Source organism: Diabrotica undecimpunctata, chromosome 9, assembly GCF_040954645.1.
Source record: "Diabrotica undecimpunctata isolate CICGRU chromosome 9, icDiaUnde3, whole genome shotgun sequence".
Classification (NCBI taxonomy): Eukaryota; Metazoa; Arthropoda; class Insecta; order Coleoptera; family Chrysomelidae; genus Diabrotica; species Diabrotica undecimpunctata.
Window position 1 is genome coordinate 33,037,263 of NC_092811.1, and position 110,801 is coordinate 33,148,063.

Genomic DNA, 110,801 nt, shown 5'->3' on the forward strand with positions numbered 1-110,801 from the left:
CCTCGCGAAAACAGAGTACCTATCTACAAGTGAAAAAGACATAGAAGATCTACAGATTGATGACAACGTAACAATCAAAGGAAACGATAAATTCAAATACCTGAGGTTTATAATCACGAAAAAGGCAACAACAGAGGAAGAAATTACACAAAGATTAGGACAAACAAGGAACAGCAATCCGACAACTTAACTCAGTATGGTGGGATAGACACCTAAATATGAAGATAAAAACGCAGATTTATAAAACATTAGTGCGAAGTATTATGACATATGGGGCTGAAAATTGGATCATAAACAAGAAAAACAGCAGTAAGATAGTAGCAACAGAGATGGAATGCCTGCGAAGATGCTGCAGAGTAACAAGAATGGATAGGAGAAGTAATGACGAAATAAAGCAAAGAACATCAATAGAAACAGACATACTAACATATATAGAACAAAAAAGATTAAAGTGGTATGGACATGTAAGAAGAACTAGCGACAGCAGATGGATAAAGAGAATAACCGAATGGAGCCCCATAGGAAGGAGGAAAAGAGGACGACCCCGAAAATCCTGGAGGAACGAAGTAGACGACGCCATGAGTAAGAGAGGCCTAAACGATGGAGAATGGAACAACAGAGAGAGATGGAAACGGTTGAGCGAGGGAAGGCAGTGAATACTGTAGAATCCCTAAATATATATATATATATATATATATATATATATATATATATATATATGGAAGCTAATGATAATACCAAATTAGAAAACCACGATTTGTGATCGAAACATATTCCGAGAAGTGACAAAATAAACAGTACGAACGTCGTTATAGACAATATGTTATCTTGTAGGGTCTACAGGAAATGGGAAACAGATTGCTGTCCTCGATTCAAAACTCTGGAATTAACGTAACGACTGACAGATATTACACTTCTGTGCAGCTTGCAGAATATCTCCTCAAAGACTTTGATCTGACATTAGTTGGCACTCTACAAGAAAATTTTAGGCATATAGGTACCGAAAGTACTTAAAAAAATTAAAGAAAAGCAATTGTATTTAAATACGTTTGCATTTTCAGATCCAAAGTCTGGAAACCTACCACTTACTCTTCTTTCTTAGGTAATACTTCAAAAACCTACAAAAATACCTCCCTTTCTATCAATCTAGCATTCTGGTGATGTTGTAAGCGGCGAATACAAAAATAAATCAGATATCAAGCATTTTTATGATAATATTAAAGATGGTGTTGATACTTGAGATCAGATGGCGAGAAAATGTATATATCGAAGAGATCGACGCAAAGATAGCCACTCTCAGTTTTTTTTTCACTTTGTTGGATATTGCAGCCATCAATGCGTACCTACTTTCTATTTCTTCTTAATTTTCTATCTTAGAATGCAAATAAGAGCAATCGTCGTCGTTTGTTTCTGCAAAAATTGGGACTTGCCTTAACGCTACCTTTTATTGAAAGAAAAGCTGCAAATTTAAATGGATTTAAACATTTTGTATTGCATGCCATGGAAAATATACTCGAACGCAATCTTTTCGTAGTTATACCTTCAACACCATCCCGATATTGAAAGGGATGCCATTCATGTTAAAAGTTAGAAAAATCTAAAAGGGAAAAGATCAGTAAGTTGGCAAAAAATTACCATAGTTTGTTCTAAATGCCAGAAGTATGTATGCGATAAGCACAGCAAGAAGTCAAATGTTTGTATACCCTGCGATGATGCAAAATCCTATGAAGTCGAAGACTCCGAGTAAATTATAAATTCTTATCTTTTTAACTGTGTAACCTCGGAAACCGTTTTTGGATGGTGCTAGAAAGGTCACTAATGGAGACACTGCGGACGGCAGCCAGATGGTTGGTGGAGAGCAAGTCGTGGGTTCGAAACTAACTTTTGGAACCGGGAATGGGTCCAACGGACGAAATAAGTAAAGATAGTACAGGATATGATATATTAAAAAAGATACCGAAATAAACAATAATATAGATGGGTAATATTACCAAAGATAAGATAAGATAGGAACAGGGCGCCACTTATTTTTTTGGGGTTTAAGGAGAAAATTAAGAAACCTTAGAAAAGAAAAAAGATAAGGAAAAATATTTTGGTTCTGAGACCAAATCCAAGGAAAGATACCAACAGTTAATTATTAAATAAATTTGGTCAACACACTATATAAACAAATATTAAATATATTAGGTGGACTCCGTCCACCTGCTTACCTACGAAACTTAATCAGCCTGATCTTTCTTCTGGTCAAAGTCATAGTAATATTTGAAGGCAAAAAGCAAATATTCAGAGTTATTGTTATATCAGGAAACTTTGTTAGGAGTCGACAAATAAAATTCATACATAAAACAAAAACAATATATTCAACAACACAATGATATAGGCGACTGAATGTACACTCAAGTAATAAAAATACACCATCAATTATTAAATGGTGGTATACATATAAAAAATAACAGTATTATGATTGATAAATAACTTTACAAATACAATATAATGGAATCATACACAAATTAAATTATCAGCGAAGAGTGTCTGATGCTATATAAAATTATTCAAGTAAAGTTGATTAAAGAAAGTCTCTCTTTGCTGTTTAATGGGCATATCTCGAGATACTGGGTACAGTAAATAAAAAAAAATGAATGACAAATAACACAAAGTTAATTAAAGTTAAATTTAAAGAATACGACAAGATTACAGAAATGAAAATTTAACCAACCCGCACTGGTTAAGTTATTTATCTGTTCAAACTGTTGTTTGAGGATTAACAGAGAATTAAATGTTCCTAATTATTATTTATAAAAATTTCTTAGTAGCTGATGGAAAGTTCGTAAGAAAATATTGAATGTTCTTTAAATTGAATGCAAAAATCAGTTGTTACTCTCAACTACAGGTGAAGACATGGATGGACGTAGATTCGCCCAGATAATTAAAGATAATAAATATAATACCATAACCATACCATATTATTCACCAAGATAATTGAAGGTACTATGATTACTTACAGTAATTCTCGATGACTGCTACACTGCACTGAACTTATATACTATACTTGTATCAAGCACTGAAGTTATTTAAATTAAAAGGTACTTTATACCAATATTTAATCTAATATGATATAATATTAAAAGAACTCAAATATATATGTGTATACACACTTAGAAAGAAAATGCACAGAAACAGAGACGGTAAGATATGGAGAACGGCCTTACGCAAAGCTTGTCCCGCCAGAAGTAAAGTTCTTATCTCCAAATTTCACAAACTTCCACAAAAAAAGAAGGGATATCTCCCACTTAAAAATGATAGGACAGTATGCATTTCTAAGAAGGTAAAAAGATTCTAACGATATCGAAAATAACGGTACTCTTCTAGCTAGGAACATGATGAAAGATAGATGCTTTCGGATTAAGTTTTTACAGAAAAATCACTATAACGTGCCTTCGACGATATTTACCAAATTTATCAAAAAGAAATCGCCTGAAACCGGAAAGAATTAACCGGGGATTAACGAGGATAATAAGTCGGACCTTCCGTCTTTTGAGATAGTCGGTAAATTCCAATAGTCCGGTAAAATAAGGATGCAACCTCGGAATGAAAGATAATAAGCTGAAAATTTGCATACGTCTTTATTTTAATGGTATAAAACTTACCTCAAAAGTCTCATATAATCACGTGTCCGCGACTTAAGATATTTAAGGTCAAAGGTCACGAAAATGAGTTTTCTGCAAATATCTTGTTTCCCTTACACTTTATGACATTTAAGGTGGTAAGAAAAATTGTAGAATGAAAAATTCTCTTCAATTTTTATCTTAAGTACTTTTATGTACCTTCAACCCTTCTTAAGATAGAGCGCAAAGAGTGGGGGACCGCTTACCTGTGTATACGGTAACGCGAAGTCAGCCAGTAGGAAATAACTATATTTATAGATATTAATTATAAAATATATATTTTTTATATAATATTTATTTTATTTTTAACAAACATACAATATAAAATGAAATATTTCAAATGAACTTTAATGATATTTTTAACAGCTGTATATACGATAAATTAAGATCAAGTGCAGAATTCAACAATAATCATTTTTATATTTAATTAAATACTGAAAAAATCATATTTAATATTTTTTTAAATTATATATTTATTTATTAATCCAATAATCGATTTATAAATATAATATATAGTTATAAATTATAAATTATAAGTTATAAATATAATATATATTCTTTTATTATGTATGGTTAATATTTTTGTATTAATTTTCTTCTTCATCGTCTTCTTCTTCTTCTTCTTCTTCTTCCTCTGACTGCTCAATATCGGATTCATCATCATCATTCTCGTTTATTAAAGTATCAGAATAAAAATATTCAAGAATATCAGGTGCATATTTACTTTCTTCATTGAAATCATCTGAAGTTGATGAAGCGTTTAGACATAATTGTCCATTACACTGCCCAAAAATTAAAGTACATTGCAATCCTGATTTCCTGCATCCGCAATTAGAACCACAACCTTTCTTGCAGTTGCAAAATATTGTATTCAGCAGTTCTTCTGGTGCTGGCGGTAATAATGTTGTTATTGGTTCCAGAAATTCATTTTGCATTAGCCAGCCGAATTCTTGGGGTTCTAAATCATTTCCCAACCAAATTTGAGTCTGATAATAGACACGAATGATATGCTGACGAGCTGCTGCACTTGAAGGTGGAAGACTTGATAACTGCACTGGTTTGTTGAGTCTTGTTGATTTGATGATTTGTGTGTATCGAAAAGAGTCTATATCGTCTTCTGATGTTGGAGCATTATACGCTGCTAAGAAAATACGTACTTTATTTTCAAATAATTCTTGTATAGAGCACTTTTTTTGTTGAAATAGTTGTGGTATATTATATAAAATATATATTTTATAATTAATATCTATAAATATAGTTTATTAAATAATAAATAATAAAAATTTAATGATAATAATAGTATTTTAAGTGAATAATTAACTATATAACTTATTATTTATTGAATCCTACTGGCTGACTTCGCGTTACCGTATACACAGGTAAGCGATCCCCCACTCTTTGCGCTCTATCTTAAGAAGGGTTGAAGGTACATAAAAGTACTTCAGACAAAAATTGAAGAGAATTTTCCATTCTACAATTTTTATTACCACCTTAAATGTCATAAAGTGTAAGGGAAACGAGATATTTGCAGAGAACTCATTTTCGTGACCTTTGACCTTTAATATCTTAAGTCGCGGACACGTGATTATATGAGACTTTTGAGGTAAGTTTTATACCATCAAAATAAAGACGTATGCAAATTTTCAGCTTTATTATCTTTCATTCCGAGGTTTGCCCCCTTTTTTTGCCTTATTTTACTGGATTACAATAAAATTTCCTAATGATCAACACGACCAACCGCGTATATATTATTTGCAAATACAACCATGGGCGTATCAGCCACGGAGGTAAAGGGATTAGAAATAATTTAATATATTAACTGTAAAAAAAAATGTTCTACTGTTCTACTAACGTCTAGGAATACTTTGTTTACTTGTAAAAGTATTTTTTTAAATTAGTTTTAATAAGAAGCACGTTTTTGATTAATATATGTGTGGACATTTATTGACCTTCCCCCCCCCCCCTCCCCCCTTGGCTCTCACTGTTTCTAATTAAAGGTTCGTCCTGCAATGCTTAAAAAGGGCGGGAGGCGGCATTAAAATATATTAAATTGTTTATAATCTGGGCAATAAAACAATTTTGTTATGACTTTTCTTGAAATTTTCAATATTTTATTTATTTTATTGAGAAGTATTTTTTTGTTTCTTTTAACTACCAAATATAGTATGTGAATAAATTTTGTATTTATCATAATTTGACTTATTTAGTTCAAACTTTGGACAGGGCTAAATTTTGAACAGCTAATAAGAACAGCTGAAGATAGAGAAGATTTTAAAATTGTAGTAGCCAACCTCCATTGAGGAGAGGGCACTTTAAGAAGAATTTCAAACTTTGACACACGTAACATAATATTGTTCTAATATCCACTTGAATTGTTGGGCAGTGTATTATGATAATAATTATATTTTTCCCAAAAGTTAGTTCCTTAAATTTCATAGATAACAATATTTTTATTTTATCTCATGTTCTATACGTAATTTAAAATTGCAAGGTAATCATGGAATATGGTTTAAAAATTTTGTTGTGGAATGTATAGTGTATAGTAAGCATTTGTGACGATGTACAAACATCGTCATAATAACCGAGTCATACTTAACAATACACTATAATAGATTAGATTATTATTTGAATACAAACATTAGACAATACATTTTAATTGTTTAACACATTTTTACTTGATTACACATTACTTGAAGGAAGTTCATTTTATCAAGCAATAAAACACTGAAAACTTTTGTTTCCAACACTTCCACAAATTTCCACATTTTTAGTTGTATTTACAAAAAATATTATCAGGAAGGACAACAGCTACGCCAAAGAAATACCAAAAACTATATTACAGTCCAGGTATTGAGGCCGCTTCCGTAAGAAAAAAAGAGCAGCAAAAATAAAAGGCTAATACAATTTTGCTTAGTCCGTATAATAATAATATAAGCATTGCGTATAATCCAACTTGTCCTCATTTAACATATGGTAGTGCTTTGAAATACTCTTCCGGATTCTTTGTGCAAAATCTGGACAGGTACACAAAAAGTATAAATTTCAGTAATAAATAAAACGAGGATGCGACTTTACAACCTTAGCTTCTCGGAGATGTCTAGTTTTAAAGGACACTTCTGGGTGTAAGTTTTGTTCAGGTGGTTTGACCATTTCCTAAATAGCAGCTGATCTACCTCCATTACATTAAAAGCAGAAGGTTTCACTCTGGCTTGACGAAAATCTCCATCCATTCATTTGGCTGCTCTACTTTAGCTTTTTGGTTAATTAGTCCCATATTCCTATTTGTTTCAAGATAGGAACAGTGTCTTATAGGAAAACATATTTTTATTTAATCAAATCTTTTTTCATTGTGCACTTGGTTGTAGAGACTTAAAACAGTATAATTCTTGTTTTGTTTTCCGCATGAATCACAGAACATGCAAATACGTCTGACATTTATCTAGATGATTGTATACGAAATCGTGCAACATTGAATACACACCATCACTACCTTTTTTTCCTACTGTTTCAGGATAAGTATAAAATGTACTGGCTACAGTTGATAGAGTGTGGATAATAAAACTATACAAAGAAAGTTGGCGCCTGTAGTAGACGTCATTTGTAGAATTGTTAGGTATTGGTAGGTTTTTCTGGAAATCAAAACAAATTGCTTCTTCATTGCTGCTTTTCCTGCTTCTTTTTGTAGCTTCTTGTTTCTCTTATAAAATGTGTCTGCTTTCAATTTATGGGGTTTATTTTCATTTTCTAAACGCCATATTTCATTTTTCAGCCTAAGAACACCATCATTATATCCTAAAATAGTATTCCCTTGTATAGATGGTCAAGCAAACCTGAATTTCTTTTATTGCATTCTCATCATTTATAAACCTTACTTTATAACTATATACAACATCTTTAAATTTTGCGTTCTCTTCCATTTGACGTGAACGTCGGATTTGAATTTGTTGTGTGGTAATTAGACCACATAAATATGAGTTTTGTTCATCAACAGAACACATTAAATTAAATTGCTTCAAAACACTGTTTCTACTGCCTTCAGAAATATTTTGAAAACATTGCAATCTTTTACAGTAACAGTCAGGCAAGTTTTTTACTTACATCAGTCATGTGGCGAAATGATTTTCTTTTCTTACTTAACGTTAAATTTGCTGAAGTACTTACATCCATATTACTTATTTCTTCATCACTTGGTATAGTAAAATGATTTTGTATTAGTAACTTGAAGAAACTAACCTCAAATATTACACCTCAAAGCAACAAACGAAAATAATGTGTAACAATAAAAGCATCTTAACTTGTTTCTGCGTGATTCACAACTGACATTCCCCCTTCGTAACATCCTGACATTCTTCTCCTTTATAGGTATTTTATTATTCGTGTTGAATGAACAAATGAACAATGTAACGGAAAAACATCTAAAAGTAACACCTAGAAATAACAAACAGGAATGGATGACAGAAGAGATTTTACAATTAATGAACAAACGAAGAGAATCTAAAGGAAAAAATGACAAGGACGGAGAATACAAAAGACTAAATAGAATAATTCGAAAAAAAAATAACCGAAGCAAAGGAGAAATGGCTGGAAACAAAATGCGTGGAAATAGAAGAACTACAACAAAGGCACGATTTTTTAATTTACATAAAAAGGTAAAAGAGTTCACATCGACTACCAAGAGAACGACTTTTCACACCATGCTGAACACGGATGGCAAACTGTTAGAATCAACGGAAGATAAACTGAAAGAATGGGAAAACTATATTAAAATTCTTTTTTACGACATACGAGAAGAACCAAGATTGGAAAATAACAACGAAGGGCCAACAATTCTGAAATCTGAAATCATAAATGCAATTAATCATCTTAAAATAAATAAAAGCCCAGGTCCAGACGGAATATACCCAGAAACGTTAAAATTAATCAGCGAAGAAAATATCGAAATATTTGTCCTTTTATTCAATCGCATTTATGATACAGGTAAAATAAACCAAGATTGGCTGGAGTCAATATTCATCCCACTACCAAAAAAGCCAAACCCACAACACTGCAATGAGTTCCGTCTGATAAGCCTTATGAGTCATGCAGTAAAAGTCATACTAAAAATCGTACATAATCGTATCTATAGAAAGTGGAAACTATCATCGGAGACGATCAGTTTGGATTCAGAGCCGGCATGGGAACGAGAGAAGCCCTGTTCAGTTTACTAGTTCTCGCCCAAAAATGCTACGATCAACAGAAAGATATATTTATATGCTTTATAGACTTCGAAAAAGCATTTGATAGAGTAAGACACGACCTACTATTGGAACGTTTGCAAGAAGTCGGTTTAGATGGAAAAGACATCAAATTCTTAAAAAACTTGTACTGGAACCAAAACGCCAGAGTTAGGATCGAAGGTTCCACATCCGCAGAAGTAGAAATTAGGAGGGGAGTTAGACAAGGATGTATTCTGTCGCCTCTGCTGTTTAATCTTTACTCCGAGTTTCTATTTAAAGAAGCATTGGAGGATTCCAAGGATGGAGTCAAGGTGAATGGCGTAAATATCAACAGTATCAGATACGCCGATGATACAGTGTTAATTGCGGATTCCGAATTAGGTCTACAACGACTCATCGACAAGACCAACTCGACCTGTGAGCAATTTGGTATGAAAATAAACATTAAAAAACCAAAGTGATGTCAATCCTTAAAACATCAACCGTAAATAAATTGGAGGCCTTTGAAATGTGGATCTACCGGAGAATACTCAAAATTTCATGGACATCGCATACCTCAAGTGAAGAAGTGCTGCATAGAATAGGCAAGGAAAGAGAACTTTTTAACACAGTAAAGGTTAGAAAAACATCATACCTAGGCCACATACTGAGAAATAATAAGTACCAATATGCCCAACTTATAGTGAAAGGAAAAATCGAGGGAAAGAGAGACCTAGGAAGGAAAAGACTATCGTGGCTCAGAAACATCCGACAATGGACAGGGCTAAATTTTGAACAGCTAATAAGAACGGCTGAAGATAGAGAAGAGTTTAAAATTGTAGTAGCCAACCTCCATTGAGGAGAGGGCACTTTAAGAAGAAGAATTATTCGTGTTATCTCATGTCACAACCCAATTTTAGCCAGTGTTATTTACGTACAGTGAAGTACAAATTATAATCTATCTAATGAATTATTAGAACAAAAAATGAAAAGTTCTGATATTTCTTCTTTTTCCCCCGTTTTCATTTGGAATTTTAAGAACAAAGGGTACAAATATCTGCTCGGTGTTCGACGTAACCTTGCAGTGTTGTATCTGTTTAGCATCCATGGTTTTGCAAGGCTATGCTTAACTCAATCATGTAATAATATCTAGAGATAGAATTATCGCTAACATATTAAAAGTATAAATAACGCAAAAGCTTATGCTTGTCATAAATATAATTCCATAAAATACGCTTAATGGCCATCTTCGTGTTTTTCTGCTGGAACTCATATTAGAACACATCTAGTCGATGTCTACACCTGCTTTGGTTTCAATATAGTTATGAATTATCGATGGCTTGCCGGTTTCTTCAACGATTTCTGCTCCATCGTGAATTGCTAAAACAAACAAAACTACTTAGTTTCTCTTTGGCATGTAAGATACTAACGTCTTTTACCGATGAAACCAAAACACTGACGTATTAGAGGTTTGGTATTTTACATTCAAGAACTACTTAGGAATCTCCTTCTTATTATTACACATGGTTCCTATCACGGTTAATTTGTAGTGATCTTGTAACATTTGGGCAGCAAGAGAAACTGATTTGAACCAGTTGTTCATAGTTACGTTGCGATGCGAACCGTGAATTGATTTGGTCAATTTTTTTACATAAAATTTAGCTAAAAACAAATCCGTTGGTTTCTGTTTTATTTCCCAAGTAAGGACTTGCATCTATTATATATTTGGTTGAGGAATCGCATACCATAACAATTTTTATCCCATACTTCGCTGGCTTGTTAGGAATATACATCCTGGAATGGCAGCGTCCTCGGAATGCCAAAAGTTGTTCGTCAATTGTGACGTATGAGGAGGGAGAATACGATGTTCTACACGTATCAATAAAAATGTTCCAAATTTCTTGAATGACGAAAAATGACTGAAGCATCGAACAATATTTAGAAAAGAGAAAGTGATTAAAACAAATTAAAGATATATTTAAAATTACTCAAGATTTTTACTCAGAATTATTAAAACGAGAAGAACTTTCAAATCACGATCAGAGTCAAATATCAAAAGTCCTAAATCCTTTACAAGCTAAGAAAATATCACAACAGGAAATATAAAAGAACTCTTTCAGTCCTAAAAAATAATAAACCATCTGGAAAAGATAATATATTCATTGAACAAATTAAAGAAGGAAAAAAATATTGCTTAATGTTTGAAAAATATATTCAATGGCGTCTCGTAATGGCTTAATGTAATAATAATCGTACCGAACATAAAAGAGACATAGCAAATCTAACGAACCACAGAGCTATCACATTGTTACATACACAAACATTCATGAAGATAATAAAAATATATGTGAAAATATATATGGTTACCAACCTTGCTAACAATGTGGGTTTCGCTTTAGATGTGAAACAAAAATGATCATCTACAAATTATAGAAGAGCTTGTAGCAGTTACCACGATGCTTTCTTAAAAATCTTCTCAGATACGCCATGACCCAAATTAAAATGTAAGAGGTCGCTGTTGTGCAAAGCGAAATCTTTAGCAATATACTGAGGTTTGATCGTCAGTTGGGGGTCAATACTCGATTAGTGCGTAGCAGCTTTCATATCTCTGGTGGCGGATTTGGGACCAATTTGAGAAGTGTGCGTCTTTTACATGTGTCGAAATTTTAGTTATACCATCATTAAATATTAAAGCAACTTAAATTAAGCAAGAAACTTAAATAATAGTAAATTATATATCAAACCACGCCATAATAACAATCACTCTGAAGTTCTAAAGCGCTACGCATTTGTCCCAGATTCGTCACCAGCCACCTATCCAGAGTATATTTACATATACCCATTCACTTATTTGGAGAAATCAGCTTGGCTTATTCCAATCAACCTTTCATCATCGTTGGTTTTTGTAGCGCCAAGAGGGTCAACCTTATGTGGACCTGTTTTCTGTGGAACCAGCTGTTAGAACAGATAAGCTTTTGCTAATTTTTAATTCATATAAATACCTGATACTTGTTTTGATTTACAATCAGTGTAAACTGCTTACATGCATATAATCAAGTCAACTTACTAGTTTTTTTTATAAATAGGAAAGGCGTAATTAAAGTTAATATAGGTTGTTAAATAAGGGAGGGGAAAATTTATTGCGGTTTTTTTTAAATAGCTTTTGCTAATTTTTAATTTATATAAATACCTGATACTTGTTTTGATTTACAAGCAGTGTAAACTGCTTACATGCATATAATCAAGTCAACTTACTAGTTTTTTTATAAATAGGGAAGGGGTAATTAAAGGTAATATAGGTTGTTAAATAAGGGAGGGGAAAATTTATTGCGGTTTTTTTTTAAATAGGTTTTTATAAAGAGTGTCTGACCAGACTCACTTTATTACATATTTTATATAAATATCTTAATTATATTAAGTGGTATTTAGTTGCTATTTGGACACATATTAGTCCTATCGGTGAGTACCTTACCCCTTTGCGTCTTTTAGGTAAAGTAATTCATTTATTGTAACCATAGTTGTTATTTTCTTACCTTTAAGACCTTATCTAGTCTAAGTTTACTTTGTATTCTAATACTAACCTTTAGTGTTAAGGTATTTCGTTTTTCTACCGGACTTTAGACTATTGTTTTTACTAATACTCTTGTTACTTGGCACAGTAGTGGTGGTATTTTTATTTGTTTGTGGCTATTAGGGCCTCTGTTACCTTTACACCCCCACCACTACTGTTATTTCAGATTTTCCTTTATATGTAAGTAAATTATTTAAACTGTTTAACCAAATTTATAAATATAGTTGTCATTAGTAGTTAGCTTTTTATTTCAGTTTCTACTCTCTAGTATGTTATAGCAATACAAGGTAAATAGTGGTTTTTTAAGTAATTTCAGGTTATTATATAAGGTATACCTACCCGTTTCTTGATTTTTTTCTCATTTCTAAATTCTCAAGCCAGTCTTGAGTAACGCCCACATTCATTACCTTAGGCAACTTTGTATATTGCTGGCTAGCTTATATAATTTTATTATCCCATATATTGGTCTTTTATGCCAAAGCTAATCCTAAGCTAGCCCGAATTCTCCCTTGATATTTTTTGTCTCTCTAGCCCTTTAAATTGATTCCTCTGAGCTATGCCGTTCTTTATTAGTACATTCAATAACTTTACTCCCAATTCTCCTTCTTGTAAATTCTTATTCCTAAATTGCAATACCCCAGAGTATTGGGGCTTTAAGCTATTGAGAAAGTGTATAGAATACAACAAACCTATTATTCTCATATTCGTAAACTACATAGAATAAAATAGAATAGAAATATGCTTTATTGTCACAGACAATTGTACAATTTTATGGACAAAACTTACAAATCATCAGAAAATAAAAATAATATTTTAAATATACTGAAATTAAATAAGTCGTCAATATCATAAAATAAAAGATAATAAGATAAGCAATCCATTGCAAATGCAAAACCTTACTGATAAGGTGAAGTTGCTGCATGTGATACCCAAATATAGATAAAAATACTTTAGTTACTTGTACAGGTAGTATAATTTATTAACTAATTCATTAAGAAACTCTTCTACTGATTATTATGGTCTTTCATATAGATAGGCTTTTGTCATTTTACGGAAAAACATTTTTGCCCAATATAATATAGATTTTTTTACACTCAGTGGACAGGATCGGTAAATAAACACCAAAGATTAAATTTCTGGTGAAGTAGTCATGATTAGGTCTTACTGGAAATACATGTAGGTGTTTACGAATTCAGCCAACAGTTTCTAAAAACTCCCTTTTTAGAGATTGAGCATACTCTCTCTCTCCCAGATTGAGCATACTGTACTAGAACCTTAAATAGGGACCATATTGAAGATAATACTCAAATAAGGAAAAATAATATGTCTAGCAGACTAAGGCCAGTTTCTTACGTAACAAATCGATATAAAGGAACCATTTAAGGTTGCTGTCTATAAAAATACCAAGAAATTTTACAGAATCAATGATACTGATCTGACTGTTTAACCTCGGACCTGGTTTTATTTTAAGTAGATCAGAAGTTATAGTTGCATAAAGAATTGCAATATTAGAGTTGTTCCAGGTGATACTGGTATCATTATCAAAAGGAAAAATTTTCCATCGATTTTAAATTAGTAATGTCATTTATAAAGATAAGGAAAGGAGGAAGATTCAATATTAAACCTTGTGGTACTCCGCATACAGTGCTTTTGTGACTAGAGTAGCATTTGCTCTAACTAGTTTTTTTCTATTGCCTAATTTTACGTAGAAATTTAGTTTTTTATCAAAATGTCGTGATTAATACAATCAAATGCTTTGGTATAGTCACAAAAACGGTGGCAGTGTAAAGAATATTGTTTAGTGCTTTGTAAACCTCATGTTGCTTAGAAAATATAGCTTCACTGGTACATTTATTAGATAAAAAGTGAACTTAATTAATTATAAACATTGAGAGACCTCTAAAGACTAGAGACTAGAGGTCTCTATCATAAAATATCTATGATTAGTATAACGCACCAAAGTCATCTTTCTATGACTCTAAGAATTAGAATGGTTAGGTATTATGATATGTTTCCCATATGGTGTGGAAAGCTAGACATTAAATAAGGAACTTCTTAAAGAGTTCAAGGCTGGTCATAAATTTTGTCTTTGAGGTGTTTAAGAATTTTAAGACCAATTGTGTAAGATGCTTCATAGAGCGCTTACAGCATTTTTGTAGCTTTATCAACATCAGTTATTAAAACGATGTCATCGGCAAATCTTAGATGGTTCAGATCCTCTCCATTTATATTAATTTCCATATTATCCTCCTGTTTCATTCACTTGAACATACATACATTCGAATACTGCTGTAAACAATTTCATGCCTGTCTACTGCTACACCTTCTATTCGAATCTTTTTGATATCTTCATGAAGTCTTGCACAAGCTGTACCAGTTTTGTAGATACTCTTAATCAAGGCAATATATCGGTACTCAATACGGTAGTCAGCTAATGCTCGAAGCAGTTTATGAAGATCTAAAGGATCAAACGTCTTTTTATAGTCTACAACTATAAGAATGATAAGCTTGTTTTATTTTGTACACTTTTCTATTAGCGTTTTAATAACATAGACGATCATTTTCTTTCGTATCTGGAGCGGAACCCAGCCGGTTCGCAATGTTAGTAACTCTCCAGTTTGTTTACACGTTGTTTTGTTATTATCTTTATAAATAGTTTGTAGGTATGGGAGAGCAAACTAATAGGTCTGTAGTTCTTTGGGTCTAAAATGTCATCTTTTTGTGCATTATGGTTATTATTGCATTATGCCATTGGGAGGGGGTTACGCTTCTTATCAAACAGCTTTGAACATTGTTTTCAAGACATTTATTAACGTTTCTCCTTCTTTGATTTTTTTTATGACTATCTCATCTTCTCCAGGTGATTTATTGTTTTTCATTTTTAAGAGAGCTAAAAATATAATATCTGATATGTTTATTTTAAATAAACAATTAAAACACTAATATATAATATAATTAAATAGCCGATTTTGTGATAAAAGGTTGTTTTCATCGAGAAAGGACATTTTGTGATAAAATATTGTTTTGAATGACAAAGGACATAAGTCGGGCTTTTGTAAGTTTCTTAATAATTTGGAATAGTACCGATAGTAAGACAATAGGTCTATAGCTGCAGGCATTAGATTTTTTACCACCCTTATGAAAAGGAATAATAATTACTGTCTTTGGACACTCTGGAAATGTACCTGTTTCAAAGGAATCATTAGTTAGTGATGCCTGGACTTCCAACACATATTTTAGAGGATTAAAGATAATTTTTGTGGATAGTCCATCAGTACTACAGGAAGATTTGCTTTGATACTATTAAATATTTGGATTAATTCAGATTTATCAACTAGTCTTATAGAGAATGAATTCGAGATCTTTTTTAAATGGGGGAGAATAAAAATAGGATCTTCTTGTAGCAAAATAGTTCATATTGTATTGTACATTAACGAATTATTTATTTAGATTTTCAGGGTTTATAAGAAAGAATGTTTGAGCTGTGTTAGTTTTATTTCGAAGATCGTTTATTATGGAGCAAGTTCTATTTGTAACAATTTCGGAGCTTCCCAGACAATTTTGATTAATCGCTTTTTTAGCTTGTTGATAAGTTTTAGATAGGTTTCTCTGTACTTGGTAATATATTCAGTGACAGAGACGTTGGTAATAAATTTCTTGGTGTATAGTAGTAAACGCATATTCTCAGTTGATATGCGGATGCCTATGGTAGTCCAGGGTTTGTGATGTCTTGGCTTAATCGTAAATAAAGAAAATATATTGAAAATAGAGACAAGCTTATCTAAAAAATCATTGAAATTATAGTACACGTCTACAGAAGGAAATTGTCATTCAAAATTAAAGCATATTTTATACTAAAGATCATCATAACTTCGATTATGGGCAAACTATCGCATTGACTACCAATATAATTACCTTGATGAAGCATATCTACAAAATAAGTTCAGCTTCCGTCCGATTTCATAAAGACACCAAAAAGTACCGGATAGAACGGGGAATTAGACAGGGTGATACTATCTCTCCGAAATTGTTTACAGCTGTACTCGAATATATGCTAACTCGAATATATGCTTGTATTAAGAAGAAGTACTCCTATTTATAATATGTTAGAAAAAAACTCAGTGTTATTTGTAGAAAAAATAAAATGCGAAATAAAAATTAACATTTTTTATTTTCCTCAATAATTTTAAATAAATAATAAAACTGAAATACTCAGTAACATTTGTAACCTCTAAAAAAATCTTTCGAAAATTCCATCGACTCAATATTATAAATATTGAAACATGGGGGTAAAAAATCATTCTGCTTGGCAAAAACAACCACAAATTTATACAAAATCATTCCTTATCGTCTTTCATTCTTTTGTTTTCTTCTGCAATTGCCATTAAAGTTCTAGCTGTAGCTTTTCCTGTCTGCATAACCAACGAATAGAAGATACCATTTTGATTTTGTAAAAGTGTATGTGGATGATCGAATTCGACAGCTTTTCCAGCATCCATGACTAGAACTTTGTCTGAATCCATAATTGTGTTTAATCTATGAGCTATGGTTAATACTGTGCACTTGTCGAAATTTTTCCTTATTGTTGTTTGAATCAAACCGTCAGTATACGGATCGACGTTCGCTGTGGCTTCATCTAATACTAATATTTTGTTATTTCTGATTACAGCTCTCGCTAAGCAGACTAACTGCCTTTGACCAACACTGAAATTGGAGCCACCTTCTGCCATTTTGCTATCTAAACCGGCTGGTAAGTCGTCAACTGCACTCTTGAGTTCTACTTGTTCTAAAGCGTTCCATAACACCTACAAAGGTAAAATGTGGTTAGAGTCTAAAATGAGTTTTTAATGGTAAATTAGTTGCAATATATATATATATATATATATATATATATATATATATATATATATATATATATATATATATATATATATATATATATATATTTCTAAAGATTTCCGCGGTTAGTACAATTAAAACTAGAGCTAAGATTAATACTATTATAAAAATTAATATTAAACTCACCAGTCTTCCGGGTTGAACCGCGTCAATATCCATTGGGCCGAGCTTTCGACATCCACTCTGAGGTCTTCTTCAGGGCTTCCGAGGTCTCAGTCTCCCGAGCCCCCAGACACTACTACACTCACCGAGTGTAGTAGTAATGTAGTGACTAGTGAGTGTAGTAGTATCTGGGGGCTCGGGAGACTGAGACCTCGGAAGCCCTGAAGAAGACATCAGAGAGGATGTCGAAAGCTCGGCCCAATCGATATCGACGCTGTTCAACCCGGAAGACTGGTGAGTTTAATATTAATTTTTATAATAGTATTATTCTTAGCTCTAGGTTTAATATATATATTTACATACTACTCTCCAAAATTAACGCACCACCTAAAATGGACCATGATTTTAAAACTATATTTCTTTTGAACCCTTAATTGGATTTCCATGATTTATTTTTCACATTGTAGGTATATTTCTATTTAATGACTATATTAATGTTTTTTAAGAAATGTCAAGGTTTTACTTATATACAGGGTATAAAAATAAAGTTGTGTTTTTTCATCTAATTTTGCAACACCCAGTGGAATGTATTAGAAACAAACGCTACATGTTATGAATATTTTAAGATCGCTTCATTCTTTCTTCACATTTTGGTAAAAAAAATCATTAACATACGTTTATTATCAAAAAAGAAAAGTATGTTCAAAGCATTGCGTGATTTTTTACACTCCAAAATTAACGCCCGACCTCAACTCTACCATAATTATTAAGCTATTTTTCTTGTGTATCCTTGATTTGATTTCAATAAATTTTTTTGCTCATTGCAGACCTATTTCTAAGTAATTACGGTATTATTGTTTTCTGGGATGTGTCAACATTTCACCTAGATACGGGGTGTAAAAATAAATTTGATTTTTCATCTTATTTTGCAACACTCTGTGGAATTTACGTAAAACAAATGCTACATCTTCTTAACCCTTTAATCGGCAAGACCGTCTACAGACGGTCTTTACTCTAACCTAAGTATTTTTTAATAACGTGTGTAATCGAGCTGAACGACAAAACCGTTTGTAGGTACTGAAAATACGAAAGAAACGGTACCAGTTTGAACACTCTAGCTTTAGTTGATTTACAGTAGCTAGCATTTGTGTCGAGACATTCGTATGATTGAGACGCTAAAATTATTTGTGTTACGGGTAACAACAATGAATTTTAAAAAAGTACTTTCTAGTTGAGAAATAAACATGAAAATTTTTGTGGTTAGTAGTTATTAGGTATACTTATTGATTTACTACTGTGTGTTGAGGAAATAAACAGTGGATTTGAAATATCGCGCATTTAATGAAGGCCGTCTGCAGACGGTCTTGTCGCTTAGTTGCTCGACGTTTCTGCTCATTTCTTATTAGCATGCATATTTTTGTTTTTATTTTACCTACTAAACCTGTGGTTATCGTTTTATTATGTAGAAAATGAAGGGTAAACATGGTGTAGAAGGATGTAGGAGAGCGTGGGCGGTAGGAAAAGGATTCTATGTCTCTACTCTGAGTGAAGAAGAAGTAACAGACATTATGGAATCGTTTACGGATGGTTAATATGTTGATGATGTAGACAGTGATCCGAATTACAAGTGTGATGAAATAACACCTTAGGATGATGAGATGATAACTGAATGCATGCAAAACTTAGATTCAACCACTAAATTTGTACAGGCTGCAAACTTATCACTGAATATCAGTAGTACTTCACTCAGTTCGATCGATGCTACTTCAATAGTACAAACTTAGCGGCTATTGTAATTAGAGATGAATCTCCACCAACTACAGCAGCAGAAACAGTAGCATCGACATCAGAAGACACAACCATGGTAGCAACAACAGTAGATATGACAGTAATAGCAACAACATCAATAGCAACACCTGCATCTACATTACCGACTTTGGAAGTTTCCGGCCCGAGAGTAGTACCATCAGTAGGTGGCTTCACTTGAAGAGGTCTGTACATATTATGAATAAAAAAAAATGAGATCTACTGATTATTTTTTCTTTCAGCGTTAAAAAATATTGCAAAGGTTTCACAGGAATGGAAGAATATTCTGTGGCGTCAACGTTCAGTGTACTTACATGTAAACGAGGTTGTACAAATCATTTGAGAATATAACTCCCACATGGGAGGTGTAGACCTCATGGATTCATATATGGGTCAAAATGGAATTAGTATCAAAACAATGGACATGGCCACCAGAATTTTTTACCATCTACTGGAAATGGCGATTACCAATGTCTTCGGTCTTTATCGATGCGTAAATGTCGAGAAAAATCGGAATGTCTCCGATGAAGGTGAAAGACAAAGACATAACGACGCAACAATTTCGATGGAAAATTGCTAAAGAGCTGTGTGCTACTACTGAAAAACGTCCTGTTGGACGACCATCGTCCGTTCCACAGCCGTCTAGTAGTTTTTCCGCCGGTAGACGAGCTGTTTTTCAGGTGGATAGTGTAAGATACGGCGGATTAAATCATTGGCCTAAATGGCAATCGTAAAAGTCGTGCAAACTGTGTATAAAGTCTGACACTCATTCCTTTTTCACCAAGTGCAACCTTTATTCCTCCAATAGGAAAGGTAAAAATTGCTTCACATAGTATCACACCAAAGTCTGATACCTTTTTGTTTATTTACTTGTAATTTTTTTTCAATATAAATATTAATTTCGTGCAACTAATAAATTATGGTGGTTTCATAAATTTTCCTTCTGAACGACAAGACCGTCTGTAGACGGTCTACCATTTATTGACCTGACAACCCCACACACACCCAATATCGCCAAACTGACCTTAGATTCATTTTTCCCATACCCAAATTACACTAAAACCAAAATTCCTGAAACTTAAAATCTGCTATTTCTATCTTGCCGATTAAAGGGTTAATATTTTAAAAAAGTTTCATTTTTTTTTCAACATTTTCGTAAAAAAATCATCGATATCTTTATTATCAAATAATAAAAGTACGTTCAAAGTGTAAAGGTGGGTACACATATGCGAGCCAAACTGTTTGCGAACTGCTCGTGAGCTGTTCGCGAAGAGTTTGTTGAAAATATGTTTATGTTCAGGCTATCCAATACCCTAAGTATCTAATAACAAACTGAGAATTAATTTACTTCGTTATTCTAAACATTTCGGTATTTTGTTTACATTATCTGTTAATAATTTCTCTCGTTACTTTTGAATAAGCCGCGCTCGTTCAGCAATTTTGTTTAACCGAATGATCTCATCGCACACTTAGCAGAAACAGTTTATAGACACAATGTATAGTTCTGCGAACATTCTTTGTGTTTGTCCCAAAAACCGACAGGCTGTGGTTCCTGACGAGCAACGAACGAACACCTCGCAAGCGGTTCGTCCCGTCGTATAAATTAACGAATATAGCATTCACAAACGGTTCGCGAACAGTTCTGCTCGCATATGTGTACCCGCCTTAACGTGACTTTATTGAATTGTAAAAATTCAACATCCAATTTCAAGAAATCTGAGCCAAGATAAATGTGTTCAGGCAATTACTTTAGCTGATGTAGGCTTAAGTTATCGTGAAATAGGCATGAGGTTAGGGGTATTTCATATTACAATATCACGAGTTATTCAACGTTTTCGACAAACAAACGACCATACGAAACGGCGTGGATCAGGAAGAGAAAAACTTACAACACCACGACAAGATCAGTTTATCAGGCTTCGTGCTATAAGAGAACGTTTTCTCACAATGAGACATTCACAAATACAAGTGACAAATGTTCATAATATTCAAATTAGTAGAAACACTATATAAAGCAGTTTCGCTGAACAAGATCTGCAAATAAGGATACCAGTCAGAACTTTAAAGGTAAATCATTGTAGAAGTATATTACAATTTGCCAGAGAGCACCTTGACTGAAATGTTGATGACTAGAAGTACGTGTTGTTCACTGATGAATCGTGGTATTGCTTATATAGCTCAGTGTGAGAGTTAATCGACGGCCAAGAGAACGCTATGCACAGTGTAATATACGACCTATTACTTTATTCAATGGTGGATCTGTAATGGTTTGGGGACGAATATCTCTTACAGCGCAAACGGACCTTGTTGCTTTACGAAGATATTTCTTAACAGGTGAAAGGTATATTAGACATTTTGTCTAACCATGTAGTTCCATTTGCTCCTTACATAGGAAATAATTTTTTTTATGAGAATTTGTGTCTCTTGTCTCTCTTGACGACATAGAAGTTATTGTGAGAGAAGTTTGGGATGCAATTGATCAAGACCAAATACGCTGCTTGATTTTAAGTATGCCTCGCCGCTGTGAAGATGTAATTAAATGTAGGGGTGAAAATACTCGTTATGTGTAACTAAAAGTGTTTTTGGGAAAGGGCAATTGTTAAAAAATATTTAGGTTATATTTTCTTAGGCTTTATTTGTATTAAATGTCAATAAAGTTTATGTAAGTAATGTTTTCTTTGCTTTAAATGTTGATAAAAACTTGTTACATTTAAAGTTCTGTATAATCTTTGATAATAGAGATATCGAAATAATTTTTTCACGAAAATCTTAAGAAAGAACAAATTTATCTCAAAATAATAATAAGATGTAGCGTTTATTTCTAATAAATTCCACAGGGTGTTGTAAAAAACGATGAAAAAACACAACTTTATTTTTACACTCCGTATACGGGTAAAACGTTGATATTTTTCAGAAAACATTAATACATTGATTTACTAGGAATAGACCTATAATATGAAAAAAACATCAAAATCTAATCATTCGTTCAAAATAAAAATAGCTTCAAACTTTTGGTACATTTAAGGTGGTGCGTGAAAGAACCAGATATGTCACAAGATTCACGGTAGATATTGTTACAAACATGCTCTCGGCATGGCCCAGGTAACGGTTGCATTGCATCTCTAATACCCTTCCAGAAGCTTCTCCGTGTATCGAGTGCGAGAGAGAATAACCGGTCACGTAGGCGAATTAGAGGTGGGACAACGCCAGAATATTCTCGAACCTCGTAACTGTAGTATATATAGGTAACAATGTTAGAAGTAGAGTTAGTTGTTAAGATACTACCGAACTGTAAAGTTATAAATAAATATGTTTACATAAATTCGAACCGCTCGTTTTATTTAATCACGCTACAGTGGTGTCACGGTGTGAGGATAATTGATTTATTTAAAAATAAATTCAGCAGTGACTTTTGAAAAAGACTTTTGAACATTTTAAAAAAGTACGTGTGCCTGACCAAAGATGCTGCTAGTACAACTCTCAGTAAAACAGTTGCGTGAGCAGCTAGAAGAACGCGATGAAGATTGCAGCGGGTCCAAGAAGATCCTCCAAGAACGACTGAAGAATGTTCTTAACAAGAATGGAGATGACCCAGAGACATTCCATTTTCAGTCAGCAGAAGAAGCAGTTTTAATGAAGATCGAAGAGAGTTTCAGAAAAAATGATAAGAAATTTGAAAACGTCTCTCAAATGATAGAAGAATCTTCTGAAAGAGATGATAATAAATTAGAGAATGTTCCCAAAAGATTCGATGAAACATTCGAAAATGTATTTAGAAGATTCGACGAGACTTCACAAATAATTGAAGAAATATGTATTCAAAACAATAACAAATTTGAAGAAGTCTCGAGAAAATTCGATAAGATACAGAAAAATGTAAACGACAAGATAGGAGAAGTAGAAGAGAAGATCAAAAAATTAGAGACCATGATAACTAACACGAAAGTGCTACCACCAGTTAATACAGTAGCCTTAGATCCGGTAGTGAAAGAAGAATCACCGAGAGACGAAATGACAAATCATATGAGATTCAAATTGCCACCATTTGATGGAAAGTCCTCTTGGTCCATATACCTCAGACAATTTGAAGCTATTGCGACAGCCAATCATTGGACAGAACAAGAAAAAGCTGTTTCCTTGACTGCCGCTTTACGAGGTGATGCTGCGGATATCCTAAGATCAATTCCTAAGGGTCAAGAAAAATGTTACCGGACCTTGTTCACTCGACTAGATAAACGTTACGGAGATGCCCATCTACAACCAGTGTACAAAGTACAAATAAGAAGTAGAATCCAACGAGCAAGTGAGAGTTTGCAAGAATTTGAAGCAGATATTGCTCGTATAGCATTGTTGGCATATCCAGAGGCACCGGACAACATTTTGGAAGAAATTGCTGTAGATGCCTTCGTCAATGGGTTAAGAGACAGTGAACTACAGAAAGCTTTACGACTAGCAAGACCGAAAGTTTTAGATGAAGCGCTCGCTATTGCCTTGGAACATGAAACAGCTAGTCAAGTTTCACGGAGCTATCGAGTACGAACCTCTAAAGAGAGCGACGAACAAAACGAGAAACGTCTGGAGGAAATCGTACGGAAAGTAGTTCGCAACATGATGCCGAAGAGACACGAAACCAGATGTTCGAATGATGGCGACGTAGGACACATTCGCCGTAAATTGCAAGAAAATAATACAACAGTCAGAAAGCTAGAACAAATGGAACACAGGACTGGAAAGAGTCATTCAAATGATGATGCTCAGTCAAGACGGGCATACAGTGCAAAACGTAATCATTGTCTTGAATTAGAAGAACGACTTTGCCCCGTGAGACGAACCGCCGTCATTAATGATCAATGGCAGCCTCAACAGCTACAAGACGCTCAAGCAGATGATCCATGTATAAAAAGAGTATTGGATTGGATGCGTCGAAGTGGAAGACCTTCTTGGCAAGACATTAGTGCATGTAGTCCAGAAGTCAAGTGTTACTGGAGCCAATGGAATTGCCTAGTGCTGAAAGATGATCTTCTGTATAGAACCTTTGAGAACGATGATGGTACAGAAACTAAGCTTCAGTTGATTGTACCTAAAAGTAAAGTGTCAGAAGTATTACGTCAGTTGCATGACGGTTCATCAGGTGGACACTTTGGTATTACGAAGACTCTGCAAAAGGTTCGAGAACGGTTCTATTGGGTGAACTGTAAAGATGATGTAAGAAGATGGTGCCGGAAATGTGAACTGTGTGCAACCAGTAATGGTCCAGTTGGTAAAAAGAGGGCACCCATGAAACAGTACAATGTTGGTAGTCCTATGGAAAGAGTAGCAATCGACATTGCAGGTCCACTTCCAGAGACGAATGATGGAAATAAATATGATTCTCGATGCAAGAGTGAAAGCTATGAAGTAGGTGATCTTGTTTGGCTTTATAATCCACAACGTCGTCGAGGCTTGTCTCCCAAACTGCAAAGACAATGGGAAGGTCCGTATGAAATTAAAAAGAAAATAAATGACGTAATATACCGAATTAAGAAGTTGCCGAAAGGTAAACCAAAAGTAGTTCACATAAATCGACTTGCACCATATGCTGGTTCAAATAAAACAGAAGAAGCACGTACCCTTCAACATGAGATCAAAGATGACCGGCGACCAAGCTTTAATGAATTTATGTCAAATTACGCAGAGAGAAAGAGTGCTAGATTCGGCGTGACCACAGAAGTTCAACAGGATCTTTTTAGTGTTCCGCATAACGTCTCTCTAGCCCACTGTGTTGCCCAAGATCTTGAGAGGACTAAAGGAATCTCATCCGTATTTTATAAGAAATTCGGTCGTTTGGACGAGTTAAAAAACCAGCAGCCTAAAGTTGGAAGAGTACTGAGATTAGAAGATGGTTCTCGATCTTTGCTGTATATGGTGACCAGGAAGTCGTATACAGACAGGGCAAGCTACGAGGATATATGGCGTGCTCTAACTAATTTGAAGAAAATTGTGTGCAATTACGACATCAAGAATTTGGCCTTACTCAAGATAGGCCATGCACTAGATAATCTGGATTGGAAGATTGTCAGAAGCATGCTTGAAGTAATCTTCCGAGAAACCGGCGTACGAATTACTGTGTGTTGCATTAACCCGATGAGATCGTATCCTTCAAAGTCAGTAGACTGTTATTTCTTTCTAAAGGGTTCATGCAGAGCTGGGGAGTCCTGTAGATTCCGCCATCCTGTGCCTACATATAGAGTTGCTGATCGGGACGATCAGATTTAAGAGGGGAACAGTGTTACAAACATGCTCTCGGCATGGCCCAGGTAACGGTTGCATTGCATCTCTAATACCCTTCCAGAAGCTTCTCCGTGTATCGAGTGCGAGAGAGAATAACCGGTCACGTAGGCGAATTAGAGGTGGGACAACGCCAGAATATTCTCGAACCTCGTAACTGTAGTATATATAGGTAACAATGTTAGAAGTAGAGTTAGTTGTTAAGATACTACCGAACTGTAAAGTTATAAATAAATATGTTTACATAAATTCGAACCGCTCGTTTTATTTAATCACGCTACAATATTGTTGGATTAATTTAAAAATTATTATTAAACAATGCGCGTTTTAATAATAGAAAGTTTTTTTGGAAGAACAAGCATTTGTGAATATCGAATATCATTATTTTTCTGAATGATCAAATGTTCAACAAGACATTTATGCATTGATATATCGTAACATAATAGAAAGACCTGTCTTGTTTCTTGTAAAAATATAAACAGCCAGGTAGAAAAAGTTCCCTTTTTTAAACGGTTATTTCTTTTCTTTCACACGCGGCAATATGCGATCAAAGTATCGAATCTGGAAAGGGAAAGGGGAGAGTAGTGGTAGTGAGTTACCGCTGACAAATACAGATCACTGCCTCCGGTCGTGTTAACCACACCATTTGAACCGTGTGTTTGTTCTTTTGACCGTTTGTAGTGACTAACATTAAAACGAACTATGTCGAGTTCTCACTTAGAGAATGAAGAAGTTTCAACGCTGCTGCCAACAAAAAGGGAGAAAACCGGGCAAATAAGTGAAGTGAGTAAAAAACTAAAGTTATCAACTCATGAGGCTGGGGAATCTTGTCACTGTTCACGATATAAGTGCTTCGATGTGGTAAGTGAAGAACAAAGAAAGAAAATCCTTCAGTCATTCAACGGACTTTCTTCTTATAACGAACAAAATGCGTATCTTGCTGAATTACTCACAGTGCTTTCTGTAAGGCAAAGGAGATCACGCACAGATAGAAATACTGCTCGTTTTTATACTGCTAGTTTTGCTTATCTCGTTCGTGTTAACGGACAAGATATCCCAATTTGTTTGAAGTCATTTTGTTCATTATATGGAATAACGAAAAACAAACGGGAAAGCATAGTTCCGAACCTGAACCATCTGAGATTTGCCGGTAATGTTGATTTAGTAGCAAAAGACAGCGATAAACGCTATTAGACCAAAACACAACAGAATTAAAAATAAAACACAAGAAACGGAATTAAAAATAAATCTAGCAAAAATTAAATATCTATCAAACGAATCTCTAGATATGACTGAGAATACAACTCTAAACAATAGTAATACATATAGAAAATGTTCAGTCGCATACATACTGAGGATAAAAAATCAAACTGTTGAAATTGAAGCCTAACTCCTTCTTCTTCCTTCTTGTATATAGCCTTTAAAGCCTCTTTCTTCTTCAATATTAGCCTCCTAAATTGTTTAAATTATCGCACCATCTTTTTCTTGATCTGCCAATACTTCTTCGTCCATTTGATGACTTATCTCGTGCTATTCGTACTATCACAAACTAATGACAAACACAGATGACCCCAGACTATAAATGGAAGTGATATAGAACAAATCCAGGAATATATCTACTTAGGCCAAATCCTGAGACTTGACAAAGAGAACCAAAGTGCGAAAATTACTAGAAGAGCAAGACTAGCAGGGGCAGGATTTGGAAAACTTAGTTGGATACTTAAGAACCGCAAAATACCCCAATACTTGAGGAGCAAAGTGTTCAACCAATGCATCCTTCTAATTATGACATATGGATGTCAAACCTGGACCCTAACCAAGGCAAACATAAATAAACTAGCCACAACAGAAAGAACAATGGAAAGAGCAATGTTAGGTATATGACTGTCAGATAAAAAGAGGAACGACTGGGTAAGATCCAAAACAAAAGTCGAGGACATAGCAACAAAAATTGCCAAACTTATATGGAGCTTCGCGGGCCACACTGCTAGACAAAAAGACGGAATGTTGGAATACTACAATACAACATTGGAGACCTTACGAAAGCAAACGACCAAGAGGAAAACAACAGATGAGATGGGTTGATGACATTAAAAGAATAGCCGGAACAAATTGGAAATATGTTGCTCAGGATAGAGACTGAAGAAGATTCGTACTATCCTAGCCTCTGCCATTCTACTAATGTGTTCGTTCCACTCCTGTTTCCGTTTTGTCACCCATCCATTTATGTCTTCTATATTACATGCTCTTCTTATGTTTTCGCTTCAAATTTATACCTCTATAATTGTTGGGGTATTCTTTATTTCCTTTCTTGAACATTGGTAATATTATGCTGTCAACATCTTTTTACGTTGTAAACGTAGTTTTTGTATAAGTTTTGTCATCTTTAGGGTTATATTTTCTCCTCCGTGTTTTAGAACCTCCTTGGTTATTCCATCTGGTCCTGGTGACTTTCTATTTTTGAGTCTTGAGCTTAACTTAAAGTCTGTTTTAATAGAAGATCTTTGTTCTATTGCAAGGGCAGTATTTTAAAAATTACAAACAGTCTCAAACTTACTAAATATTAATTTAAATGCAAAAACTTTAGATCAGTACATATTGCCTGTCATAAGATATGGAACTAAACATACTTCAAGTAACTGAGAGAGCTATGGAATCATCAGAGAAGACATCAAAAGTAACAGATGAAATCCAAAAGATTGCCGTTTTAAAATGGAACTAGGCAGGATACATAAAAAGAATGAACGACAACCGTTGGACAAAGCGAATTGTTGTATGCCTTCCTTGTAAGAGCAAATAAGAGGAGGAGAAGCAGATTTTAAACTAGATGGACTCAAGCGAATGGCTGGTCAGTAATGGATGCAAAGAATAATAAACAGAAATAAATGGACACACCGAATACAAGCTTACATCCGATGATGAATTAGATAGCTGTTTATGATAAAAATGATATAAGAACTGACTATTATAAAATATTTAATTTTGCTTACCTCATCTTTGTACTCATCAAAAGGATCCAAATTATTTCTCAATGTTCCTGAGAATAAGACTGGTTCTTGAGGAATAATAGAAATTTTCGATCTGAGCTTCTTTAAAGCCACAGATTTTGTATCGATATCATCAATAAGTATGCTACCATCGATATGAGTCAACCGAAAAACAGCTTGGATCAATGAAGACTTTCCTGCACCTGTTCTTCCCACTATACCTACTTTTTCCGACGGTTTGATAACAAAACTGAGATTCTTAAGTACTGGAGGATCGTCGGGCGAATACTGAAGAGACATATTTTTAAATTCTATTTTTCCTTGATCTGGCCATGTTGCAGCTGGTTCTACAGTATGATTATCTTCTTCGTGTTTTAAGTCAGCGTACTCTTGAACTCTTTCTACTGACGTCATTTGGTTTTCGAGTTCAGACCATTGTCGCATACCCCATTGGAACATTCCCGTCAGACCTAAGGTTTGAGTAAGGGCAAGACCCATATTTCCTCCAAATGTTTCTAAAAATATAATTTTATTAGTTTCTGTCAGTAATTTAAACTATAGATAATTACAAAACAGCTTGGGATATTATGTTATAAATAACACCACGTTTATTTTTGATAAAATGGTTGTTAAACGTTGAAAATAAAAAGTTAACATCTTTATTTAAATTATGTGTTTATTTGTAAAGAAGATTTTTTCCGATCTAGTCCATTAGCCACACACCTTATATTTATTTAAATTATAATTATGACTAACTTAACATCTACGCTTATTTAGAAATTCTACATAAGGGCAACAAACCATTTTGTTAAATGAAATGTTTTAAAATATTATAAAACAGTTTTTAATTTTTTAAATAATACTTATAGTACAGTACGTAAGTCTTTCAGCTGGATATAGGTAATATACATTAAGGTAAGTGTGGCAACTGTGCTTTCTTGAGTCTATCATTGAGGTGGTTAACTCCAGAACCACTAGAAATGTCACCGAGGAGTTTGAGATCTCGCATGCCACAGTTAATAAAGTTTTAAAATAATATGGCTTGTAGATACATTGTAGATGTTTATATACACCGTTATGCAGCTCTTCAATAAGAAACTGTATCTATTCTCGTTGCGCGTTTGTACTCTCTGCGCATTTTATTACCGTATGTCGGCTTGTGTTTCAGGTAGTGATTCTTTGGTGAAGAATTTTATAATTTGTGCGTATTTTCGTTGATTTTTTTTTTCAAACTTTTGGGAGATTCAAGTGCTTTAAAGTCTTGTATTTAACAATCAAAGTCATACATTATTCATATAATATTTTTTTTCTGTAAATCCCTCTAAAATAGATGTATCAGATCTAATACATTATGCTTGAACGTCAATTTTATTTGCAGTACCAATTTCATTCAAAATGATACAAAAGTTCGATATGAAGAAAATTCTCACTAAGAAAGAATTGGAAGAAATTGTTAAACACTTTTTCAATAGTAAAGACAATTTAGATGATCCAGATATTAATGAAGATGACTTAGGTAAGTTGAATGATAACGACTTACTTTTTTTGCCAATTGAATTGGAAGACTACACGGTTTTGCAATATGTAGTAAATGTAAAAGCGTGGACAATAAAACAGTCTGAAATCAAAAAATTAAACTCCTTTGAGATGTGGTGCTACGGGAGAATCCACAGAATATCGTGGACTGAAAAAGTAACTAATATAGAGGTGTTACAAAGAATGTGAAGTCATAAAAACTGTTAAAATTAGAAAGATTCGATATCTGGGTCATATAATGAGGGGCGAGAAGTACGTATTACTTAGATTAATTATGCAAAGGAAGATACAAGGGAAGAGAAACCCAGGACGACGCAAAATATCCTTGCTAAGAAATTTGAGAGAGTGGTTCGGTTGCAGCTCATTAGAATTATTCAGAAGCGCGGCCAATAAAATTAAGATAGCGATGATGATCTCCAACCTCCGATAGGAGAAGGAACCTGAAGAAGAAAAAGAAGTAAATGATGATATGCGTATAGGGAAAGAAGAATATGTCAGAAATCATGAAATTCAAGAACTAGTTCCAGAAGTTTATAAATTTGATAAGGCAATGTATAGAAATATTTTATGATGTAAGAAAAATCTAATTCCAAACCAGAATGCAGTAAGGAAAATTTATTTGACAAAAAAAAAATTGTGTATTTTTGTGGTTAAGAGTTTTAAATATTCAAAAACTCAGGAGTTATTTCCCCTAGAATGAAGTTTTGTGAAGCTGCAATGAATGCATCTGACGGAAATGAGGATTTTATAAAAAAATATTCTTTTCGCCAATGAATCGACAATTTCAGTACAAAGTCATCTGAATCAGTCTCAAAAACTGAATGTGTGAATCGGCATTTTAGGTGACAAAGTAATCGGGACATTTTTTATCAAGGGATTTCTGAATTCTGCTAAATATCTTTCGCGTTCACAAGATAACATTATTCCAGCTATTCAGAATCTTCCATACATCTTCTAAACACTGTACCTTTAATTTAACTACAATATTAACTTAAAATTTTATCTTTTCAAATTTCACTAAATATTTGATGCTTTTTTTAATCAATTATTAGGTAATAAAAAAAGCACAATTCTTACAACCACAAAAAAAATTAAAATAAACATTAAGTACAATTATCATCCCAATACAAGAAGTCAAAGGTGCCATCCTAAGAGAAACTCCCACTGTCGCATGTAATCAACTTGCCTGGACCGAGCTCATCAATAACACTGATGAATACATGCAAGTAGGTTATGTGATCCCATTAAAAGTCAACTAATAAACCTCGAAGAATATCATATATACACGTCAAATATCCAGCCCACCTAATAATCTAAGAGACGTCGATTCTCTCCTTAAAACAGATCACCTAAATGCAGAAGAAGAATCTCACCTAAGATGACTATACAGAAAATTTGCAGAGATATTTCATCATCCTGACGATCCCTTAATGTTTACTAACCAAATAAAGTACCATATACGAACCAAAGACGAAGTTCCAATTTATGCCTCGTCATATCGGTATCCACACATGCATAACTTCGATGCTTGATCATGGAATCATCAAACCTAGTCATTCACCTTGGTTATCTGCAATCTGGGTCGTACCGAAGAACCAGGTGCATCAGGAAAAATTAAATGGAGAATAGTTGTCGACTACAGGAAAGTAAATGAGAAAAGCATTGATTAATAACCAATATTGTATTTTAAACATAGTAGACATTCTGGACAAACTAGAACGCTGCGAATACTTTTCCACCCTCGATCTAGCCAGAGGATTCCATCAAATTAAAATAGCCGAAGAAAATAAAATATAAGTACTAAATACCGTAAAGTTGCTCTTTGCTCCACTTAAAGTAATATGAAGCAAGTTACGCTCCTCTTGAGGCACATATGTTATATCGTCGCTTGGATGCAGAAGTAGCCTAAGTCACAAAATGTTAATTTTACAGGAGAGCATTTTTTTTTGTTTTTTTCTCAAAATATTTTAAAATTCTTTTATCAGAAAATTGTATAACAATGTTTAAAAAGCTACTTTCCCTACAGTTCATTGCTTTAACGATAAAGGCGACGTTCTAAAAAAAAGCTGGACATAGACTAGTAAAGTCTCAACTGATGTAGTCTATGTCCAAATTTGGACATAGAATATACTTACATGGAAGTACTTAGGTTAGTTCTGATCAATCTATAATATCAATAATCTAATCATGTAGTAGGTATAGGTATAAATTATTTTAACACAAACAGTGTACTTACTTATAAATCGTATATTGTCGGCTTTCAGGTTTAACAAATAAGTTTCTGAAATGATTAACAACTGGGCCGTGTTAAAAAAAGACAGAAAATATTACTACTTAAAAAATCAAACAGATGGAACAAAATAGAAAATAAAACAAATAAATTTAACTCAAAATTAGGAACTAAAATTAAACAATTATGAATATTTAAACATCAATATCTGAATCTTCCCCTGTTCGTTTTTCATCATAAGGTAGGTTTTTAAAAAAAATCATGATATTGACATGAAATAACTTTCTTCTGGCAAAGAAATTGCAAATGGTCGTATTTTTTTTTTCGTTAATGGAATTTGCCTCGTATAGGTTGGCTTTAGTTCAATATCTTCTATATTAATAATTTGAAGTGTCTTTTTACCCTTTTTGACCAGATTAATTTTTTTAAATTCAATGTCTTCAAAATTGTATTTAAAAAAAAACACATATTTGGATAGTCTGGCCGGGTTTGTAGAATTCGTAATTTGTTCCAGTAAACTTTCTCATTAGATTCATCCTTGTCCCAATTAATAGATGTTTTTGCTAGAAGTTCTTTTAGATCAAATATATTTTCTTGGTCTAATTCAACGACGTTATACGGGTTGTTTCTCTTTGCAGTTCTGACAATTGTGTACCATTGATAAGGAGAATAGACTGGAATATTACGTGATGCTATTTAAATCACACTATGAATACTGTCTCCCTCATTTTGTGTGTGCCCTCGTTCCAGAAAGCTATGACAAATTTTTACTTTATATAATTGAGAAATGTAATTGTATAATGAAAATAAGTATTTATTTTTATTTTGTCCGTCACAATTGTCAGAAAAAAATAAAAACTCATTTCTACAGTGTTCAATATTACGCTTTATAAAATTCAAAAGGCAACTACCTATTTCACAAGAGCCTCTCTTGCCTATAAAATAATAAAGTTATAAGTTGACAATTTTAGCTTATAATACGCTAATCCAACTTCCGACTTTGGTACCTGAAGTATTTGTTGTAAATCAAAAACTGCGCAACAAATCTGTTAATTCTCCTCAGCTCTTTTTTTTCTGCATCCTTAAATTCTCTGGCTAAATTCTTGTTTTTCAAGTGCAGTTGATACATTTCTTCAGCTGCTAATTTCTCTTCAGTAGACGATTGTTCGAATCCATGGCAAATATCGCACAAGTCTTTCTTTGGCTGAAAGAATGACATATTAAAATCTGAATTAAAGACAGCCCTGTATATACTTTCCGTTGCTACTTCAGTAATGTTCATATCGGAACAGTATTCCTTGTATAAAGAATACATTCTGGATATATTAAGAGATGCAGGTAAATACAAACGTGTTGTGTTTTTTCTGCAATAGTGACTTTCAATTGTCTGAAAGGAATTTATATGTTCTCGAACGGATTCTTTGACAGATTCTTTGAGTAAGGAGTTTTTGCAGGCCTTTCCTCTTCTGTCTCCGGAAATCGTACCAATGGAACAAGTTTTATTAAGTACAGTTTTAACAACCTGGGCACTTAGGTATACAAAGAGTATTTAAAAAGAAAATCTTACACACAGGTACTTTGATGTTGTCCTTTATGAAATAATAATCAAACATGAATGTTCTTCTACTATGTTGGTTTGGAGAAGGCGATTCTTCATTTTTCTCTGCAGCAATATTTATCTTCTTTCGGCTAATTCTTGTTCTTTCTTTATTTTTTCTTTGCACTAATTTTGAAATGAAATCTCGTTGTCTGTTGATATCTCCAAGATTCCAGTAACGACCAAATATAGATTGCCTTTCTTCTTCAGGAATCTTTTCGCTACATTTTATTCTACAATGACATGGATCTTTCATGTTCCGGGATGGTTAAAGTTTATTTTTCCAAGAGTTGTATTCCTTTCCGCTATTTCGAGATGTCTTTATTATATTTCTTCTCCAGGAAATCGGGTTTCTTTTTCTTTTGCGTGACTTTCTTATTGATACTTCTTCTTGATCAGGTTCCTGATCCAACAAAACGAATTCGGGATCATTTTCATCGTTATCGGAAGCATAAGGATTAGACTCAGAGATGACATGTCCAAATAATTTTCCAACACATTCGTGTTAACCAATTTGACAGACCTGCTAGGTTTGGAATCACAAGATTGGTTGAACAGTTTTTTTGGCGATACTTTGTGATGCTCACTGGGTCTGAAACTATAAGCTTCTTCAGTGTGGTTTGGTTCGTTAAAAAATATTTCTCAGAATGGTTTTGTCGGTGTCTGATTAAACGAATTGGAATGTAAGTATGTTGAGGTTTCCCAAAACTGTTGTAGAACAGGCGATGGTTCTAAATTTACAGAATCCATTAACTTAATGGCATATTTTGGAATGGAAACGTCATCGTTGGACTCAATAATAATTTTATTAGATAAAAAATGATAATTTTTGGCGTAGTCTCAGGTTCATGCATATAATCTAATCAAAAAAAAAATTCTTCAAAAAGGCCATTTAAATAAAATATTATAGCCAAATCCAATATGACATTTGTCTAGGGTAGTATATAATAATGAGTGACTTTACCCTAATATTTGGTTGATATTAATAGTCCCACTGAATAAACAGCTACTATTTGACATAATAAAATAAAAATAGGAAATATAAAATCACATGAACAATAAATTTTTGTCTTACCTGCACACTGGTTCTTCTTCACTTCAAGCAACTGAAGTATTTTTGTACTTCGTGAGTTCAGCTCCAATGATTTTTGATTAAACATAATTTAAATTCTTATTGAGCTATCTTAAATCGCGAATAAGTTTATGTCCTCAATATATATACGTAAATTTATGCAGAACTAGTCTATGTCCGGCTAAGCGACGGAGATACGATCGGTTTGCTGCGGCGCTCTTACATAGACTGATTCTGCATGAAAACTGACAACGGTACGGAACATAGGCTAGTTCAAGTTTTGATCGATATGAGCGTTAGTTGGAAAGATGGACATACAATACTTCTGCATCCAATGTAATATGATGCTTTTACTTTCAAATGGACCTAAAATATCAAATTAGGCAAAAATGGATATAGGCTACTTCTGCATCCAAGCGACGATATGATGATGATTATCTGATATACTCGTATTGCGATGTATTTAAAAAGTTTTCAAAAAAATTTGAAAACTATTATGCTTGAATGATTTTATTTACTTACCACTTTCGACGAAAATCAGCGACAATATGACCAAGGCAATGTATATTACACATATAAAGTCCAGCCAGAATCCAAAGGTTCTATTGGCTCCAAGATACATAAAAAAAGCAGCGCTGTGTTGATTTTGATACCTATCAAATTCAGTTTTGAGTATTTCTTCAGCTTTAAATGCTCTAATAGTAGTCAGTCCTTGTAACGATGCTGTTAAATGAGTATAGATGGGACTTCGTGCTAAAAAATAGTACGTATTATAACGTATGAATAGATCAATTAAATACGGTATTTTCATAATTACACGAACTTTTCATATTAGATTGCACTGTGGCATTATATTATGGATAGAAATTTTATTATTACGGTTCATATAACTAAATGTTACTGACATTGCATAGTCAACTTTTAACAGAATGAAAATCATTTTCTGTAATCGCAATATCAAAAGATTTTTGTCGTCCATTTCTTGACAAAAGTGTTTTAAAACAACTATTTAATTTATGTACTTTTTTTAATTTCGTTTTTCTTGTCTGTTTTATTTCTTGTTTTTATACTTACTAACTGATTCCACCCTCTTAACGTCTCGACTGGTTTCTAAAAATATGGTCCTCATTACATAAAATAGTATACCTATGCAGATAGTGGGTATCATGATCCAGTAAGTCAAACTACCTATCACGAAACAGATTGCACCTACTTCGAGACCAATCTGAAAATAAAAATTAAGTGTGTTAAAAAATTTGAATAACGCCTGATTGGACATAAAAATAACATAACCTTCGTTTTATGAATGGAACCTACAAAAAAAGGACATCCACAAATATAGGATGATCTCCTTCGCTCTGTGCAAAAAAACTTTGGGAAAATCCTGAATTTTCCGTGAAAGTAAATGTCTTTAAATTACCTACAAAATGGCAAACAAAACTGAAAACTATACAGAATCGTTGTTGAGAGATTCTAGATCATATTCGAATTCTAACTCTTGCCGATCACTGATAATTTTTAAATTAGAAGAAGAAGAACATGAATCTTGATAATTTGGATCATCTATTGCATCATTATCATTTTCACTAATAAATTCATACTCCATTTCACTCAAATTCTCCGCTATTTCAAGTAGTTCAGCATCACTTAATTTTCTATTTGCCATTTTACTAATTTTATAAACGTTAACACACAAGAGTAATAATTGTTGTACAAACTATTACAGTGAATTACGCCTGCAAGTCAATAATATGCCATCTGCTGAAGAAGTCTCAATTTACCCCGCCAGAATTTAAAAAATTGGTAATAGTACGGCAATCTGTTGAATAAGTCTCAAACTGCTTCGCCAGAATTTAGCCGTAAACTGTAGGATCCTAGATGCGCATATAAAATCATCAGAACTGTGTTCACCAAACGTACACACAACTTGAAACATTACCACTTCATGTGACCAAATTTGGTACACGCAGTTTCTCGTAAATATAAACTATGTACCAGAAATGGTATACGCAGTAGCGAAAGTGTTAAATACCTAAAGGTATTCACAAGTTAATAAATGAATACTTGGCGCTCATACAGATTATTCCTTTTTAACCTCTGAAGGAATAGGAAATTTCACTATTTGAGATTAAGATTCTCATTAAAGTTAATTCTTAGTAGCCAGAGCATAAAGTTTGAGATAAGTTTTGATTATTACAGTAACAGTTACGGGTATAGAGTTTTTTTTACCGTAACAACTAAGCAAGTTTTATATACTTACTTGAACGGTATCCATGAAAGTCATTGGTAAAACTTCATCTAAGGCCCCAATATCTTTGGAAAACCTATTCAGTATTCTTCCAGAAGGATTTATGGTGAAAAACCTCATAGGACTATAAACTATATTCTCGAACATCGTATTGTGCATTTTTGTTGAAGCAGTTATAGACCATGCGTAGAATGAAGACGATCTAATATTCATAATAATGACCATAAGAATGTTTAGAGCACCAAAGTAGATTACAGTGTTTTCGCTTATAAACAATGGGGTTAGCCACCAGTCCGCGAAACCTGTATTATCAGCTGATTGAGGAGAAGGAGTGGTAAAGTCTAAAGGTGCAGTAATATTTTCTAAAGGCGCAGGCTCTATCGAGGATGATGTATTTTGTAAAGATTTCCATTGCTGAATATTCACCCTGCAAATGAATAGGAATAAACATTTAATACAATAGTTATTGGACTATACTTTAGACAAGGAAAAAGAGAGGACAGGTAACACTCATTTAATAAGCCTTCGCAAAGTGAAGCCAGCTTCAATGTGACCGCCATGTTTTGGTGCCTGTACGTTGCCCATTACTACCTCCCGCAGGGTTACCAGGTCTACTGATTTTTCAGTAGATCTACTGATTTCAACTTCAATTTACTGATTTGTTGAAATACTATATCAATCTACTAAAAAATATATATTGATAATATTATGTTCAAAAAGTGATCATTATTATAATTCAGGGTGAGTCATGAGGAACTTTACACACTTCTACCATATGTAGAGTCCCTCAGGGAGCATATCATGTGGCCACTAAAAAATGTCAACTCTTCTTCTTTATTAATTAACAGGGTGATTTGGGTAATTGACCATTTATTTCATTTTACTGTAGTGTTTATACGGCTCATTTGATTTTTTTAATTTTTGCATGATACAGTACACTACTATCAAGCATTCGACTGGTATTAGCTAAACAAAAAAATTCCAGGACTGGCTTTGGAAAAATTAATTTAGGGATTTGTATTAAATATTACACCCTGTATATATTTTTTTTAAAATGCAATAAGTGATTTTCAAACTACATAAATAGCCAATGAAAACTACATATGCGACAATGTTGTCGCACTTTTATTAAATTTTTAGTGAACGATCAAATCTTACCAAAAATAGAACAACCATAATGAAGTATCAAATTATAAGGTAATTAATTTAAACAAATGTTATAAATTTCAAACATTTTAATTCAAATGATAAACTGAGTCACTGCACAACAAAAAACAGTAACTACTAACAATAACGAAGAACAATTTAAAAAAAAACTAAAAATATGTACATAGTTATGATAAACCCATAAATTAGAACTGGAAAAGATACAATAATGGTAACAAAATAAAAATAATTCAAAATAGATTTTCGAAATGGAACCCTGCAGCCTGTACACATTTTTGTTGCCGAATTGTTAATTGACGTATTGAATTACGGATACTCTGGGGATCGTTTCTAATCGTATTACAACAATGTATAATTCTATCAATTAATTGTTGTCGGTTATTAATATTCACTGCGTAAACTAGTTGCTTCAATCGTCCCCAAATATGGTAATCAATGGGATTGAAATCAGGGGATCTTGAAGGCCACGAAATAGGACCTGCACGTCCTATCCACCTGTTGCCATAAACATTATTGAGATGTTGTCTCACTGCCAGTAAAAAGTGTGGGGGTGCCCCATCATGCTGAAAATACATCCCTCGGATAGCAACGTTCGCATTGGCAAGCAAATTCGGCAAAATATTTTGTAGAAAGTTCAAATAGACCTGCCCTGTTAAAAGACCATCAAAAAAGTGAGGAGCTACTAATTGGTTATTTATGACACCAATCCACACGTTAACCGAAAACCTTAACTGAGAATGACGTTCTCGAATAGCATGGGGATTTTCTTCTGAACACACATGTGAATTTCGTGAATTATTTATCCCGTCTCTGGTAAATTGGGCTTCATCTGTAAATAGTGTCCTGTATAGCGTTGGTCGATTATTGTTAATCAAAAGAGGTTAGTCTTTGTATGTGGGTATATTTTATTTTATAAAAACCCTTAAAAGGGCAACATTACAAGCACGAACGTTTTCGGAACAACTGTTCCATCATCAGGTTAAAAAACACAGGTTACCATGCCTGAGCCACCAAAATATTTGGGTAAAAACCCTTTAAAATGAAATATGTTACCAAAGATTGTACATGATGTTGATAATATTATATGATGTTTAATAGGTACATCAACATCATGTACAATCTTTGGTAACATATTTCATTTTAAAGGGTTTTTACCCAAATATTTTGGTGGCTCAGGCATGGTAACCTGTGTTTGTTAACCTGATGATGGAACAGTTGTTCCGAAAACGTTCGTGCTTGTAATGTTGCCCTTTTAAGGGTTTTTATAGAATAAAATATACCCACATACAAAGACTAACCTCTTTTGTTATACGTGGTATACAGCCAGCTACAGGAATTATTTTCCTTGTGGATTTTATTGTTAATCCATCTACAAAATTCCAACCTATCGATGTCATCTCCAGCATGTAGTCGCTGGACCATTTGAATGTGATATGGGTATAGATTATTTTTTTGTAAGACTCTACTTACTTTTGATTGAGTAACATTGAGTTCTCGACTTACTTGTCTAGTGCTTATTGTAGGGTTCATAGTAACGGCGTCCATAATGTCATCTTCCTGCGCTTTATCTACATGTCGCTCTGTTGTTCCACTAGGAAAAGTGCCATTTTCTCGCAAATAATTAAAAACTGACCCAAATGTTGGACGACTGGGAGTTCGACGATTAGGAAATCTCCTGCGATATTCTCTACTAGCAGCCCTACCATTCCCATTACAGAATCCATAAACAAATATTATGTCTGCATATTCTGTGGTCGAAAACTGATGTGGCATTTTGAACGAAAGTAACAAAAGCTCTACCAAAACTAACACAATGTACTTAACGTAGATATGACAGAAGAAATATGTATTCTTGTACACATAAATAACAATTGATAATGACAATAATGACAATGGGTATAAAATATCAAGAAACGTCAAACGGTCAACGCCAACCTTCATTTTAAACTTTTTTAGATTCATTTTTATTTAGTACAGTTGATGCAATGTATTATTATTTGACATAAAATTTTAATCATTTACAATCAACAAAAACTAACACATACAAGAGGTTTGACTTTTTAATCAATTTAATTTATTATTTATCGAAAATAATTTAAAAATTTAAAATTGAAAAACAAATGATTCTATCGTAGAGATAATACAAAGTGACAGTAAAGATGTTAATTTTCTACGTATTAGATTATGTTGTAGGAACTCATTTTAATTAAAATGTTTGAAATTTATAACATTTGTTTAAATTAATACCTTATAATTTGATACTTCATTATGGTTGTTCTATTTTTGGTAAGATTTGATCGTTCACTAAAAATTTAATAAAAGTGCGACAACATTGTCGCATATGTCGTTTTCATTGGCTATTTATGTAGTTTGAAAATCACTTATTGCATTTTAAAAAAAATTTATGCAGGGTGTAATATTTAATACGAATCCCTAAATTAATTTTTCCAAAGCCAGTCCTGGAATTTTTTAGTTTAGCTAATACCAGTCGAATGCTTGATAGTAGTGTACTGTATCATGCAAAAATTAAAAAAATCAAATGTATATCAGTGTATATCAAAAGCTGTATATCAGTGTTCAAATATAAATTTTGGAAAAAATGTATTTATTGATATATATCCATTATTTTCGATCTACTGAAGAAATACAATATGACCTGGCAACCTTTTTGGTGTCGGTTTGGCTTCAGTCCATTCCATACCATTACGCGTTCTCTCTCTTTCCTTGTCTAAGGACTATACTATCAGAATCAGTCAGCATAAACTATAAGCCTTATAAAATCGAGTACGTAAGGTAATAGTATTACAAATAAAAACAGAAACATAGTAATTACTTATTTTGAATTACTTACCAGAAAGTAACGAAATATTGGCATATACTTAACAAAGCTTGACCCAATATAAACAGCATTATTAAGCAAAAAGATTTAAACAGATGTCCACCAGCTTGAGCATATTTTAGATAAACACGTCCAGAAATATTACCGGTACTTTTAGCTTCTCTTTGTAACACTTGTACTTCTTCTTCTTCGGTTTTTTCTTGTTTGGTTTGAATAATTCTGGACTTCCTTCTTATCTCCTCCTCTTCTTCTTCTATATTAGCCAACAGTTTACTGTAATCTGTATTAGAATCTCTTATATCATTATAGGAACCGGAAACAGCTACTTGACCATTCTTTAATAAATATATATTCGGTATTTTCTTTAAATATTGTAGTTGATGCGTCACCAAGACGACACATTTATTTCCAAGGTATCCACAGATACACTCTTCAAATATATGTTTACCAACATGAGTATCAACGGCGGATAGAGGATCATCTAGTAAGTAAATATCAGCTTCTTTATAAACAGCTCTAGCTAAGTTAATTCTAGCTCTTTGACCACCACTTAAAGTAACTCCCCGTTCTCCCGCTAAAGTTCTATCTCCGTGAGGAAATAGAGTAAAATCTCTTTGTAATGCACACACTCTTACTACTTCATTATATTTCACTTGGTCATATTTTTGTCCAAATAGAATATTTTGTCTTATACTACCACCAAATAGCCAAGGCTCTTGAGATGCATACGAAACTTTACCATTTACAGTAACAGATCCACGTTGGAGCTCGAGCTCCTTCATAATTATGTGCAATAAGGTTGTCTTTCCACTTCCTACAGAACCAACAACAGCTGCTAAATTACCAGGTGTTACATCCATGTCAATGTCTTCTAAATTGTTCTCAGGTTGCGACTTCAACCATTTAGCAGAAGCATTTCTAATATGGATGCTTCCCTTATCGGAACCAGTTAATTCTTTTAGAGCAGGTTTGCCGTTTTTATTACCATTTAGAGAATTTTCAGGAATGTAATCAGCGTCAGTCTTGAGCTCATCATATTGCAAGAATCTCTGGATTCTCTTCATCGATATGTACATTTCGGATCCTTGAGAAACAGCTTGGGGAAAGAAGTATGTTAGTGAACCCATCAAACGGTAATATGATGTAACTGTGAATGCATAGGAAGCTGTTAGAGGATTTCCTGTCAAAACAAAAGTCACCAAACATATCGCAACAGCTACATCATTTAAAGTCATGGCCAAGGACATCAGAATTGCACGGATAACGGATGTTTTCCTAATGAACTTTACTTCGTTGCTAAAATATTAAAAAATAAAATTATAATTGCTGTACATTATTAAAATTAAACTATTATAAATGCCAAGATATTCGTGGAAAGATGTGTAAATCCAGAAAAAAATATTAAGATAATATAACATCGTATCATATAATTAATTATACGTTCTTTTCTTTTTTCTCTAATCTAGATTAAAGGAAGACTGTGAGACAGGCATCAAGGAGTAATACTTTTAACTCATGGTTCTTGGCCATGGCAGAGGAAATCAAAGCAATATATCGAGATTTTCATACATCTTACAACCTAATCATCGAATTAATAACAGGTAAAAATATTCCGGATCATTATAAGCTTAGAGTACCTGTTCATCATGCATATTATGGGGTAAAGTCCATAAAAATCATTGTTTAATTAAGGATTCATCATCTTCTACTTTATATATTTCCTTAAAATCGAATCCACTTTCTACAAAGTCTACAGTTACTTTTACAAAGCTTAACATTTTCAGATCATTTTCGATTTGGCCATTACAATCCTGATTTGTCCAATGTGAAAGAATTTCGTTTTCTCATTATTTTCATTGGTCAAGAAACTTTGGCCCTTATTAAGAGCATTCCTAAAACTGATGCGAACTATCCGATTTCCTGCAAACAAAACATATCAAAATAAACGAATTCTTACTACCTACTTCTTCCTCTTCTCGTAGCACTAGAACCCGAAGTGGGTCATGGCTGACTACACAAAGCGCTTTCATCTCAAACGATTGTTTATCATAGTTAAGTAGCCTTATTGTTCTTAAATCTGGTCATATGTTGTCTCTCCATCGCATTCATGGATGTCCTAATGAACAATTTACCCACCGGAGCTTCCTCCCAGAATAACATAGTGAGGCGGTTATTGGAGAGTCTGTGGTTATGGCCAGCCCATCTAAGACCTTGCGGTTTGATCTATTGGACTACATCGCTAGCATTATAGTCTGAGTTATCGCTGAGTTTTCTTTTCATTGCTTTTGTCAGCGTCCACGTCTCGCACTCATACATGAGCACCTATAATAATGTAGGATCGTCATATAATGGTGTTGTATCTTCTTATAACGTTTATGGTATTCTTCTATCAAGAGTTCCATATAGTGGAACTGCAGGGGTAGTTTACCCCCTGCAGGTGGTTAATTACTTGTACTCAATAGATACTCATAATTCCTTTTATTAGTTCTCTAAGTACAATAACTGATAGTACTCAGTTGACGGATGACAACCCTAATTTCGACCGTTCTCTGGATTCTTCATTCTTAATAATAATCTTAATCCCGTGACTTCCAGTTATTTAACTCACGTGCGTTTGTTGATATAATATTGTTTTTACTTGTTTAATTTGTACACATTATTTAATAAGCTTTTGATTACGTTGCAAATTTGACTAGGTCAGCGTGCGTCCTCATTACACCGATATTTTCAATGACATAAACAAACAATCGCGTTGAGCAATAATAGTGTAGTTGTTATTATAAGGATTTTAAATTTTAAACTGAAATAGGTTATTTAGATCTGATGCTTAATTAAATCTCGTTACACACCGGTCTAATCACTGTTTTATATATTTTTACGACAGTTTCGTGATATTTATTTTATCTACAAAAAGTTCCTTGACGAAAAATAAGCATCATTAACAATATCTAGAATAATCAAGATATCATCGAAAACTTTTGTTGTTGTTTGTTTGTTTGGGTTTATATCACTGCGGACACTAAATCCATTCGCCAATCTTACAATTTTTACTCATTTTTTCATTAGTCATTGTTTCTTATACAATCTTATCCTAAATCTATTACTAAGTAGTATTGATCTCTAATACATAGTCTTTTTTCTTGGTAATTTGTTTTTAGTTTTTTTTTTTCTATTATGTTCTTTTTAGTTATTTATATATAAAATAGGTGATGAGAACATCGAAAATTTTTAAAATGTCTAGTAATAACTGGAACGTCATAAAATGTAAAAAAATATAAAAGTTGACAGTTAAAGTAACATTAGTATTTGAGTTTACGAAGTATATTATAATGTCATTGAGATATTTAAACAAGAATTGTAATATTGTTGGTTCTAAAACTGTTTTCTTGTGGCATAACTAAGTTAAATATTACATACGTTTATATGGGATTGAGCCACAATTGATTGTAATAAAAAAATTACATTTTATCCAAAAATTTTGTTAGCACAACGACAATTGTGGTCAACGAACTTGGCGGAAATACACCGTTTTCTAATAAAATTATTGAATAACCTTTTTTGAGAAATATTTCCGGAGAGGAAATCCAAACCTCAAATTTTTAGGTATTACAACAAAATGTAATTGTCATTATAATCAATTGTGACTATATTTCCAATGTCAATATCAATATCATCAGCGTATGCTAGTAGTAAGTTTGGTTTATTTACTGTTAATAGTTCTATTTTATGTAATGGATTCGACCGTTACTTGATCTCATTATAAATCAAGCATATTCAAGTTTGGTCATTTTATCAAGCAATTTAACACTGAAAACTTTTGTTTTAACACTTTCACAAATTTTTATTATAACTAATTATCACTACAGCTATTTCTACAGAGTGCCTTTCTCAAGTGAGCTTTTTTGCTATGCGCCTAACAATTTATAGTGTTTAACTAAATAAGTTGAGAAGGGGAAAACTGTTTGTCTCAAGTTGGTCATTCAGAATTCTATCTGAATTTTTTAATTTGATAATTTTCATAGATTCTAATATTGATAGCCGAAGGCCTTTATTTTGAATGTTAAGAATTTAAAACTGGGATCGTAAATCGTAAAATGCCACTAAAAATTATTTAAAAAATAACATGAACGTGATCTACTTACCCTCTAACATACTCAACTAACTTGGCAAATGGGTATTCCCAAGTGTACATTTTAATAACCTGAATTCCAGATATAATTTCATTCATAAGTCGAACCCTTTCGTCGGTACGAGTGGCAGTTTTCAATCTGAACTGCGAAGTTTTCTTACCCAACCATGCTAAAAATGATAAAAATATAAATTCAGTGAATGTAGTAAACGCAATAAATATCATGGTAACTAGCAAGCAAGCAATTTAATTAAACCCAGCCTAAGAAACATGTTCACCCCTTAGAATTACGTTCGGGTGTAACAATTCATTGGAGCGAGGTGTAATAACTCGAATAAAACATGAGTCACTCCCCGCTCCAATGCTTTAGACCATTTCTTTCCCCCCTATAGCACTCTAATGCGCGATAGGGGTATAACTATCAGCCAAATGCTCTTCATGTGGGAGTCCTGGGTAATAAAACTCCCTAACAGTATGACAGCGTGACGCGCTTTATTCCTGTAATCCTCTAGTGACTTTTCCGCGAATCTAAAATTGCTTGCTGAGGCTTGGGTCCTACGTGCCCGGGTTTTTTGATTTGTGTATTTTTTTGTTGGATTTCGCCGATTTTTTTTAGTATTTTGATAAATTTTTTTTGTTAGTTATTGTTAGTTTTTTTGCAGGATGTCTATAGAAAAGTCCTGTTATGGTTTAGTTGGTTCTGAACCCTTGAGGCTCACACAGTGCGGCGGTTAGCAGTATTTGTCGACTATTTAGAGCTACGCACTATCCTCTGTTGATTTATTTATTTATTTTTTCTTTCTAGGGTTTTGTTTTCTCTCTGGTGATTTTGTTTATTTCCTTGTTTGATTTTCCCTACAGTATTTATTTTAGTTTCGCTCACTACTTTTTATTAAACTTCACTTTTATTTTGTTTCTTAATTTATTTCACTATTTTTTGTTTAGGCCTTTTGTGTTTCCATCGGTGGAAAGCATCGTATTTCATGATCTCTCGCAGTATGGGACTAATAACTCTGACCTGTTGCAGTTCCCTGAATATAAAAAGTTCCGCTACATATCTTGGGACGTTGACGGTTTCTTTTAGGCAGTTGTTGTGAACTGCTTGAATCCTCTTCTTTGTGGTGTTATAGGTGTGTCCCTATGCGAGAGATGCATATATAAGTATCGGTAGAATGATAATGTTTATTAGCCTGATTTTAGTTTAAGTCCTCAGTTTGCTTTTTTTGCCTGTGAGTCATCTGATGAATGGTTTAGCTATGTTGGATTTTTGCACTGTGGCGTCTACGTGCTTTTTGAATGTTAGTATTTTATCCATGATTTCTCCCAGGTATTTTGCCTCGCTTTTCCACTCAATGGGATTGTTTTGTACCGTAAGTTGTTTCCCTGGCTACTGAAATTTCTTTTTGAACTGCTTGGCGATTTTTCATATAATACTCTATTTTTTCGATTTCGCCCAACGCTGTTTGCAGGTTGATAACTGCTATGGCTACATTTCGATGTTTAGCCGCTATTGCAGTGTCGTCTGCATAAATATTTCATGATAACTGACACAGTGAAATTAAATTATGGAAAAAAGTTTTGAATAGCTTGAACCAAAGATTGGGCACTAGATATACTTTTAGGAGAAAATTCCCTGTAATAACTGGTAATCCCTGTACTAACAGAGCTATTTAATAGATGTCTCCATAATAGCAAGATCCCTAAAGACTGGAACGAGAGTCTAGTAATACTCTTACACAAAAAAGGGGACAAATGTTATCTACAGAATTATAGACCTATATCGTTGCTCAGTCAAGTATACAAACTATTTATGAGAATTATTAACAAACGGTTAACCTACAAAATGGACAATTACCAACCGGTTGAACAGGCTGGCTTCCGCAAAGGATATAGTACATCAGACCATCTGCTGACAATGAGAACATTGATAGAGAAGGCAAATGAATACCAACTACTCGTATTTCTTGCCTTCGTCGACTATGAAACGGCGTTTGATAGTATCGAGATGTGGGCCATAGAACAAGCTATTAATAATTGTAGAATAGATTCGAGATATAGGCAACTAATACAAACTAATACATAATATATATGAAAATGCAACTATGATCGTACAACTAGACGAAAATACAAATCCCATCCCCATTAAGAGAGGAGTGAGACAAGGAGACGTAATATCGCCAAAGCTTTTCAACCTAGCCCTAGAAGACGTCTTCAAAACTACAAATTGGTCAACCTATGGCATTAACGTTAATGGCAACAAGTTACACCACCTCATATTCGCTGACGACGTAGTGATTATAGCGAGCACATTCGAGGAACTGCAAATTATGATGGGGGAACTAGCAGCCAGCTCCCAATACGTAGGTCTAAAAATGAATATAAAAAAACAAAAATAATGACAAACACAGATGACCCCAGACGTATAATTATAAATGGCAGTGAGATAAAACAAATCCAGGAATATATCTACCTAGGTCAAATCCTGAGACTTGACAAAGAGAACCAAAGTGCGGAAATTACTAGAAGAGCAAGACTAGCATGGGCAGGAATTGTAAAACTTAGTTGGATACTTAAGAACCGCAATATACCCCAATACTTGAGGAGCAAAGTGTTCAACCAATGCATCCTTCCTATCATGACATATGGATGTCAAACTTGGACCCTAACCAAAGCAAACATGAATAAACTAACCACAACAGAAAGAGCAATGTTAGGTATACGACTGTCAGATAAAAAGAGGAACGACTGGGTAAGATCCAAAACAAAAGTCGAGGACATAGCAACAAAAATTGACAAATTTAAATGGAGCTTCGCGGGCCACACTGCTAGACAAATAGACCAACGTTGGAATACTACAATACAACATTGGAGACCTTACGAAAGTAAACGACCAAGAGGAAGACCACAGATGAGATGGGTTGATGATATTAAAAGAATAGCCGGAACAAATTGGAAATATGTTGCTCAGGATAGAGACCGATGGAAGGAGTTGGGAGAGGCCTATGTCCAAACATGGACGACAGAAGGCTAAGAAGAAGAAGAACGGTTTACTTTTAAACATTGTAGATTTATCTGATGCTTTTTAGAATTAGTTACAAAGACATTAAAATCATATGTCAATATATTCTACGGAGGTTTAGCTGAAATTAATATTGGAGGTGTAATTGGAGTATCAATATTATTCGGATGTGGTCAAAAAGTACGAGAAACTGGATTTTAATAAGAAATTATAAATTTCATAAATTGAACAGAATATTTTAAAAGAATTTAGCGGTATACATGGTAGACAGTGGGAAAGTTTATCTATATAACCTTACAGCTGGTCTCGATGTGATAGTTTCTAAGACAAATTTCGTATTGTAATGTTATGCACAAAATTGAGCAACTGTCAATCTAATTGGTTGGCTGTTATATAATTGAAACTACAGTAGTTTGTTTTAAAATGGATTAGACATCTATGAATCTAAAGAAAGCACTATCAGTCTGCGTACCAGTCATAAATGTAGAGATTTTTGAATAGATTAAGTTTTGTCGTGCATTTCCAAGTAAGGTTAGTATCTAAAATAAATGTTTATTCTCTAATTTATAACTTGCATTAAAACATATTATTACTACGAGTGCATTTAGTTTGGCTTATAACTGAAATAAGGGGTTATAGACTAAAACTACTAGGGAATCATATATCAATCAAATTACAAGATGTAACTAAATAAATTACCTAGTTTTATATGTGTCTTAACCAATTACTAGAAGCCAGACCATACAAACTACGATGCCAGTCAAACTGGCGTCACGAAATGCCATTCCTTTAGATATAAAATCAACTATATCCTTGGAATAACGGAGAACAATTGCAACCTGTACGAAAACTCCTCCTCCTCCTAAGTGCCTTCTCTGTTGAGGTTGGCGATCAATATGGCAAATTTCTCTCTGTTCTGGGCTTGATGAATTAATTCATTTCCTCTTGTGTGGGTCCAATCTCTGATGTTTCGTAGCCAAGATTTTTTCTTTCGTCCTATGCCCCTTTTACCTTTAATCTTGCCTTCTAATATTGCGTGGAGCTTCTCAAATTCCCAATGACGCATTACGTGTCCTAGATATGACGTCTTTCTAATTTTAATAGTATTGACCAGATGAGAGCGTGTGTTCATTGCTCTTAGTACTTCTTCATTCGTAGTTCTGCTGGTCCAGTTTATTGTTAGCATTCGGCGGTATATCCACATTTTAAATGAATTTAATTTGTTGACGTTATACTGTTTTAATATCCAGGTCTCACAGCCATATAGTAATAGAGACCACACATAACACTTTAGTGTTCGCAATCTTATTAAGACTGATAGCTTGGGGTTATAGAGCATTTTACGCATATTCATGAAACCAGATCTTGCTATTTCAATGCGTCTTCTAATTTCTTTTGAGTGGTCTAGTAGACTATTTAGTTTTTTGCCCAGGTATATAAAGCTTTGGGAACTCCGAAGGGTGATACCATTTATTTGTATGTTAGGTGTAACTTGTTCATGGAGGTTTTTGTGAAATATCAGAATTTTAGTTTTGGAAAAGTTAATGTCCGAGAACTACTGCCAGTTATATGATGAGAACCTTTATCTACAATGACGATTGAACCAGGCAGAGACTTAGTAGCGGCAATATCAGAAACTAGACGCCAGTCGTAGACACAGAGTTGAAAACACCAATTTGACACACAGTAGTAGAACAGTCTGAAATTTAATATAAAGTCTGGCTGGAGACAAGACACGCAATTCACCTACGTCAATCAGATCCCTACTAAACTTTTACAGAACGGTAACCCACGTAAAGTACAAAAGCAGCCCAAAGCAGTTTATAAACAGGCGTCAATACCTAGAACCTAATAAGACCTGATAAATAAAATCCTTAAAAGTATAAGCAGTTTTTCAAGAACATGACTATTAAAGATTATAAATCAATGTTTTGCGTATGCTAAGATCCCAAAACTATAAGGACAATTTAAAGTGATCATCATCATCAATAAGCCCTGAGTTGTCCATTGTTGAATATAGGCCTCCTCTAGACTTTTCCATCTGCTTCTGTTCTGAGCCTCTGCTATCCAATTGGTCACGATTCTTTTGAGGTCGTCGGTCCATCGCGTTGGAGGTCTTCCTCGGCTTCGCTTGTCAGCCCATGGTCTCCACTCAAGCAATTTTTTTGTCCAACTGTCGCCTTTCATTCTTACAACATGTCCTGCCCATCTCCATTTTTGCCTTGTAATATGTTCGATAATGTCTTCCACTCCGGTTCGTCTATGAACTTCCTCGTTTCTTATTCTATTTCTTAAGCTTATTCCAAGCATTGATCTCTCCATCTTTCGTTGTGTCCTTCTCAATTTTTCGGCTGATGTTTTTGTGAGAGTTAAGGTTTCTGCTCCGTATGTGAGGACTGGTAGAACGCACTGGTTAAAAGCTTTCCTTTTTAAATGGATCGGTATATTTGTTTTAAATACGTCTCTCATTTTTCCGAATGCAGCCCAACCCAGACTTATTCTTCTGAGTAGCTCGCATATTTGGTTATCTCCCGTTAACCTTATTTCGTGGCCCAAATACACATATTTTTCCACAAGTTCTATGGGCGACTTTTCGATTTCTATTAGCTCATTGGGGACGAGATTGGTCATCATCTTTATTTTTTTATAGTTTATTTTTAAACCGACTTTCTGGGTTACTTGCTGTAGTTGTTGTAGCATAACTCTGGCTTCTCCTAAGTTGTCTGTTATGAGAACAATATCATCGGCATATCTCAGATGATTGAATATCTTTCCATCGATGCTAATACCCTTTGATTCCCACTCTAGCCGTTTAAATGCGTACTCCATAACTGTTATAAATAGCTTTGGCGACAAGGTATCTCCCTGCCGCACCCCTCTGCCAATTTTTATCTTCTCAGTCATGCAATGGAGGTTAACGGTTGTTGTCGCATTTTCGTATATATTTCGAATAATATTTGCATACCTGTGATCTATTCTGCATTCTGATAGTGCTTTTAAGATAGCAACTGTTTTGACTGTGTCAAATGCTTTGTGGAAGTCGACAAAGATAAGAGCAAGGGGTCTGTTATATTCGATAGACTTTTCAACTAGAGTTTTAAGGCATTGCAAATGGTCGTTTGTTCCGAGTCCCGCTCGAAATCCTGCCTGTTCTTCTGATTGATAGAAATCGAGTTTTGCTTCTAATCTGTTTGTCAGTATTCGAGTAAAGAGCTTGTATAGGTGGTTAAGCAAACTAATTGGCCTATAGTTTTCGAGATCTGAGTTATCCCCTTTTTTGTGGAGGAGGATTGTAACCGAATTCTTCAATTTACTTGGAATGTTTTTACTATGCAGACATAGATTAAAAAGTGTTTGAATTCGGGACATCAAAAGTGGACGTCCTAGTTCAATTGTCTCAATGACTACACCATCTTCCCCTGGAGCTCTATTATTTTTCATATTTTTGAGGGCATGTTGAATTTCCTTTCGTGATATATCTGGTATATTCTCCGATCCTACATTATGTACCTTTTGTTTGGTTGTTCGATGAGCTCTGGAATAACTTGACTTTTATATAATGTTTCATAGAAACTTTCCACTATATGTAATATGCTTGGTCTATCTGAGATAATATTTCCATTTTTGTCTTTAAGTTGGAAGATTTCTTTTTTGCCATTTTCCATTTTTCTCCTCAATGCTTTCATGCTTTTGTTGTCTTCTATAGTTTTTATAATTTAAAGTGATAGCTGTATTAAAACCAAGTAAGGATCCAGAAGACTCGAAAAGCTAGCACCCATATTTCTCTCCTGTGTTCAACATTCAAGCTGTACGAAAGATTGATATTGAATATAACCAATCCACACATAGACGAAAACCTTATAGAGAAACAGTCAGGCTTTAGAGTATAAATGTTATGTACTAGCCAAATACTCTTCCTTACTCAGTACATCAAGGACGGATATAAAAAGAAGTTAAAGGCTGTTAACTATTGAATACTTCTAAACAAAATGAACAAAATAGTTAAAAGTCCTCCGATAAATTTTGACTAACCGACATTTCCTTGTCGAATTTCAGGGGAACACAAGTAGATGCCGTGCCCACAAAAATGGAGTACCACAAAGAGGAGTATTTTCAAACGCTTCCTATAATACTCAACCTCTTCCTATAGTACCTCTTCCATATCCACAACAGGCAAGCCACAAATTACTTTACCTTTCAATGGAATAGGGTCACATTGTCACATTGTCCATTTCCCAAGTGTATCGGAGTGACCCCAAAAAAAACATCCAGCTAGAAGCGGCATATTGAAAACACTAAATCTAAGAACCAAGCTAGAAATGTGTGCACGTGTTCGGAACATAATGAAGTATGTGATAAATAACAGCGCTAGCACTCTACCTATCAACAGCACAATATGCCTACCCCTATTAATAGCGATCAAGACACATTTATAAAACAAGCAGTGTAATAAAAAAGCCAAAAAGAGTTTAACACCTTCACTCATTATCAAACATCGCTCCACCAGTTATTAAAAAGGAAACGCAAATAAAAAATAAAATAAACTAAATACCAACTTTATAATAAAATCCAAAAGTGAATTATCTTATATTAATACTTACACTGTAAGGGTATGGATAGTAACAAAAATATTGTTCCAAGAAGTGCTGTCCATCCAACAACGACATATAAAAAGACCATCACAATAAGTGCTTGTATCGGAGCAATATAGAAGTAATGAAGATGATGTACAGCTTGATCAAATCTTCCTACATCATTAGAAAGTAAATTTACCATCTGTCCAATCGTTGTTTCCGCTAGAGCAGATTTGCTAAGTCTTAAAGCTTTCCTATATATCACAGAACAAGAAGCTATTCTCATCTTCATACCAACTTGCATCATTGCTAAATTGAATCTATGGAGAAGAATTACATTTACAAATGAAGTCGCTACTATTAATCCTGAGTAGAGATAAACATCGTTGATATTGTCTTTGGGATCTTTTTCATAAATTGTTAGTAGTTTTGATATTATAAATGGTTGGGCCATTCTGAAAAAAAAAAACAAACTGTATTAATTTAACTGAAGAACGTAAAAATAATAAAGAATTAAACTAAAAAAATTAACAACAGATCAATAAATTAAACTGATACACATTTAAAAAATTGCCTAATATCGTATAGTGTGTCTCAGTCTCAGTCAATTTAAAATTTGTTTGTATTATCTAGCGGACGCTAACAGTTCATTAGTTCATTTATTCGAGCATTCAACCATATATCACTTTGTTAACAGTTTAGTTTAGGATGCACTCCGCTCTTAAGGCTGTTTTAGCAGTTCAAGCCAACTGCGATTTGAAATGGGCGTATCACTTACTTTTCCACACTGCTTACGCGAGACCATCTTTACTCAGTGCCGCCGGCCGATGGGTAGTTTAATGACAACAAATACATTATTCTCCATTCAAATTAGTTTTAACACGAACTAACTGACCGTACGTTCATGAGATTTGACGTCACGAAGGCGATAACGATGAAACTAAGCCCAATGATGAGTAACACGTTTCACTATTAGATTTCAGTATTTTTTAGCAATTTTCTTTAAATTTGGAACATGCTTTTCTCGATTATTACTGGACACAGAAAGGTGAAACAAAAATCAACGATTACAGAAAAAAAAACTCTTTCGAGTGATGGGCGTAAAAAGTTTGGTTATAATAGAACGTTAAACAGTATATTCCAATTTTTCAACAGAAGTTTCAAAAAAATAAAAAAAGTAAAACCATCAGTTTAAAGGCAACATAATTTCGAATAACATGTCCAAATTTCGAGACATTTTGTCAGTAAATAACAGAGAAAACACTGTCCCTAGGTTTTGATGCACCGATAAAACAGCCTTAATATCGATACTAATTGGAGAGAGACGTCAATAAAATTTATATCAATCAGATTTCAAATTAATAATTTTGAATGACATTTCTACCAGCATAATGTTGGTATGGGAAACGTAAACAATGATACCATAATGACGTAAATAAAGTGTAATGATATTTTTTTAATTAAAATGATCATGATAAAAAATTATAAATCGTTATCTCAAAATATTTCTTTTTATTAAGGGTATGACATGTGTTATGTAGGTATACATTTTATCTGTATCAATCTTTCGACCGTCTTAAATAGGAGATTGTCCTCTAAGACATCCAAATCTCACTTACAACTGCACGTGCCGCAACACTGGAAATATTTTAATTATATATGACCAAGCCACTTTATAGATGTAAGACGACATCCAGTCATTTCTACAGGTGATTTTAACAACCAACACCAAGAACTTAACATAAAAACAACGAAATATCGTTAAAACAGAATTTCCCAATGTTCCTCCACGTTTTTCTATCTTCTTCCATTCCAGCACATTCCCACAATGGAGCGCCAATGGTAGCAACAATATGGTCCGTGTATCGTGTGGGAGATCTACCTCTATTTCTTTTGCCTTCTACTTTTCCCTGGATGGTAAGTTTGTCAAGACCATTTCTTCGAAGCACATGTCCAAAATAGCTTATTTGTTCTGATATTTGTGTTCTTAGTCTTTTCTTTATGTTTAGCTGGTCCAGTATGGATTCACTTGTTCTTCGGGCCACCCATGGTATTCTCAGCATTCGTCTCCAGCAGTACATCTCAAATACATCTATGTTATTTTTGTCTTTCTCAGTAAGGGTCCAGCATTCCGATGCATAAGTAAAAACTAGAAAAACTAGACTTCTTACTAGTCTCATTTTTGTATCGGTAGTTATTTCATGGCTTTTCCAAATTTTTGTTAATTTTGCCACAGCGCTTTTTGCGATTGCTGACCGCCGCTTTATTTCATCAGTACAGCCTCGTTTGTTGGTTATTAATGAGCCCAGATACACAAATTTATCTACAACAGCGATATTGTTTATCATGACCAGATGATTTTGATTGTTGTTAGCTCTGTCAATTATCATGATTCTCGTTTTATCTCTGTTTATTTTAAGGCCCATCGTTAAGCTTACGTCTTCTATCCGTTGTAGCAGGTGAATCAATTCAGCTTCAGAACTAGCGAGGATAGTAGTATCATCTGCATATCTCAAGTTGGAAATCTTCTTCCCGCCAATGGTGATGCCACCGTTCCAGTCCTCAGTAGCTCTCCGCATTATCCATTCACCATAGATGTTAAATAGAATTGGGCTTAGTATGCAGCCTTGTCTCACGCCCTTTGTGACCCTGAAACTATCGGTTAGTTCCCCATTTATTCTAACTCTGGCATAATTGTTATTGTACAGGCTTTTAATTAGAAGTATCAGATGATTGGGAACTCCCATTTCAGACAAAACCTGCCACATTTTACTTCAGTTGACCAAATCGAAAGCTTTACTATAATCTATGAAGCACAAATATGTTGTGATGTTGAATTCTCTGGATTTTTCTACAATCTGCCATACGTTTAAAATTTGTTCTCTAGTACCACGTCCGGGGACGAAACCTGCTTGTTCCTCCGCAATGTTAGGTAGTAAAAAGGGCTTTATCCTCTCGAGAATTATGTGTAAGAGTACCTTACTGCAATGCGCAATTAGAGCAATTGTGCGATAGTTGCTTCTTCTTCTTCATGTGCCTTGTCCGTTCCGAAAGTTGGCAATCAACATGGCTATTCTGACTTTGTTTACGGCAGATCTGAATAGTTCAGCAGATGACAATCCGAACCATTGCCGCAAGTTTTGGAGCCACGAGTGTCTTCTCCTCCCTGGACCCCTTGTGCTGTCTATTTAGTTACTACATTATAGTTACTACTATTATAGTTGCTACATAAATCTTTCGCTCCCTTTTTATGTATGAGAATATATAGTGATTGTGTCCAGTCCTCAGGCCATTTACCTGTCTCCCACACTCTTTGACAAATTTGATGTATTATATCCACTCCAACGTCATCTAGGTCAGGTATGTTATCTGGACCGGCAGCTTTCTGACTTTTTTGCCTCATAATTGCTGCTTCAACTTCACTTTTGAGTACGTCAGGTTCCGTCGCAAAACTGTTCTTGTTGTGATGGGGCGTCTGTGCTTTCCTCCATCATCAGTCGTCCACAGTATTCTTTCCATCTGTGTAAAATATCTTTTTTAGAAGTGAATAGAGTTCCGTTATCATCTTTGATAGCAAGGTAGTTTGATGTAAAGGTTGTAAAGGTTGTTATCTGTGTATGTGAATACACAGATAAAAAAAAACAAAAATATGTTTAATTCACTAATGTTTGTATTTTGAGAACGATTCCCGAAGTGGAAATTGAAACGTCAATAAACGTGCTTTAACCTTTAATTATGGCTTATTCCCATTTCAATCGTAATTACAGAAGATAATACTCAAACAAAAGAAATAAGATGCCGCATTCAAATTGCACGGTCAACTTTCGGTATCCAAATCCCGCTGGTTAAAATATTTTCAGGGCAAGTTGGATTAATTAAAGCTAACTGGCCTGACTTTATTAACGACCTTGATACAGTCTTGCTATTTATCGCACCAACATATAAAAATTATAAAACGTTTAGAGGCAGGGTAAATAGAAAATAAATACATTGCCAAAGGCTATCGTGAGCAATTTATACCGGGATGAAATAAGGAAAACCATGAACCTTTACACATAATATTTTGAAAGCGGCAAAAACGCCCTTGACGAACCTCTGACTTTAAACAAAACTAAAAGAGATTTGAATTTGAATTTTAAAACTTTAATTCTAAATGCTTCTAAAAAAATAGGAGTATAAAACCAGCGGCTCTACAAAACATCAATCCCAAAAAAAAAATCAAAGTACTCCCAACCGTTTACTCCAGAAGTCTAAAATGTTATTATTGCAGAGAATTAACAAGGATCCATATTTTATTGAAAATAATCCATAATTGTAGCAAGTATTGAGCATTCACCCCTTAACTAAGAAGCAAATTATAAAGACTTGATTATTTGGAATCAAAGAGTTTCTAAGGGTACATTAACGGAAGCAACGGAGGCCCTACTGGGCTTCTCTACTTAGTACATCATCTAAGAAAGAGGCAAGAATAGAATACTAAAGAGTAAGATAAAACCCAAAAACGTAGGGATTAGATCAGGACATGTTTACTTACCTTATCGCCTCTATTACTACAACGAGAACATTGAGAACAAATATTTCCCAAAGAAATGTTCCTATTAACACTTTATAATATACGGGATTCTTGTTCTTAGCTACGTGTTTTATCCACCTATCCTCCAGCTTTTGTCCTAGCTTACTAGAATCATGCTCACTTCGATGTCTGTACATATCATCTTCGGTTAGTTCTCGTTTGTAGCCTTTAACGAAGTAAGGAAGCAGCCAACTGTAATACAATAAATAATTTTAGAGTAAATGCTTACAGAAAATATTACAATTTTTGTTTACTAATATGATTTTCTTTTGGTTTAATTTTATTTATTTAAATCTGTTATTGTTTGACATCAACATATTTATGGGAGATGGTATGATTTTCGTTTAGCCAAGTTTCATCTAAATGGAAAAAGGATCTTCCTTCTAGTCTAAATCTTTTTATCGTTCTCAAATATTGCCTTCGTCAACAAACAATCTCGTCTGTATTGCTCTATTTTTTTTTTTGGTTTTTATAACAAAAATCGATTTCTTTAAGTAATTTCCATAACTTATCTTGGCCAAAGTGAGGAAAATTAGTATCTCTTATTGCCTTTAATATTATATTCAAGGTAGTAATCTCCTTATTGGTTGGTTGCTGGTTGTTTTCCTTCATGTTTTTTCGTCTTAGTAATGTTTACTTGTTTTTTTTTCACTTAAAAATCTATATATGGTTCTTTTACTAAAAGCTGTCATACCAGAGCACATAGTCACTACATTATTAACCATTGTTAAAGATTGTTGATGAGCAAGGTAGTCATGAACATTTTACACATGCAGAGTATGGATCACTTGAGACTGAGACAGACAGGACTGGCATTTGAACTACTCTGACGTCATTGTCGATAAGCATTGGATCTGCATTACCGACCGAGCATGTTTCAAAACCAATAGTTAAGGTTAAAACCGATGACGTCATAGTTTAACTTTTATCTCCTAGTTGGCGCCTGGTGTGACAGTTGTGACGCCACGTGCCCCGCCCCTCCAATGGGAACAAAGCCATGCTAACTGACGCCACAAAGACCCGCCCTTCAAGATGACCGCATCGTCTTCTTTTCGGTCTGTCATGTGAACTGTCAATTATTCTTTTTGGTTTGTCAATTCTTTTTATCAGCAACCGTCAGCTGTCATGTCAATTGTCAAATATTTTTCTTTTTGTCAAGCCATTTGTCAAGCCTTCTTCTTCGCAGACGGCAACTGTTAAGTTCTTTTTCTTTTCGTTTGCCAAATCTTCTGTTTTTTGTCGAGCCATCTGTAAAGTCTTGTTTTTCACAGACGGCAACTGTCAATTATTCTTCTTTTTCGGCTGTCACAGTTATTTTTCTCTTTGTCTGTTAATATCAATGAAACATCAAACGAAACGACATGAGACGTACATAGAATGCTACTAAAAATACATATACAGGGTATAGTATAAAAAAATGATAAACTTTTAAAAGAATCTAATTCATGTTGTAACGTGATTGACATATTTCTTGTCACTGTTTAACGATGCTGAGACTGTGGAAATATACGTATAATAACCTGTAACCTTTGTTTGTAAGAACATTTGACAATTGAAATGACGGTTGCTGATAAGAAGAATTAGCAAACGGAAAGAAGAGGAATTGACTGACCGAAAAGAAGAATAATTGACAGTTTGACATGACATACCGAGAAAAAGAGGAACAGGCCACCTTAAAGGGTGGGCCTTTGTGGTATCAGTGGGCATGGCTTTGTTTTCATTGGAGGGGCGGGGGTACGTTCAGAGTAGTTCTAATGCTCCGTCCTGTCTGTCTTAAGTAACCCATACTCTGCTGACACAATAGTTTTTCTCTCAGACAATACGCGCCGTTTTTAAGTTTAGCAATAACAAATTGAAACGATAATGTCATATTAACGCATGGACTGAACTGCTAACTCATAACATGGACGGTATTAAATTCGTCACAACTTTGCCTTAGTCAGTCGTGCTAACTGATAATTCGTAATTTAAAAAAAAACTTATTGGTTTACACTACATTCGCACGGCAATGTTTTATGACCTTCATGGTAAACCTTAACCTCTATTTGACGATCTGCATTTGTAATGAGCTACCAGTGCTACCATTTGTAAACAGAGAGACTTTAAACTAATTAATATTTTGTTATGTACTTAGATATACTTTTTATAGACCAAAGTAACGCAAGAGTTTAGATGCAAGCTAGAACTATCTCATAAAATCCTTATCAATTTTGTATTATACTGTTGCATTCATATGTTTTCTAAGTGTCTAAATCAGCGGTTCCCAACCTTTTTTAGCTTAAGGCATTATTAAATCCATTTTCTAGGACGTATTCTAGACAAGCACACCCTCAAGTGGTCCTCTAAAGATTTTAGTTGTGAACGATTTTTGTTCTTGATGGCGTTCATCGACTAGAAATCAGATTTACAGATATAAGAAGTTGAAAACGGTAATATTGCATTTATAGCTTTCTTTCTAACCAGTGGATATTCATTGAAAAAGAGAATACAAAATGATCCAATATCTACATAAACTTTGATTTTCTTCAGTTTTGACTGAGCCTCTGCTTCTTCAGCTAATTTACTGTACTTAAGTTTAAATCAACGGTTGTTTGTTGTATCTATCAGTTCACCCTCTTCATCAGTAGTAAACAAGGCTGTGTCATAATTTAACTCGATGTATGAATTTCGCACCCAGTCCATCGATGAAGTATCGAGGGAGGGAAAATATTTTTGATATTGTCATTCAGCTTACTAAAACTTTTTAATAAAAGGTCTGATAGATTTGGTTCTACATTGCAATTGTTTGTTAACTGAAATATGTCCCACATGGCTTGCTTTTTAACTTTCTTTATCCACAGTAAAAGAGTGTTGAACTATTAAAACAAGAGACAAGCGCAGAACAGAAGTTTTATTTAATGAAAAATAGTCGGTAAAATTTATTATCACCGCAAAATAAAAAATAAATAATAGTAAAACACAATAAAATTTCGCAGCACATCTACAGGGACTTCAGGGCACACCAGTGTGCCGCGGTACACTAGTTGGCAACCTCTGGTCTAGATGCTTAATTGGGTAGAAAATGGATTGGGGTATTAGAAATATAATTTTATAAGGAAATGTTCCATATCTTCTGGACAGAACATAAAACGAATGAAGATATTGGTAAAAAAAAATTGCAATTTGTTTTAATATTTAAGAAAAGAAACTTTGTCATAATAAAACTCTTGAGAATCAACGCTTGATAATAGAAAGAAAAGTTAAAGAGAAAAAATCAGTAGATTTAAGGTAAAATTCATGGCTTAAAGACTACTGCATTTTTTTTATTTAAAAATACTATATTTTTACAAACAATTTAATACGTAACATATTTTACTTGATGTTTACTTACCAAAATAATAAATTGGAAAAAAAATTTGATCTATCTCTTGGATTAAGTTTTTGCTCTGCAGTATGACCTTTGACTTCCTCCATTTTGAAATTTTAGCTGCAACTAAAAATATGGATCAATTAAATGTGTTTTCTTATGTAATTATTTAATTACTTTAAGAATTTAAGTATAAGTAAAAATAATCTTAACAATATACATCTTATCTAGATCACGATAAGAGCAATGTTAGCAAAATATATTAAACGTAAGAAAACGAAATACACTGCATGCACAAACGTAAATAAAAGGTAAATATATTGAAGAATTCCGAAAATATGAAAGAAGTTCACATACTTTAATTAAATGACAAAAATTTTTGATATTCTGTAATCATCGTGTTGTCTTGTATTTATCTATTATCTCTATGTTGTTCTCTTATAAACTAATTCCTTATTCGGTCCCTAAGCGTGTAACCAGCAATGAATTTTAGCGTTCTCTTTCAATTGGCCTTAGGAGCTTCTTATTTGTAGCTGTTTTGGCTCTGGTCTCGATTGCATTACTGGTCTTAAGTACGTCTTCTATATTCTTACTCTACTTCCTATTTTTTCTGGGTGTGCTTTTGCAATAGGTAACTTAGGCCAAATCTAATTGTTTTCATTCCTAAAAATCGTGGTAAAATTTATAAACAATATTTTTGTGATACCCTGTATATTCACTTTTTTAATTAGTGCTCTGTATTAATATTTTATTCTGAAGTAGGGGAAGGGGGCACATGTGGACAAATTTCAAAAAAAAATTATACCGCAAAATGAGATTCATTGTAAAGTATCGGCTTCTTCAATGTAAGATTCACATATATGTGAGTAGTTGGCTACATTTAAATTTGGTAGTAATTAAATTATTTTGGGCACGTGCATTAATCCTTAAGCTCCTGGCGTTACATATATATAACGCAGAAACCGCTAAAATCATCATCCTGAAATTCGGAAAGTAATTCTAATGTTAACTTGATGGCGATGCATGCCTTTGAAGAGACACTTGTTTATTAGTTTTCAGCGTTTGGTTCAAGGATTTAACCTAACCTGTTTATTTAGTTGAGTGTTTGGTGCGACGGTTTTTATTACTTTCAGTAAAAATGGATCTCAAGTTTGAATAAGTATATTTTTACTATTTTTTTTGTTATTATATTTTGTTTAAAGTGTTTTCAATTGAGTATAAACTAATGTCTTTTCTTATTGATAATATAAATTTTTCAAAATTTTATCCTGGTTTTGTAAATTATGCCTTTTATTTTGGTGTTACATATGTAACGCTAGGAACGTATAGGAGCAAGAATACGAACTTTTAGAATTGTAACGTATTTTTTGTTCCAGAAAAGGGTTTTCTCTTCAAGAAGCGCTGGAGAAGATTGATGCCGATGAATCTTTAGACGTTGATGCTATATATACTGAACCACCAGAATTTAATGTGCTTACAGAAGAGGAGTCTGGTGATGAGGAAGATTATGATTTGAATAGGTTGTCCGGGAGAATTCTTAGGGCACCTGTTGAACTTGTATATAATGATATCGATGAGGCTAGGCCTTCCAGATCATCAGCAAAAGTTAAAAAACAAGTGAAAGAAAAGATGAAGTTTTCCTGGACCAACGGTGATTTGATTAGTCAAAACGCAGCTTTTCCGTTCGCGAATTTTTCATATTTCTTAAACCTTTCTTCAGTTGAAGTTTTTGAAAACTTCTGGGATGAAAATATAATTTCCCATTATACGGATGAGACTAGAAAGTATGCTCTTTTTAAAAACGCCCAAGATCCAAATATTACTAAAGAAGAGGTAAAGTGTGCTCTTGGTATTCTAATTTTGATTGGATACCACCACAAGGCAGCTAGAAAGCACTAAGTCGCTAAAACGTGATATAGGCAATGATTTCGTGAAAAATTCAATGAGAAAAAATAGGTTCGAACAAGTGATGGAGTTTTTGCATTGTGCTGACAATAGAAATCCAGATGAAAACGACAAATCCTGGAAAATCCGCCCGTTAATGAATATGCTAAAAAATAAATTTTTACAATTTTACATTTTGTAAAATCTTTTGGTAGGCACAGTTGTAAACAGTTTATAAGAGGAAAACCCATACGTTTTGGGTACAAACTGTTGTCACTGAACACTAAGGCAGGATGTCTCATAAACTTTGATTTATATCATGGCAAAAATCCCAATAGTACGCTCAATGATAAAGTGTTGTATGGAAAGGCGACTGCTCCGTTAGTGTTAATGTTAAGGGAGCTCCCCGAGGGTAAAAAAAATCTTTTTGTACACCGACAACTTATTTACAAGTCCATTGTTACTTTCCAATATGAGAGATCAAGGTATGTGGTGTACTGGAACTATTAGAGATAATTGTTTGCCACGAGATATTCCATTACTAGACAAAAAAGCATTGAAAAAACATTCAAGAGGCGAGTTTTTCTCTAGATCGCCAAAATGGAATCATTGTCGTTCGTTGGCTTGACAACAATATTGTTACAGTTACTTTAACCTGCTTTAACCGCTCCCATAAAAATGTAAAACAGTTTTTTTAGGAAAACTCAGGAAAAAATTGTCCAGATGCCACGTCCACATTTGATTAGAAAATATAATTCGTCAATAGGAGGAACTGACGTTATGGACCAAATTTAGCTAGATACCGAGTAAGAATTCGCTCTAAAAAATGGTGGTGGGGTCTATTTACATGGATGCTGGACATAACTATTCAAAATGCTTGGTACCTTTATAACAGATCCCATGATCCTGTTCCACAACTAGAATTTCGAAGGTATCTAGTAACACCGTATCTTACGAAATATGGTACCGAACCAAAAGGTGCAGGCAGGCCATTTTCGTACAAAGTAGCCAGCATAAGACATGACAAGATTGATCATCTCCTGACCTATATTCCCGATAAAAAGGTGAGACGTTGTGCACGTGAGGGCTGCAAGCAGTTCGCATGTACGTACCATGTGTTGCAAGTGCAATGTGGGATTATGCATCGAGTGCAACATAGACTTTCATCTAAAAAAATTGGATTAAATTTTTTCATCTAGTTTTGTATTGTTTGTTTAATTAAGAAAATTATTTGTTTAATTAAATTCTTAATAAAATAATTAAGAAAAAAAATGTATGAATTTTGTTTTAAACCTTCTCCCATATACATCGAAATAAAAAAAAATAAAACTTTAAAAAAAAATTAAAATTCAGGAACTTAAGGATTAAACTCCAACTGAAAAACAACCGATGAGGAAATAAATTCTTTTTACGAAGACCTTAAAAAAGCTATAAACAACAACAAAGAATCCAAAATAATAATAATGGAAAACTTTAACGACAAAATTCAAAGTCAGATTGAAGACTCTGAAAGCAAGATTGGAAATTTTGGATTCGGCACAAGAAACACAAGAGAAGAAAAACTCATGGAATTCCTGGAACAAGAAAACATGTATGTTATGAATACCTTCTACAAAAAGAGACCTAACAGAAAGTGGACATGGGTCGCACCTAACGGGACTACGAAAAATGAAATAGACCATTTTCTCTCAAACAACAAAGGAATATTTGAAGACGTCACAACAATAAACAACGTAACAACGGGTAGTGACCATCGTATAGTTAGAGCAAAAATAAATATTGACATGAAAGAAATGAGAAAAAGAATTTAAAAAAAAACAACAAGGATAGATGCCTTTAAACTAAGAACAAATGAAGAGCAATTCCGAGAGGTCTTAGCGGATAAGTTTAAATCTGATCCTTCACATAATCAAGATCAAATTGACGAGATTATTAAAAACATAAATAAAAACCTTCTCGCAGCAGGACTACAGGTCGCACAGAAAACAAGGACTAAAGAAGACAAAATAAGCAATGAAACTAAACAGCTAATGACGGAAAGAAGACAACTACTAGTGCAAAACAAACGCAATACTCCAGATTACAGAGAACTTAATAAAACAATTAGAGAAGAACTAAAACGCGATATACAAAAATGGAACGAGAAGTTAATAGAGCGAGTCATTGAAAACAACAGAGGCTTAAAATGTCTAAGACCCACACTGGCAGTTCAAAAAAATCATGAAAATTAAAGACGCCAACAATAAGGAAGAGAAGGACAAATATAAAATAACAAATATTGTAGAAGACTTCTACACATCCTTGTACAGCTCGCAAGGCCAGCCTAATGAAACAACAAAGGAGAACGTTAAAAGAAAAATAAAAAACATGGGATCAGAAGTACTACCAAATATAAAGGGATTCGAAATGAAAAGAGCTTTAAAAGAGCTAAAAAATAATAAATCTCCAGGACACGACGGTATAATTGCGGAGCTCTTGAAAACAAGCAAGACATTAACAATCCCTGTACTAACAGAGCTATTTAATAGATGTCTCCATAATAGCAAGATCCCTAAAGACTGGAACGAGAGTCTACTAATACTCTTACACAAAAAAGGGGACAAATGTGATCTACAGAATTATAGACCTATATCGTTGCTCAGTCAAGTATACAAACTATTTATGAGTTTACCACCTACCCGTATTTCTTGCCTTCGTCGACTATGAAAAGGCGTTTGATAGTATCGAGATGTGGGCCATAGAACAAGCTATTAATAATTGTAGAATAAATTCGAGATATAGGCAACTAATATATAATATATATAAAAATGCAACTATGATTATAACTAGACGAAAATACAAATTACATCCCCATTAAGAGAGGAGTGAGACAAGGAGACGTAATATCGCCAAAATTTTTCAACCTAGCCCTAGAAGACGTCTTCAAAACTACAAATTGGTCAACCTATGGCATTAACGTTAATGGCAACAAGTTAAACCACATCAGATTCTCTGACGACATAGTGATTATAGCGAGCACATTCGAGGAACTGCAAATTATGATGGGGGAACTAACAGCCAGCTCCCAATATGTCGGCCTAAAAATGAATATGAAATAAACAAAAATAATGACAAACACAGATGACCTCAGACGTATAACTATAAATGGCAGTGAGATAGAACAAATCCAGGAATATATCTACCTAGGAAAAATCCTGAGACTTGACAAAGAGAACCAAAGTGCGGAAATTACTAGAAGAGCAAGACTAGCATGGGCAGGATTTGGAAAACTTAGTGGGACACTTAAAAACCATAAAATACCCCAATACTTGAGGAGCAAAGTGTTCAACCAATGCATCCTTCCTATCATGACATATGGATGTCAAACATGTACCCTAACCAAGGCAAACATGAATAAACTAGCAACAACAGAAATAACAATGGAAAGAACAATGTTAAGTATAAGACGAGGACATAGCAACAAAAATTGCCAAACTTAAATGGACCTTCGCGGGCCACACTGCTAGACAAAAAGACCAACGTTGAAATACTACAACACAACATTGGAGACCTTACGAAAGTAAATGACCAAGAGGAAGACTATAGATGAGATGTTTTGATGACATTAAAAGAATAGCCGGAACAAATTGGAAATCTGTTACTCAGGATAGAGACCGATGAAAGGAGTTGGGAGAGGCCTATGTCCAAACATGGACGACAGAAGGCTAAAAAGAAGAAGAAGAAGAAGGATTAAATTCCAAGTAGATGTAATTAGTCCACATGTGCCCTAAAGTAGGCATGTGGACAAGACAATATTTTCTACAGAGCACATATGGACACAGGTTTTGATGGAAATAAAATAATAATATTTTTTATAAGTGCAGTTTTTAATATTTATTTAACATAATACATTGAATTATCCCATATTATACCCATAAAAACTAATGGAAAACCTAAAAAAGGACCTCGATCTGGCTGTCCCAATTTTTTTTCAGGAGCTGGCAATTTTTTCATAATACAGTTTGCAGAAATATGACTCTCATCCTTCTGATCTGGAAATACAAAATCTTGTCGAGGCGTCATTTTTAAAAAATTTACTAGAAATTCTGACTCTTCTAGTTCCTTTTCGATTTGACCAACAAAGAAATTTAGTGTTGTTTTTGTAGCAAATTTAATGAGAACGAAATCTCCCTTCTAGATATTCGTAAGATCCAATCCAAAATCTTTACATCTTCAGTCTCAATTCCATAAGACTACCATCTGATTCTTCGCAATAATTCTCAATTTCGGTTTCTAATGTCTTTTTATCAAAAACTTTGCAAATATGGGATTTGGATTTATTCTTTTCTATATTGCTTGCCTCTCTTTCCTGGGCCCGTTTTCCTTTTTTCTCCTTTTCTCTTATTTCATTTTCTAATCTATTTGTTTCTGGTGTACCGGTCAGAACGGTTGAAATTATTTTCTTTCTTTCTTTCTTAAAACTTATACTCACGGCCATTGGGTATGGACAAATTTGTTCTGGAGTAAGTTTTGCATCGGAAATAATTACAATTTTGGAACTTTGTTTTTCGGTAGTTAAAACAGGTTGACAATAATTATTGTTGATTTGTGGTTGAACATTTGCCGATGATGATCTAGAAGGCATTTCTTAATTAGGGAGTGTACTGCAATTTAGACAATCATCAGTTGTGGTATCTAGCTGCTATACATCACTGACTTCCCTAACTTCAACTCCTACGAAATCTTCTGAGGAAAAAATATTTTTATTAAAGGGATTGATGGAAAGGATAAACTTTGTTGCCAAACTATCCACATTTAAGAGAGGCGTATTTGAACACCTAATTGCTTCAAAATATTTATTAAGGACCACTGAAGCAATAAAACAATTAAAATGTATTTTTCCTTCGATTTATTTACACAATAGACTTAAGGGCTGGTTCAAACATTGACAATTATCGCAATTCTGATAGTAACATAAAGAGTTATACAAATACTAGCTTTACAGTGAGTGCGGGGAGGCAGTAACAGATATACATGAAATGATAAAATTGAGAGAGACCAACTATATACGTTTTAACACAAAACACCGGGTTTACAAGCGCATTTATCACTTACGCACCACGCACTTTTCGGGATCACACACAGCCGGCCTTTACTTGCCGAGAGGCAAATTGGCACTGTCTGTCCTAGTCCTAAGTTATATAAAGCGGGGGAGGAGCGGGTCCCTGATATAGGGAGTCAGTCGCACATACGTTAACACGATATCTGACGATGTGAGCGTACAATTTGATAAAATAACTATACTACGATTACAATATACAGGTTGTTTTTACAACAGGGATAGCAACCAGTATTTAAAAACCCAGAAATAATGGTTTTCTTATTAAATGCTTCGTCAAAGACTGGAGCTGTTAGATGTGTAATGTCATACATTGTTATAGCTCACACCGACTGCACCAATGTAGACAAAAAAGACACATATATTTGTGATTTCTGCGTCGATGGCTAATTTTATCCTGTTATTCTAATATTCGGTATTAGGAACTTTTTTTTTGTCAGTCTAAATTTACTGCTTTCATAAAAATTTAAATTTTATTTTTTACTTTGTATGAATGATTTATTTTCGTTCAATAAATGATTCTCTATAGTCTATTACTTGTTTTGCTCTAAAATATTCATAAATTAATTGACGTATTAAAACTAATATTGGGATTTAAAAAAAAGTATCCGATATTAGGGCACTTTACTCTACGCTTTTGGTAATAACCCTTTGTTTATAGCAGCGCTACAGCAGCGTTATAAAATTATCACCAGCTGCAACTGTTGGTAATGACTGGCGTCTTTAGAAAAGCGTAGTAGTGTTGAGAACATTTACCAGCTTATTTATTAATTTTATTAAATAGCGAAGTGCAATTACGATAACAGAGACTATTAAACATCCGACCTAGATAAGTTATTATGTAAAACTATATGTTGGTAAATAATATAGCAATGTAATATTATGCTGTATCAAAATGTTTGAATGACATTGAAATTTTATAGTTTCCTTATATTTAAAAATATAAATCTTAGTTAAGGTTAAAAAAGGTTTAGTAATTTATAAAACTACTTAATTAAACTTAAAGTGAATATTGATTAAATTGATATAACAGATATCATCTAGTACATTTAGTACTCAAGTTTCATAGATTATTATGAACAGGTGAATATTTGAATAAGTGAGTGCAATTTATTCCAGTTTATTATTTTGCTTTTAAATTATATTTATTCAGATTTTATAAAGATCAGATATTCGTCAAACAAAAATAATAGCGGTATCACGTTTATCAAATGGAAAGATAACAGATTTGTTATCGCCATTATCATCAGAAATACAAATTTAAAAAAAAAAAATATATATATATATATATATATATATATATATATATATATATATATATATATATATATATATATATATATATATATATATATATATATATATACAGGGTGGTCCTTAAGTAATTGTACAAACAGAAACCGTAGATTCTGCACTTTAAAATATTACGATTTAAACCAACTTGCTTTAATAAAATGTTGATATTAAGAAAGATACAGGATGTTAAAGTGGAAATTTAAAATTTTATTTTTCGCTATAACTTTTACGTTTGTAAATATTTTTGAACAAAAATTTACAGTTGGATGCTTTTGAGTAGGATACATTATAATTGTATACATACTTTAATGTAACTAGTAGAGGGCGCCACATATGCCACATATGTGGCATAACTTTGCTCTTAACTTTTTTGCTCTTTCAGTTAGCTCTATTTGTGTTAAAAAATATTAAAGATACATTATTTTTACAAAGAAAAGGTATACTTGTTAGTAACCTGAAAATTCAACCGTTTTCGAGATAATCGCATTTTATAAGTCTGCTGCATAATAATTCTTAGTTTGATATTTGTGCGGTAAAGCACTGAATACCTGTAGATAAGCATAATTTCTAGTTTATTTTTATTAAAACAACTCAAAGATGATAATGTAACATCACAAAATGCTTTGTTATTGGTGCTAAATGTCTTATTGTAGAAAAGATTCTTCTATTGGCCGTCATCCTGTTTACAATTTCACTTTTCTGTCGCTTCTTAAGTTTCTATAATGGCGTTGTATTACTTTTTCTCTATTGTAAAATACCGAAAACCCAAAATATATGGTTTATGCAAGATGGTACACTACCACATTCTAGAGAGAAGGCAGTTAGAACATACTCAAATACAACTTTTCTAAACGTTGGATTGGTCGTGGTAGTCATATTCCTTGACAATGTGGTGAGATATTGATATAATCATTTAATTCAAAAAAAAATCAGAAAAGAATGCATATTATTCATTACGTAAATTGTTTACCCATTTTTATTAGGACAAATAGAAACTAGAGCACAGGTATTAAATAACACATATGAGTCTTGTTTCATAATACTTTTTCTACAAATCTAACCTTAAAAACTTAGCATTTTTACAAAAACATCATCGTTGGCCTAATAGCCGATATTGTTATAAATATAGTAAACACACAGGCAATTTAGTTCAGCATAATATTAGTTTGTTAGTAAATCATAATAGTCCATTTGTTTGAGATGTAATTATAGTTAATCGTAAGCTGTAACGCAATCATATAAATCAGTAATGTCATCGATAGGTTATTCCGTATGTATATAAGTAACCAATGAACGAGATACATCACATTTTAATACATTATTTAACTTATGCGACAAATAAGATGTAGTTCCATAATATACCATAAGATTTGGATATGTATCCAAAAGAATGTATTCATCCATTATACATTATAGCCACCACGTAGCCCATAATTTAATCCACTTGATTTTGGTATATGGGGCGCATTAAAACAACGTGTCTATAAGAATCCCATAAACATTCGCAACCAACTATGGGAAGAAATAAATACTGCAGCAGTTTCTTTAGATCCAATGATGCTATTTAATATGAGACGATCTTTTATGGAATATATTGACAAATGAATTAAAGAAAATGGTTGACATATCGAACACTTACTTTGACAAAAAGTTATGTTATTTAGTTTAACTATTTCTTAATTAGGTTTGCAAAGAAAATGTTTTGATTACGACTTTAATTTAACATAAAAATTCAAATGTTTGATGTAAAATCCTATTATTCTGTTATTTTGTCAAATCCTATTATTAATTATCCTGCTGATATATTTATTTTAAGGTATTTTATACCAAAATTAAGAAGTATTAATGTTTTCGTTTATTTTTTCTTCGTTGCCTGGAGTAATTGCCTTAAATCAGAATTATGTAGCTGATTGGCAAAATGCGATTATCTCGAAAACTGTTGAGTTTTGAAGTTATTAACAGGTATACCTTTTTTTTTGTTAAAATAATGTATCTTTAATATTTTTTACCTCAAATACAGATAACTTAAAGAGCAAAAAAGTTAAGTGCAAATTTATACCACATATGTGGCATATGTGGCGCCCTCTATCAGCTACATCAAAGTGTGCATCAAATTATAATTTTTCATATTTAAAAGTATCCAGCTGTAAATTTTTATATATAAATGTTTACAAACATGAAAGTTATAGCGAAAAATAAATTTTTAATTTGCACTTCAACACCCTGTATCTTTCTTAATATCAACATTTTATTAAAGCAAATTGGCTTAAATCGTAATATTTTAAAGGGTAGAATCTACTATTTCTTTTTGTACAATTACTTAAGGACCACCCTGTATAAGATTAGAATTAGTTACCAAACCAAAATATATGCAACAGAAAACAAAGCAAATGCACAAAATTTGCACAAATATGCAAACATTTTTAAACAATATGTGTAATATGTGCAATGTTTTTTATTAATGTTAACATCAATAAAAACAATTGTAAAATTGTGTGTATTTACAATGTCAGAGAGACTTAAGGTCTAGTGACCAAAGCATAGGAACACAAATATTGGCTTGTTTACTGGTGGGTTGCGCACATACACAGATACGCGAACACGAATACTAAAAACACCACAAGTCACAATAGCTGGGCGCTGTTGAAGAGAGACTGGTTCGGTACGTCCAAGGTATCTTATCGCTTCAATCTCTTCGCTTGTTGGTTGTTACGAAGATTGTATGCCAGGGTGTTAGGATGCATGCGCAACCTGTTTTGATATTGTTCAGAAATTCTTTTGCACTCTTCAGAGACTGTTAGTATCTGAAGATCTCTATGTAAGGCGCCATTCTGTATACACCAAGGGTCATCAGCGATTGTTCTTAGAGTTTTAGATTGGAATCTTTGTATTTTCATAACACTAGATTTGCTAGCTGATCCCAAGAACTGCGAACCATACGACAAAACGGATTGTATTATTACTTTGTATATCAGCAGCTTGTTGTCCATCGATAGTTGTGAGTTTTTTACCAGCATCAAGTAAAGTTTTCTGTATAAAATTCCTAGTTGTAGTCTTTTTGTCCATATATGTTTGGTCCATGCTAATTGTTTGTCCAGATAAACGCCTAGATATTTTACGTCGTCCCTTTAAGGTAAAGGATGTCCATCGAAGTTTTTACCTACTGTAGTTCTGTTCGTTAAAATTGGAAGGGCGTAAGTCCGTTTTCACAGTAAATATAGGTATGCAACCAATAATATACTTAAAGGTATTATCTTTCGAATGGTGCTTAATATGTGGTTTTATTGGTAATGTTACTAAAATTGCAAGTCGGATGTCCACTATGATATTTGTTGCAAAATGCCCTATGTGGTACATCGGTTTTTTTTGGCATGGCGCACTGATTCTTAAAAAGACGGTAGTCCAATCTCTATGGACAGCCGCCTGTCAGCTGTGTAAAAATTGAGGTTATAAGCTAATGTTTTAGCATGATTTATAGATAAAAGTATTTTTTTTCTTGATTGAGATTAATATGATAATAAATAACAACCAGACATGTCTGAATCAAGAGCAATGAAGATGGTAAACGTGTGTTTACAAGAAAACTATGAAAATAAGTAAACTTTTTTCTATGTACTATGAAAATCTACTTATCCTTTCTACAAATTACTAACTTAACGTAGGTACACAATTGCTGTAAACAGTAATATCTTGCAGAGTTTAACTTACTTTTCCATGCTTAATAACAAGAGCTCAATTTTTAATAAAACTATTTAAGGAGTATCGCAATAATTAAAGCATTGTTATTTTTCAGACATTCCTGATGTTGACTCTACTTATGTGCCTGAATTTGATTCATCTAATGAACAAAACCATGTTTCTGTTCATGAGAACCATAAAACCTACTGTCAGTTAAAGCCTGTTATGTTTAATGAATGTTGTTAATAGAAATTTCTTCATGGATAAAGAAAAGAAACTGAGAGTAAAAACATATAAACTAAACCTTCTTGTAGTAGATATTCTGACTTGCCAATGAAAATTTCTCCGTGGATAAAGAAATTGAGAGTGAACACGTATTTGATGAACTTTCTTGTAGTACATATTCTGACAACTCTGTGGATGACATAACTTATGAACCAGATGATAGCAGTATCAGTGATAATTGTGAAAAAAATAAAACCATTACCTGTGTTAAAGAACATTATTACAGAAAGGTGCTTTCAAAAAAACTGGAGTAACAGTATTAAAGTGAATGAGGGAGATAAAACAGAAACAGTTGTAAAGAAAATTATAAAGAGAAAGCAGAAGCCTTCAACTTGGAAACGTAACGTAAAAAAGGAGAAGAGACAATTAGGAAAGGAATAGGTAGGTTTTAAAAAAAGCTAAAGAAGTAGGTCCTCGTGAAGTAGATTATATAGGTTTAAATGTACTACTGATATACAGGATAATGTTAGATCGCAAATATTTAATAGTTTCTGGAAAAGCCAGACAGACTGGGCCCATAGAAGACAATTTATTGCACAAGCAGTTGATGTGAATACTGTTAGCAGAAGACTTCTTAGAAATGACAAACAAAAGAACCAAATACAGCATTATTACACTTCTCTCAAACGGATATAAAATAAGGGTGTGCAAGTCTTTTTTTTTACTGCACTTGCCATCTCTCAGAAAATAGTCAGAAATTTAATAAAGAAGAAAATTAATGATGCGGCTGGGTTAGAAAATTAATAATGCAGTTGAAGATATTTAAAAGAAAAAGGCAGATCATTTGAATGCTGCAGAAAACAGTAGCGCACCTAGAATTTGCCTCTGGGTGGGGGGTTTTGGTTGGTCACCGAAATTTTTTTTATGATGAAATTTTGAGTCCTTAAAATGTGTGAGTATCAGTGTCGGAATAGGGTCCGGGGGTTTTTAACCACCAAACCCCCCCCCCTTGGTGCGCCACTAGCAGAAAACATATAAAAGTTAAAATAGGCCACATTTATTTGTTGACTTTTTTTAGTCTGACATTTTTTAGTCTGTGGTGTTATTTATTTAGATAAAATTTACTAAATAATTTAACTGCTCAGCAGATGTCTTTTTCTTTGGTGTTCCGCTTGCCATTTTGTATTCTTGTAACGAACTTTTTAAACTTAACCAAAACAAATCAAAACTACTTGACGACAAGCTTGAAATATAATCTTCTTTTTTGATAAATTTCTCGCGCACTAGCGTTTCCAGTAACATAACGTCACAAAACACTTATTTCTCTTTTTAGTGCGGGGTTGCCACCAACTTCTGAGCGCGTCAAGTAGAAGTTGAAGTTTTCGATTTACACCGATTACGATGTGAGTTACAGAATGCCAATTCAAACACAAAAACGACGCGATAGATATCCAACATTCCGATTTCAGGTAATTACGATTCGATTTGGTCATTTCTATTCGATTTGTTAAAAGCTACAGAATAGATCTGAATGTCAAAACAAACGTCAAGACCAATTTCGATGTCGAAACTTGATCTCGACAGAGCTTGTCTAGTCGAAATCAATTTCTACACACCATTCCGATAGTAGAGGTCGAGATGAGTTACAGAATACCGATTCCTACAATTCCGATCCGACTTGCTGACCTCTATTCGATTTGACTCATTCAGATCTATTCTGTAACTTTTACCAAATCGAATAGAAATGACCAAGTCGAATCGTAATTACCTGAAATCGGAATGTTGGATATCTATCGCGTCGTTTTTGTGTTTGGATTGGCATTCTGTAACTCACATCGTAATCGGTGTAAATCGAAAACGTCAACTTCTACTTGACGCGCTCAGAAGTTGGTGGCAACCCCGCACTAACAAGAGAAATAAGTGTTCTGTGACGTTATGTTACTGGAAAGGCTAGTGCGCGCGAAAAATTTATCAAAAAAGAAGATTATATTTCAAGCTTGTCGTCAAGTAGTTTTGATTTGTTTTGGTTAAGTTTAAAAAGTTCGTTACAAGAATACAAAATGGCAAGCGAAACACCAAAGAAAAAGACATCTGCTGAGCAGTTAAATTATTTAGTAAACTTTATCTAAATAACACCACAGACTAAAAAATGTCAGACTAAAAAAGTCAACAAATAAATGTCAAAACAAACGTCAAGACCAATTTCGATGTCGAAATTTGATCTCGACAGAGCTTGTCTAGTCGAAATCAATTTCTACACAACATTCCGATAGTAGAGGTCGAGATGAGTTACAGAATACCGATTCCTACAATTCCGATCCGACTTGCTGACCTCTATTCGATTTGCATCATTTCTATTCGATTTGTAGTTACAGAATAGGGCTGATTTCTATTCGATTTGTAGTTACAGAATGAACCCTTTTTATCCTCTAAAATTATGCAATTGTTGCAGAAAATGCAACAACATTTTCCCAGGAAATTTTTAAAAGTGTCAATTTTAAAAGGAAAATGAGAAGTACTCTAGATGCTCTCCTAGCAAAGATATAGGAACAAATAAATAATGAAAAATCAATTTCAATTGAAGGTTCAAAATATAACCACCTAATGGAATTGCTAGAATGGGTACCTTCTATTTACTATTTCTTCTATAAATCTTTAAAAACAACAGAAAATAAAGTTTTCGTTAACGAAGGAAATTCTTCATGTTCCGAAGATGACTAGCTGCTTTTTAATTTAAGTTTTATATTATTTTTATAGTATGTTAGTAAAAATTTTGTACGTCGTGCACAAGAGGGTTATGCCGCGATAATTTTCGCATTTCAGTTTATCCCCTTTTTTATAGATTGGGCATATAATCCCGGTTTTCCAATCATTAGGGATCTTTTCATCATTCCAAATCTTGTTCATGAGCACATGCATTTGTCCTACTAAGTGATCGCCACCTAATTTATATAGCTCAGTGGGGACGTTGTCAATACCTGGAGTCTTATTGTTCTTTTATGCTCGTATTGCCTGTTTTACCTCTTCCATCGGTGGGGGTTCCATATTTTCGGTGTCTCCCTCATTGTGATGCATGTCCATATGCTCTTCATTTTCTTGTGTCCCTAAAAGAGTTTGGAAATAGGTTTTCCAGACTGATTTTATTTCTTTTGGAAATAAAAAAAAAATTACTTACATACTAAACAAAAGAGTCCAACAACTAACTGAAAATATTTTTGGGGAATATCAAACCGGTTTCCGACAAGGAAGATCTACAACTGACCAACTATTCACAGTGAAACAAATCGTGGGTATACGACATTGACGTCCACAACATATTCATAGATTTCAAACAAGCCTACGACTCAATTAATAGGAACAAGTTATATCAAATATTGCAGAGCTTTAATATCCCCCAAAAATACATCCGACTGGTAAAAACAAAAATGGATTCGTCAATAGCAACTGTCAGAGTCCAAAATGAGCTCACTGAAAACTTTACGATAGCCCAAGGATTAAAGCAAGTAGACGGGCTGGAACCGACACTATTCAACCTGACCTTGGAATATGGAAACCAAATAAATCAATACAGATTGCCGCCTATGCCGATTATATCAGCATCATGTCTCGCAGAACAGAAGAGGCGGCAGAAATATATTTACAATTAAAATCAAAGGCAAAAGAGACTAGAAATAAATATTCAAAAGACAAAAAAGTTAACACAGGCAAGAACTAGGGGAAACAGACGCACAGTTGAATTAGAGGACGATATTGAAACGGTAGAAAGTTTCACATATTTAGGAGTTACATTAAACACGGATGGAACAGAAGAACCAGAAATCCAAAGAAGAATAGTAAAGGGAAACAAAGCTTATTTTTCACTCGATCATGTGTTTCGCTCCAAAAACACACACTGCAGATCGAAAATCGGGGTCTACAAAACTATTATCAGACCAACAATATGTTATGGATGCGAGACATGGGTGATGACAGAAGAGACAAAAAGAAAACTGGAAATCTTCGAAAGAAAAGTCCTAAGAAAGATATTTGGACCTATTAACGAAAACGGAATATGGAGATCCAGGTATAACCATGAACTCTACCAACTGTTCAAAGAGACACTGATCTCAGAATTCGTTAAACTTCAGAGACTTCGCTGGGCTGGTCATGTAGTAAGAATGGAGACAGAAAGATTGCCGAAAAGAGCCCTTGATAGTAAAATGCATGGCGCAAGACCAAAAGGAAGGCCACGGAAAAGATGGGAGGATGAAGTGGCAGCGGACGCGCAAAATTTGCTAGACGTGAGAACCTGGAGAAGATCGGCGCGGGACCGACAAGGTTGGAGGCATAGTTTGGAGGAGGCTACGGCCCGATTTGGGCTGTAGCGCCATTGGAGAGAGAGATTATTTTTATAATGTTAAGTTTTAATTATAAGGTTCTTTTTCTAATAAAATCATACCAAAAGGGTGGTTGTCCTGTTTTTTATTAATATGGTACCGCAGAACAAAAAGATTGTAGTCCTAAATTATTTATTATTTCAATACAAAACAACTTAACGCCGATTATGTTACTGTAAAATAAAATAAAAAGCATGCTTTACCACTTTCCTTAAGAACCTAAAGCTGCAACATCATTTGATGATTTTGAAGGCATTTTGATCTACTGCAAAACAACGTGAAAGTGACTTCCGCCTTTTCAATATTCTAACAAACACGAGTTATTATTTTGGTTCGCATAAATCTATACATTTTTTTTAAACACAAGATGCTACACGCTTTAGTTCAAAATTGTATCTGTTTACTTTAAAATACAATATCGTCGGTATACTGCGAAAACCAGATAAATGACAAATTTTAAAATATTGAGTTAAGTATACCAAAATTCTCAGCTTTTTCCGCTCTACATACAGGTAAAACCCAATAAATGATACGACTTACCATTCAGCAGATAATTTGTGTAATAAACAAATAAGTTACACCTACTCAACTTTTCATTTTCAAATAAAACAATATATCGCTACTTACTTCAAAGTTCTGTTGCATGTAAAACAAAGTAAGCCCACATATATTATTATGCCGGACAACAATATATTTTATTTCTACTACTGCAAACCATATTCAGTAAAAAGGTGATAAGTGTCTTTAATACATTTTACGTGTATGATTTATTAAAATTTCTCTTTCATATCGACTAGTAAAAACCTTTAAGTACACTTACATCATTCTACCTGAAAACGGGTTGAGTTAAAATTTAGAAATGGTTACTAAGCTAAACCCATAAATGATCTTTATAACACATACACAGATAGAATAACTGAAGACAACAGTTCAATTCTTGATGATTCTGAGAACAATATAGTTTCAATGATGGAATCCATTTTTGATAGTGACTTTTCAGATGTAGACCCCACATATCAGCCAAGTGAGGCTCTCTCTAGGAATTCTATATGATTTACACACAGCTGTCTTTGATAGCCTAAATGATGAGAAAAAAGATACTGAAATAGGTGCACCCACGAACAATTTAGTGTCAACTGAAATAGCTAGTTGGATATTAAATCTAGTTCTTGACAAAGTATGGAAAGACGTACGTCCACTAAAACGTTGGAGAATAGTTAACCCCAAAGATTGGGTAATAAAGGTCGCAAAAAGGAGGCGTGCTGAGGGTTTGCCTTATGAGATAAAAAAAAGACCATAGACCAGCAAAATTGCCAAAACCAGTTAATTGTTCAGAGTGCTTTTACAAATGTGCCAGTTATTTCAGCGAAGATTACAGACAAAGACTATGTCGTGATTATTGAAAGTTAGAATATGTAGGCCTGAAACATTTTCTTATTGCACGTATTAAAACGGAGCCAACAAAGAGAGTCGTTGCAGTTCGTTGAAGTTTAAAAAACCACGTGCATTTTCCAAAAAGTGTTTCTTTTCTTTGAATGGTCAAGACATACAGGTATGTGAGAAATTTTTTTGTAAGACACTTTGTATATCAGCGTCGTTAATACAGGATGTTGTAAGAAAAACTGATATTCTAGGCTGTTATGCAGATACGGATAAAAGAGGCAAGCATACACCGCCAAATAAAACAAGCAGTAAAACCCGAAAAATCGTGAAGGCTCATATTGAGTCTTTTCCATCCATGGGCCCACATTATATTCGCCAAAGTTCAAAGCGTAGATATTTGGACAAAAATTTAAGTATAAGAAAAATGTACCAACTTTCTATAAATGACTATGAGCAGAAGAAACTGGAAGGTGTTAGCGAAAGTACATATCAAAGAATATTTTCTAACGACTATAATTTAAGCTTTTTAGTTGCTAAAAAAAATCAATGTTTAGTTTGTAATAAATATGATAGGGCTAATCCAACTGACAAATCGGATTTAGAAGACAGTTGCAGAGAACATCAGAGAAGAAAAGAAGTATGTAATCTTAAAAAACAAAATGATAAGAAAAGATCTAATGAACAACGAGATTTTGTTTCAATTACTTTCGATCTACAGGCCGTACTACAGATTCCAAGTGGATTGACTTGAAAACTATATTATTCTCGAAAATTATGTGTACAATTTGTGTGTATATGAAGCCGCATTACCAAATGCAGCTTACTTTTTTGACTGGTCAGAAATTAACGGTAGACAAGGAAGTTCTAAAATAGGAAGCATTATACTCCACTACTTATCAAAATGTGTTCGAGAATATGTAAGTGAAATAAGTTTATTTTCTGATACCTGCAGAAGACAGAATCGTAATCAGCATATTGCAGCCTTACTATTATGGGATGTTCAAAACATAGACCATTTAAATATTATTGAACACAAATTTTTAGAGTCTGGACATTCCTATATGGAAGTTGACTCTATGCAGAGTAATATCGAAACCGCTAAAAAACACAGATCTATCTATGCGATGCCAGATTACTTGTCTGTTTTTCAAAATGCAAGAGGGACTAAAAATATCAAGGTTGATGATAAAAAAGTATGTATAGAACCATACAAATGTAAAGAAGTTAAATACTACAAGTTGAAGATACAAATAATCAGATGCGTGAAAGGAGGGACAAACAGAATCTATTTTAATTATGACATGTCAACAAGCTTCAATTATTTCCTTACTGATACTGCACGGCAGTCAAAAAGAAAAAAGCACGCCAAGTTATAAACTAATACAAGCAATCTTGAAGAACTTAAACGACTTTATGATACACATTTGCCAATTAGCATAGCAAAAAAGAGAGATTTGGTACAGCTATGGGATAAGGGAGTGATACCAGAGGAATATCACGGGTGATATCGTAATTTGAAAACGGGAAATGATATAACAGACATCTTGCCAGAGCCTGCTTTCAGTGACGAATCAGACGAGGAAGCCTCATAATAATAATATTGTTATTATTATATTCGAAATAAATTTGATTTTTTCTATAAAACTGCCTATCATTCATATAAATAATAACTATAACTACACACAGATGTTAACAAAATTTTCAGGGAAAACCAGTTAAATGTCATAAATATCGACTAATACCTTAAAACATTGCTATTACCTAGTAAAAGCCTCATATCTCGATCACAAAACTGGAAAATATTATACTTGGTTTATTATATTTGTGTTAAACATGTTATTTGAAGAGTAATTGATTTATTTAGATTTACAGGTAAAACCAGGTAAATGCCTTAACTTTTTCAAACTAATGATAGAATATCATTTCAGGTATATGCATCTTTCACTAGAATACCTAATATCAAAAACAGGCTGACTGCTTAATTCACAATAAAGAACTAAACTTTAAAAACGTTTTTTCTCGATTTCGGTATTCCGACATTTACATGGTTTTCGCAGTATACCGACGATATATAGTAGTTTTTATATTTCTAAAGTGTTTTCTTTTTAAATTAGTGGTTCAAGGTATTGTAAACGTTCAAGGTGTCAAGTGTTTTAAGTATTTATTTCCACCTCTGTAAGTCAAATTTAATCAATTATAATTTTTTTGTTGTTCGGTTGTTATTTGCAAGTCAGTGTATTCCGGATACGCTAATAAACAATTGGCAAAATATTTGAAAACCCGAAAATCAAACATAAATAAGATTTGCACGATCACTTAAATTAATTAAATAACCTTTTACTTACTTGAGGAACACTACAGAAACAATATATTTTAAGTGAAGCACCTGAACAAAACGATACGATTTGGAGCACTTAATATAATTGATACATAATTGAAGTGAGGAGTGTGTATGTGTGATATGATGGAGAATACTTTATAAAGTGATGTAATTATCTCATCGACACTAAAACTGGTCGATAATGTTATCAAATTCTGTAAAAATAGTCACGGTTCGCAGAATATAGTAATCGGAGAATCTATATTTGCATTTTACTTTGATGTCTTACCTTATCGCCTTTACGTGATTTTTAAGATGAGAAGATTTACTTGCTAAAATTTATAATTTTATATCATGTTTATGTTATGTAAAATATAATATTAGCATATTAGCAGAAGCATCAGTGAAGGCTTAAAGTATTTTTTATTATACAGCTACAATAATTAAATCGAAATAAAAATTATATTAACCAAAAACTGTAAGTTAGGTTAACCCTTTCATTACTGATTTCATTGTAGCTAAATAAAACTCTTTAAAATGACTTTAATATTCGTTGATACTGTTACGATAAATATCATGACCTATAAAACTGTAAATATATTATGACTAATTCTTTTTTATTCTAGTTATTTCGGCGCTCAGTTGAAAGACCTGTTTACCTGCCGGCAGAAATTTCTAGTCCCTTCGCTAAAAGACCTGTTTGGTTCCACGACGATCGGAGAAGTTCCGGAAGGTCAATGAAACCTTGAGAATAACTGTATTTTATATTTAAAGAGGAATTTTGTTGGAAGGAGGACAGTTAGTTTTTGAACATCGCGCCGCGCTTTAAAATGTAACGCACGTATTATAATAAATTATATAATTATTAGTGTAAGATAAATTAATAATAAATACTTTAATAAATTTGTAAGTGTTATAGATAGAACCTTCAATAATAAATAAAAAACAATAAATTAGAATTAATAAAAACATAACTAGAGACCTAACAAAGCGATTGATCTTTTTTACATTGTTGCGTTTCTTTGTATCCTTAGAAAGGACATGGGACATATATGTCCCAAGACACAAACTTACATTTAAAATAAAAAAAGTTCATTACACAAAAAAAAAACAACTTCTTATGAATGATGTGGTAAAAAACAATTTTTGTATAGAGGCACATTGCACGCTATAAAAATAGTCGTAGTTCGAGTTTCTGATTTATTTTGTGAACATCTAAAGCACTTTCTCTTAGTATGTATTTGTTGTGGCAAATGGTCTTCCACGTTGATCATCTGTTTCTGTCGTTTAAATATTCTTCCAGAACGGCCACTTATTCGTCTTTTTATATTTGACTTCGATCTTCCTAATTCAATTACTGTTCTGCTAATGGCACCAGAAAATTCAAAAGTGAAAATTGTGTATTATTTTGATGTACATTTCTTTTATGCAAATCCTTGTAGATAATCCAAGAATTTACAATAGTGTTCATAACTAATTTATAAAAATCTTTTCTCCGCTATTTCGCAGATTTTCAGTCCATTATCATACAGTACGATGCAAATGTATGGAATAAATTCAATATTTCAGAAACAGACGACTGTAAAAAAGACCAATATACGGATGAATTTGAAATCCGGAAAGGTGTCCGCCAAGGCTGCATACTCTCTCCGATGCTTTTTAATTTATATGTTGAAAATATACTTGCGGAACCATTAGAAGACACGGAATTAGGCATTAAGGTGAACGGCATACCAATTAGCAACCTACGCTATGTGGACGACACAGTGATTATAACTGATTATTTGGAAGATCAGCAGTTATTACTTGATAGGGTGAATAGCATAGGTAAAAAATATGGCCTCAAAATCAACATTTTGAAAACGAAATATATGGCCATTAGCAGAAACCCTCCAGAAAACCCGATAATATGCATAGGTGACGATCGCATAAAACGCGTGAAAACTTTTAAATACCTTGGCACCACAATCAATGACCAATCGGATCCACAACAAGAGATAAAAACCCGAATACAAATGGCAATACAAGCTTTTGTGAAATTCAGACCGCTCCTATGTAATCAAAACCTAAATTTCGAAATACCATACAGAATGGTCAAGTGCTACATATGGTCCATCTTGCTTTATGGCATGGAAACGTGGACTTTGAAAAAAACATCTATCAACAAACTTGAAGCATTTGAAATGTGGTCATTGAGAAGAATGATGCGCATACCTTGGGTGGATAGAGTTCGAAACGATGACGTCCTTAAGAGAGCCGGCGTGGAAAGAGAACTCTTTGAATTAATTAAAAAACGCAAGATTGATTACCTTGAGCACATATTGAGAGGAGCAAAATATGAAATACCACAGTTAATCCTACAAGGGAAGATCGAAGGTAGGAGAGGAGCCGGCCGCAAACAATTATCCTGGTTAAGGAATATTAAAGAATGGACAGGAATACACAATACAGGCGAGCTGTGTCACGCCGCCAAGAACAGAATTCTAGTAATGAGATAGTCGCCTACGCACTTTGGTGTATGGCATGTTAAGAAGAAGAAGAAGATACTTAATTGAGAATCATCGTCAACACGAACCATCTTCTTGAACAGGAGTAATGATTTTCTGTGTGGGTATCTTTGTAAGTATTCCCTTTTCGTTGCAGCGATTATATGAGGGTAGTGAGAACATATTTAAATACTAACTTTCCTTAACGTTGGATTGGTCGTAGTAGTCATTTTCCTTTGTCACCAGGTAACCCAGAATTTAATCCGCTTGATTTTGATGTATGAGACGCATTGAAACAAGGTCTCTTTAAGAATCCCATAAACATTCGCAACCAACTTTGGGAAGAAATAAATACTACAACAGTTTCTTTGGACCAATGATGTTATTTAATATGAGACGATCTTTTATGGAATGTATTGATAAATGTATTAAAGAAAATGATGAACATATCAAACACTTACTTTGACAAAAAATTTAATATTATTTAGTTTAACTATTTCTTAATTTGGTTTGTAAATAAAATGTTTTGATTATGACTAATTTAATATGAAACTTAAAATGTTTGATATAAAATCCTATTATCCTATTATTTTGTCAAATCCTATTATTAATTATCCTACCGATATATTTATTTTCCTTAATATTTCGTTAACTATTAACTTTAGTTAAAGGTATTTCATACGAAAATTCAAAAGTATTGTTGTTTTTGTCCATTTTTCCTTCATTGCCTGGAGTAATTCGTAAAATCAGAATTATGCAGCTGATTTGTAAAATGCGATTATCTCGAAAACTGCTAAGTTTTGAAGTTATTAACAAATATACCTTTTTTTTGTTAAAATAATGTGTCTTTAATATTTTTTAACACAAATAGTGCAAACTTAAAGAGCAAAAAACTTAAGTGCAAATTTATTATACGTATAATTATAGTATATGTATAATTTCTTCTTCTGAAAAGCATGAAATTGTAAATTTTTATTTATTTATTTATAAATATTCAAATACTTGGGAATGATGGTGAATGACCAATGGGATCCTCAACAAGAAATAAAATGCCGTACCGAACAAGCAAGACAAGCTTTTCTTAAATTTAAACCGTTACTTTGTAACCGCAATCTTTCCTTCAATCTCCGTTACAGAATGGTTAAGTGCTATGTATGGTCCATATTGTTATACGGCATGGAGACATGGACGTTGAAAATATCTTCCATTAACAAGTTGGAAGCCTTCGAAATGTGGACCTTGCGAAGAATGTTCCGCATACCATGGACAGATAGGGTGAGAAACGAGGAAGTCCTAAGAAGAGCAAATACTGAGAGAGAATTGCTCAGCTTGATCAAGGCACGAAAGATTGGATACCTGGGCCACATCCTGAGAGGGGAAAAATACTCAATCCCTCAACTAATTATCCAAGGAAAGATTGAGGGCAAGAGAGGAGTAGGTCGCAAACAAATGTCGTGGCTGCGAAATATAAAGAACTCGACAGGCGTAACTAACACTGGCGAACTTTTGCATGCCGCAAAAGACAGACGTCTGACCTTAAGATAATTCGCCAACGCACTATAGGTGCACGGCACCATAAGAAGAAGAACAAACGTGAAAGTTATAGCAAAAAATAAACTTTTAAATTTCCATTTTAACACCCTGTAGCTTTTTTAAATGCAACATTTTATAAAGATAGGTTGTCTTAAGTCGTAATATCTTAAAGTGTTAAAACTACTGTTTCTTTTTTTACAATTACTTAAGGACCATCCTGTATATGGCATTAATTAACCCCTTCACTACTGAGGAAGAATAGCATTCACCTCTAGGGTAACAGCACATAATCAGCACTATATAACTTATGTTTTATGAGTTATTTTACAACTCCTGTCATGATTTTAAGTCAATCAATGAAATTTTAAACAATTTGTATTGGAAATTGTTGTCACTGGACTAATAATATTTAATTAACAGCCGAATATACCACAGATAAATAAAACAACACTACAATAATCACACGAGGGAAGTATCCATAAGTAAATGTACCAGACTATATATTTTTTCTTACGTATTAGACATATTTAAAATTGCAAGGTAATCATAGAAACGACTGGTTCCAAACATTTGTTGTGCAATATCAAGTAAGCAGTCGGGACAATACAAAAACGTCATAATCTCCTAATGATATTTGAAAAGATTAGATTATTATTTAAATAAATATTTGATTATTATATTACTTAATAAAAATAACAAGTAATAGGTAATTTTTTTTATTCAGTTAAGTCAAAATATAAAAATATGTATCGTATCGCTGCAAGTAGAACTATAAATCCATCTTTGGAAGCTTTGCCTGCACTGAAAATAAAATTTGATTTGATTTTCTCATTAAGAAAAATTCTGAGTGTTATTGTTTTATATAAAGTTGTATATAATTAACAAAAATGCTAAAAGAATAATGTCGAGATGTAAACTGTGACGATAATATACTCTATGCGGACAATGCAGAAGGGCTGCTAACTTTTATTGACCGCAATAAGAAGTACTACGAGAAGTATGGAATGGCTTCGAACACAAAAAACGAAAATTATGATTTTAAAAACAAGTAAGATTGAAAACGAAACAATCTACCTTAACCCTTTCACTACTCTTGACGAGTATACTCGCTTATAGGCTGACTGCTCTTGACGAGTCAACTCGCGTAAATCATAAGAACTGTTTCAATATGCAGTAGAGCTTTGGTTATTCGATATATGACGTCACCTGCTCATAGACAAGTCGACAAGTAGATACGCTTAGACTGCTCTAGACGAGTTGACTCGCATAAGGTACTATACAAAATATTTGTTTGGTTGCAATTTGAACTCCAATCAGTATTGTTTTACCCGTCGCAAAAATGAGTCGGAAATATCTTACTGATGCAGATCTCGAGCGTATGCTAGAAGAAAGTGATTTTGAAGATGATTTTATGAACGATTATGAGAGTGACGATGGATGGCCAAAAAGCGATGAAAAAGATGCAGAAGGTAAACTAAATATATATTTATTAAGCTTTTTGTACTGCACGTTGATATCAAAACGTGTATTGTATATTTTTGTGTTTGCAACGCTCGTGGAAAAATCACAAAATGTTGCTGAAAACGAGGCTGAAGATGATGCAGAAAATGAAACTGGAGATGAATTTTGAACAACACACCAGCCGAACAATTAACAACAACTATGGAAACTGCGGCATTTGTTTGGAAAGATGAAACGTTTTTACCGGTCATACACCTTTTTGATAATACTAATTCTGGATGTAAAATTGATAGTTTATCAGATACACCACATGCTGTAGATTTTTTTGAGTCAAAATGTATTTTAAAGAACATTTTCTGTCTAGAAAGGTATTGATGGACCTCCATCATAATATATGAAATGGAAATCTTAAAAAATATTGGTGCGTGACAAAAATCCACATACAGGTATTAAGGCCGTTCCTCGCGATTCTGGGCATAGCTAAATTCCAATGTAAAAGTTTATATCAAATAACGCAAAAACTATGGCAGATATTGAGATGATTCTTTTTTTATATGAAAGGTCTTAAAAAGTTCTAGTGCACTATTTGGTTGTAAATTAATTAATTGTTTAAACAATATTTTTTTTTCAAATATTTTTGGTTAAAATAAACGTAAAATTTTTTTTTTTGAAATAGGGCACTACAGAATTTGACCCACTTTCCGAATCTATTTTTATTTTTAACATAAAGTGTAACACAAAGAAGCTATTTGATATAAACTTTTTAAAAAATCTCAAAGTTCTGCTAGATGTTACTCTCTCTCGGTCAGTACAGGCTGTCTTTGTCGATAGCTTCTGGATTCTCGCCGACAGGTAGGTAAGTAATATACACTCTCTCATAAATAATGTCGAATAACATTATTAGGGCTTATTAAAGAGTAATGCCCAAATATTTGCAGTATTTAAATATGGAATTTGATTATTTATATTTATTGGACAATACCCAAATATTTTGCAGTATTTGAATATGGAATTTGATTATTTATAGTTATTGGAATATTTATTTTAAACGTTTTTGTTAGTAAAGTTTACATAATATATGAAGTTTGTTTCGTCACTTGCTTGTCCAGTCATATTAGTCCAGGGTAATAAGGATTTTCTCGTGACACTCAATAATCCAGGTAGCTGACAACTTTTTTAGTTATTGTAGACCTATAAGAAGAAAACCTATCTGTTTCCTGCCTAAAGTTCGGAGCCGGTTTTTAATGATTAACAATTTAATGCAAAAAACGCGATTTTTTCTATTTTTTGCACTCCATTAGAAAGCTAAATAATTGACATAAAATTACAAAATTTTATTTTTTAGAATATTGACAAAGCTTCAAAATGCCGATTTTTGAAAGTTGAAAAGTCAATTTGTTGCTTCGCAAACTGCAAAATAAGTGACAATTGATATTTGTTAAAAACTTTTAGTAAACTTAAACTTTAGAGTTCCACCCAAAGTTGGGTATTGGGGTACTTAACAAACCCTCAAAATTTGGGACCGATATATTAATTAGTTTAAAAGTTATTGTATTTGTTTATCTCAGAGACCTTTTTTTTACAATAACAACAGAGATAGAAAATAATAAAGATAGGATAATTCTGTGGGTGACAAATGAAAGCAAAAGACTTATACTATCAATATGCATTAAAAGAAAATAAAAGAATAATTTATTATAGTCAAACATCCTGATGTCAAATTTCTGAAATTATGTAGTTTATAAACATTTAGAATAACTTTAAAAACATTGTCCCTACTGTCCTTATTGCTTCCACTGGAATAAGCTTGACCGTTCAACTGGGCCCGGACTACCTCCTTCTAATTCTTTAAACTCCTGTTTTGAAATTAATAATTTCAAAATAATACTCATTATTTTGTCTAATTACCTATTTAGTTGTCAAAACAGATACATTATTGCCTAAAGAAGTGAAAGTTGTTCAATTTAGAAATTATATAGTAAATAATAAATATTTGAAAACTGATGCACATATTCCTCCCGCGATTTGGGCTTCAAGTACTAATTTTATAAATCGCACTATTAAGAGACGTATAATCCTTTCATTTTAATTTCACGAATGTTTTTATTCGCCACATCTCAACATTTTTCATTTCAGAATATTTATCATCAAACTGTAATTCTACGTTAAAAGCCAATTTGTCAGTAAAAAAGTAACAAAAAAAAACAAAAGAAAATATAAGACATAAAAAAACGAATTCGGCAATACTGTGACCTCAAAATATCTCGTTATACATACCTGTATGTACCTTTGCTAAGTTGTGAATTAATTATTTAATAAATAATATTACTCTGGTATACTCGTATTATTCTAATTACCCCATAACCGTACTGAACAGAAGACCTCCCGCTCGCTTTATTGTATAGACCCAAGTCTTTTCACTACAGGGGGTGGGTGTCCGGTTGTAAGTAGGTAAAAAGCCCAACTTTAGTACAAGATGACGTGTAGAATATTCTTCGTGTTTTCGTAAAGAAAGATATTTTTGAAATAGATATCGCACTGAATTTTACCGTTAGGATTTTCGAGGATAAGCTTTAAGGGCACATATTCTTTAGGTGATTAGATAACAAACTATAATCCACTTATTAAAGCAACATAAATGTTATTAACAATCTTAGCTCTATTTTTATATAAAAAACTAACTTGAAAAAATAAAGAATAGGTAAGAAAACAATGATAATCAAAAGAAGTTATTTTAAATTAAGGAGATACCTACTTAATAAATACATTAATTTACCAAAATAAAGTAGTAGGAACATTTTTTAGGAACCAGAATTTTGGTTTTTCAGGAAGAAATATTTGTAATTCTTTTTTGTGAAAAGAGATTAGATGCTTCCTTAAACCTGAAGTGTTTCTGTTTTTCATTTTCATTTAAATCTTTCTATGTAGGCACAATTTAAACAAAGCAATTTGGGATGCATGAATTATTTCGAAAAACTCATCAAATTTGCTTTTAGGTCTTTTAGATCTATAATTCCAACGCTCTAATTTCTTTGGTAGTAGTAATCCTCGTAAAGAAGCTCATAATTTCACCACAAACACTTATTCCCTCCCCGAAAACCTTACACAAATATACCAAATTATATCCGATAGATCCGATAAAAGGCTAAGACGCACATTAAATCCTACATATAGTTCCCCAAATCATTCTCTAAAAGAAGAAAAGTTGCTAGACCTTATATTCCAACTTACACAGCCGTTTATACTCATTCATACACATATACGACAAATTCAAGGTCACAAAACTAATAATAACATTAGTCGTTTAATTTCAAATGGTATACAGATCACTTCACATAAACTTATTCCTAACACCTTAGCCAAACATTTCGAAGAGAACTTCAGAAATAAAAATAAAAATATTATTTTGTCTCATCATGATTTATATTCAACAGAAATATTCTGATATCATCTGAATATCTGCCTTACCTTACTTTATACAATCTGATCTGGAGTTCCCATAAATTTCCATCTCAATGGAGTAAGTCTACTTTTATACCAATACTTAAGCCAAATCAGCCTACTATTTTTTCCACAATGTTATAGTACCATCTCCCTCACATGCACTATGTGTAAGCTAATGAAAACAATGATCAACAAACGTCTTTTATGGTATTTTAAAAACCATAAGATTATTTCAAAGAAATTATCTGGCTACCAAAGACAGCGCTTTACAAGAGATAATCTGGTACTACTCCAAACCCATATCTCTAACGCAATTAATAGGAAACAAGTTTTGATAGCAACTATCTATGATAATAATATCTATGATATTAACTCTAAAAATGCAATCCTTGACAAAGTTTCTTAATGTAACCTCACTGGCAGCATATATGCATTTATAAAAAATAACATTCCTAACATCTAGAACGTTTTGGGTTTCTGTCAATAACTTTCTTCATTTTCCATACATCTAACATGACGGAATTCAATTTTAAGCCCCTCCTTCTTTATTCTTGCCATTAGCAAGTTAGGTCAAAATATTGCTCCACCAATCAAATTAGTATTATATGACGATGACCTACTAATAATCTAATGTCATGGTAAATCCAACGCAACTACTAGGAAAATGTTATAATTAGCAGTCAATCAATGCAATCAACGCAAAGAAAACCAAATGGATTGTGGTCGAAAAAATTAATATCGAAGTACTAAAATTATATAACAAAATCCTGGAAAGGGTGGAACACTTTGGATATCTGAGTAGCTGGATTGACTGCAGTGTTAAAAGTGACGAGGATATTTCGACCATAAGAGAACTTGCACGAAAAAGCTTTATTAACTAACGTTCTGTATTGTGCATTAGAAGTCTGTCATTGACCACACCTCTGAGAGTATTAAAGTGCTACGTCTGGTCCGCTTTGTTCAATGGATGTGAAACCTGGACAACAAAAAATAAAAATTTTTAATAAATTAGAAGTGTTCGAGTTGTGGTGTTACCGTCGCATGCTCATAATCCCGTGGACAATACGCATATTTAACGAACGTATGCTAGAGAACATACACAAAGAGCGAGAATTGATCTAAATCATGAAAATGAGAAAGGTCCAATACTTTGGTCATATAATGAAAGAGGACCTAAATATTGCTTACTTTGGTTGAACATTCAGGACAGAAGCAAAGGAAAACGCTGGGTCGGAAGAAAACAACTGTCCTGGCTGCGTAACATGAAACAATGGAGAAACGGTCGAGAAATTGTTTCGTCCAGCTACAGACCAAGAAAAATTTCATCAGCTTGTTAATACGATGATACTCAACGCTTGAAAACAACCATGGTACACAAAGAATAAGATGATGGAAAGCAAACCAGCAAAATATTGCAATAAAACTGGTGTCCTGCAAATGGTAATACCGCTTATTGTAAGAGTTTGTAAGTGTATTTGGGGAAACAAGTAAATAATCCGGAACGCAACCAAGGGAGAAGGGTAGTTTTAGATTTGGTTTCCGTTCTAGACCATGATCACAGAATTAAATCACGAATCACAGATAACTTCTTTACTTCTTTGAAATTAATAGAAGATCTTATCGACAAGATACTAACACTATGCGGGATACTACGAAGGAATAAAACGTGCATCCCTCCGGAGTTTATGCCCGTGAAGAAGAAAGAAGAAGAGAAGAGAAGAAGAAAAGAAGAAGCGACCCAACAATCCAATCTCGTCTAACCAACAAAACAAAAGAAAGTATCAACCAGATATTGAAAGAAATGGAAGATCATTACAACGTAGAAGAACCCGTGGCAGATCCCAATTCGCCATAACCAAAAATAAAAAGAAGGTGTCAAAAATAATTTTATATAAATAGTCGTATATAAAAAAAACACTAAGGCGATAATTCGTCCTACCTGGAACTAAGTGTTTTAAAATTAACTTGGTGTTAGGAATTATAATACAATATTCACCATAGTTACAGCTTTTCAATGGATCTGTAAACATAAATCCAAAAATAGGTACTTACTGTGTTCAGATAATATCCTGTATTTATAATAAAATATATACTGTAGATGACATTTTAAGGACCAATTATTTAGGTATAGTCCAATTGTCTTTTCTAGACCATTGTATTTTTAGTTGATTTTTTCCAATGAAATGTATTTATCTGTTGCAATTACCGTGACACAAGCTATATACTTAAAATTACTATCCACTCCTATCATTTTACTATCTTTTTAAACATTGAGGCGATAAGATGTCATAATTTTGCAAGAAGTTAGGTTAAATCCAAATTGCATGGAAAGTGATGTCGTTTCAGAGATTACATAATTTAAAAGTCTAAAATGCCACAGATAAATGAAACAACACTACAACAATCACACGAAAAATATCCATAGCTACTAAAACTAGACAATATATTTTTCCTTGGATATTAGCTGTATTTAAAAATGCATCCTTATCATAGAAAAACGCTTAGTTTTAAACATAATTCTACAATATATAGTTATAGTATATTTGAAGAATAAGCTGGAGTAAATTCTCAGAATACTAATCTTCGCACTTCGAAATACATAGGCGTGCACATCTTCTAACTAAAACGTAATCTTAAAAGAAAAGTTTGCGTTAAATTTATTTGGATATTTAGAACAAAGTAATTAATCCAATCCAATACTGGTTTAAAATAAAAAGATATACATAAAAAGAATAAAAATTCTATTATTTGTGAAACATAGTTAATATAAAATAATAAAATACAATAAATTATACTGAAACGTAAAATACATACACAAAAACAGTAAGTTTTTATATTTTCCTATTAATAAATAATAATATTCTTAATACTAATAATATTGGAAATAAGAATGGAAATTATATTAGCAATAAAAAATAAATAATGAAGTTGTCGGCAATTAGTTCAAATGTAAAATAAACTTCTGAGCTACAGTTTAAAGTTAAGCTTCCTGATATTCTGTTTCAGACGAAGTGTTATCCGATCCGGGATGAATTATTATAGGTTCTATACTGCTATCTATTATATGATCAAGCTCCCACATATTTTTCTCAATATCCATAACGTGAATAATACATTTTTGTCCATGTTCAGTCGTTACTTCGGATATTGATTTATGAAAAAGAATAGTAACATCTGACAATTTAAAAGTTGTATTATTTCGAGCAACGTTACTTTTAACTTCGGCCCATACTAATTCAATCGGATTTAGCTCGCAATGATACGGTGGTAGGCGAAGTATTTCAATTCCTCGTTTTTTGGCTATTTCCTCAATGACATATTTTTTATAATTTTCTTTATTAATTTTAGCAAGCTCTAATAATTCTGCTTTGGTCATTGTATCGTCAAAGATTAAATTATTAGAAGTTAACCACATTGCAATTTCATCTTTCCTCCATTGAGTAGTTGGTAAACGTTCAACTAATCTAGAGTGGTAACTTGCATCATCTGTTTGAAATATTCTTCAAACACGTCTCCGTTCATCTCTTCGTGATAATCACAGGTCTTTTTTGATTCAAACAAAAGTAAACCCTCCTTAAGAAATCCATTCATACTACCTATATGGGTAACAATTAATCGTCGACCTTTACCTGTTGGTTCCTTGAAACCAGGTGAATATCCTTCCAGAAATGCTTGTCGGCATGTTTTTATAGTTTTGTCTTTCCAAACTCTCCCTACAGTATGCCCTTTATTAACCCACGTTTCATCTAAATAATAATTGTTTTTATTTTTTGTCCTCATTTTTTTTATTTTTCTGAGTTAGTCTCGTCTCCAACACACAATTTCTTCGGAATCGATACGCATTGACTGTCTGCCCACTATTTCATACTTAAAGTTTAACTCATGCAAAACTTTCCAAAGTTTGTCTCTACTTATTGTGGGTAAATCGTAATCGTCGGTAATGGCTTGTAAAACTTTATCTAAAGTTGGTATTTGTTTGTTAAAAAAAATGAGTGGACCATTCTACGAATTGCATTTTTGAAAAATTCATCCACATTCACTTTCGACAATTTTGGTCTTCCTGGTCTCGGTTTGGGTGGCGTTATACCAGCTGATTTTTCTTCTTTTAAAATGTTATATACAGTTGATTTTGAATATCCCATTAGTTTAGAGGAAATTTCAACTATACTATCAACAGTATTGGAAGGATTGTGTTGCTTAAAATAATTGTAGACGTTAAGGATAACACTCTTTTCGTTAAGTGATAAATGATTCAACTTTAATTTTTTAGCTGGTGTATAATCACACGTTAATTCCGTATTCTATAAACTCATTCTTGCAAAAAACAACTGTGTCAGATCTCTTCACTCGCTTATAATCGACTAAACAAAAATTTTCTGATGTTAATGAATGACTATTTAAAGACCATTAACCATTTTATTAATCATTGGTATTCTAAACAAAATCGAAATTTATACTATTTAAGATAGCGTTCACATTTATCAGAAACCATCTTTCGCTAATCGACTTTTTCTACCTAAACTATCAAAAGACCATTAACTAAATACCTATGTATTTTAAGAGTTTCTTTATTTCTTGTTCTTTAATGGGTCATTATCATAACGACAAAAATAACCATAAATAACGTTACTAAAATAAACAGATTTATATAAATATAATATGCTTTGAAAATGGTTTAAATATCTAACAAACCGAAACAAATAATGTAATACCCTTAAAGTACGTCTATGACCAGCTGAAAAAACCCTAGCCTACACAGTTCTAACAATAGCAGGTATTTAAATTTTACGATAGTCCATGTGACATGGAAAAATTTCTATCTAAATAGTCAAACCCAACGTAAAATAAGCTAAAATATTGACGTTGTACGAAAAGCACACGTACTAAAATATGCTTAACAATTTAGTTTTTTTTCTGAGAATTTACTCCAGCTTATTCTTCAAATATACTATAGTAGTTGTGACAATGCACAAACGTTATAATCGTATACTGAAAAAGATAAGAATCTTGAATAAATATTACTGTAATATTACTTCTTATACAAGAATTCGCACGTGTTGAGAAATAAATTAAAATAATATTGAATAACGATATTTTGAGATAATAATGCAAAAATAATTCTTTATCTAACATTAAATATCATATTTATAGTAAAAAATGTTGAATGTATCATAAAAAGCTTATCAAGAATGACAACAACAAAATATATAATAACCTTCAAATAAAATATTCTTTTCACGGCATTTACTTAAATGGATGGAATTTTCTTGTCTTCTAGCATCTGCAACAGTTTGGCTAGTGGGACACTAGCATATGCCTTCTGAAAGTTCATAAATCTTTTTATTAACGCTTCTCTATTGTTTGTTTTAGACAGAACGCACTGGCTATGCAAAAATTATCAACACGAAAGCCGGTCTGATTTTCAACATCTTCAATATGAATTCTGTGAGTAGCTATTCGCTTCTCAAAAATCAAATATATATATATATATATATACATATATATATATATATATATATATATATATATATATATATATATACATATAGAGAGACAGATGATGTGGAATCCCAAATGAGAATGTAATAACGGTGATAGCAGAGATGAAAGGGGTTGATATTTTATGGCTGTTTAAGCCATCATATGTTTTAAGTCGATGTCGTGCATTATTTCCGATGCGGCAACGTAGCAGCGTATGCAGATATATTATGCCATATGTGAAGATAAGAAGAGTCACTAAAAGAAGCTCCAGGCGACAGCACATACAATACGAGAAACGAGATCGGTGATCCAGCATAGCGAGCGGAACATAATAATTATTAGCGGCCATATACTCAGGTATTGTGTTAATTCAAATACAGTCTTTCACACCGAGTTTTTGACTATAGCGGCACATTCGAAGTGCAAATCAAGTTACATTCAATGGCAAATGGTAAGTAGATTATAGGCGCAAGAAAGGATGCCCAATGCATGGAGAGAGAGGGTTATGGTATCATTGTGTAAAGATTTAAGGGACATTTAGACTGTAAAAACTACAAAGGAATTATGTTAATATCGCATACAATGAAACTTTGGGAGAGAACTGTGAAGCAAATGTTAAGGAGAGAGATATCCATAGCAGAAGAATAGTTTAGGTTTGTGCCAGGAAGGAGGACAACAAATGTTTTTCTTTTGCTTTGAGATAGTTGATAGAGAAATAGAGAAAAAAGGAGACCTACATTTAATATTTATAAATTTGGAGAACGAGAACGACACAGTTCCTAGACAAAAGCTATGGAAATGTATGAGAGAAATGGGTTCCCGAGAATTACGTAAGGCTTGTGAAGGATATGTATAAGGGAGCGTACAGGCGTACAAAAAAAGAAAGGCTGCTGTCGAATTGAGCGAAAACATTTCAGTGACGGTTGGTTTGCATCAAGCCTATTCAATGAGTCCTTAACTGATAATCTTGTTATGAATGTACTGACAGAGAAAGTACGAAAGTGAGCTCCTTGGTCAATGCAGTTTGCTGATGATATAGTGTAAGTAGATGAGAACAAAGAAATGTTGGGGAGAAGTGTGAGTGTTAAAGAGAAGGGCTTTTTAAGAGTGAGGACTTAAGGTTAACAGGTTGTCTAAAACAGAGTATATGTGCTTGGAAGGAAAAGTAATCGTTGGGAATGCAGAATTGTTTGGAGAAAAGCTAGGACGAGTAGAAGAATTTAAATACCTTAGCTTTTACATAACGGAAAATGGAACACTAGATCGAGAAATTTCCCATAGGATACAGGCTAGTTGATTTAACGGGAAGCAAATGGGCGGGAAACTTTGGTATCAAAAAATCGATGAAGGGCCGAAAGGAAAGGTATATAAGAGTGTGGTGAGACCTGCGTTGGTGTAAGGCGGTGAAGTGTGGTCTGTAAAGAAGATTCAGGAAAATAAGATGAAGGTAGCTAAAATAAAAATGATACAGTGGGTGTTGGGTAAGACAAGAAGGGACAGGATCATAAACGACTTGATTCGGAAAAGACTACTGTCTACGGGAGTGACTACTGTCTCAAAAAGATTTAAGAATAAAGACTGCAATGGTTTGGTCATGTCATACGTAGAGATGAAAACTGTGTGGGACAGTGGCGACCGATCAGGGTCGGCAGTGCCGACCCACACCTTTATAGATGTAGATTTTTTTTTTTAATATTGGATTGGTGATTGGTCGCGAACTGTACCTTGCGAGCACTGGATGAAATGTTATTTCGGGATGGATAAGTACTTAAGAACGTAAGTAGTGAAGTGAAGTGATATGGAGTGCACGAACTAGCTTTTCTTTCTGTGATTTATTTTTATTTTCTAAAGTAATACTGTGATACGTTACGTCTGTCGTAAATAGTTAAAGATTAAAGGGTTTTTTGATATATTAGAAGTTTTTTTTTAATTAAAGTGTAAACAAATTCAGGTAAATTAACCTAAAAAATGTAAGCTATGGGAGAAACTGTAAGTATTGATGAATCTGATATTGTAAATTATATTTTGCATCATGGTTTTCATCTATTCCATACCAAGAACAAATTGTTATTAAAAATAAGGGGCGTCCTTTGCCTAAAATGTCCCGGCTTATAAATATTAGTGCGATTTGTAAGGGAAGTAATAAGTCATTTTCAGAAAATTGGTACAGCAAGTACTCATGGCTTACCGGGAGAGAAATAAAAAACAAACTTTTCTGTTAGCCTTGCATTTTATTTTCGACAAATAGGGGCAAACGTCAAAATCCGTGGTGTGAATCTGGTTACGATAATTTAAAGGAATTATTTAGGGCTTTACATAAACATGATATTTCGAAAGATCATACACACAGCCAGATTACATTAGATTTATTTGGAAAACAAAATATCTATGTTTCATTAGATAATGCCCAACGTGAAAATGATATTAAACATAACGAAATTGTAAAAAATAATCATGTCTGTGTTTATACTTAAAATTTTGCCCGCATCCTTCCGACTTGTTTAAAGGGGACTTTTTGAACAGGAATGCGAAAAAAAATCGAATGAGAGACATTTTTGCTACGGGAGCGGCCCCACAATCTGAACTATTATGTCAATACAGAAAAATTAACCAAATCATCTACTACTACATGACGCAACAACAACCAAAGATAGGCTGATTAACACCAAAAATATGCTTTTAAAGTATTCAAATGTTTATTATTATCTCGTGCCTGAAATTTTTTCCCATTTGTTTTTTCATTGTTGCTGTTGAATATAAAAAAATAATCTAGCTTACCTGTTTGACCTTGCTGATTGCTTACAAGTGGAATTAGTACCTTTGATTACAAATTTAAAAAAATAATGAATGTAAAAAATTCTAATACAGTGTGCTGGTACTTTAAAATAAGGTTATCGGTGCCATGCATTTGTTATAAATATATGTTATCGTTTCGATGGAGTTTTCTTCGGCGATTGTTATTGGAATAATGAAGTTTTAGTCTTATTTAATTGGCTTTAATAAGCCATTTTGAATATAAGGTTTTTCACAAGAATATACTAAGCAACTTGTACTCACGATTATTATTTTGTACTCAGTTCACACAATACGAGGCAAATAGAAAAGTTATCAGCTTAATGTTTTTCGAACTGTATAACAGGTTCAATGTAAATTAATAAACTGTAAATATTACCTAATAAACAGTATATACAGGGTGTCTTATAATGGATTTAAGGTTTTAAAGGAATAAAACAAACATTCAATTCATTGTAAAACAATTTTAATATTTTTGTTAGATACGTTAAAAATGCGGTTTATTGTTGAAACAAAACATCGTTTAAATGCTGGCCGTCTTCTTCGTAGCAGGCTGTTGGTCTAGAGCGGTGGAAAGGAAACCTGCTAAGGTGTCAGGTCAGACGGACATGGCACACCATACGTTCACTTTTTTGGGGGGTAATTGTCGTCGCTGTTTTTGCCAGCGGATTATCTTGGGCCAAATATCGGCAATTGTACCTATTCACATATCCATTAAGATGGAAATGGACTTATATTTTCAATACCACCTTCATTCCAAAAATTGTTCACTATCTCAGCAAAATTTTTCCGTTTTAAATGGTCCTCCGGCTTTAAAAATTGACAAACTAAATTTTATAGGGGTGAAAGAGTAGCGCGCGTCAATTGCAATGAGTGTTCATTACGAACCAACCGCCTGGGATGGCGATTTACAGCGCGCCGTAATCCATACTCTGTCAATATTGTCTGGCGTGCTCGGTGCTCGTGCTTCTGGGTGGGTCTACCAGCTGGTGTGTGGTTTATGACATAAACTGTTGCTCGGAATCTTTTCACCCAATTGTTCACCAAAGCTGCCGACGGTGCATCGGCTAAACGTCTGATATTGAAATGTGCACAAAAACATCGACGCACACGGTAAAAAAATCGTTCGACTTAAAAGAACAATTCAAGCATAAATGCCCGTTGCTCTGCTGGCCACGATGGGTCACGGGCACGGTTCGTAGACTTAGCGTACTTTCACATTACACGATTTCGCTCGTGCGGGAAAAAATCGCCCGATTTTTAATTGTGGTTTTGCTACTTTCACATTGAACGATGTAAATCACACATTTTTATCAGTTCATCGAAAAATGTGGTCTGCTCTGGATGGGTAATGGATCGTGAACAAGTTATTGCGTTATAAATACTGTATCGGAGACGAAAAAGACAAAAAGTTTTTCAATTACTTTCGTATGTCAGTTCGCTCCTTTGATGAGTTACATGGGAAACTGAAGAGTGTTCTTCAACGAAAAAACACGCAGTTCAGAAACTGTATACAACCTGTTGAAATGCTGGCAATATGTTTAAGGTAAGCATTTAAATACAGCTTTGTTTTTATACCGTTGTTTGAATAAAAATGCCATTGAAGTTAATACTACATTTAAGTTTATTGTTTTTAGTGACAAATTGCTTCATCATAATCTTATATTATTTTGTTTCTATATAATAAGTTAATATTGCAGAAGTAGGTAATATGTGTGTGTGTGTGTGTGTGTGTGTGTGTGTGTGTGTGTGTGTGTGTGTGTGTGTGTGTGAAGTTTCATTTTATGACTAGAGATATAATCTATTAGCCTATTATGTTTTGAGTTATTAATTAATTTTTTTTTAAACAGTTGTTATAGAGAGAACCCGTAACAACAACAAAATCTTATCATGTAAGTAGGTGAAACATCAAAGCCATTAAATGTTAAAATAAGTGAACATCAATCCTTTATTAAAAATAGAGAATTTGATAGATCTCAAATATGTAAACACGCATGGGATAATGAACATAGGGTACAATGGAATGATTCAAATATAGTCCTAAAAAAAACGGATGGTAAAAAGAGAAAAATCAAAGAAGCGGCTTTAATTATGCTAAATGAGACCTATTGTGTTGCGAATTCCTCGGCAGAATGTAGTAGGATTTGGTTACCCATATTGAAAGAGGAAGTTATTAAAAGGAAAATACCAGTATTGGTAAGTCAGTAACATATAGAGAATACCTCATTTATGTTTTTTAAATAACAAACATATAAAATCGGAATTTGGTGTTTATTGAAGGTAAACTAAATGCACGATCAAATACTTACCATGGGATAGTATTATGAGGTTTTTTTCCTGGTTTTTTCCTCATAATTTACTATGGAATCACCAATAGGAGAATTTTACTGTCATCATGGCATGTATTTGTCTTTTTAAAGACGAATTACATGTTATGATCTTTTCTGGCGGATATTCTCAAGTTAAAGTTGATTTCAGGTAATCGAATGAACTATCCTTAGAATAAAGTCGTCCCAGGAACGCAACTCAGCAATATTGGCAATATCATTTTAAAGTCGTCTACTTTAAAATGTATAATATGTGTATGAATTGTCAATATAAATGAGATACATAAAATTAAATTATTAGAAAAAATTTTCACTAAGTAAAAAAATACAAAATTTGTTTAATTCATTAATGTTTGTATTTTGAGAACGATTTCCGAAGTGGAAATTGAAACGTCAATAAACTTACTTTAACCTTCACTTGAGGCTTATTCCCATTAAAAAAGTAATTACTTTAAAATGCCACAAGAAAATAGCTTCAGAACAATATCAGGACCATAATATAGAAGTGAAAACCGACTTAAAGGGACTGACGAAACCTGGAAAAATTTAATCAATGAACGGCTAAGGAACTTTCTACTTCCAGAGATATCCGAATAAAAATGCGGATTCTTATCAGGAAAAGGAACGCGTTAGCAGATACCTGAATACCATATAGATAATAGAAAAAGCGAGGGAACACTTGATACCAATCCTGCTCTGCGAAGAGCTAAGGAAAAATCTGTAGTTAATAAGAGGAAAGTACAAGACAAATAGGATTGTGGAATCAATATAGGAGGTAGAAAAATCAGTATCAAAATGCCACATTTTTATAAGTGCAGCGAGTGAAGTCGAATTGATTACCATTACCGAACGACTAACCTGGATAAGCAAAGATTTCGGATTTTAAATCAACACCGGAAAACAAAAATATTGATCAAAGACAGAGCAAATAATAATCTACAGCACAAACAACAAGTGGCAAATTTTAAAGTAGTAAACATATTTGTATACTCAGGCTCTCTGATACCCAACAATGGTGAAATCTCCTCCTGGTCCTCAGAAATCAAGCGTAGACTAGCAGTCTGGTCCAAACCAAAGGGAAAATCCTACAAGAAACCGTTCATCTGGCACAGGATTGCAGCGATTCGAGAGAGTAAGCTAATAATATTTAGGTGTCACATCTCAAGGAGTGGGGGGAGGAATTTTTTCTAGATCATTTTTAATATATTTTTTAAAAACAGCGACATTAAACTGTAATATAACAATCAGATATGTCATTAGTCCTGAGCATAGCTGTGGCAACAAACGTTGGTTAATGTAAAAAAATCCCGCTGCTGAGTATTTTCTGTTTAGAAGTTTGGTCATAGTTACTAGATCTACTGCATGGGGATCTTCTGTTGTAGATTGAATGTAGACGCAAGTCTGAGCTAGTTCGTCCAATTTTTTCTCAATTTTGTCACACGACAAAATAGGAACGACGGAAAACCCCTAAAAAAATATTTAATTGTAACAAAAATTAACAACTGAAAGATTTTTAACCCTTAACTGGTATACTCCGTCTGACAGAAGGGTTTAAATTTAAAATACATCATAATTTACTTATTGGTTGTCTACGCCCCTTACCGTTTCCCCTACTTTTTTATAATGGACTCTTCGAGATTCTAAAAATAAATTAATAATGATGACACGTCAGTCCTTTCTGTAAAATTACAAATTTGTCGAAGCCGTCGCGCAGACGGAGTATGCCATTTACGTTACTGTTCCAAAAAAGTGATTTTACATATTTTTTAGGCAAGGTAATTATTTTATTTTATAATGAAAAACATTATTTGTATATGTAAACTGTTTGTTTTTATAGTATCTGCTGAATAATGGCCATCAAGAAAACGCATACGTTTTGATGATCCGAATTTTGAATCGGTTGCAGAGCAATGGCTGGAGGAATGTGATAGTGATAGCGATAAAGATTTAGACCACGTGAGTGAGAGTGAACATTTTAGTGACTCTGAACAATCAACTGATAATGACATAATGATATACCTACATCTGGAATATTTGTTGGAAAAAATGGATTTGAATGACACAAGAACCAACCACTTAAACACGTCCGCACAAGAAAGCAACATTATTTTGCAATTACCTGGTTTGCGTCAGAAAGCAAAAATACTTGGTGACAATCTGGAAGTAGTAGATGTATGGGAACTGCTATTTACCGAGAACATAATTGAAGAAATCGTCCAATGGACCAACGTCAAAATAGACTACGCAAAAAGAAATTATACTAATAAATCTTTAGCAAGCTACCTTCAAGAAACCACTACTTTAGAGATTCGCGCTTTTCTGGGACTTTTAATATACACCCAAATTTTTAAATGAAATAATGAAAGTACTGAGAGTCTCTTCGCTACAGATGGTACAGAGCAAGATGTATTTAGAGCCACAATGTCACAGAAACGTTATCTTTTTCTCTTATCTTGTTTGAGATTTGATAACCCCGATGATCGAGATGAACGAAAAACTGAAAATGCAGCAGCTGTTGTATCGGACATGTTTCAAAGGCTTGTAGAAAATTCTCAAGAACTCTTCACTCTTGGATCCTCTGTATGTATTAATGAGATGCTGGTGACTTTCAGAGGTCCATGTAAATTTAGAATATACATGCCAGCAAAACCATCAAAATATGGCATAAAGATTTTATGCATGACTGATGCGAGAAGTCATTTTTTTTATGATGGATACATACATTGTGGAAAAGGAAGTGATGGTATGACGCTTTCCGAAAATGAAAAAAAATACTACATACCCACACAATCAGTTCTGAGACTTAAAAACTCAATCGTAGGTTCAAACCGTAATGTGATAGCGGACAACTGGTTTAGTTCCATACCTTTAGTTCAGGAGCTAAAGAAAAGATAGATTCATCTTTATATTCTAAAACTAAATATCCTATAGACAAATTTGAAAAAACGAATTTAGTATACAGCATTAGTTGTACTCAGTGTGAGGTTGAATATGTTGGTGAGACCGGAAGAAATCTTTCAAATCGCATTATTTCTCACAAAAGTGATTGCAGAATTAAAAAACCATCTTGTGCTTTGGCAGAGCATGTAATCGATAAAGACCATATTATGGATTTTGATAACATTAAAATTTTATGTAGTGAAAGTAATAAATTTAAAAGGACTTTTTTGGAAATGGTTTGTTTTAGCAAAAGTGATAATAGTTTAAACAAAAGATCAGAAATTCAAAATTTAAGCAAAATTTATAGGTAATTATATTCTTTCTTTATGATTTATATATAAAACTTGTAAAAATGTCATATTTAATTCTCCATATATCTGTTACATTCTTTCAGACATCTGTCAACGGTGAATAAATCTTCTTCTTTTTGTTACTAAACAAAAAAGAATGTTTAAACGAAATTTTACTTTTGGCAATATAATTGTCAAAAATAAAAATTTTATGTTGGCATTTATGACATTGAGGCTATTTGTAATTGGTTGCTATTTGAACTTATTTATAAATTCAATTATTTTTGTATTTAAAAAAAAAGTGTTTTCAAAATTATAAAAATTTTCGGAGAGACATTTATTGGATTAAAACATTTTTGTATTAAATATTTTGAAGATGTATTAGCAGTAATTTTTACTTACTAAACTAATTTTTATTTGGTAAGTTAACAAAAATTGTTTTTTCTTTTTAGTTCAACCTTGTAAGTATTTTGTCTTTTTTAGCTCTTGATAATAGATGTAAACACAATTGAAAGCTCGAGAATAAAAAAATAGTTAACCAATAGCCCTTTTATTGACTCCAACCCATCCAAAACAGTTATATATTTGTTCCAAACGAGTCACAAGTACTTCTTTTTTCTTATAATATTATATATATAATAAAATATTTATTAATATTATTATTTATGTGATATGTTTTGTATTATTTATTAAATGTTCATAATTACATTAGTCTTTTGTATTTCAAAATAATAATCTCAATAAATCACTGTATGATCCAGAACTGTCAATTTTAAAATACATTTGTTTCATGTCCTCGGTAGTATAGTAGTCAGTATCCCTGCATGTCACGCGGGAGACCGGGGTTCGATTCCCAGTCGGGGAGGACTTTTTTATTAATATTATTTGTCGGTAACTAGAGTAACTCCCATCTCTTTCTAGAGAGGGAGAAGGCAAGTTATCCGCTCTATCCGTCGCTTGGTGGAGTGACCTCAGAGAGTAAGGCTCTCTGTCGGAGGCCATTGTGACCTAGCTAGGGATTAATGCCTTTTTAAAAGAATAAAACAGTAATAATAAGGTTTATTAAACAAGTACACAGTATATATAACAAGAAGAAAATGATATAATATATAACTTATATTAAGAACCTGAAAGAGACGTATAATTATCTCCAGATCCGGAAATCGGGAGAATAATTATACCAATTAGTTCTAAACTAAGAATCTGAAAAGTAATGAGCGTTATTTATTAACAATAAATCAAATATAAACAAATTTGAAATTAATAACTAGGGAGAATGTCACCTGTCAAAATATTTTGAGTGGGAAGGAGTTGAGCTAGGGACTTGGGATAAGGACTGGGATGTCGGTCGTTATGCCAATCGGAATAATCAGCAATAAAAAGGGGAAGAAGTACACTGTAAAAATAACTACAGGCAAAAATTCAAATTATTTTTCAACAGAATTTTATAAGTCAATCGGACCTGTAGGAAATAAACAAATAGTGGCAAATAGGCATAAATAATATAAATAATATATATCAATTCGAAAATGAAATAAACGACAAATATTATGGTCATAAAATAATAAAATAAAAATTGAAATTTTTAACAGTGTAAAATAAAATATAAATTCAAAGATAGGAAAAAGTATAAGTGTTTTTAATAGTGTACCTGGAAAGAGAAACAAATAAAAGAAATAGCATACAAGTTTATATATACAGATATATATCAAAGTTATATTTAGAGTTTAAATATACAAGTAGCAAAATACATATATATCAGAGTCAAAGTACAAGTACTTACGTTTGCAGTGTACCTGAAATAAAAGGGGAAATAAAACACAGTTTAAATCGTTTATTTTCACAAGTAAATATATAGCAGTATATATATCCCTGAAAGAGAAAAAATGAAACACAAAAGGTAGTCTTTATTTAATCTCAAAAAAAACTTTGTAAAAGGATATATGCACGTTCGGTGACTAAGTCCCGTTAAGTAGGGACTTAGCAAATCTGTAAGAGAATATTTTCTTACATGACTTGTAAGAATGCCGAAATAATCAGAATTTTGACTAAGTCGAAAAAACACAGATTAATTCGGCGAAAAAATGGCGACGCTCTTAAAGGAATTTATTAGCAAATTTGACTAAGTCAAAAAGCATAGATAAATCCTTCAAAAATGGCCGCCGTGGTTTGTAGACAAACCGTAGTTAAAGATGTGGAACGTTAGGTTCCGGGTTTTAGAGGTGAGCTGAAAGAAAAACAAGAACTCTCTAGGAACTGAATCAACCAGAGGATCTTACTTGCCTAGAAGGCTGGACCAGCGGACATATCCTGACCCGGTCTGATTTCCTGGCCGTCGTGCACTTCTTTTATGCATAAAAAAGTAGGTCAATCGTAACGGTCGTTTTGGACCTTTTTACGATTGACCAGGCACGGCGACCAATGCCCAATTTTCAGAATTATCATTGGCTGCAGCTCGGATGCATTTCGACCAACGATAATTCAGAAAATGAGCAACAGACTTCTGAATTATGATTGGCTGCAATTACTGTTGCCATTTGACCAATCACAATTCAGCAGGCTGGGCGACATATTTTTAATTTGTATTGTATTATTATATTATTAACAAAATAAACAATGAATTTTACTGCAGAGTATGTGTAACAAAATTTTTGCATTTAACTCTTTTCATACATATATGAAAATAAAAATATACATTTTCATCAAAATATTGATTCAATCCTTTATTTGCTACTCATATACTCCTATTACAGGTCAAAATTTGTTTATTAATTATTATTAAGTTGTTATTAATTCTGTTTCTCTTTCTGCTATGTCTTACCTATAGCATTACACATGTAATGATTGTGCAGGTTGACTCCCAAATAAATTTGTAACAGCGAATGCGTGTATAGAAGTGTAACTTCCACCGGCAGTCCCACTGGACTGCCACACCCGTTTTTTTACAATTTTTAATACACAGGGTTTTTAGTGCGACATTCTTCGATAATTCCATTATGATACATAATATCATTAAAAAGTTTTTTAGAAAAAATGTACGCGAAGTTTGTTTGTACCAAACTTCGCGTATACAGAGCAATTGTAGAACCAATTACCACATATGGTGCCGAATGTTGGACGATGACAAAGAATGAACGAGATAGAGTAGACGTTGTGGAAATGGATTATCTTAGAAGGTCATGTCGAGTATCGAGAATGGAAAGAATCAGGAATGAGGAAATACGAAACTGTACAGGAATTAGAGATACTCTTTCAGATAGAATACAAGGAAGGCAATTACAATGGTATGGTCACGTGATGAGAATGGAGGAGGAGCGGTGGCCAAAGAAAGCCTTAATGTATGTTCCGCCAGAAAGAAGGAAAAGGGGAAGACCACCAAATTCCTGGAGAAGAGAAATTACAAAAACAATGCAATCTAGAGGCTTAGAAGAGGGAGATTGGAGAGATAGGAAAAGATGGAGGCTGAAATGCGGGAAGCGGCAATCGCCGTAGGACCCCCGTTATGTGATGATGATGAGAAAAAATGTAGAAAATAATAGTCTTCATGCTTGAAACATATGTTGAGTTCTACAAGGTGATTAATAATTACGTGGTAAAGCAAACATAGCATACATTTAATGTTTTAAATAAGACACGCTCTTTATTCAGACATTCCTCTCATAATATATACGAAAATGGTTGCGTTTCGATTTAACTTGAGTCTCTTACCACTTCCTAATACGTGTTTCTGGGTCTACCCGTCATCAGAGAGAGTTTGTAAGAAGACTCAAACCAAATCAAAACGCACCGACTACTCTGGTAATTATAAAAAAAACTCTCTCTGATGACGAGTAGAACCAGAAACACGTGTTAGGGAGTGGTAAGAGACTCAAATTAAATCGAAACGCAACCATTTTCGTATACTTATCGTCCTTACTCGATGCAATGAGTACAAGAATGATGGTAATTTATATGGGTAAATTGTTGATGCATAGTGGAATATAAATATTCCCAACATTGCTCTTAATGGCTTGATTAAGCGTGAGTATACAATTTACTTTAATTGCTATCGACACATTTAACTTCATCTTTCCTCTCACAATCCCTGTTCTTTCAATATGGGGTTTGATACTTCTGTACTGTACAGGGTATTTAACGAGTTATGACCATTTTTATTTCAAAATAGCTACAAAATCAACACACTGGAGATAAAGAAGGAATAAATAAATAACAATTATATATAGACCGATGACTCCAAGTGTAGATCACTTAATTGCGAGAGCTTTTTTAATCCTTTAGGCCATTTTTCAAAGATTTTTGTGTTTTTTTATTTAACCACACTATACTGATGTCGTTATATCTTCTTCGGTTGTTTTTACTCTTGTTGATAACTTCTTTATTGTAATTTATCAGTGAAATTTTTTCCACCTTCGATGTATTTCCTATTGGTTTTCTTGCGAAGATAATGACTCTTAATTCGAGTAATCCATCGAATATGCTCAGGAACTCCATCTTTAATTGATGGATCCTTTTTTTATGGTTTTTGTGTTTACCTTTTAAGTCTATTTCCAAGAACCCTTTTTCAGCTTTGTCAACGACAGTCCTTGTAATTTTATTGTTGATATATTTGCATCAGCAAACTTGCTTTGAATCTGTTTCATAGTTTGGATTTTTTATGGAATCATCATCATTATGGCTTATGAAGTTCGAGATTTGAAGATCGTCTTTTAGTTTTGGTGAGAGGTCAACCGGTAATAATGATGTGCCAGGATTATTATATTATCGCTATTGGTAGCTATAATCATTATCATTAATAACAAGTATAGCATTTACCTCTTTCTGAGATTTCTGAAAAAGAAGAAACATTATTATAGCTAAAATGAAAACTGTGTTATTCAGGCACGCTGTTCTTTATTATTCAATATCAGATTACCTGAGATCACGTGCTATCTGGTGCATAACGCTCTGATTTTATTTTCTCTGCAAGGGCCATAATTCTACATGTTCTTAAACTCTATGAAATTTACATTTTATGAAACCATCCTGTTTGCTGCAACAAAAATAATAATAAATAATAAGGAAGGATAACAAACAGCCATAAACAAGATAATAATAGTCAATAATTATAAAAAAGCGTCATAATTACAAAAAACTTCAGTGGATTTGAAATTCGTATGTACCGGTTCTGCAAACTAGTCATATTCCAAAAATAGTCTAAAAAAATTTACTTACATATTTAAAAAAACTGGCGTTTTTTCATGTAACCCAAAATGTAACACTACTCCGCGCACCTCGCAAAAGTACTTTCATAATTTACAACTTTGAATAAACTGTCATAACACAAAAAAGGACAGTATTTTACTTCTTGCAATAATCAGATATAAGTAATAATTCACACAAAAACTATCACAATTCTAAACGTGATTCTTTCTAGGATTAAGCACTACGTGTAGACTTTTATAAAGTCAAAGATGACACTGTAGCGAAATGCATTATGAGCTAACCTGCAAAAAACAAATGTGTCACATCGCTATCTCGCGGTAAATAGTTCAAATATAAGAGTTCGATTTTATGGAAGAAAGTACGACTTATTTCAATACTTTTAGCATATTCATCTCAATAATGGCGATTTTTGAGTTGTGACAATTGACAAGTTATCCGTATATCTCAGCGATACTTTTAGACCTTCGCAGATAATTTTGATAGTACGCATTTTCAGCTGCTTTCATAAGTTTTAGGTAGGTATTTTCAGTGACAGACACGTTGGTAGTAAGTTTCTTAATGTACAAGCATATTAATTCTAGTTAACGCATATTCTTGGCTTATATGCGAATACCTTTTATAATCCAGGGTTTGTGATGTTTTGGCTCAACTACAATTAAAGAAAATGTCATACTGAAAATGAAGACAAGTTTATCTAAAAATCGCTGAAGGTATAATCCACGGACATGGAAGGAAAGTTCTACCTATAAGTCAAGCAAAAATTTTTGAATTTACGAAAGCTCATACGCGCGAAAGAGGAAAAAATTATACCTAATAGTTACTTTTTTTTATTTTATTTATCCGCATTAACCACTGGGGTTATTAACAGTAGGTTTATGATACAAATAGAGAAAATAAGGTACATTTTAAAAGTCATAACTTACAACGATATGGTACAATGTATATGTATGTACATGTAACAAAAATTAAATCATAATTGATAATAGAGTTTACAGTTATTTAAAAAAGACAGAACTTCATTGAATTTTGTAAACAGTGCTTCTTTCAGGCTGTTGGGTTTCTTGAATATCGCCTTGGCTGAGATGTATTGTACTATGGACATTCTGATATTATATGGTGGGCTGTGAAAGGTGTTTGGTATCTTTGGCACATTGGTAGTGGTTCTTTGGAGATTATGTAACCGTGCGTATGTCGTGTATGCCCAAGCCAAAGTCTGCTGATAATTACCTTGTCTTTTCGTTTTGGTGGTATAGGAAGATTTTTTGAAGATACTTCAGGTTTGATGCTTTTAAGATTTTTGTTTGTTGGATCCCATATTTCTTGTCAGATTTTATTTACATGAGTCTTTAATAAAGTTTTAGTATCTGATATTGGTATACCTGTTGAAATCGGAATGTTCACATTGTTTATTGCTTCAAACGCTATTTTGTCTGCTAGCTAATTACCAGTTTTTCCGATATGTGATGGGACCCACATAAATGATATGGTTTTCCCAGAAAATTGGAGCTGTTGCAACGCGTCTTTAATTAAAAATATATTGATGTGTGTAGGATAAACATGTTAAATGGCCTGTAAAGAACTTAATGAATCTAATAGTACTCGTATTATTATTCGTTTTTCATTTGTGGTTTTACAATGATTTAGTACGTTAAGTATTGCTTGGAGCTTTGCGGTATAAATACCACTCCCGTCAGTTAAACTAGTGGCAGAAATTACGTTTTCTGATACAGTAGCAGCTGTTACTCCGTTGCAATCTTTGGAG

The 110,801-nt window shown here is 33.3% G+C and overlaps 1 protein-coding gene across 3 annotated transcripts; it reads right to left on the minus strand.

Moving 5' to 3' along the window:
• Positions 1–16,583: 16,583 nt before the first annotated feature.
• LOC140449789 (probable multidrug resistance-associated protein lethal(2)03659) lies at positions 16,584–98,425 on the minus strand. Of its 3 annotated transcripts, XM_072543140.1 has the most exons (12): positions 81,108–81,281; positions 61,180–61,485; positions 60,847–60,948; positions 57,438–57,668; positions 52,931–53,358; positions 45,324–45,480; positions 41,194–42,477; positions 37,188–37,602; positions 36,002–36,152; positions 35,450–35,680; positions 28,496–29,007; positions 16,584–17,236 (listed from the first exon to the last, which is right to left on the minus strand). In XM_072543140.1, exons 3-12 carry the CDS (start codon positions 60,927–60,929, stop codon positions 16,769–16,771), a joined length of 3,960 nt encoding a protein of 1,319 aa, XP_072399241.1. In that variant the 5' UTR covers positions 60,930–60,948; positions 61,180–61,485; positions 81,108–81,281; the 3' UTR covers positions 16,584–16,768. The 3 variants fall into 3 exon arrangements, with proteins under 3 accessions (XP_072399241.1, XP_072399243.1, XP_072399240.1); XM_072543142.1 differs by lacking the exons at positions 61,180–61,485; positions 81,108–81,281 and adding an exon at positions 98,266–98,425; XM_072543139.1 differs by lacking the exon at positions 61,180–61,485.
• Between the last annotated feature and the right edge of the window lie 12,376 nt (positions 98,426–110,801).

Bases quoted from the DNA above. Each gene is read 5' to 3' on its own strand.
- LOC140449789 (XM_072543142.1), bottom strand. From the start codon at position 60,929: ATGGAGGAAGTCAAAGGTCATACTGCAGAGCAAAAACTTAATCCAAGA. The intron at 53,359-57,437 runs GTAAGTAAACAT...TTTTTTTTTCAG, and splicing joins GTAGTAATAGAGGCGATAAG to AATGGCCCAACCATTTATAA. The intron at 45,481-52,930 runs GTAAGTATTAAT...TATCATTTTTAG, and splicing joins ACTATCCATACCCTTACAGT to CATGGTTGGGTAAGAAAACT.